The following is a 144,179-nucleotide window of genomic DNA, read 5'->3' as shown; positions in this document are numbered from 1 at the left end:
CTCATAATTATGGTATGATAACACTTATTTACTGAAGATATTTATATTTTTAGGGATCTATAGTCTTGCAACCAGGAAGTAATTGTATAGCTTGGTTCCACTAGAGAGAGTAAAGTCAGAATGTGTAAGTCTAATTACTGCTGAGGTTGGGTAGAGGTTACCTGAGGATCCTGAAGCATATGGAGTTGAGTCTCTCATCTTTGTGGTCTGTGGTGTTGGCCAAGTCATGCCATGTCATGTTTCGCTTCAAAGGACTAAGGGCTCAACCCTAGTGTAGAAGATCTATGTTGTAGCGCAGTTGACCTTTAAAGGTAATTTCCGATTGAGCCGACATATGCAGCGTTTACCACAAATGCTGTCTCTGCGAACGTGGTAACAATGCCTTTAAATGTCAATCGCTCTACCAACTGCAGGTCTTCCGCGCTATGGACTGAATTGAGCAGTAGGAGGTCCATTATGAGTTTAAATTTCACTTGAGTGTTGAGTCAGCCATTTTGACTAAGGATGTTGAAAAATGTTGGACAGTAGACATTTAACCGGCATATCCTTATCCCTAATTATATCCTTAATACTTAACCGACAACACCCCTTAACCCTAACCTTAATGCAGTGGTATTCAAAGTAGGGTTCGCATCCCCTAGTGTGTTTTAATTGAGTAAATGTTTCTTTTCATTTTAATGAGTGATGAAAATGCAATGAATTAAAGGTAATTTAAGGTTGTCATTAGATTTGGGGTAGGATGGGGTTGTGACAAACTTGTGGGGAAAAAAATGGGGCTCCAGAAAATGTTTGAATACCACTGCCTTAAAGGGATATTTAACTTTTTTTCCAAACTTAAAAAAGCAAACTCTCCCTTTAACCTTAAACCTAACCCTAATCTTAACCCTACATGTAACCACTGTCTGTCCCTTACCTTGATTTAACCCCTAACATTAATCTAATTAATCTGCCTGCTGAATATCTACAGTACTTCCAAAACATTGACAAGTCGGAGACTTCTAATATGTCTATACTTCAAGGTCATAATGAACCAGAACAAGATTAGTAAAAAACATTCAGATAATATAATTTTAACTTGACTGTTGGCTGGAAATATACAGTGGCTTCCAAAAGTATTGAGCCCCCTTGGCATTATTCCTATTTGTTGCCTTACAACCTAGAATTAAAATGGATTTTTGGAGGGGGTTGTGTCATTTGATTTACACAACATGCCTACCGGGTTTGTGCCAAACATAGCGTTTTCCGTTATGACCAAAAAGCTCAATTTTAGTCTCATCTGACCAGAGTACCTTCTTCCATATGTTTGGGGAGTCTCCCACATGCCTTTTGGTGAACACCAAACGTGTTTGCTTATTTCTTTCTTTAAGCAATAGATTTTTTTTCGGGCCACTCTTCTATAAAGCCCAGCTCTGTTGAGTGTACGGCTTAAAGTGGTCCTACGGACAGATACACCAATCTCCACTGTGGAGCTTCAAAGCTCCTTCAGGGTTATCTTTGGTCTCTTTGTTGCCTCTGTGATTAATGCCCTCCTTGCCTGGTCTGTGAGTTTTGGTGGGCAGCCCTCTCTTGGCAGGTTTGTTGTGGAGCCATATTCTTTCCATTTTTTTTATAATGGATTTAATGGTGCTCCGTGGGAAGTTCAAAGTTTTGGATATTTTTATAACCCAACCCTGATCTGTACTTCTCCACAACTCTGTCCCTGACCTGTTGGGAGAGCTCCTTGGTCTTCATGGTGCCGCTTGCTTGGTGGTCCCCCTTACTTAGTGGTGTTGCAGACTCTGGGGCTTTTCAGAACAGGTGTATACATGCTGAGATCATGTGACAGGTCATGTGACATTGAGATTGCACACAGGTGGACTATATTTAACTAATTGTTTGACTTCTGAAGGTAATGGTTGGACCAGATCTTCTTTAGGGGCTTCAAAGCAAAGGGGGTGAATACATATGCACACACCACGAAAAGTTATTTTCACTTCACCAATTTGGACTATTTTGTGTATGTCCATTACAGGAAATACAAATAAAAATCAATTTAAATTACAAGTTGTAATGCAACAAAATAGGAAAAACGCCAAGGAGGATGAATACATTTGCAAGGCACTGTATGCGACTTGAACAAGAAAAGCGAGAGAGCAAAATGTGGTCAGAGATTTGATGTGGTTAGGAGAGATTGGATGTGGTCAGGATTGATTGGACGTGGTCAGGAGATAAAGGAAGTGGCCAGGAGAGATTGGATGTGGCCAGGTCTAATCGCAATGTGGGATGACGCGGCTATACTGAACAAAAATAGTAATGCAACATGTGAAGTGTTCCCATGTTTCATGAGCTGAAATAAATGATCCTAGAAATGTTCCATATGCACAAAAACCTTATTTCTCTCAAATGTTGTGCACACATTTGTTTACATCCCTGTTAGTGAGCATTTCTCCTTTGCCAAGCTAATCCACCCACCTGATAGGTGTGGCATATCAAGAAGCTGATTAAACTGCATGATCATTACACAGGTGCAACTTGTGCTGGGGACAATAAAAGACGACTCTAAAATGTGCAGTTCTGTCACACAGCACAATGCCACAGATGTCTCAAATTTTGAGGGAGAGTGCAATTGGCATTCTGACTGCAGGAATGTCCCCCAGAGCTGTTGCCTGAGAACTGAATCTTAATTTCTCTACCATAAGCTGCCTCCAACGTCGTTTTAGAGAATTTGGCAGTGCATCCAATGGGCCCGCACAACTGCAAACCACATGTAACCACGCCAGCCCAGGACCTCCACATCCGGTTTCTTTAACTGCAGGATCATCTGAGACCAGCCACCCAGACAGCTGATGAAACTGTGGGTTTGCACAACTGAAGAATGGCTGCACAAGCTGTCAGAAACGGTTTTAGGGAAGCTCATCTGTGTGCTCATCGTCCTCACCAGGGTCTTAACCTGACTGCAGTTTGGCGTTGTAACCGACTTCAGTGGGCAAATGCTTACCTTCAGTGGCCACTGGATCACTGGAGAATTGTGCTCTTCACGGATAAATCCTGTTTTCAAATGTACCGGGCAGATGGCAGACAGCGTGTATGGCATTGTGTGGGCAGTTATGTGAACTGTAACTTAGTCAAATCTTTGAAATTGTTGCATGTTGCGTTTATATTTTTGTTCAGTGTATTATTAATCATAGCTCCACGACGACAGCACCGGATGACGTGATGGCATAGCCTACATTCCTCTAGACTGTTGCCTATAAACACCCAGGCCATTAGAGACATAGGACAAGAGACGGGAACAGAATGAATTCCTCATCAGTGAAATGTCAGCAGGATACCGCTGAATGACTAATTCAATGTAGAAGGTTAAAGAGTAAGCACTGCCTAAGGGGGAATATCTGTTCCTCCCAGGACTCCTGGTCACTCCACTCTCCGCCCATAAACGAGCGTCTTTACGGAGTCAGCAGCAGCCATTTTTCAATAATAGGCTATAGATGCTAACCTATTAATGTGTCATAATAAATCATAGACCCCCCCTCCCCCTCCGCAGTCCAAGGGCAACATGAGGACATTGTTTTGTTATGCGTGTGGATGAAAAGTGATTGACAGTGCTCTGGGGAAATTTCTCGGCTGACACTAAAGTCCCCCCACTTTTCTCATTGGGATTGATAATGACAATTGATTAGACATGGTGGAAATATGAATGTAGTATAGAACTAATTTATTAATAAAATTGGCAGCGGAGCACTATTTACTTTTCAAAGGCACATGGAAAAACAAAGCTTTCAAAGAGGGATGGAAATACAAACAAACATTTTCTTTACTTATGTCATGAAATGCAAGACTGCTGTAGATTAAACCTGATGTCATTTAAACCTGCTAGATGGAGAAAAAAAGTTTCAGGCAGTTTAAACATTTTCTAAAAATGTATATTTTGAGACTGAAGATACTTGCTGGAATTCTGATTATGTTGAATTATGCACAACCCAATTAATTTAGATCATTTAGCATTGGGAACATTGGGCCCTGTTGTATGTACAACTTAATTTCAGAAATCAAAACATATGTTTTATCATTTAAACTTTAAGATTCCTTGATATAAAACTAAGACATATTTTCTATTTTGATACTGTAGTTATTTATTTAGATTATGATTGCCAGTAATTACATTTGTATTAAATTAGTTAGCACTTGTTATACCGCTGAAACCTCCGGATAGTTTTATTTCTTGTTTGAAAAGTTTTCAAAGGAATGAACCCTGCCAGCTGTATGATATCTGTGAAAATGGACTTTTGAAGACCCTGGGAACCTGCACTTAGCCCAGGGCTAACAGCCTTAGAAAATCTAAGATATGTTTTATCCCGTGGTTAAATGATTGTTGACATTTGCACATTCTCAAGTGGGAGGGCACCAACCTTTACCCAGGTTTAGCTGGCCCTACTCGTGACCAGTCTTAGCACCAACTTTTTTCTGTTGTCATATCATTTGAATATTCTACTCCAGAAGAGAAATGACAGTTTCAGAGAGCCCTGGGTTAACACATGTTTGTGTGGAAGGGAGGGTAAGCTAGCCCTGGGCTAATTTTAACCCTGGAAAAACCACCAAATGAACATCTAGAAAATATTGATATAAATCAATTAGTACAGGTTGAGTGTCTGTTCTGTCAATGCACTATAATATAAGAGACAGATATTTACTTTGTTCAGGACCCAATTAGAAAGAACAATGTGCTTTGTTCTGAGAATCAGACCACGCCATTTATAAGATGACGTTAGACTAGACTCCATAGCTGACAAAACACCATCCACAGCACAAGGGCCAGAATGTGTCACTTTATGAATTAATATTTCTGTTTTAATGTTGTTTGAAAACTACAGGACAATCTTACTAGCACAACCTTGATGGCTTGCCCTAGCTCACATTATTCTGCTCACTATGTACAGTATTACTGATGTCAATCTGTTCTGATCTAAAGGCACAAAGGACAATTCAAAACAATGTGTCTTGAGGGACAGTATAAACTGCGTGGTTCGAGCCCTGAATGTTGATTGGCTGACAGTCGTGGTATATCAGACCGTATACCATGTGAATGACAAAACATTTACAGTTGAAGATGGAATTTACATACACTTAGGTTGAAGTCATTAAAACGTGTCTTTCAACCACTCCACAAATTTCTTGTAAACAAACTATAGTTTTGGCAAGTCAGTTAGGACATCTACTTCGTGCATGACACAAGTCATTTTTCCAACAATTGTTTACAGACAGATTACTTCACTTATAATTCACTGTATCACAATTCCAGTGGGTCAGAAGTTTACATACACTAAGTTGACTGTGCCTTTAAACAGCTTGGAAAATTCCAGAAAATGATTCCAGAAGCTTTAGAAGCTTCTGATAGTCTAATTGACATCATTTGAGTCAACTGGAGGTATACATGTGGATGTATATCAAGGCCTACCTTCAAACTCAGTGCCTCTTTGCGTGACATCATGGGAAAATCAAAAGAAATCAGCCAAAACCTGTAGACCTCCACAAGTCTGGTACATCCTTGGGAGCAATTTCCAATCACCTGAAGGTACCATGTTCATCTGTACATACAAGAGTATGCAAGTATAAAGACCATGGGACCATGCAGCTGCCAAATCAACGTTTTTTTGTCAGGTGTGCTGAATACAACCGGTGTAGACCTTACATTGAAATGCTTACTTATAGGCTCTATCCAACAGTGCAAAACAGGTATTAGGTGAATAGGTAAGAAATAAAAACAGTAAATGTGCGGGGGATCTGGTTGGTCGGGCCAATTGAGGTAGTATGTACATTAATTTATAGTTAAAGTGACAATGCATAAATAGTCATACCGCTCAGGAAGGACCACTCAGGAAGCAGTCCTTCCTGAGTGTCATACCGCTCAGGAAGGAGAAGCGTTCTGTCTCCTAGAGATGACCGTACTTTGGTGCGAAAAGTGCAAATCAATCCCAGAACAACAAAGGACCTTGTGAAGATGCTGGAGGAAACAGGTACAAAAGTATCTATATCCACAGTAAACCAAGTCCTATATTGACATAGCCTGAAAGGCCGTTCAGCAATGAAGAAACCACTGCTCCAAAACCACGACTAAAAAAGCCAGACTACGGTTTGCAACTGCACATGGGGACAAAGCTATAATATGCAAGCCGAAGAATAACCGTGAAGCACGGGGGTGGCTCCATCATCTTGTGGGGGTGCTTTGCTGCATGAGGGTCTGGTGCACTTCACAAAATAGATGGCATCTTGAGGAAGGACAATTATGTGGATATATTGAAGCAAAATCTCAAGACATTAGTCAGGAAATTAAAGCTTGGTCGCAAATGACCCCAAGCATACTTCCAAATTTGTGGCAAAATGGCTTAAGGACAACAAAGTTGTAACGAATTTCCTCCTCTTCGTCTGAAGAGGTGTAGCAAGGATCGGACCAATACACAGCGTGGTAAGTGTCCATGTTTTAATAGAAAAGACTGAACATGACACAAATACAAAATAACAAAGTGTAATGGAAACAAAACAGTCCCATGTGGCACAAACACTGACACAGAAACAATCACCCACAAAATACCCAAAGAATATGGCTGCCTAAATATTGTTCCCAATCAGAGACAACAATAAACACCTGCCTCTAATTGAGAACCAATCTAGGCAACCATAGACCTACATAAACACCTAGATGGAAACAACCCCATAAATCTACAAAAACCCCTAGACAGTACAAACACCCTAGATGAGACAAAAAACACATATCACCCATGTCACACCCTGACCTAACTAAAATAATAAAGAAAACAAAGAATACTAAGGTCAGGGCGTACCCCCCCCCCCACAAAGGCGCGGACTCCAGCCGCAAAAACCTAATCTAAAGGGGAGGGTCCGGGTGGGCCTCTTTCACGTCGGCGGCTCGGGTGCTGGACGTGGACCCCACTCCACCATAGTCTAAGTCCGCTTATGTGGCCTCCTAGGAACGGCGACCCTCGGCGCCAACCTAGGACTGGCAACCCGACTAAAGGACCCCACTGGGCTGAGGGGCAGCTCCGGACTGAGGGGCAGCTCCGGACTGAAGGACAGCTCCGGACTGACTGACTGCTCTGGCAGCTCCTGGCTGGCTGACGGCTCAGGACAGACTGGCAGCTCTAGCGTCTCAGGACAGACGGGAGACTCTAGCGGCTCAGGACAGACGGGAGACTCTAGCGGCTCAGGACAGACGGGAGACTCTAGCGGCTCAGGACAGACGGGAGACTCTAGCGGCTCAGGACAGATGGGAGACTCTAGCGGCTCAGGACAGACGGAAAAGTCTAGCGGCTCAGGACAGACGGGAGACTCTAGCGGCTCAGGACAGACGGGAGACTCTAGCGGCTCAGGTCAGACGGGAGACTCTAGCGGCTCAGGACAGACGGGAGACTCTAGCGGTTCAGGACAGACGGGAGACTCTAGCGGCCCAGGACAGACAGGAGACTCTAGCGGCTCAGGACAGACGGGAGACTCTAGCGGCTCAGGACAGACGGGAGACTCTAGCGGCTCAGGACAGACGGGAGACTCTAGCGGCTCAGGACAGACGGGAGACTCTAGTGGCTCAGGACAGACGGGAGACTCTAGCGGCTCAGGGCAGATGGGAGACTAGCGGCTCAGGACAGACGGGAGACTCTAGCGGCTCAGGACAGACGGGAGACTCTAGCAGCTCAGGACAGACGGGAGACTCTAGCCGCTCAGGACAGACGGGAGACTCTAGCGGCTCAGGACAGACGGGAGACCCTAGCGGCTCAGGACAGATGGGAGACTCTGGCAGAGCTGGGAATGAGGAAGGCTCTGGCAGCGCTGGACAGGCGGGAGCACCTGTAGGGATGAGATGGAGAGACAGCCTGGTGCGGAGGGCTGCCACCGAAGGGCTGGTACGTGGAGTTGGCACTGGATAGACCAGACCGTGCAGGCGCACTGGAGCTCTTGAGCACCGAGCCTGCCCAACCTTACCTGGTTCAATGCTCCCCGTAGCCCGACCAGTGCGGCGAGGTGGAATAGGCCGCACTGGGCTGTGCTGGCAAACCGGGACACCATGCGTAAGGCTGGTGCCATGTACGCTGGCCCAAGGAGACGCACTGGAGACCAGATGCGTAGAGCCGGCTTCATGGCACCTGGCTCGATGCCCACTCTAGCCCGGCCGATACGAGGAGCTGGAATGTACCACACCGGGCTATGCACCCGCACCGGGGACACAGTGCGCTCCACAGCATAACACGGTGCCTGCCCGGTCCCTCTCGCTCTCCGGTAAGCACAGGAAGTTGGCGCAGGTCTCCTACCTGGCTTCGCCACACTCCTTGTGTGCCCCCCTCCCAAGACATTTTGGGGCTGACTCTCGGGCTTACAGCCGCGCCGCCGTGCTGCCTCCTCATACCAGCGCCTCTCTGCCTTCGCTAACTCCAGCTCTGCTTCGGGGCGGCGATATTCCCCTGGCTGTGCCCAGGGTCCTCTCCCGTCTAGAATTTCCTCCCAAGTCCACGAGTCTTGTGTTCGATGCTGATGCTGCTGCCCGTTTCCACGCCGCTTGGTCCTCTGTTGGTGGGTGATTCTGTAACAGATTTCCTCCTCTTCGTCTGAAGAGGTGTAGCAAGGATCGGACCAATACACAGCGTGGTAAGTGTCCATGTTTTAATAGAATAGACTGAACATGACACAAATACAAAATAACAAAGTAAAATGGAAACAAAACAGTCCCGTGTGGCACAAACACTGACACAGGAAACAATCACCCACAAAATACCCAAAGAATATGGCTGCCTAAATATGGTTCCCAATCAGAGACAACAATAAACCTGCCTCTAATTGAGAACCAATCTAGGCAACCATAGACCTACATAAACAACTAGACGGAAACAACCCCATAAATCTACAAAAAACCCTAGACAGTACAAACACCCTGGATGAGACAAAAAACAAAATATCACCCATGTCACACCCTGCCCTAACTAAAATAATAAAGAAAACAAAGAATACCAAGGTCAGGGCGTGACAAAAGTCAAGGAATTGGAGTGGCCATCACAAAGCCCTGACCTCAATCCTATATAATATTTGTTGGCAGAACTGAAAAAGCATGTGCAAGCAAGGAGTCCTACAAACCTGACTCAGTTACACCAGCTCTGTCAGGAGGAATGGGCCAACATTCACCCAACTTATTGTGGGAAGCTTGTGGAAGGCTACTCAATATTTGACCCAATTTAAACAATGTAAAGGCAATGCTACCAAATACTAATTCAGTGTATGTAAACTTCTGACCCACTGGGAATGTGATGAAAGTAATAAATGCTGAAATAAATCATTCTCTCTACTATTATTCTGACATTTTACATTCTTAAAATTAAGTGGTGATCCTAACTGACCTAAGACAGGGAATTTTTACTGGGATTAAATGTTAGGAATTGTGAAAAACTGAGTTTAAATGTAGTTGGCTAAGGTGAATGTAAGCTTCCGACTTCAACTGTATTTGTACAGCTCTAATTACATTGGTAACCAGTTTATAATAGCAATAAGGCACATCTGGGGGTTGTGGTATATGGCCAATATACCACGGCTAAGGGCTGTATCCAGGCATTCTGCATTGCCTTATTGCTTAAGTATATACTATTTGATATTTTATGAGAATGTTCAATAAATAAAAAAACAATAAAGTTCTGATGTGACCAAACCCTATATTTAGAGGTCACAGGGAAGTCCTCTAAAACCCCTAGACACCGACTGTAACTAAAGAACTGATTTGACACGGACTCCATATTAGTGCTGAGACTATACCTCAACGGCAGCTCTGTCACTTTAAATAAAAAAGGATGTCAGTGCTATGGATGCTGTAATCTCCAATGGAGAAATGGTATTGTCTCTCTTCTCCCGTGGCTTGTGTGTAAAGTGTATTCCCACCATGCAGTGTTTATTCCACAGTTCATCATGTTGTATAATGTCAGCCATCTTGACAGTCAGATAAATATTAAAGGGTGGTTATCTGTGCTTTCGGGATGCCTCCTAGAACCCACAGGGCAAAAATACCTGCATAGAGAGCCAGTGAGGATGAGCATATGCACATTTGGGAAATGCAATACTTTTTTGCGCTGAATCTTGTATATGTTGGGTAAATATGCATTTACTAAGGTAAATAAATGCTCAAATACTTTTCATTATTTATGAGAACAAATATCTTAACAAATGCATTTAACATAATATATCAACACAAAATTAAATAATGTAGTTAGCAATGTCTTATAAGGTTAACCTCTTTAACAGGTTAAGTTAATATAATAATTACAAACCTCTGTATTACAGTGATGCTGTACTCTGTTTACTTTATTTTGGATAGCTCAATTGGATTAAGATTTTTACAGAAGTCTTTATTTTTCCACATATCTGCTGCTTTTTTAGCTGTAAACTGTCTGGCTTGTCATCTTCTCTCTCTCTCTCTCTCTCTCTCTCTCTCTCTCTCTCTCTCTTTCTCACTCTCACTCTTTCTCTCTCTCTCTCTCTCTCTCTCTCTCTCTGTCTCTCTCTCTCTCTCTCTCTCTCTCTGTCTCTCTCTCTCTCTCTCTCTCTCTCCCTCTCCTTCTCTCTCTCTCTCTCTCTCTCTCTCTCTGTGTCTCTCTCTCTCTCTCTCTCTCTCTTTCTCCTTCTCTCTCTCTCTCTCTCTCTCTCTCTCTCTCTCTCTCTCTCTCTCGCTCTCTCTCTCTCTCTCTCTCTCTCTCTCTCTCTCTCTCTCTCTCTCTCTCTCTCTCTCTCTCTCTCTCTCTCTCTCTCTCTCCCTCCCTCCCTCTCTCTCTCTCTCTCTCTCTCTCCCTCTCTCTCTCTCTCTCTCTCTGTCTCCTCCCTCCGTCCCTCCCTCTCTCTCTCTCTCCTCTCTCTCTCTCTCTCTCTCTCTCTCTCTCTCTCTCTCTCTCCCTCCCTCCCTCCCTTACTCTCTCTCTCTCTCTCTCCCTCCCTCCCTCCCTTACTCTCTCTCTCTCTCTCTCCCTCTCTCTCTCTCTCTCTCTCTCTCTCCTCCCTCCCCCTCCGTCCCTCCCTTACTCTCTCTCTCTCTCTCTCTCTCTCTCTCTCCCTCCCTCCCTCCCTCCCTCCCTTACTCTCTCTCCCTCTCTCTCTCTCTCTCCCTCTCTCTCTCTCCTCTCTCTCTCTCTCTCCCTCTCTCTCTCGCTCTCTCTCTCTCTCTCTCTCAATACTTTTCTCCGTAATTTCCGAACTGGAAAAATCCCTCTTCTGCTCCAGAGAAAAGCTGACAATCTAACTAGCTAGTTTACACAGTTGAAAGATAGATTGATCCTCTCGCACGTATCTTTGTAGATGCCCCTTGAGACCCTATTTCTCTAGGCTTGCTCTATCTTGGGCCTCTCCAATGCTGTTAGATGTTGCTTCCCTCCAGGCCAATGGTTCACCTAGGTTGACATCAACTGTCATACATTCTATTTCAAAATGTTTTTTTGTGGTAATTCAGCTGTCACAATGCAGGAACTCCCTCAGGGCTGTGTTCAAAAGCAGCGTTCAGAAAGCCAAAAGATGATCCTTTTTTGATGTCATCATATGCACACACAACAGAGACCAGCATGTTTTCAATATGCCCTCGAAGTGGCATTTCAGGGGGTGGTGCCAATTCGAATTTGAGTAAACTTGTGTGTCCAGACTGAGAGAACTTATTATTTCTTTATTTGTTTTCGGCAAATTCAATACATTAAACAATAGAGCAATTATTATTGATTTTAAAGCCATCACCCACTCAACCCCTTTGGAGGGCAAAAGCAACCTTGTTTTGCACTCTTGTTTTTACAGATATTTTACTACATACATTTCACACAAATTACACTTTTCCACACAGTATTACATGACAGAAATACAGTTCAATAGACATGTGGCGACCCATCATTCAGGGCAGCGCCCCACCTGTTTTGAGACCCACCTGTTTAGCTAAAAAAAGGCAAAGGGTGCCTACTTTAAAGTATCTCAAATATAAAATATATTTTGATTTGTTTAACACATGATTCCATATGTGTTATTTCATAGTTTTGATGTCTTCACTATTATTCTACAATGTAGAAAATTGTTTTAAAAAATGAAGAAAAACCCTGAAATGAGTAGATTGTCAAAATTTGTGTCAAAAAACCAAAGTGGCTGTTTTGCATTTTATTTTGGCATTAATTCATGTTACATATCTGTTTGCAAGCAATGTACAAATAACAATGCTTGAGTTAATAAAGCCACATACGAATATGGCTTCTTTCTTGAGTAAGGCAGCTCCAAAATGAAGGCGTTTCAACCTCGGGTTCTTTTGTGATGGAGGGGCAACCAGCGAAAGCACAGGGCTTAGGCGTTAGTAATCCTCTCCAGTTGCTCCATGATTGGCTCAGTGTTCTGTCACTCATGTGGATATTACGTCACCGCATAATCTACAGGGAGAGCTAGGCAGTACAAGGCCCCTTGGGTGCTGCCATAGATTAACAATCAAAGTGCCCGTCCAAGAAGGCTCAAGGTCATTAGCTACAGATAAAATTACTTCAAATCACGCTATATCTACCGTAGCTTTGATTGGACTGATCATGTCAACATCATACTTTCAAAATCTTACCTAATGTAGCTAGCTAGCTAGCTAGACAAGCAGTCATCATCATGAATCGTGTCAATCTACTGGCAAATACATTTTAATCCTTGTCATTTGAAGATAAGTTATAAATAAAATGTATCAGTGCTCATCGGCCATTAGACATAAACATTACACCAATCGGATATCGCAAATTCAACAATTAGTGGTCTGGAAGGAATCAGTAGCTAACTGCGAGAGTTACAAAGCAATCACTATTTTGCTTCCCCTGCCTGCTATTCAGTGGAGAGGGTGTGTGGTCCAAGTCTGGGATTAAAGATTTAAAACATCTGTCTGAAAGGGTTTCATTTCCAAGCTTAAAAGGATAAACATTCATACACGACACCATGGCCCAGAAAATGTTGAATACATTGGCCATACTCTCAATCAAGCATGACTTCTGCCGCTTTCAAAACAACTGGAAACTCGGAACTGGGAAATATCTGACTTCCAACTTCAGTGCGTTCAAGACAACCGGGAACTCTTGAAAGCAACATAAATGCCAGACTTTGATGACAAACGTTGATGACAAATTTTGCCCACAAGAAGAACCGCCACGCCACCTTCCTGTTCAAGTGAGCACAGCACAACAACGGTGAGTCCAAAAATATGTCTTGTTTGCTCCTGCATAAATGATGTAATATGCCAGGGAGATAGGTATGCTGTAGCTAAGAAAGTAATACGAAGTGTATGTTGTGTAGTAAGCAGTTAGTAGCCCATGTGTCTAACCCTAAGAATTTGGTCCATCTCCCCTTCAGAACTTAGCCTACTGTTCTGACTTGGTAGTGCTATAGCCTGTTTTATAGAAATGTCATCATCGATTATTTTAAGAGCTTTAATTGTCTGTGTGCTCCCGTTATTTATCTTATGGTTCATACTTGGTGTACAGGGAGAATAATTGTACTGTAGGCTAACAGCTTCTTTCCCGCCTCTTTCTTGCTCTGTGTGGCGACAAGAAGAGTTAAGGCCTCAACACCTTGCTAAATTTATCTGAACTAACAACTTTCTGAATTTCTGTCAATCTCCATTTTGAAAGTGCTGAACGAAAGCCTACCTCGTTGCAGCTTCTTTGCTGGCACTTGCTTATACTTAGAGCTAATTGTTAATGATATAAGAACAAACATTATGAATTGACTTAACATAAAAGTAATAATGTCTGTCTATGTTTCAAAAGACAAAACTCATATTATTGAAAGCGAATGCGGTTCTTTTCAAGTTACACAAATCCACAAGGAGTCAATAGAAACCATATTTATTTAAGCAAGTCAGCCATATCAGCTATGGTTTTTAGAAAGGCAGTAAATGAGGCTCAATTAACTGCCAGATAAGTCTCCACTGATAGGTGTAGTGGTTGTAAGGATTTACCCCATGATGCTAAAAGCGCCGCTGTCAGAACAGCACAGGCCCTAACATTTTGTGGCACCGTTTGTCACTGTTATAGCACAATTACTGTATTGTTGAGTGTTGTGTTGTGGCTTTGCTGGCATGCATAAAGAAAATTGTTGAGTTTGCCCCACCAAGATTTACATGCTAAAATCACCACTGTACACACCACACACAAAAAGGCACTCAAACATCTGCTGCACACATGATCAGTGGTGTAAAGTATTTAAGTAAAAATACTTTAAAGAATTACTTAAGACGTTTTTTGGGTGTCTGTACTTACTATTTATATTTGACAACTTTTAATTTTACTACACTACATTCCTAATGAAAATTATGATTTTTTTTACTCCATGAATTTCCCCTGACACTCAAAAGTACTTGTTACATTTTGAATGCTTAGCAGGACAGGAAAATGGTCTAATTCACACACATCAAAAGAACATCCCTGGTTGTCCCTACCGCCTCTGATCTGGCAGACTCAGTAAGCACATGCCTCAGTTGTAAACGGTGTCTGAGTGTTGGTGTGTGTCCCTAGTTATCTGTAAATAAATAAAAAACTAGAAAGTGTAGCTGTCTGCTTTACTTAATATAAAGAATTTGAAATGATTTATAGTTGTACTTAAGTATATTTTGCAATTACATTTACTTCTGATACTTACAGTGAGGAAAAAATGTATTTTATCCCCTTCTGGTTTTGTACGTTTGTCCACTGACAAAGAAATGATCAGTCTATAATTTTAATGGTAGGTTTATATGAACAGTGAGAGACAAAATAACAACAACAAAATACAGAAAAACACATGTCAACAATGTTATAAATTGATTTGCATTTTAATGAGGGAAATAAGTATTTGACCCCCTCTCAATCAGAAAGATTTCTGGCTTCCAGGTGTATTTTATACAGGTAACGAGCTGAGATTAGGAGCACACTCTTAAAGGGAGTGCTCCTAATCTCAGTTTGTTACCTGTATAAAAGACACCTGTTCACACAAGCAATCAATCAGATTCCAAACTCTCCACCATGACCAAGATCAAAGAGCTCTCCAAGGATGTCAGGGACAAGATTGTAGACCTACACAAGGCTGGAATGAGCTTCAAGACCATCGCCAAGCAGCTTGGGAAGAAGGTGACAACAGTTGGTGCGATTATTCGCAAATGGAAGAAACACAAAAGAACTGTCAATCTCCCTCGGCCTGGGGCTCCATGCAAGATCTCACCTTGTGGAGTTGCAATGATCATGAGAACGGTGAGGAATCAGCCCAGAACTACACGGGAGGATCTTGTCAATGATCTCAAGGCAGCTGGGACCATAGTCACCAAGAAAACAATTGGTAACACACTACGCCGTGAAGGACTGAAATCCTGCAGCGCCTGCAAGGTCCCCCTGCTCAAGAAAGCACATACACATGCCCGTCTGAAGTTTGCCAATGAACATCTGAATGATTCAGAGGAAAACGGGGTGAAAGTGTTGTGGTCAGATAAGACCAAAATGGAGCTCTTTGGCATCAACTCAACTCGCCGTGTTTGGAGGAGGAGGAATGCTACCTATGACCCCAAGAACACCATCCCCACCGTCCCCACCACGGGGTCAGGACAACTTCACCGCATCAAAGGGACGATGGACGGGGCCATGTACCGTCAAATCTTGGGTGAGAACCTCCTTCCCTCAGCCAGGGCATTGAAAATGGGTCGTGGATGGGTATTCCAGCATGACAATGACCCAAAACACACGGCCAAGGCAATAAAGGAGTGGCTCAAGAAGAAGCACATTAAGGTCCTGGAGTGGCCTAGCCAGAAAATCTGTAGAAGGAGCTGAAGGTTCGACTTGCCAAACGTCAGCCTCGAAATCTTAATGACTTGGAGAAGATCTGCAAAGAGGAGTGGGACAAAATCTCTCGTGATATGTGTGCAAACCTGGTGGCCAACTACAAGAAACGTCTTGGTTTTGCAACCAAGTCATGTTTTGCAGAGGGGTCAAATACTTATTTCCCTCATTAATATTAAAATACATCTATAACATTTTTGACATGAATTTTTCATGATTTTTTTGTTGTTATTCTGTGTCTCACCGTTCAAATAAACCTACCATTAAAATTATAGACGGATAATTTCTTTGTCAGTGGGCAAACGTATAAAATCAGCAGGGGATCAAATACTTTTTTCCCTCACTGTAAGTATATTTTTAAAACCAAATACTTTTAGACTTTTACTCAAGTAGAATTTTACTGGGTGACTCACTTTTACTTGAGTCATTTTCTGTTATGGTAGCTTTACTTTTACTCAAGTATGACAATTGGGTACTTTTTACACAACTGCACATGATACTCCAGAGTGGCGCAGCGGTCTAAGGCACTGCATCTCAGTGCTAGGGGTGCACTACAGACCTTGGTTCGATTCCAAGCTGTATCACAACCGGTGGTGATTGAGAGTCCCATAGGGCGGCACACAATTGGCCCAGTTGGCCGGGGTATGCTGTCATTGTAAATAAGAATTTGTTCTTAACTGACTTGCCTAGTTAACTAAAGGTTAAGTAAAAAATGAAATACATGCTGCTCTCGGCCCTAGCCACTGCAGATCATGAGCTTTTAATGGCTGAGCAAATTTACAAGGCTACCAAGACAGTAGTAGTAGTAGTATGGCCCAAATCCGGCCCACATGTTACCACTTATCAGATGGCCTAGTTAGCATTTGGTAATATGGTGAAGGTCTGGTTTTCATACCTAAACCAGATTAAATGGCCAGTGTAAGGTGACGCTGTTGGCAGTGACCTAGTCCGGCAAACATTCAGACCAAAAGTCACCCAGCAACTACGGAAACTTCTTCTGGTCACATACTGTACCTCAAGCAGGAGCTCAACCATAACAAAAAAAGTGTCAACCATGGTCGTATCTCCCAAAATTTGAACCAGATCTAGCCCATATGACGTTTCAGTGCCAGCACTCAAACATAATGTGCTGCTAAACAACCAGATCTAACCAGTAATCGTCTGCTGACAGGGTAGTCTGCTCTATCCAGCATAATCCCAAGACATGACTTGTGAGCAGTGTTCCTGTATGGGAAGAAAAGTTGTCTAGCCAGCACTGTGGAAATGTAGCCACTTCATCAGTGATGTCCACTCTAAAGATTAATGGTCATATTAATGGGCGCCCCAGCACCTGATCTCTCCTATGGGATGTGCTCTAATGCTGTGTAGCTTCTCTCACAGTGGGAGGTAAAGAAGCTATTCCAGCCTGCAGCCATTAACTTATGTGCCTTAGGCACAAGACATATATTACCAGCCAAAAGTTTGGACACACCTACTCATTCCAGGGTTTTTCTTTATTTGTAATATTTTCTACATTGTAAAATATTAGTGAAGACATCAACACTATGAAATAACACATACGGAATCATGTAGTAACCAAAAAAGTGTTAAACATATTTTATATTTGAGATTCTTCAAAGTAGCCACCCTTTACCATGATGACAGCTTTGCACACTCTTGGCATTATCTCAACCAGCTTCACCTGGAATGCTTTTTCAACAGTCTTGAAGGAGTTCCCACTTATGCTGTGCACTTGTTAGCTGCTTTTCCTTCAGTCTGCGATCCAACTCATTCCAAACCATCTCAATTGTGTTGAGGTCCAGTGATTGTGGAGGCGAGGTAATCTGATGCAGCACCATCACTCTCCTTCTTGGTCAAATAGTCCTTACGCAGCCTGGAGGTGTGTTGGGTCATTGTCCTGTTGAAAAACAAATGATAGTTCCACTAAGCGCAAACCAGATAGGATGGCATATCGGTGCAGAATACTGTGGTAGCCATGCTGGTTAGGTGTCCCTTGAATTCTAAATGAATCACCAACAGTGTTACCAACAAAGCTCCCCCATACCATCACACCTCCTCCTCCATGCTTCAAGGGGGGAACTACACATGTGGGGATCATCAATTCACCTACTCTGTGTCTCACAAGGACACAGCAGTTGGAACCAAAAATCTCAAATTTGGATTCATCAGACACTAGGACAGATTTCAACCGGTCTAATGTCCATTGCTCGTGTTTCTTGGCCCATGAAAGTATCTTCTTCTTCTTAGTGTCCTTTAGTAGTGGTTTCTTTGCAGCAATTCCACCATGAAGTCCTGATTCACGTAGTCTCCTCTGAACAGTTGATGTTGAGATTTGTCTGTTACATTTATTTGGACTGCAATTTCTGAGGCTGGTAACTCTAATTAACTTATCCTCTGCAGCAGAGGTAACTATGGGTCTTCCTTTTCTGTGGCGGACCTCATGAGAGCCAGTTTCATCATAGCGCTTGATGGTTTTTGAGACTCCGCTTGAAGAAACCTTCAAAGTTCTTGACATTTTCCCCATTGACTGATCTTCATTTCTTATTAAAGTAATGATGGACTGTCGTTTCTCTTTGCTTATTTGAGCTATTCTTGCCATAACTTAATGCATGCTCTTCAACTGATGGCTGCCCATACCATCCCACCCATCCAGTTTCACTACTCTGGACTATTCTGACTTATATGTGGACAACTGCAAATACCTAGGTGTCTGGTTAGACTGTGAACTCTCCTTCCAGACTCACATTAAGCATCTCCAATCCAAAATTAAATCTACAATCTTCCTATTTCGCAACAAAGAATCCTTCACTCATACTGCCAAACATACCCTTGTAAAACTGACCATCCTACCGATCCTCAACTTCGGCGATGTCATTTACAAAATAGCCTCCAACACTCTAGTCAACCAATTGGATGCAGTCTATCACAGTGCCATCCGTTTTGTCACCAAAGCCCCATATACTACCCACTACTGTGACCTGTACACTCTCGTTGACAGGCCCTCGCGTCATACTCGTCGCCAAACCCACTGGCTCCAGGTCATCTACAAGTCTCTGCTAGGTAAAGCCCCGCCTCATCTCAGCTCACTGGTCACCATAACAGCACCCACCCGTAGCACCTGCTCCAGCAGGTATATCTCACTGGTCACCCCCAAAGCCAATTCTTCCTTTGTCCACCTTTCCTTTCAGTTCTCTGCTGCCAATGACTGGAATGAGCTGCAAAAATCACTGAAGCTTTACACTCATATCTCCCTCACTAGCTTTAAGCACCAGCTGTCAGAGCAGCTCACAGATCACTGCACCTGTAAATAGCCCATCCAACTACCTCATACCCATACTGTTTTTATTTATTTATCTTGCTCCTTTGCACCCCAGTATCTCTACTTGCACATTCATCTTCTGTACATCTACCATTCCAGTGTTTAATTGCTATATTCTAATTACTTCGCCACCATGGCCTATTTATTGCCTTACCTCCCTTATCCTACCTCATTTGCACACACTGTATATAGACCTTTTCTACTGTATTATTGAATGTATGTTTGTTTATTCCATGTGTAACTCTGTGTTGTTGTATGTGTCGAACTGCTTTGCTTTTTCTTGGCCAGGTCGCAGTTGTAAATGAGAACTTGTTCTCAACTAGCCTACCTGGTTAAATAACTGTGAAATAAATAAAAAAAATAAAAAAATATGGACTTGGTCTTCTGTATACCAACCCTACCTCGTCACAACACAACTGATTGGCTCAAATGCATTAATGCCAAGAGTGTGCAAAGCTGTCATCAAGGCAAAGGGTGGCTACTTTGAAGAATCTCAAATAATAAATATATTTTGATTTGATTAACACTTTTTTGGTTACTACATGATTCCATATGTGTTATTTCATAGTTTTGATGTCTTCACTATTATTCTACAATGTAGAGAATAGTAAAAATGTTAAAAAACTATGAAATGAGTAGGTGTGTCCAAACTTTTGACTGGTAATGTTGGTACAACCTGTATCACAGGTACAAGTGATGACAATTGATCCAATTGTATACTTCTATGTGCATGCTGCAAGCCTTGCTAAGATGATTTGTCCTCAAAACAGATAGCGTATTTCAGGTATTTTCAGTCCTACAATCTAAACTAGATGCCCTCAATCTCACACAAATCATCAAGGAACCCACCAGGTACAACCCTAAATCTGTAAACAAGGGCACCCTGATAGACGTCATCCTGACCAACTGGCCCTCCAAATACACCTCCGCTGTCTTCAACCAGGATCTCAGCGATCACTGCCTCAATGCCTGTATCCGCTACGGAGCCGCAGTCAAACGACCACCCCACATCACTGTCAAACGCTCCCTAAAACACTTCTGTGAGCAGGCCTTTCTAATCGACCTGGCCCGGGTATCCTGGAAGGACATTGACCTCATCCCGTCAGTTGAGGATGCCTGGTCATTCTTTAAAAGTAACTTCCTCACCCTTTTAGATAAGCATGCTCTGTTCAAAAAATGCAGAACTAAGAACAGATATAGCCCTTGGTTCACTCCAGACCTGACTGCCCTCGACCAGCACAAAAAATATCCTGTGGCGGACTGCAATAGCATCGAATAGTCCCCGCGATATGCAACTGTTCAGGGAAGTCAGGAACCAATACACGCAGTCAGTCAGGAAAGCTAAGGCCAGCTTCTTCAGGCAGAAGTTTGCATCCTGTAGCTCCAACTCCAAAAAGTTCTGGGACACTGTGAAGTCCATGGAGAACAAGAGCACCTCCTCCCAGCTGCCCACTGCACTGAGGCTAGGTAACACGGACACCACCGATAAATCCATGATTATCGAAAACTTCAACAAGCATTTCTCAACAGCTGGCCATGCCTTCCGCCTGGCTACTCCAACCTCGGCCAACAGCTCCGCCCCCCCCCGCAGCTACTCGCCCAAACCTCTCCAGGTTCTCCTTTACCCAAATCCAGATAGCAGATGTTCTGAAAGAGCTGCAAAACCTGGACCCGTACAAATCAGCTGGGCTTGACAATCTGGACCCTCTATTTCTGAAACTATCCGCCGCCATTGTCGCAACCCCTATTACCAGCCTGTTCAACCTCTCTTTCATATCGTCTGAGATCCCCAAGGATTGGAAAGCTGCTGCAGTCATCCCCCTCTTCAAAGGGGGAGACACCCTGGACCCAAACTGTTACAGACCTATATCCATCCTGCCCTGCCTATCTAAGGTCTTCGAAAGCCAAGTCAACAAACAGGTCACTGACCATCTCGAATCCCACCGTACCTTCTCCGCTGTGCAATCTGGTTTCCGAGCCGGTCACGGGTGCACCTCAGCCACGCTCAAGGTACTAAACGATATCATAACCGCCATCGATAAAAGAAAGTACTGTGCAGCCGTCTTCATCGACCTTGCCAAGGCTTTCGACTCTGTCAATCACCATATTCTTATCGGCAGACTCAGTAGCCTCGGTTTTTCGGATGACTGCCTTGCCTGGTTCACCAATTACTTTGCAGACAGAGTTCAGTGTGTCAAATCGGAGGGCATGCTGTCCGGTCCTCTGGCAGTCTCTATGGGGGTGCCACAGGGTTCGATCCTCGGGCCGACCCTTTTCTCTGTATATATCAATGATGTTGCTCTTGCTGCGGGCGATTCCCTGATCCACCTCTACGCAGACGACACCATTCTATATACTTCCGGCCCGTCCTTGGACACTGTGCTATCTAACCTCCAAACGAGCTTCAATGCCATACAACACTCCTTCCGTGGCCTCCAACTGCCCTTAAACGCTAGTAAAACCAAATGCATGCTTTTCAACCGTTCGCTGCCTGCACCCGCACGCCTGACCAGCATCACCACCCTGGATGGTTCCGACCTTGAATATGTGGACATCTATAAGTACCTAGGTGTCTGGCTAGACTGTAAACTCTCCATCCAGACTCATATCAAACATCTCCAATCGAAAATCAAATCAAGAGTCGGCTTTCTATTCCGCAACAAAGCCTCCTTCACTCACGCCGCAAAACTTACCCTAGTAAAACTGACGATCCTACTGATCCTCGACTTCGGCGATGTCATCTACAAAATTGCTTCCAACACTCTACTCAGCAAACTGGATGCAGTTTATTACAGTGCCATCCGTTTTGTCACTAACGCACCTTATACCACCCACCACTGCGACTTGTATGCTCTAGTCGGCTGGCCCTCGCTACATATTCCTCGCCAGACCCACTGGCTCCAGGTCATCTACAAGTCCATGCTAGGTAAAGCTCCGCCTTATCTCAGTTCACTGGTCATGATGGCAACACCCATCCGTAGCACGCGCTCCAGCAGGTGTATCTCACTGATCATCCCTAAAGCCAACACCTCATTTGGCCGCCTTTCGTTCCAGTTCTCTGCTGCCTGTGACTGGAACGAATTGCAAAAATCGCTGAAGTTGGAGACTTTTATCTCCCTCACCAACTTCAAACATCTGCTATCTGAGCAGCTAACCGATCGCTGCAGCTGTACATAGTCTATCGGTAAATAGCCCACCCATTTTTACCTACCTCATCCCCATACTCTTTTTATTTACTTACTTTTCTGCTCTTTTGCACACCAGTATCTCTACCTGTACATGACCATCTGATCATTTATCACTCCAGTGTTAATCTGCTGAATTGTAATTATTCGCCTACCTCCTCATGCCTTTTGCACACAATGTATATAGACTCTTTTTTTTCTTTTTTTTCTACTGTGTTATTGACTTGTTAATTGTTTACTCCATGTGTAACTCTGTGTTGTCTGTTCACACTGCTATGCTTTATCTTGGCCAGGTCGCAGTTGCAAATGAGAACTTGTTCTCAACTAGCCTACCTGGTTAAATAAAGGTGAAATAAAATAAATAAAATAAAGCCTCCTCCTCGATGAATCCACGGATGTAGGTGTTTTTTACTCACTTTTTGTCTCTCCCACAACTTTATTCCTCTCTCCTACAATTTCCATCACAATTACATGCACATGGCAAATTATGTCAAATTAGGTGATGACTTCTAGCAACTTTTAGGACAGCCAATAGCTACTTTCCTCACTGAGGAGTTGGCAACACTGGTTCCATTGCCATACTGGCTGGCAACGTTCTTATCCCTTGCTTGCTAGCTCACCAACTACGACTAACTTACAGTCACGTCAAAAAGTGCAGCAAGAATAACAGAAAAGTCGCTTCATTTGCATTTGTTTAAGCTGTTTCCTAGTGACACTTATTTGGATACATCCATAATAATTAGCTAATGAGGCGCGAATTTCACCTGGCATAGAAAATGTATTCTCTCGTCAGAACACTGCCAACAACACAGCTAACACAATCACTTCAAATTGAAGCTGGAAAGACTGTAAACTAGCTGCACTTCGTTTCTTTTCACCTTTTTTCAACTGACATTTCTTTGTATATATCCATAAAAATTATGCCAGCTGATTCATGATTTCGACTGGCTGAGAAACGCTGCCTGTCTGTCTGTCTGTCTCGTCCCGACTTGTTCATTACTATGGGACAGTTGGAGATCGAATTTGAACATTGAAACAATGTTACAAATGTCGGAGAGACAGATATCAAAGTTTATACAAATCTCCGCTGTTGAAAAGTAAATGTTAGTCTTAATGAAATGTGAGATTATGTCTGGCTGCTTTTTATAGTGGAGATGAAGTTTATAACTTGCTTGGCTGATGAGACAGTGGATTGCGCAGTCAATAAATAGGCATTTTAACATCATAGATTTAGCCGGTGGTAACTTGTGGAATAGACACCGGCTGGAATGAGCTTTTAACCAGCATTCAGCGTTCAGGATTAGACCCACCCGTTGTATAATCATGATGACTGATGACTGATAACTATTCACAGATAAACAGGTTGCAAAGGCCTGGACATGAACATGCCAACTTCCTCTTATGCACGCTCATGCCTTGGTCTGAATGGCCCCAAAATTGCAATTGGAAAAATGTCAGTTACAAAGTGTAAGACACATAATATTACTTTAATTAAGCCACAAAATGCTTTTTTCCTCCATTCACGGTCACACCATATACCATGCTTCACCTAAGAACCTATCCCTACGCTCACTTGAGAGGCTCCTTGAACGTCGGCGACTCTGAGACGTGGTTTAACATACCACTCTCAATAGATAAGAATTTGCATGTGCTAACAATAATGTGAAGCTTCTTAATCCGGTCTTCTGCGCTCAAAGCAAAACCATGGACAAGTCCAATAATTGGAAAAGTAGAATACCGCGCTCTGGTTTTAATGAAAATAAACAGTATATAATAGACTTTCTGCAATTTTGAGGCATGGAATGACATGGTTTCATGCACCATTATAATGGGCACACAAATGGGGAGAGAGAATGGAGGCAGATGGAATTATGGCGAGAGCAGAGGAGCCGTGACTATAGGGTACATGGAGTTCCTCCATATGCCTATTCATTTACCTGGGAGACAGTAAGAGGTTATTTTCCCTGTCCGCTTGAAGTGGCGCGATATATAAGGAAGTTGTGATATATAAGGAAGTTATCTGTTCACACTTCCACACCGTTCACCTCTGACATTTGTCGAGAGCAGAGACAGGTAGCACCGACATGGTCCTCATGCATTATTGAAAACATGGCAGTGGAGAAGAGACCATTCCGTGATGGGAGAGAGTCGTTGGTGAGTTACTCATTGTGCTATCGCAGGGAAACATCTCAGCCTTGAGTTGTGGATGAAGGGGTTTCATATGGATGGCAGTTTGATATACTGTACACTCCGTTGCGGTCGGTGACGTTTAAGATGAGGGAGGACGATACAAAATGTTATGAGCGTGGCCTTATTTCTATTACAGTATATTGGATGACTGTCATTCATATTCCATTCACCCAGTTCAATGTAACATTGATAGGTTTAGACTACTACATGATGCTCAAATTTCCCCTGTACCCATCATGAGGTTGCTACAACCTAGCCTATGAATTGAAGTTTGCAACGTGTAGGTGTGCAATTCGAGAGACAAATTTGATTAATCAAGGTAGTGACACATTCAGTACTGCCTTGCACACTCTTCTTGCCTGCATCTAGCTGATCTAGGGTGAAATCATTAGTCCAACAGTTGCAAACCAGAGTCTCTATTAGGACAAATTCAGGAACGTTTATCCATGTTTCAGTCAGTTTACTTCAGTTTAAGGAACTTTTGTCTACAGAATCAGCGGAATGAATACAACCCTGATCACACGGAAACACAGTCCACTCTCATAGCAGCCATATTCAAACAGCATGATCAGTTTGCTCGTTGTATAATTCCTTCTTGGATATATCTACGCACTCTCCTCCTCTCACATTTTCCCTTCACTTGTGGACTTCAGTTCACAACACATCAGCTGTCTTTGACCAGGCAAAAAAAACTTTCCAAGTCAAACCTTTACATCATAACCGCTAAGCACTACACAGTCTACATCATTGTCACGATATTGGTTAGTTTTAGTAGCTATGTTGACTATGACTAATACATTAGTGAACCCACTGCAATCATGCAGTACAGTGTACAGTCAGCAAGCAGTTTAGCAGTTACATCGGCAGGCCCTGGTGGCAATAAATTAATAAAACCAAAAGCTTACCTTGACTTGGAAGAGTTCCAGTGTTGGATAGCCATAGCGAGATGGTTAACATAGCATTCATCTCTGTTTGAGCCAGGTGTTTGAGTAGGCTAAACTATCTAGCTGCGTTCGCTAGCTAAGTGAAATTGAAAAAAATAATATGAAATATAGCTAGTTCTCTCTTTTGCTTCTACTTCATTTTTAAATAAATACATTTGTTAAAAACTGTTCAACTATTGTCTTTCTCATTGAGTCAACTCAAAGTGGGGCAGCAGGTAGCATAGTGGTTATAGCGTTGGGCCAGTAACAGAAAGGTTGCTGGATTGAATCCCTGAGCTGACAAGGTAAAAATCTGTCGTTCTGCCCCCGAACAAGGCAGTTAACCCACTGTTCCCCGGGTAGGCTGTCATTGTAAATAAGAATTGTACATAACTGACTTGCCTAATTAAAAAAATAAAACTTCTCACTGCATTTTATGGACTGCAGTTCTAGCTAGGTGTAGCTTATGATTTCAGTACTAGGTTCATTGTCTGATAATTTGTTAGGGTGGACAACGTCAGTTCATGCTGCAAGAGCTCTGATAGAATGGTGGATGTCCTCCGGAAGTTGTCATAATTAGTGTGTAAGTCTACAGAAGGGTTGAAGTCAATGTACCCAGAGGAGGATGGAAACAACCGGCTACACCATTGTGCTACCCTACAGATTGCTGTTGAGGCTAATGTAGAACTTCATTGCAAAGCCGTGTGTTTTAATCTATTTTTTGGTGATGTAAAAATATTTAGTGTAGTTTTATCTAAAAGGGATAACTTTTTTAATGTTTCACTATTTTTTTAATTTTTATTCACTGAGGATGGTCTTCCCCTTATTCCTCTGAGGAGCCTCCACAGTGTACACTATTAAACAGCATATGAGCACATGTAAACGCTAATACTGACAACTCCCATTGTAATTACTGTATGTACCACCCACTTCCAAATCTTCTCAGCTGGTACAACTTCTATCAAAAGTCTAATTTCAGTAAAACTCCAGAAAGAAAGGTTCAAGGGAATTATTAACCTCGGAGAGGATGTAGGAAAGTCATCTACCTCAACTGTTTTAGCAAAAACCCTCCCTCTACTATCCCTTTTCCAAAAAGTAATTTTGCCCAGATGCACTTTAGCTGTGCTCCCCTCCCACTCCAACATGATTCCCCTAACAGAGATATAACAAATAACAGAATAATTAGAAGAGATTCTATGTTGAGACTGGGCATTAGCATGATAACAGAAAAGTAATTAGTAAAACCTCCAAAAGAAAAGGGGCTGTCGACAGGGATGCCTACATTGTCTTTTCACTTTTGGAGCACGGCTGATTAGAGGAATTGTCATGTTGTAAGACTCATTGCGGCTTTGAATGAGCCTTTGTTGGCTTTGCCGAATGAAATAATGTGAGCCTCCTATCTTGGTATTGGTACATGGAGAAGTTCTAGGTTTATTGGTGCTGTATAATTGCATTTTATTGTTTCTTTCTTTCACCTCTCCCTTCGTCTCCCTGCTCTTTGTGGTTTATACCCTATTCTGCCTGAGAGAGAATTCATTATTATGTCTCAGTTCTGTACAGTAAATTTGATCTCTTTTCATTATGCAAATCAATTTCATTTCAGCTAAAGGCTGGAGAGCAAGGGAATCAAAAGGATGAAAAGGACACATAACGAAATTCATTGGAAATGAAGCATGAGAGTCTCCCTGGCCCTCGTTCAATAGATCAAACCCCACCATTTTGTGTGCTCAGTGTTACATTCATAAAACATTTGGAGTTGATTTAGGTTGACACCTGTTTTGCCCTAAAACAGTTATGCTCCTTGAACAATGTCAGGGGTGAGAGACAGGGCTTTGGGATATAGTATCAGAGTGATGATCCCTTCAACATCCTCTCTACATGTCAACATTGTAAAACTCAGCTAGGAAGTACAATTTGCCTAAGCAAATTTTTAAAAACGTTGTCTCATGTAAGATTGATGAAAGGAGCCAAGATCTTCACAGTGCTGGCATGAGTACTTATAACGGGATAAAAATTAACATAACATGCCAATTCACCCAAAGCGCTTAACACTGGAATAACCTAATGATGTAATGCCTAAAATGCTAAAAATAATAATAATAGTTGCTTCTTTTCTATTACGTCATGGCTAGGGCCTGGAGTTTTCCTAACCACGTGGCCTGACAGGAAAGACCTCTGGGCTCTAGCCATTGCAGTGCTTCATCATTCATTACAGCTGAGGGATGAATGTCGTGAACTGTCCCTTCATTTAATCTTCAATCACCCTCAAGAGTTACAAAATCACTTGGACATCCCCCTTTGATTAAAATGTGCCTTTCATTTGGGAGTCATTTGTACTACACGCACTACACATGCCCCCTCCACTGGCGGGGCTCGCTTCCCCCTCCGCCCCTGATCAAATTAATTAACAACACCAGAGTCTACAGCCAAATGGCTCCATGACCAATATGAATGTATCGGACTCGGCCCCCGTGGTGGTGGGTTGCAGCCTGTCTCCACATGGGGCCCCGATAGACACTGGGCTGTGTACAAGCTGTCTCAGCAGGCCCAGCCACGACAACGCCCGCCACACAAGACGAATGCCACCGGCAAGGTCATCACACAGCCTCTCATGTCCTCTCGTTTCGCTTTTTGTTATGAAATAAAATGATGAGGGACGTCGCTTCATGCTTTTTTAGCTCCGACTGGGTGGTACAGCTGGGCGATTCGATTGATAAATTTAGCGACATTACAGATTGCAGTGGGTAGGAAGTAATTAAAGTCTATTAAGGCTTGTTTGAATGAGAGCTCTTTCAAGCTAAACGTGTCTGTCTGGGGATGACAATGGCTATCCTTCCATACAAATTAATAGCTTTGAAGGTTGTTGGATTGGGGGAACAGTACAAGAGGCCTTGTCTTAGCTCTACTGTAACTATCTACATGGGGCATTTCAAACTTGACCTCTATACATGGGGCATTTTAAACATTATCTCTATACATGGTGCATTTTAAACATTACCTCTATACATGGGGCATTTTAAACATTATCTCTATACATGGGGCATTTCAAACATTATCTCTATACATGGGGCATTTCAAACATTATCTCTATACATGGGGCCATGCGATCGAGGGCGATGCAGTTGCCATACCAAGCAGTGATGCAGCCAATCAAGATGCTCTCAATGGTGCAGCTGTAGAACTTTACGCCTCCTGTAATCCACGATCAGCTCCTTAGTCTTTCTGACGTTGGGGGAGAAGTTGTTGTCCTGGCAACACACTGCCAGGCCACTAACCTCCTCCCTGACCACACTGCTAGGTCACTGACCTCCTCCCAGACCACACTGCCAGGTCCCTGACCTTCTGTAGGCTCATTGTGTTTTCTTGTCAAGTTGTTGGCACTTTAATGTGTGCTTTTTCAAATAAATACAAACCCTAAGAACAACTGTGCTCCCATTTGCCCATGTTTCTTGGAGATCCTTTGAATGGCAAATGTTTGTGATACTTTCAACTCATCCTGTGGTATAAGCACACATATAACAAATGAATGTCACATGACTTAAGGTGTCTGTGAACACTCTATGAAGGCATACGACATGGTTATGACGGCAATCATTCCATTCAATGTTATAATGTGACACAGAGGTTGGCAAATGACATGACTCCATGTTATAACATCTGGTATGTAGACTCTTATGTAGCATGTAATAACATTTGACAGAACATTTGACAGACATTTGACAGACTGTGTAATGAAAGAGTAGAGCATATGACAACCGGATGAACAGTAACTTTTAACACCCATTATAACCGGTTTTATAACATCTCATGCCGTGACTCGTAACTATTTCAAAATACTTATGACAGCTTATGAGAGCTTATGAGAAATGTTATAATATGTTATATAGCTGTAAATGAAGGCTTTATGAATGCATGCATAAGGACACCTACAGTAAGGTTTTACCTAAATTACATTCTCTATCACTGAAGACATTTGATATGCATATGTATTGATTGAGTGGTATGCCAATTTGTTGTTTATGACTTGTGACGTATTCATGATGCACTGGCCATATAACTAGGCTGATCATATCTTTATATTTGTGTTTTATATTGGATGACATCACATTTGATGTATATTTCTGCATATGTACAAAGATGTTCATATAAACCTAAACTTAAACCTAAGCAGTACATCTACAAAATCTTCATAAAACACATATTCCATAGGTGAATCACTAAGCAGCAGAAATAATTGATATACACTCAGTGGCCAGTTCATTAAGTACACCTATCTCGTACTGCATCAGCCCCCCTATGCATGGGGAAGACCATGATCAATGGTATACATGTACTGTACATACACTGTCAACTGAAATTATTTTCATTGATAGCAACACCGGTGTTGCTATCACTGGTGCTTCTACATCTGTATTACTTGTTTTTCTTGCTGTTTCGGGGTTTTAGGCTTGGTTTCTGTACAGCACTTTGTGACATCTGCTGATGTAAAAAAGACCTTAATAAATACATTTGATTGATTGATTGGTGTGACTGAAAGTTACTTTTCAGTGTAATCAGCATTTAGTAGAAGTAGCTGCATTTGGTCCAGTGATATAAACGGGCCTGACATGTCCATGATAAATCTCCTACACTGATTGGCCAAAAATAAATCAGACTAGCGTAGGGCATGACCAAGGTGCTCTGATGGTACTAAATGTCAAAGCGTTTTTCAATGAAACTTTTTCAACAGGCTGTTTGGTATACTTATGGAATTACCAGCATAACCTTCTTTGCATCAATTCTCAATATAAATCTATTTTCCCGCATTTGCACATAAACACATAAACCTTGATGTTCATATTTTAGTTGGTCCCCTAAATCTAAGGTGTATTAAATAGACACGCTCATTATACACACTCCTATATATGTTTTTGGTCTGAGTCTAACGGAGGAGAAAGAAGAGATGAATCAGAAGAGAACCATGGTGCTCTCCCAGAAGCTTGGCTGGTGTGTAAAACCCGCCAATTCAGACAGACAAAGAGGTGTAAATGGGTTCACACTCCAAAAGATGTTGCATAAAGCTTACTTCATTATTCAACATGTTTCAATTATTTCCACTGCATTAGGGATAGCGTTCACTGACATTTTGTTTTTTCTCACTCAAGAAGATGTGTGAAAATAATTAAAAACATTGAATAATGAAGTTAGCTTTATGTGACATCTTTTCCAGTGCTAACCATTTACAATTCTTTGTTTGAGAACAAAGAGACGGAAAGATGTGCAACCCAATGAATGATCAGTGTTTGTACGTCATTAATCATTAATAATTCAAATATAAATAAGATTGAGATGATTCGGTTCTGCTCTACCAGAGAGGGTAAAAAGATCATTACACTTCCAATGTCCAGAGAAGAAAAAAAAACATTTTGAAGAATACACCCAACTACCCAAACCCCCATCACAGTGCTTAGGTAGGTACGGAAATGGTAGTAGGACATCATTAAGACATCACTTATATCATCTATATTGATCTGGAACATTTTTGAATGAAGTCTTTTGATAGAGTTGTCAGAATGCAGTCTTAGACTTTTGACAGAGTGGACATCATAGCATGAGGAATCGATAACATGCCTGTCAGGCGTGGAGTTCTCGGTAATTATGGACCATAACGATCCAACGTATGCCCCATTAGGTAGTATTTCTTCAGAGTTCATATTTCCGTATTACTACATTAATTCAATATCGTCATGGGGAATTAACGTACAACCTGTAATGTGGATCGGATGGCTTTGTGAGCCAAATTTACCAAGCTACAGTATGTTTCTATGACATTGACACATGTACAGTACGTCTCTGTGAGATTCATGGGTATAACAGTTTCTGTGTATAGGCTGTCTGGGAACCAGATCTTGGTTCTAATACTATTTGAAATCTTTAAAATACTTTTAAGCATTTGCTGTAGTCTGCCTGGAGTTATTGATGGACGGGGTTTGCGTTTTGGTGAATATTCTATTGGTCCATTAAGCCAGGAAAACTCAATAAATCTAAGATGAAGTACTTGACATTATTTCAATTTGTATTTAAACCCAGGTCTGCCGGTAACTATGTACTATTGTGTAGATTGTATAGGTCCAGCTGAAATTCTTCATATTCTCTTTGGTTTGCAAATCTTGTGGCATCTTTTTTGATGGATGAGGTGTGTCCCAACCTGCCATAATATATAGGCCAGATTCAATCCAATGAATAATTGCGTTACATTCTTCTGAGTTATAAAACATCCACTAATATCTTATCCTCTTCGACACCACACACCAAGTATTATGTCTACCATCTATTAATATGATTGTTGATCTTACTTGCATTCACCATGACTTGCATTCACCATGCATTCACCATGACTCTTAATATGTGCAATTAACAAGACTGGCTAATGACCACTCTCCCTCCTAATGTCGTTCTCATTGCTACTTAGACAGATCAGCCCGATATTAGTATCTGAGACCGAGAAGACAGCTGAAATAAATAACGATCATTACGCGGGCCGCGGTGTTCTAACCAACGTGGCAATAGAAGTAACTTGCTTGTTTCAGTCGTTAGTGTTGCTTCATGGGTTCCTCTGGTGCTTTTTTCTCCTCAAATAAGATTTATTGATGAGTAAAAATAGGTTGTGAATCTGATTTATAACAACAAAGCCGGTGATCTCACAACCGGGCCATGTCTATGGACTGCAAGAGCTGTTTTTCCCTGAAGATGTATATCTGGCATACAGCCATCACATCCCCTCCCTTTGTTTATATGGTTCTGAAGGACAGTGCTAATTTGTGTTAATTTCTGCATGCACTCCTCTGATAAACTGGGATATGAGCCCCTTGGAGGCCTTGAAGAGGCCAGTATAATTCAGTGTTTATTTTACCTCAGAATGGTCAGGTAGACTAGAGTCCACCACAGACAGAGCATAGTATGTTCCCAGTGAGATGTGTCATTAAAGTCATTAAAATCCCATGGTGAATTTTTTGATATCGGCATATCTATTTTTCATAATTTCAAGACTTGCAATGTATAAACACCCACTAATTAGAAGCATCATTTAAATAATAGATGTGGTTTCGGGTCGTACTCGACCATGGTGTGAACTGCAAATGTACAGTAACAGTGATCTTCTGTTATCCACTGGGAGCGAGAGGCCATCTTCCTTCTTATAAATTAAAGAGAGAGAGTTTTGTTACCAGTTTTGTTAATCTGATGAGGTTTCATATGGAATATGAGGTATTATTTTAAAATAGTCTGAAGGGAGCTTGTGACATGTTAAAGATGCACTATGCAGAAATCAGTCCCCCCTTTCCTGGTTGCTAAAATTCTAATAGTTTGCCTAATTTCAGTTTGTGTCAAAACAATCAAGTATAGTGTGGAAAATCAATGAACCACCTAAACCGCTGTGAAATATATTTTCCATAACTAAAAGTATTGTAGACTAGAGTACACCAGCTGTGTATGTAAAAGATGCAACAACAAAAAACTTAAGCATAGAAATAGCGCACATATAACAGATCTATCGCTTCTTAGACTTGCTTTCAATGAGAATGACTGATCTACAACTCACATTTCTATGTGGGTTTGATTGGGTCGCCCAAAAAAGTTACACATTGCAGCTTTAAATCTACTGTCTATAGATGGATCAAGGCATAAACGACTTTATCAATATTTATCTACGTGGTTGTTTAATGAGCCACATAAATTTGGGGGATATTAATTGGTGTTGCAGTAAATTTGATTACCAACGATTGTAAACAAGTTTGTATATGTTCTGGCAGGTACGCTAGTTCATTATCACCGATTATGCGTGCACGTCATGGTTCACCAGCATACCCAAACATCTAAAGAATAAGCAACAGACCAACCAAAACAAGCTGGTGCGAATTGTACATTGTACTCCCACCTCATACTCATCTGGAGGTTGAGCATTTTAATCAACTAGGGTGGCTCTGTATAGAAAAGGGTAATATTAATTCAACTTGGTCTGGTCCACAAAATTAGTAGATTCAGCCCCCAGGTATCTATCCAATTATTTTAATTTTACGAGAGATGTCCACCAATACAACACTGTAGCACTGGCATTCCACACACCCCCGCAGCCCCCGCGGGCTTTGGTGTCACCCAATTTTTCCCCCTTAAAATAATAATAATAATTTGCCCCAAAGCATCCATGCTCTGCTGGCTGCTTGGCTCTATTTTACCTCGTTTCAGAGGGCGGAGGACGCGGGTAGTTCTAGTTCTATTTCACCTTATAAGCGCCTGCTCGGTCCGCACAACTGTATTACCTCACAATCGTGACTACCTGCTGACTACCTACAGTACTGCTTCAGAAAAGACTGAAAAGAGAAGACTTTCCTTACCATATATTTGTCTTATTATATGATAATATTGTTAAATAATTTAAGCAGTTTTCAGATTGACATTGCTAGCTGCTCATTTACCTCAGCCTGCCTAGTCAGCTTGTTAGCTAGCTAGCCAGACGGTTTTATTTAGCTAACTAAAGCCAGCTAGGTAACTGTTATTGTAGCTTTCTGTTTGTATGTAGCTTGCACTTTAATGGCATCCCTCGAGGAGATTTTTCTTTTTTTCTTTCCAACCAGGTGAAGTACTATGAAGGCACCACTGATCTCGACAACATTTGAAGGGGGGACTGAGAAAATCAAATCAAATCAAAGTTTATTTGTCACATGCACCAAATACAACCGTGAATAGTGAAATGCTTACTTACAGGCTCTAACCAATAGTGCAAAAAAGGTATTAGGTGAACAATAGGTAGGTAAAGAAATAAAACAACAGTAAAAAGACAGGCTATATACAGTAGCGAGGCTATAAAAGTAGCGAGGCTACATACAGACACTGGTTAGTCAGGCTGATTGATGTAGTATGTACACGTAGATATGGTTAAAGGGACTATGCATATACGATAAACAGAGAGTAGCAGTAGCGTAAAAGAGGGGTTGGTGGGTGGGACACAATGCAGATAGCCCGGTTAGCCAATGTGCTGGAGCACTGGTTGGTTGGCCCAATTGAGGTAGTATGTTCATGAATGTATAGTTAAAGTGACTATGCATATATGATAAACAGAGAGTAGCAGCACCGTAAAAAGAGGGGTTGGGAGGGGGCACACAATGCAAATAGTCCGGGTAACCATTTGCCATTTGGTTACCTGTTTAGGAGTCTTATGGCTTGGGGGTAAAAACTGTTGAGAAGCCTTTTTGTCCTAGACTTGGCACTCCGGTACCGCTTGCCATGCGGTAGCAGAGAGAACAGTCCATGACTGGGCTGACTGGGGTCTTTGACAATTATTAGGGCCTTCCTCTCACACCTCCTGGTGTAGAGGTCCTGGATGGCAACTTAGCCCCAGTGATGTACTGGGCCGTACGCACTACCCTCTGTAGTGCCTTGCGGTCAGAGGCCAAGCAATTGCCGTATTAGGCAGTGATGCAACCAGGATGTTTTCGATGTTGCAGCTGTAGAACCTTTTGAGGATCTCAGGACCCATGCCAAATCTATTTAGTTTCCTCAGGAGGAATAGGCTTTGTCGTGCCCTCTTCACGACTGTATTGGTGTGTTTGGACGGTGATCTCTTGTTGTTGATGTGGACACCAAGGAACTTGAAGCCCTCAACCTGCTCCACTACAGCCCCATTGATGAGAATGGAGGCGTGCTCGGTCCTCCTTTTACTGTAGTCCACAATCATCTCCTTAGTCTTGGTTACGTTGAGGGATAGGTTGTTATTCTGGCACCACCCTGTCAGGTCTCTGACCTCCTCCCTGTAGGCTGTCTCGTCATTGTCGGTGATCAGGCCTACCACATTCACATATCTCCAGACTTAAACTCTAGTATTTCAATATCTCTTGCCTTCCAACTTGTTAGGCAATCACATGCACCTACAGGGGAAGGATGACCAGCCACGCAGGAGGGTGATTATCACAAAGGAGGAGAAGGAGGCCGTGCTGACCGAGATGCAGGCTGGCCATTTCGGAGTGCAGTGCATGATTGACAAAATCAACCTACGCTTCTTTCTTCTGGTGTGGAATTGTCAAGTATGTGGACAGTTGGACAAGTGAAATAACCTTTTGTTTATCGATCACATTCTATTATATGTGAAATGATTATTTCTATGAATGCCACATCAGTGAGCGCACAATGTTTCAATTTGTCACTTTGAGCTTAAAGGTCAGTACCTGTCTAGCCTACCAGAAGTTTGAAAGGGTGAAGACTGTGGTGATGGAGTTGAAGCCCATCAAAGTTATTTCACCATGGCACTGATAAGTTGTTTGATGATGGTTGCTTTATTTGACCACAGCAGAGTTCAACATTTTTGAATGTGTGTGTGTGTATGTGTGTGTATGTGTGTGTGTGTGTGTCAATGTGTGTCAGTGTGTGTTTGTGTCCTTACAAATATGGACCTCCCTTGGAGGTTGTCCCCATAGAATTAGGAATTAAAATAAGATTTAGGACATGAACCTTCTTATGATGGGCTAAAGGTCAGCCATTTTGGTCAGGGAGGTGGTCAACTGTGGTTTGTCATTGCTGTGATAGGAAATTATGTAAAATAATGTATATGCACTGTATGTTTGTTAGCTAGCTAGCCAAACAGTTTTAGAGAAATGTAGTTTTGCAACTACTCTATTGGTTCCACTGCATCAGACAAGCTCAATCAAGCCCAGATAAAGCATTTTAAATTATTTCAAATAGTATTTGAATCCAGGTCTGCTGTCCTGTACAATATAACTGTTATAATATTCACAAGGTGTTGCTATATTTGGTCCCCGTCCCTCTTTTTTCATTGTTGTTGTCCTGAACACCGTTTAGCCTTGAGTAATTATCTGGCTAATTTGGGAGACGACAAGGACAAATTCCAACATGTGTAACTCCCGAACAGCTAGTTGGCAGTACACCAGTCACATGCCTGACCCAGGAGAGATGAATAGGGATGAATGACTCTCTTAATAAGAAATAGTCTCATAACAGCATGGAGGCAGTTCCTTTTGAGTTGTTTTAAAACCAGGGGATGAAAATACATTAAGTAAATTAATTGAAAACCAAAACAGGAGAGGAAATATGTGTACAGGCTCCTGTGGGAAGACTTTGACTCACGCAAACAAGGAAGCGAAAACTAATTTTTCTATTATGTATCAAACAATTGTTTCATGGATGGTTTCATATTACTAGGAAGCTTGGGACTCGCTTTGAAATTGATGTCCGTTTTGTTGCCTGGAATTGTTACCTACAACCACAAGAAATAGAGCCTGCAGCATTGACAATATACTAATGCCATGTGCGTGAAAGAATAGACATGTTTCTTCAAGTGTTTTGATTCAATATATCCAATGTTCCCAAACAACAGCACAAAAAGTTAAATTAAGGATTATTCTCCATTGTACATTGTTTTAAATCTATCAGAGAGAGAGAGAGAGAACAAGCATCTATACAGACCACAGCTTGTATTTTAATCTACAGAGGCAATATACACAATTTTACCATGCCATCTCTCAAAAACCAAGACTGCTGGGAGAGTTCAAACGTTGAGAGCTCCCATTCATTTTCAAAATATTAACTTCCCATTCATTTTCTCAATGGTAACTTCCCATTCATTTTCTCAATGGTAACTTCCCATTTATTTTCTCTCTTGTAACTTCCCATTTATTTTCACAATGGTAACTTCCCATTCATTTTCTCTATGGTAACTTCACATTTATTTTCTCTCTTGTAACTTCCCATTTATTTTCTCTCTTGTAACTTCCCATTCATTTTCACAATGGTAACTTCCCATTCATTTTCTCAATTGTGACTGCATCATGCAGCTCACTACACATCGGCGACAGTGTAAGGATGATGCATTTTTCCACTCTGGAGGGAGGACTAGCTGTGTTACTGGCACTGAAGCGATTAAATCTAAAAGTTTGAAAGAGTGTCTCTGAGATTGGACTGGAATCAATGCATTTTGCAATCTCCTTTTCGGACCAAAAAAGCAATTAGGATATACTGTGCATCAGCAAGCTGGCAATATTAAACAGTTGAGTAGAACAATAGGCCAAGCGGAGGTTGTGTATTGTGTTGCATTGACATTTTGGAAAGCTATTGGGAGTATACAGAACACAACACATCATTCCAACAACATGCTATGCATTGTAATAAGCCGTCGCCACGTTGCACAAATGCACTCAATCTCCCTCTCTAATCACAGCCAAGGAGTCTCTTCCTATATCTTTCAAACCCTCCTCAGGAGAGGATGGACAGGGAGATGTGCATGTTTCCTCTATATCCTCTGATGACATAATAATCTCTCTGGGGGATCAGTGTGCTTCTTATGAGCTCTGATTGACATGTCTCACATTATGATGGAATGTAGATGGAACGTTGGTTGGAACGCTGCTTGGCAAAAAAAGGAAATGGGACTGCGGAGACGACAGAAGACGCTGCTTTGCCACTAGATATTTTCCAGCAGTCTGATTTCACCATGGTGTAACAGCAGCTCATCTACATGTTGAGCGGCTTAGCGACAAACCGAGTGAATAATGTGCAGTGAGTTATTGTGATGCATTGATGCAGATGGCGTGTGAACTGTAAACTATTACACAGCGCTTATTCTGCTGTGGAGCTGCTGGTGCCAAACAAGTGGCCTTATTGCTTACCCAGCAGGCAAAAGTAGTTGCAATTTTGTGATGTCAGGTTGTATACTGATTGCAAAAGGAATATTTTATCCAAGAAGCAATCGTTGTAGTTGTAATCTGGTGTATTTTGTCCGCTGGGTATATTGTTATTCATTACCTGTGTTTGTGATAAAGTAGCATGGCTAGTGGTGTACTGTATATATGACAATATCCTGCCTTGTGGCATTGCCTGCTGTAATAACAGGTGATACGGTAGCATGGCTAGTGGTGTACTGTATATATGACAATATCCTGCCTTGTGGCATTGCCTGCTATAATAGCAGGTGATACAGTAGCATGGCTAGTGGTGTACTGTATATATGACAATATTCTGCCTTGTGGCATTGCCTGCTGTAATAACAGGTGATACAGTAGCATGGCTAGTGGTGTACTGTATATATGACAATATCCTGCCGTGTGGCATTGCCTGCTGTAATAACAGGTGATACGGTAGCATGGCTAGTGGTGTACTGTATATATGACAATATCCTGCCTTGTGGCATTGCCTGCTGTAATAACAGGTGATACGGTAGCATGGCTAGTGGTGTACTGTATATATGACAATATCCTGCCTTGTGGCATTGCCTGCTGTAATAACAGGTGATACGGTAGCATGGCTAGTGGTGTACTGTATATATGACAATATCCTGCCTTGTGGCATTGCCTGCTGTAATAACAGGTGATACGGTAGCATGGCTAGTGGTGTACTGTATATATGACAATATCCTGCCTTGTGGCATTGCCTGCTGTAATAACAGGTGATACAGTAGCATGGCTAGTGGTGTACTGTATATATGACAATATCCTGCCTTGTGGCATTGCCTGCTGTAATAACAGGTGATACGGTAGCATGGCTAGTGGTGTACTGTATATATGACAATATCCTGCCTTGTGGCATTGCCTGCTGTAATAACAGGTGATACAGTAGCATGGCTAGTGGTGTACTGTATATATGACAATATTCTGCCTTGTGGCATTGCCTGCTGGAATAACAGGTGATACAGTAGCATGGCTAGTGGTGTACTGTATATATGACAATATCCTGCCTTGTGGCATTGCCTGCTGGAATAACAGGTGATACAGTAGCATGGCTAGTGGTGTACTGTATATATGACAATATTCTACCTTGTGGCATTGCCTGCTGGAATAACAGGTGATACAGTAGCATGGCTAGTGGTGTACTGCAAATATGATAATATCCTGCCTTGTGGCATTGCCTGCTGGAATAGCAGGTGATACAGTAGCATGGCTAGTGGTGTACTGTATATATGACAATATTCTGCCTTGTGGCATTGCCTGCTGGAATAACAGGTGATACAGTAGCATGGCTAGTGGTGTACTGTATATATGACAATATTCTACCTTGTGGCATTGCCTGCTGGAATAGCAGGTGATACAGTAGCATGGCTAGTGGTGTACTGTATATATGACAATATTCTGCCTTGTGGCATTGGCTGCTGGAATAGCAGGTGATACAGTAGCATGGCTAGTGGTGTACTGTATATATGATAATATCCTGCCTTGTGGCATTGCCTGCTGGAATAACAGGTGATACAGTAGCATGGCTAGTGGTGTACTGTATATATGACAATATTCTGCCTTGTGGCATTGGCTGCTGGAATAGCAGGTGATGCAGTAGCATGGCTAGTGGTGTACTGTATATATGATAATATCCTGCCTTGTGGCATTGCCTGCTGGAATAACAGGTGATACAGTAGCATGGCTAGTGGTGTACTGTATATATGACAATATTCTGCCTTGTGGCATTGCCTGCTGGAATAACAGGTGATACAGTAGCATGGCTAGTGGTGTACTGCAAATATGATAATATCCTGCCTTGTGGCATTGCCTGCTGTAATAACAGGTGATACGGTAGCATGGCTAGTGGTGTACTGTATATATGACAATATTCTGCCTTGTGGCATTGCCTGCTGGAATAACAGTTGATACAGTAGCATGGCTAGTGGTGTACTGCAAATATGATAATATCCTGCCTTTTGTGGCATTGCCTGCTGGAATAACAGTTGATACAGTAGCATGGCTAGTGGTGTACTGCAAATATGATAATATCCTGCCTTTTGTGGCATTGCCTGCTGGAATAACAGGTGCAATAGTTGGAGAAACTGATGGTGATTGTCTTGTTTTGCACGCTTTGCACAAAATAATAGTATGACAGGATCTTTATAAAACTCTAGCTCTTTATTAGCTAGCTTTAGCTGCCATGTTCATGTGTCTCCGGCCATGATCAACTGAAATTACCTTACGACCTGGATGGTCTCAACCAATCATAGTATGTAATGACGGTAGAATGCAACCAATTACAATTCAGTGTGTTGACAAAAAAATTATATTACAGCTATTAGCTGTCATGTCATAGTACTCGTAGTACAAAAGGTGCTATCTAGAACCTAAAAGGGTTCTTCGGCTGTCCCCATAGGAGAACCCTTTGAAGAACCCTTTTTGGTTCCAGGTAAGGGTTCTAGAATTGGTTCTAGGTAGAACTCTTTTGGATTCCATGTAGAACCCTTTCCACAGAGGGTTTTACATGGAATCCTAAAGAGTTCTACCTGGAACCAAAAAGTGTTCCCCTACCTATGTGCACAGCCAAAGTACCCTTTAGGAGAAAGATATTGCTCTGAAACTCCTCAAAGTCTACTCTCTGGGGAATTCTGTTGTCCAGATCTTTGACAGTGACTTAATCGTAAACAAACTGTTCTGCTTGACTTGATTGTACTCAAAGGGTCTGTCCAGTGATTGTACTCAAAGGGCCTAGGCCAGTGATTGTACTCAAAGGTACACTTTTGACTTTGAGGCTTTGTGAATACCTGCGAAGGGCATTTATTGTGACTGAAGACCTGTTGCTCTGTTCAGGAAACGTCTACTATGACTGATTGCTGAATATGAAATGTATGGCAATGAGGAAAAAGCATCTTCGTGCTCACTCGTGCTCCGTCAGCCCCCGGATACTCAATCCAACTGGCACGGCTGGATCTGCCCTGCTTGTGAAGTCATATTTCATTGTACTGATACATCTCTGGTGATGTAAGGTGATGTCCCCATAACTCCTGGCTCACTGGGATAATGTTTGGTGGCATAATTCAGGGCACCATAAATACAGGAGAGGGGGAAAGAAATACAGCAGTCTTATTAAAACAGTAAATCCAAACCCCTTGCCCATAAAGAGTGGGTAAGAAAAAAGACGAGTTCTTGCCCCACTGGTCTGCCTCCCTTCACTTGAAGCCACCATTAGGCTTGTTCATTATGGTTGATGACGATGGAGTTATAAGGGGGGGAAAAACATAGAATCTTTCTTTAAAACGGGTTGACATTGGGAGGGGGAAGTGGGCAGGGCTGATAGGTTGGCTTTCTTATATTCAACACAGTGAGTGCGGTGATGGATTGCCGCCAACTGTGCAGAGGCAGTCCTGAATCAATGAAGGTAAATTCATGAAATGAAACACATGTTAACTGCGACCGTGGTGGTTTTTTATGGAGATTTCATCAAACTCTTGTTGACCCAAAACCCTGAAAACGTGCTGTTGGACAATGCTATATAATTGTGTTACTCCGCACTGACACAATTTTCCAGAAGTGCCCTACTCTCAGTATTCAGCCTGTTTCTGTAAAAACCTAAGGATTCCTACAGATACTCCTATCACTTATGAAATTAATAATCATACATACAGATGTAGGAATCCTAATTTGATCAACGTCTTGCAGGATAACTTTCAGTCGTGATTTTCCTTTACTCAAAATGTATCAACCCCTACACAAATGTCCATTAATTATATTCCACATAATAATTCACATTGTTGCTGAATAATTATTTTCCTGCTGTAGCAAACTGGCTCAAATGAAGATCCTACATATGTAGAGAATAACAGCAGTCTAGAACGGGCACGGAGAGTATATTTAGCCAGATTTATCAATGTTCCTTTCCATGGCTAAATCCACCCCTTGTTTTTGAAGATAACCTGTTGATTGACATTTAGCAAGGTCGGCAGTTAATTATCAGTAACTTCACCCTTAATTAAGCATCTGTATTATAATGCACACTTTTATTATTATTAAGCTAAGACCCGAATCGGTTCGGTGACAACGATTCTCATGCAAATTAAGCAGTGGTTATCTTTCCCCATCAACAACAGGAGCAACAGGTCCTGTTTGTGCCTAATGACATTGTTTGCGTTATCGAGCGTGCCGTTAAGTCCTCTGCCGACAAGGTTAGCCGTGCTTAGAACATCCTCCGCAGCCTCACCTTCTGCCCTGAAGAGTCCTTGTGTGAACAAAGCTATTGTCACCAGCTTACCAGGTCCATTAATCAATTACTTATTGTACATGTGGCACAGTAAAAAGGAAATAACCTATTATATGTGACAATAATACTTTACTAGTGGAGTTATATAATATTATGAGAACATTATGAGCGTTAGCGTTCTCCCTTTGTCGGTATGGAGTGTGTAACTGTTGTTGATGTATAGTCCCCTGTGGCTCAGTGGGAGGAGTATGGCTCTTGCAATGCCAAGGTTGTGAGTTTGATTCCAACGGGGGACCAGTATGGAGGAGAAAGGGGGAAAAAAGCTCTGAAATGTATGCACTAAGTCACTCTGGATAAGCGCGTCTGCTACATGATTCAACTGAAGGTGCGTTGTTGATAAGCACGCGGCACAGTCAACTTTGCGGCTTTTTGTTTATTGTAAAAATACAATTGTAAAAAATACAATTTCTCTGATGTTTGCGGCGATCACATTCATGGTAAACGCTGCATATGTCGATTCAAGCATATGTTGAGCTTTAAAAGTAAGTGCATTGTTGACGATGAGGCTTTGATTCAATCATGGCTGAGGATATCTGACAGCATGTACGAACTTGGGGACTGTGTGAAATGAAATATGAAAAGTTAAATATTGCATAAGGATTAAGTGTATTTAAGGATCAATGCTTTTGATTGATATTCACTCACCATACTTCACCCTCTACTCTGATGCATTGCTGATGTTTCAGCTACTTATTTTCTTAGACCCATGACTCCTCAGGGAAGATCAAACACTGCATCAAACACTGCACTCTGTTTTGAATAGTCTTCTTCAGCTTTTTCCATCATACTAAAAGTTTAGGTTGTCCTGTTATCTCCATTCGGTGGTCTTCCTCATAACCCAGTTAATAGCCAACAAGAAGGGAAAAGTGATAGGACACATCCCTGACTCACCTTGTCAACACTTTGTCTTTTAGTGAATATACTGTCTATACCGTCTGTCTCCATGTCTTTTAGTTAATATACTGTCTACTGTATACTGTCTGTGTCCATGTCTTTTAGTTAATATACTGTCTATACCCTCTGTGTCCATGTCTTTTAGTTAATATACTGTCTATACCATCTGTCTCCATGTCTTTTAGTTAATATACTGTCTATACCGTCTGTGTCCATGTCTTTTAGTTAATATACTGTCTACTGTATACTGTCTGTGTCCATGTCTTTTAGTTAATATACTGTCTATACCATCTGTCTCCATGTCTTTTAGTTAATATACTGTCTATACCCTCTGTGTCCATGTCTTTTAGTTAATATATTGTCTACTGTATACTGTCTGTGTCCATGTCTTTTAGTTAATATATTGTCTACTGTATACTGTCTGTCTCCATGTCTTTTAGTTAATATACTGTCTATACCATCTGTTTCCATGTCTTTTAGTTAATATACTGTCTATACCGTCTGTGTCCATGTCTTTTAGTTAATATACTGTCTACTGTATACTGTCTGTTTCCATGTCTTTTAGTTAATATACTGTCTACTGTATACTGTCTGTGTCAATGTATTTTAGTTAATATACTGTCTACTGTATACTGTCTGTGTCCATGTCTTTTAGTTAATATACTGTCTACTGTATACTGTCTGTGTCCATGTCTTTTAGTTAATATACTGTCTATACCGTCTGTTTCCATGTCTTTTAGTTAATATACTGTCTACTGTATACTGTCTGTGTCCATGTCTTTTAGTTAATATACTGTCTACTGTATACCGTCTGTGTCCATGTCTTTTAGTTAATATACTGTCTACTGTATACTGTCTGTGTCCATGTCTTTTAGTTAATATACTGTCTATACCGTCTGTTTCCATGTCTTTTAGTTAATATACTGTCTACTGTATACTGTCTGTGTCCATGTCTTTTAGTTAATATACTGTCTACTGTATACTGTCTGTGTTCATGTCTTTTAGTTAATATACTGTCTACTGTATACTGTCTCTGTCCATGTCTTTTAGTTAATATACTGTCTACTGTATACTGTCTGTGTCCATGTCTTTTAGTTAATATACTGTATACTGTCTGTTTCCATGTCTTTTAGTTAATATACTGTCTACTGTATACTGTCTGTGTCCATGTCTGTTAGTTAATATACTGTCTACTGTATACTGTCTGTGTTCATGTCTTTTAGTTAATATACTGTCTACTGTATACTGTCTGTGTTCATGTCTTTTAGTGAATATACTGTCTACTGTATACTGTCTGTGTCCATGTCTTTTAGTTAATATACTGTCTACTGTATACTGTCTGTGTTCATGTCTTTTAGTTAATATACTGTCTACTGTATACTGTCTGTGTTCATGTCTTTTAGTTAATATACTGTCTACTGTATACTGTCTGTGTCCATGTCTTTTAGTGAATATACTGTCTACTGTATACTGTCTGTTTCCATGTCTTTTAGTTAATATACGGTCTACTGTATACTGTCTGTGTCCATGTCTTTTATTAATATACAGCCCATACTGTCTGTTTTTATCTCAAGATTTCTTAATTAAAAAAGCTAACTGTTGTCAGTAAAATTACAGATGACTTGGTCCCTGTTTTTGTGGTTGTATTTATATACAGTATATACAATACCAGTCAAAAGATTGGACAAACCTACTCATTCCAGGGTTTTTCTTTATTTTCACTATTTTCTACATTGTAGAATAATAGAAGACATCAAACCAATGAAATAACACATACTGTATGGAATCGTGTAGTAACCAAAAAGTGTTAAACAAATCAAAATATATTTTATATTTGAGATTCTTCAAAGTAGCCACCCTTTGCCTTGATGACAGCTTTCTACACTCTTGGCATTCTCTCAACCAGCTTCACCTGGAATGCTTTTCCAACAGTCTTGAAGGAGTTCCCACATATGCTGAACAATTGTTGGCTGCTTTTACTTCACTCTGCCGTCCAACTCATCCCAAACCATCTCAATTGTGTTAAGGTCGGGTGATTGTGGAGGCCAGGTCATCTGATGCAGCACTCCATCACTCTCCTTCTTGGTCAGATAGCCCTTACACAGCCTGGAGGTGTGTTGGGTCATTATCCTGTTGAAAAACAAATGATTGTCCCACTAAGTGCAAACCAGATGATGGGATGGCGTATCGCTGCAGAATTCTGTGGTAGCCATGCTGGTTAAGTGGGCCTTGAATTCTAAAGGAATCACCAACAGTGTCACCAGCAAAGCACCCCCACACCATCACACCTCCTCCTCCATGCTTCACGGTGGGAACCACACATGCGGAGATCATCCGTTCACCTACTCGGCGTCTCACAGACACAGAATTTGGAACCAAAAATCTCAAATTTGGACCAAAGGACAGATTTCCACCGGTTTAATGTACATTGCTCATGTTTCTTGGCCCAAGCAAGTCTCTTCTTCTTATTGGTGTCCTTTAGCAGTGGTTTCTTTGCAGCAATTCGACAATGAAGGTCAGATTCTCCACTGAACAGTTGATTTTGAGATGTGTCTGTTACTTGAATTCTGTGAAGCATTTATTTGGGTTGCAATTTCTGACGCTGGTAACTCAAATGAATTTTCCTTTGGCGGTCCTCATGGAAGCCAGTTTCATCATAGCGCTTGATGGTGTTTGCAACTGCATTTGAATAAACTTTGAAATGTTCCGTATTGACTGACCTTCATGTCTTAAAGTAATGATGGACTGTCATTTCTCTTTTCTTATTTTAGCTGTTTTTTTGCTTAATATGGACTTGGTCTTTTACCAAAAAGGGTGACTGAGGTGCCCAAAGTAAACTGCCTGTTACTCAGGCCCAGAAGCCAGGATATGCATATAATTGGTAGCATTGGATAGAAAACACTCTGAAGTTTTTAAAACTGTTAAAATCATGTCTGTGAGTATAACAGAACTGACAGGCAGGTGAAAACCTGAATTATTTTGTTGTTGAGGTGACCACGCATTGAAATGGCTGTCTATGGGAAAATCAAAGGAAATCCTCCCAGATTGCAGTTCCTATGTCAGCAGTCTTCAGAAAGGGTTTCCGGCTTGTTTTTTACAAATTTAAATTAGCTAGAATTTGTAGTTCTTCTAGGTTTCTCTCATTTTGACTGTAGTCTTGTGGCTCGCGTGGATGAGGGTGCACACTTAGTTATTTATCTCCGGTATTGAACACACTATTCTCTGTCTTAAATTGTATTGTTTATTTACATATTAGGATACCTGAGGATTAATTAGAAATGTTGTTTGACTTGTTTGGACAAAGTTTGTTGGTAACATTTGGGATTCCTTTGAATGCATTTCTGACTTTTATGATGCCTCTGCTGGTTTGGAAAATATTTGTTATGCTTTTGTACACGGGCGCTGTCCTCAGATAATCGCATGGTATGCTTTCGCCGTTAAGCTTTTTTCAAATTCTGACAAAGCGGCTGGATTAACAAGAAGTTAAGCTTTTAAACAATGTCAGACACTTGTATTTTCATGAATGTTTACTATTACGATTTTTGTATTTTGAATTTCGCGCTTTGTTTTTTCACCGGATGTTGTCGAGGTGGGGCGCTAGTGGCACGTCTAGCCTTGAAATGCATTCCAGGTGACTACCTCGTGAAGCTGGTTGAGAAAATGCCAAGAGTGTGCAAAGCTGTCATCAAGGCAAAGGGTGGCTACTTTTAAGAATCTCAAATATAAAATATATTTTGATTTGTTTAACACTTTTTTGGTTACTACATGATTTCATGTGTTATTTCATAGTTTTCATGTCTTCACTATTATTCTACAATGTGGAAAATATTACAAATAAAGAAAAACCCTGGATGAGTAGGTGTGTCCAAACTTTTGATTGGTACTGTATATATATTTATTTACAATAAGTTATCACTGCATTTCTGGTGATGTATTCTATTGTTTGTATAATTATAATATATACAGTATTGTCTCACAGGGCTTATGGGAAAATGCATGTCTTTGATTATAAAATCCTGGGTAGCGGCCCACTGTGCTTGCCAAGTTTATGAGTTCATTTTGCCCGTAGCGGAGCCAGAACAACTCTCATTCTGCTCTGAATAAAATGTGAATTTGTGCTGCAGACGATTCAAGACTTGGCGAGAGTCTTATGAGAGTTATTTTTTAACAACTCTGCCTCCTTCTCATAATGTACAACTTGTTTTCACTTCCTCCATTTAAGTCCGTCCTGGCTTCTTGTGACCCCTTCCATTCCCTCTTCTGACTGTGAGCAAAGCCTCTGAACCATTTCCCCTAGGGCCACTGTCTAGATCTGAAAAATCCATATAATTTACTAAATATATAGTCTGTATATCCGCATAGAACACTGAGTATCTTCTCCTTCAATGCTAGAGGCAATGAGTGTCAGGAAACATTATTTTTTGTCTGGAAAACATATCCTAATTAGAAGGAAACTTGAAGATTTCATTTGGACTTTGTGAAGCTTATTATTACGGCGGCGGAGTGCGGAATTACTGCCCTGAGCTTTGCTGCAGGCGAGTGAGACATTTTCTCATTAGTGGTGTAAATGGTACAGTATGTTGCCAATTGTCAAGTCAAATAGCGCAGAGGCATCCACTAAGGGTCAAATTTGCATTCTTTTTCAGCTACACAACAAACATGCTGAGCAGTTATATAACACTGGTGTGGAACTGTGTCCATGTTGATCCACTGTGAAATGCTCAACAAGTACTCACTGATGACTTATACTCAGCATTGTTGTCATGGAAACAGAAGGGGATTTTGCGTGATTGAGCTAATAATAGTGTAATAATCATGTCAGGGTAGAGTCCATACCTGAATTCTGGGCCTTTACTTCCCGTAGGAAGATGAGGGTGACACTGTGTGTATGTTTCTGTGTGTGTGTACACGTGTGTGTGTGTTTTGTATGTGCATGCATTTGCATGAGAATGTGGTGGGGGAATTCACCCCAATCCCTCTGGCAAATTGCATCCCTTTTAACGTCTCTGCAACTGAATTTCACGGTTAACTGTCTGCCAATCACACCCCTTCCTCCATGCCCCTGGAAATATGATTGATGGGATTCACATGATCCATCATAAGATAATCTGTTCCTTCTCACTAGTTACACATCATTACTGCAATTATGCTCTGTAGTTCAAGGTCATATACACTATATATATATATATATATATATATATATATATATATATATATATATATATATATAAAAGTATGTGGACACCCCTTCAAATTAATGTATTTGGCTATTTCAGCCACACCAGTTGCTGACAGGTGTATAAAATCGAGCACACGGCCATACAATCACCTTAGACAAACATTGGCAGTAGAATGGCCTCACTGAAGAGCTCAGTGACTTTCAACTTGGCACCGTCATAGGATGCCACCTTTCCAACAAGTCAGTTTGTTAAATTTCTGCCCTGCTAGAGCTGCACAGGTCAACTATAAGTGCTGTTATTGTGAAGTGGAAATATCTAGGAGCCAAAACGGCTCAGCCGCATAGTGGTAAGCCACAAAGCTCACAGAACTGGACCGCTTAGTGCAGTAGAATGTAGTGTGTAAAAGCGTCTGTCCTCAGTTGCAACACTTACTACCGAGTTCCAACTGCCTCTGGAAGCAATGTCAGCGCAAGAACTGTCGGGAGCTTAATGAAATGGGTTTCCATGGCCGAGCAGCCGAGCAATGCCAAGATCACCATACACATTGCCAAGCTTCGGATGGAGTGGTGTAAAGCTCGCCGCCATTGGACTGTGGAGCAGTGGAAACACGTTCTCTGGAGTGATGAATCACGCTTCACCATTTAGCAGTCTGACAGACATATCTGAGTTTGATGGATTTCAAGAGAACGCTACCTGCCCGAATGCATAGTTCCAACTGTAAAGTTTGGTAGAGGAGGGATAACGGTCTGGGGCTGTTTTTCATGTTTCGGGCTAGGCCCCTTAGTTCCAGTGAAGGGACATTCTAGACATTCTGTGTTTCCAACTTTGTGGCAACAGTTTGGGGAAGGCCCTTTCCCTTTTAAGCGTGGCAATGCCAAAGTACACAAAGTGAGGTCCATACAGTAATGTTGTGGAAGAACTTGACTGGCTTACACAGAGCCCTGATCCTTAACCCCATCGAACACCTTTGGTTTGAATTGGAACGCCGATTGCCCAACACCAGTGCCCGATCTCACGAATGTCCTTGTGGCTGAATGGAAGCAAGTCCCCACAGCAATGTACCAACATCTAGTGGAAAGCCTTCCCAGAAAAGTGAAGGCTGTTATAGCAGCAAAGGGGGCACCAACTCCATATTGATGACTAGGATTTTGGAATGAGATATTCGACAAGCATTAACTTACCATTACTTTTGGTAATTAAGTGTATGTGTCAATGAGAAGTACTTTGGTCATCTAAAACAAGAGGAAAATAGCATTTTGAACTAGAACACACACTGTCAAAGTAAAACATTTTATTAAATGTATTCAGGATGTGTCTGAAAGCTCAAGAGACTTGCATAGGTCCCAAATAAAGATTTGCTGTCAGATCTTAATTTTGGCCTTGCTTCTCACAGCAAAAAAATAATCTTGCTGCAAAAGACAATATAACTTGTGTGGATTATAATTTTAAAAAATTTGCAGGGGTTTATATTTTTTTTGTAAGGGCAAACAAATCAAGTCAAAAAAAGTAAAGTGGAAATTGCAAACTTTAGATGCCTTTTTAAACCTTGAATACCCTTATGGAATAACCACATGAATTTCACGTAATTACGTGAAGTGTTCCAAAAACATGAAATTATGTGGGTTTTTCCTTGTAAGGGTATGTTTTAAACCAGCCAAAGCGTTTGTATACAATGTGACTTTTTTATATTGTACTGCAGTGGCTTGCGTAAGTATTCACCCCCGTTGGCATTTTTCCTATGTTGTTGACTTACAACCTGGAATTGAAATAGATTTTTGGGATCTTTGTATCATTTGATTTACACAACATGCCTACCACTTTGAATATGCAGAATATTTTTTATTGTGAATAACATATAGCATAACTATTCACGCCCCCAAATTCAATACTTTGTAGAGCCACCTTTTGCAGCAATTATCGCTGCAAGTCTCTTGGGGTATGTCTGTATAAGCTTGGCACATCTAGCCACAGGAATGTTTGTCCATTCTTCAAGACAAAACAGCTCCAGCTCCTTCAAGTTGGATAGGTTCCTTTGATGTACAGCAATTTTAAGTCATACCACAGATTCTCAATTGGATTGAGGTCTGGGATTTTGACTAGGCCATTCCAAGACATTTAAATGTTTCCCCTTAATCTAATCGAGTGTTGCTTTAACAGTATGCTTAGGGTCATTGTCCTGCTGGAAGGTGAACCTCCGTCCCAGTCTTAACTCTCTATTAGACTGAAACAGGAATCCCTTCAAGAATTTCCCTGTATTTAGCGCCATCCATCATTCCTTCAATTCTGACTAGTTTCCCAGTCCCTACCGATAAAAAAACATCCCCACAGCATGATGCTGATGGTGTTCTCGGGGTGATGGGAGGTGTTGGGTTTGCACCAACATAGCGTCTTCCTTGATGGCCAAAAAGCTCAATTTTAGTCTCATCTGACCAGAGTACCTTCTTCCATATGTTTGGGGAGTCTCCCACATGCATTTTGGCGAACACCAAACATGTTTGCTTATATTTTTCATTAAGCAATGGCTTTTTTCTGGCCACTCTTCCTTAAAGCCCCGCTCAGTGGAGTGTACGGCTTAAAGTGGTCCTAAGGACAGATACTCCAATCTCCGCTGTGGTGCTTTGCAGCTTCTTCAGGGTTATCTTTGGTCTCTTTGTTGCCTCTCTGATTAATGCCCTCCTTGCCTGGTCCGTGAGTTTTGGTGGGCAGCCCTCTCTTGGCAGGTTTGTTGTGGAGCCATATTCTTTCCATTTTTTAATAATGGATTTAATGGTGCTCCGTGGATGTAAAAAATGTTTGATATTTTTTTATGACCCAACCCTGATCTGTACTTCTCCACAACTTTCTCCCTGACCTGTTTTGAGAGCTCGTTGGTCTTCATGGTGCCGCTTGCTTGGTGGTGACCCTTTGCTTAGTTGTTTTGCAGTCTCGGGCCTTTCAGAATAGTTGTATATATTCTGAGATCATGTGACAGGTCATGTTATACTTAGATTGCACACAGGTGGACTTTATTTAACTAATTATGTGACTACTGAAGGTAATTTGTTGCCCCAGATCTTATGTAGGGGCTTCATGGAAAAGGGGGTGAATACAGTGCATACTGTATATGCACACACTCTTTTCCGTTTTCCATTTTTTTTTAAACATTTTTTTAAATAAGTAATTTTTTTCATTTCATTTGACCAATTTGGACTATTTTGTGTATGTCCGTTAAATTAAATCCCCCCCAAAATAAATTTAAATTACCAGTTGTAATGCAACAAAATAGGAAAGACGCCAAGGGGGATGAATACTTTCGCAAGGCACTGTGTATTCATTCTTTGGTCACATGGGGTTACAGTATTATTTGTTTGTTTTTTAAAAATTCGATGAATCAAGTCGTGAAATGTTCAAATCTTAAAAATGGTTGGTATATATTTTGACTGAATCAATATACTGTATCTATAAAAGAATATCTAAAGAAATCCACACACTCCCTCTCTCTCTTTCTCTCACACACACACACACCCCGAGTGTATATGAATTTGTAAGAAGATCCAAAAAAGACTGGAGAGTCATTTTACAGTGTTTTCTCTTTTTATCAGACCTTAAACATGTTAAAATCTTAGTTATTGTCTGGACATATATATATATATATATATATATATATATATATATATATATATATATATATATATATATATATATATATATACAGTTGAAGTCGGAAAGTTACATACACTTATGTTGGAGTCATTACAACTTGTTTTTCAACCACTCCACAAATGTATTTTTAACGAACTGTAATTTTGACAAGTCGGCTAGGACAACTACTTTGTGCATGACACAAGTCATTTTTCCAACAATTGTTTACAGACAGAATATTTCACTATATCACAATTCCAGCGGGTCAGGAGTTTACATACACTAATTTGACTGTGCCTTTAAACAGCTTGGAAAATTCCAGAAAATGATGTCATGGCTTTAGAAGCTTCTGATAGGCTAATTGACATCATTTGAGTCAATTGGAGGTGTACCTGTGGATGTATTTCGAGGCCTACCTTCAAACTCAGTGCTTCTTTCCTTGACATCATGGGGAAATCAAAAGAAATCAGCCAAGACCTCTAAATTGTAGACCTCTACAAGTCTGGTTCATCCTTGGGAGCAATTTCCAAACGCCTGAAGGTACCACGTTCATCTGTACAAACAATAGGACGCAAGTATTAACACCATGGGACCACGCAGCCGCCATACCGCTCAGGAAGGAGACGGGTTCTGTCTCCTAGAGATGAACGTACTTTGGTGCGAAAAGTGCAAATCAATCCCAGAACAACAGCAAAGGATCTTGTGAAGATGCTGGAGGAAACAGGTACAAAAGTATCTATTTCCACAGTAAAATGAGTCCAATATCGACATAACCTGAAAGGCCGCTCAGTAAGGAAGAAGCCACTACTCCAAAACCGCCATAAAAAAGCCAGACTACGGTTTGCAAGTGCACATGGGGGAAAACATTTTTTGGAGACAGCATCTCGTCAGTCAGGAAGTTAAAGATTGGTCGCAAATGGGCCTTCCAAATGGACAATGACCCCAAGCATTCCTCCAAAGTTATGGCAAAATGGCTTAAGGACAACAAAGTCAATATGTGCGTAGCCTAGTGGTTAGAGCATTGGACTAGTAACCGGACGGTTGCAAGTTCAAATCCTCGAGCTGACAAGGTACAAATCTGTCATTCTGCCCCTTAACAGGCAGCTAACCCACTGTTCCTAGGCCATCATTGAAAATAAGAATTTGTTCTTAAGACTCTCCTAGTTAAATAAAGGTAAAAAAATAAAAAAACAATGTACATTTCCATCTTCAACTGTGTGTGTGTGTGTGTGTGTGTGTGTGTGTGTGTGTGTGTGTGTGTGTGTGTGTGTGTGTGTGTGTGTGTGTGTGTGTGTGTGTGTGTGTGTGTGTGTGTGTGTGTGTGTGTGTGTGTGTGTGTGTGTGTACACTGCTCAAAAAATAAAGGGAACACTTAAACAACACAATGTAACTTCAAGTCAATCACACTTCTGTGAAATCAAACTGTCCACTTAAATAATACATTTCACATGCTGTTATGCAAATGGAATAGACAACAGGTGGAACTTATAGGCAATTAGCAAGACACCCCCAATAATGGAGTGGTTCTGCAGATGGTGACAACAGACCACTTCTCAGTGCCTATGCTTCCTGGCTGATGTTTTGGTCACTTTTGAATGCTGGCGGGGCTTTCACTCTAGTAGTAGCATGAGACGGAGTCTACAACCCACACAAGTGGCTCAGGTAGTGCAGCTCATCCAGGATGGAACATCAATGCGAGCTGTGGCAAGAAGGTTTGCTGTGTCTGTCAGCGTAGTGTCCAGAGCATGGAGGCGCTACCAGGAGACAGGCCAGTACATCAGGAGAGGTAGCAGCAGGACCGCTACCTCCGCCTTTGTGCAAGGAGGAGCAGGAGGAGCACTGCCAGAGCCCTGCAAAATGTCCTCCAGCAGGCCACAAATGTGCATGTGTCTGCTCAAACGGTCAGAAACAGAATCCATGAGGGTGATATGAGGGCCCGACGTCCACAGGTGGGGGTTGTGCTTACAGCCCAACACCGTGCAGGATGTCTGGCATTTGCCAGAGAACACCAAGTTTGGAAAATTCGACACTGGCGCCCTGTGCCCTTCACAGATGAAAGCAGGTTCACACTGAGCACATGTGACAGACGTGACAGAGTCTGGAGACGCCATGGAGAACGTTCTGCTGCCTGCAACATCTTCCAGCATGACCGGTTTGGCAGGGGGTCAGTCATGGTGTGGGGTGGCATTTCTTTGGGGGGGCCGCACAGCCCTCCATGTGCTCGCCAGAGGTAGCCTGACTGCCATTAGGTAGACCCGCAGATGAGACCCGCAGACCACTTGTGAGACCATATGCTGGTGCGGTTGGCCCTGAGTTCCTCCTAATGCAAGACAATGCTAGACCTCATGTGGCTGGAATGTATCAGCAGTTCCTGCAAGAGGAAGGCATTGATGCTATGGACTGGCCCGCCCGTTCCCCAGACCTGAATCCAATTGAGCACATCTGGGACATCATGTCTCGCTCCATCCACCAACGCCACGTTGCACCACAGACTGTCCAGGAGTTGGCAGATGCTTTAGTCCAGGTCTGAGAGGAGATCCATCAGGAGACCATCTGCCACATCATCAGGAGCATGCCCAGGCATTGTAGGGAGGTTATACAGGCATGTGGAGGCCACACACACTACTGAGCCTAATGTTGACTTGTTTTAAGGACATTACATCAAAGTTGGATCAGCCTGTAGTGTGGTTTTACACTTTAATTTTGAGTGTGACTCCAAATCCAGACCTCCATTGGTTGATAAATTTGATTTCCATTGATAATTTTTGTGTGATTTTGTTGTCAGAACATTCAACTATGTAAAGAAAAAAGTATTTAATAAGAATATTTAATTCATTCAGATCTAGGATGTGTTATTTTAGTGTTCCCTATTTTTTTGAGCAGTGTATATATATATATATATATATATATATATATATATATATAAAACAATATCTAAAGAAATCCACACATACACTCACACACACTCCTAGAGTATATTATTATGTTCCCTCTTTCTCTCTCTCACACATGGGTGTGCATGGACGTCTCATGGTAGGGTGGGGTATGGCTCATCTATGAGCACTTTGTTCTAGTATACCTCACTATCCATCAATTTGATTATACTGTACAATATACTCTAGGAGTGTGTGTGTTGATTTCTTTAGATTTTGTTTTATATGCAGTACCAGTCAAAAGTTTGGACAAACCTACTATTGTAAAATAATAGTGAAGAGATCAAAACTATGAAATATAATAACACATGGATTAATTTAGTAACCAAAAAAGTGTTAAACAAATCAAAATATATTTTATATTCTTCAAAGTAGCCACCCTTTGCCTTCAGTGTGTGCATATGGTGTGTGCGTGTGTATGTATAGTCTAGTGAGCCAATGCTTTGGTACTCTCTGCTGGATGGCAGCAGAGTGAACAGTGGGCCAGTGGGCTTGTGGGCCTTCCTCTGACACAGCCTGATATATAGGTCCTGGATGGCAGGGAACTCAGCCCCAGTGATGTACTTGGCTGCCCGCACCAAACTCTGTAGTGCTTCGCGGTCGAGGGCATCTGCCATACCAAGCGGTGATGCAGCCAGTCAAGATGCTCTCGATGTTGCAGCTGTAGAACTTTTTGAGGATCCGAGGGCCCATGCCAAATCCTTTCATCCTCCTGAAAGCTCTTCACAATTGTACAGGTGTGTGTGAACTATGTGAATCTCTCGATCCGCTCCACAACAGCCCTGTCGATGTGGATCGGGGAGTGATCTCCCCTCTTTCTCATATAGTCCACGATCAGCTCTTTGATCTAACTGTATGTTGAGGGAGAGGTTATTGTCCTGGCTCCATACTGCCAGGTCTCTGACCTCCTTCGTGTGTGCTGACTCATCACCGTCGGTGATCAGGCCTACCACCGTTGTGGGAGACGTGCGTGGCCACGCAGTTATGGGTGAACTGGGAGTACAGGAGGGCACTAAGCACACACCCCTGTCGGGCTAACGTGTTGAGGGTTAGTGTGGTAATTGTTAAGGGAATTTTTATCAATGATGACTAATTATGTATACATTTCAATCAGGACTGACTAGTCCAAATGCTATTATGTACTGTACATGTATGAATTTTCTCTCTTGATCCCATTCCCAATTGTATATAATATAGCCAGGAGTTTAGTAACAATGACGTTCCTTTGTACAAATGAATGAACTATCTCCAGACTGTCTAGAATGCTGATTTACAATGACTGACCTTGGCTTCAGGCGAGGAGGGAAGACTCGAGAACTATAGGGCCTCTCTACTAGTGTCATGAAGAGATAGAACATTTAGAAAACGCTGACGTCATTTTCAGTTTATAACCTGTGGAAAAATGTGTATGTACGAGTCTTGAATTAAACGCTGTTACCTGACTTTTAAGACCGGGGCTCTGTCTATACTTATAAAAATATAGGGTCTTACAAGCCCTTCGAATGCATTGACAGAGTAATGAATTCTGATTGGGAAATAATACAGAGGAATTTAGCACTCCTTTAACAATTGGTCCTTCGAGCCGGATCTAAAAATCCGTCCCTTCCATCTGGAGGTCGTACGCCGGAAAAAAACATGCACGTTAATCAATTTAAAAAATAAAAAAAAGACCTGGCTTCTGGATTGGCATGGGCCCTCGGATCCTCAAATATCTGCCATCTGTTTAACCCAGATGGCAGATACGATGACAGATCCAAACGAACAGTGCTTTTCCCAGTCGGCAGCAGGTCAGTAGCCTTTATTCTCGAATTTGGGAGGGATTATTTAGGATATTTATTGATTAAAATGTTATAAAGGACTTGGATTTAATCAATAATAGGTGCTTGAATATTCTGAACAAATAAAATGGGTTTCTACCTTGGGTTTTAACCAAAATCGATAGGAAGGAAACAGGTCTGAAATTGAGCTGTGGTAAGGTGCACTACCATAAATAAACTAGAGCTTAATAAATCCTGGTTTTGCAAGCCAGAAGGTTATTAAGGAAGGGATATAGTACGCATTGGAGAATTAGGACGCTTGTTCTGTACAAATAGGATAACCATTCATTCAAAAGACATACCTCAATAAAGTTTGAACCTGAGTAGTCTATCTGTATATGGGAGGTAGTCTGACTATCAAGAAGTAGCAGATAAGATATATATATATATATATATATATATATAACAGGTGAGGATAAATTAGGCGTGGTGAGAAGGCAGGGAAATTCTAGGCGAACAGAATAATTGAACCTGTACGATGCTGAAAGAAATTAATATCCAAAAAAGGAGAGGTTAACTTAGTCTAGAGTAGTGAGATATGAGACATTAACGTTGAAAGTCCCAAAAAGAATATCCTATGGGTGAAATGTAAATGTCCGATCAAAAGTCTTCTATGGACGCGGTTCACAGGAAGGAAAATACATACTGATTATTTTTAAAGAGGCACACACATAGTCAGACAGAAAAGCACTAAAAGTAATTAAGTAACGGTAAATTGCTAATTCGTAGAAAGACACGCACATAGAATTTAAAATAAAAATATAGTAAGGCATAGATAAGTGATTAAATACCATAGCTACTAGTAACAGTAAGGATTAAGAATGGGTGGAAATGCCTCAAAAGAAGCCCCAGAACTAACGGGAGACGAGCGTTATATGGAACAGAGAGACAAGAGAAACATTGATTTCGATCTAAGATGGAGAAAGAAATACGATTTTGATGGCCGCCTAAATGTAGGAAAGCTGGAATCCCTTATAAAACAGATACATAAGGAATGTGGAAATAATGTGAAAAAGCAGAATAAACAGGGGTTATACACAGCCGGAGTTTGGCTTTCGGAAGCAAAAAGAGAATTGGACGCATAGGAAAAAAGGTTAAATCTGACAAGACTCGAGAGGCGCTGCCCTCCGCTCCCGCAGATGAAAAAGTTAACCAATTGGGTGGAGGTGAGGGTAGCAAACTATATCTTCCTCGATTATACCAACAATACAGAGATAATCCAGTCGACGAAATAGTGTTTATAAGAATACGGCTGCAGGAGCTACCTGTGAAATTACCACCCATGTATGTGGATCCCGCTGAAGCCGAGGGAGGTATAATGGAGTTAGGGAAGGGAATAAAGTCGAGAAAAGTGGATAATGTAAGTCAAAAGAAAAATATAAGATGTTTTAATTGTAACAAAATTGGACATTTCGCCCGGGAGTGACACTCCCTGCAAATGTCGTCAACAAGGTTGTAATTTAACTGTGGGGAAAGTCAGAGGCGACAATCGGGTAAAAAAAGGAAGAGTCAGATACAAAGGGAGCGAGATTAATGAGAATCCTAACTGAGGGAAAACTTTGGGCGTTTAAATTGGGGCTATTTTCTGTTGTCCAGATGCCGGAGTAACAAATACAGATAACTGTAAAATGGGTCTATTTGCGGAGAATCTCAGTCAGTTCCATAGCGTTGGTAGTATAGTGGTGAGCGCAGCAGTCTTACCAACGGCAATCCACGTTTCGGTTCCCAGCCGAGGCGGTTAACTAAAACTGATATTAGAGTGTAATTCACCTATTTTCATGTTTTGCCGGAAAAATACGGTCGCCAGTGTTTGTCTAAATATAACTGAACGTTTATTATGTGTTTTAGATTGAAAAAAAAAAAAAGAAGGCATAAAAATAATGGCGAGACAATTGAGGTAATACGCTATTTTGCCCAAAATGATCTGGTGGAATAATGTATTGAGAGGGGAGTCGTATTTAAATAAATGTATCATAGAAGAGAAAGGCACCTAAAGTTAAATGTAGGGAATAATGGATAGATACGATACAATTTCGTGCTATCCGGACGTTATAGCTACAGTGCCTTGCGAAAGTATTCGGCCCCCTTGAACTTTGCGACCTTTTGACACATTTCAGGCTTCAAACATAAAGATATAAAACTGTATTTTTTTGTGAAGAATGTGCAAAACTGATAGAGACATACCCCAAGCGACTTACAGCTGTAATCGCAGCAAAAGGTGGCGCTACAAAGTATTAACTTAAGGGGGCTGAATAATATTGCACGCCCAATTTTTCAGTTTTTGATTTGTTAAAAAAGTTTGAAATATCCAATAAATGTCGTTCCACTTCATGATTGTGTCCCACTTGTTGTTGATTCTTCACAAAAAAATACAGTTTTATATCTTTATGTTTGAAGCCTGAAATGTGGCAAAAGGTCGCAAAGTTCAAGGGGGCCGAATACTTTCGCAAGGCACTGTATTTATGAATCGACTGACATATGATAAATTTAGCACAATACATGGTACGTTTAAATGTTAGGGTATGGTAAGTTGAGAAGTTGGGTTGATTTTGCTTTGATGATTAGAATTTAAATCTGAACGCAATCTGAATAGGGAATATATATTTTACAGAGGCAGGCAGATGTGTGGTGTCGTTTCACGTTGAACAACATCGTTCCTCAAATTTAAACAGAGAAAAGGGTTTGTGGCATTTAGAGGGAAAATGCGTGCATTATAGCTTAGAGTTACTTTTCAAAAGCGGCTAAAAGTTCCAAATACATTTCTTTTAAAAAGGAGAAGTATCGTAAAGATAGTCTGAAAAGATGCTACAGCTTGCAACGGAAGTGCTAGGCACTCAATGAGCTATATGGTGCAACGCTTTGGACTATAAAATAGGTAAGAATAGTTTAATCGTGAAAAGTTGTGATTGTTTTCCTAAGTATTGATTTTTGGTTAGGGAACGCCAGTGAATTCGAACAAAAAGTAAGGTATTCTAAACATGATCTGTTTTCCGTTTTCATTGCGGGGAAAAAATAAAATGTTTTATCTTAAAGGGACAGTGCACGGTTATCACAGTGGTTTGAGTGTATGGCAGTGTATAAAATATTTTGAGACGACAATTTGAAGATAGACTGAATGAGTTACAGGAAACATCGAGAGATTTAAAACAAACAATGTGAAGGGATTATCAGAATTATTGGGTGTCGTTGTAGTAGTAAACGTTTTGGTTAAGGGGATTTCCCTGTTCCCAGTGACAAGGTATTTTAAAGGAGTACACTCACATATGCTAGTATGAGTTTTAATTAGACAAGTGAATAACGTATTGGGAATAGAGTCGTAATTAAAATACTAAGTCAAAGACGAGACAGTTACTAGATCAAAATGAATTCAAAATAATAACGAAGAGACAATTACGATTTATACCCATCGAAATGTTTTATAAAATTAGCGAATTTAGAGATTGGTTGGGGTGATAAATTATAATTCAAGATTTGAACAGGTGATAAATTAGGTTTGGTTTATCGAACAACAATTATTTACAATTCATTGAAAGTCGCTACGAATTGGGCTGAGGTTGAGTGCTTGATGATGACGTCACTAGCGAAGCACTATTGGTCACCACGGAAATTACGTTGTGAATGGGGGTAACCGAGAAAATTGTTTGTCTGTTAGAAGGAAAATGCGTGCATTAGTGTTTCGAGTCACTTTTCAGAAGTTGATAAAAATGACAAAATACATTTTTAACAGTAATTTGAGAGTCGCCAGGATAGTCAGCTGATACGTTAGGTAGGCATCATAAGATTTGTGGCGTTTGTTTGGATTGAATTAGGCTATGGGAGACAGAGACTGGATGTCTGAATCGTAAAACATTGTGGTAATGGATTCCGATGGTTGTGATTCCAGGTTTGATTGTTTATGTAACACCAGTGAATTTGAGCACTGTTTCCATTGTGTGGAACCATGTTAGGGTATTTAAAGTTTGAAAAGCAACCTCTATAGAAAAACATAACTACATATGTTTCGGGAAGTTAGCTAGGTTGAATTTGGTTATTCAAGCTTTTCCCCTGATACGTAGACATCCGTAACAGGGGCAAGTTGGGGTTTGTTTGTTTTTTTCTTGAGGAACTAACAGATGTGAACGTGAGTCTCTGAGTAATTTTGCCATCTGAAGCATTATAGTAGTGAGTTTTCGTATAGTTTGTTTTTAGCTGATAAAAGTGGTTTGTTTATTTGTTTACTGGTTATGGTCAATTTTAGGGTTTGATTTAACTTAGTTAAACATTGTGTTCTGGCGTGTTTAGTTAGAATTCTTTGTTCCGGGACGGATGGGAGTTACCTAAAATAAGTCAATTAAAGGAGCCATGGGAGAATGCGAATGCATATTTATTAAATATCGGGGATTAAATTACGGATTTCTTACACTGAGAAATGTACGAAATTTGCGGCAGAGGGAAAAAGTAATACATTGCAAATAATGTTATCAGGTTTAATTGTATCTAAGGGTAGCATGTTCATTTAAGTAAACATATACATAGACGATGTTTAAAACTTATGATTTATGATTTGAATCAAAGGGGAATTATCATTAGGTTTTAGTTATAGTTCACTTATCGAGTTTCTGAATCGAAGTAGCATAGTGAAGGCTGTTTAGGCGTGTTGTGTCTCACTTTTAGAAGCCTCCTGGGATTATAATTTTGGGGAGAGTAGGGGAGAGAGCGGCCATAAACGACCAAATTAAAAAAGGTCTGCAAGTATATACACATAAAACAATTGTTAGAACTATTTGTTTTAGTGCAAAGGTATATTAAAGAGGATGCTCACATATGGAACCTTATGAGTTTTTATTTTTATGGGTTTTAATTACACAGGTGATTATTTTTATTTTAAGGATAAAGGGTTCTTTATGTCTAATATGGTATGACCTTATCGTGGCTATCTTTTGGGGTCTGATCAGCCCCGGGGGAGAGCCATTTGTATAATGAATTGTGGTCAGTTGGGTTAGTAATTTTAAGGTAAATTAGTTATAATGGAATGTAGTTTGGGGTTTTATTGTTTGAATCACTGAAGCTGATTTACAATATTAGCGGGGAAGTTTTTGAATTGGCTATTATGGATTTGATATGACAATAGAAAATAGTTATATTTATCATTTTGAGAAATAGAGGATTATTGTAAGGATTAAGATAGATTGATTAAGGAAATGTAAGGACTTTAGAGATGGCCACTTATAGACATGTTTTTTCTAAAATCAAGGATTTTAGATAGTCAAACAGTGAGACACTTAGTGGCATTTTGAGAAATAGCAGAGAAAGGAATTACTGTTGAAATCGGTAACTATATATATTTAAGAACATATATAAATAGCACAGATACTTCTTAAACTAGATAAGCCACTGGACAGAGAATTGATAAGGAATTGGGATGAATGGATGCCCAAGAGGGAATTGGACATACATGATAATGTCAGAAAATAAGGATAATTTACTAATCCTACCTAAGTCATTATTTAGGGTATATAAGGTTGATACCTGGGCAGAGCCAGGTATCAAAAGGGGGGTGGGTAAGTTAGTGGCCTATTGGATAAGAAACTAATAATAACAAATAAATAAAACAAATTTTTAGCTATCAGATAAAACATATGAGAAACTGTTTGTTAACCAAGCCTGTATGTCCAGGATTTTATGCATTACAGGTGAACTACAGGTGAAGTCACTCAATCCAGTCCCAGAGGCTTGTTGGGGGGACCATACCAAGGACTCCTGGTGACAGCTAGCTGAAAGAGCTACCCGGATTCATATCGCACGGCGGGAGGGTAAGACACACTGACACTGTCGAACAATAAACAGTGTTCGAGAGGAGAACTGGAATTAACAGAATTCCGGGGGCCATCTCTCGAATGAAAAACCCCTCCCTGTCTTTTCATCCCTGTTGTTGTTCATAGAAGTGAAGATGTGTCTGGCTCTTGCTAAGTGATGTGTTCTCGGGGAGAGGGTGGGGCTTCACATGGAAGCTGTTCATCTGAGCAGTTTTATCGTGGGTGACATATTCCTGATACAGCACGTCCTACTTAAGTATGCGGAGAGTGGTAATTTGACCCATGGTTTAGACGATGAGGATTTTGTTCCAAAATAAGCACAAGAGATCCCTAGATCTGGGTAGACAGGAAGTTAGAGTAGAGGTTGGGAAGGATCTCTCAATGGAGTTTTATGTAGACCAAAATGGAGTCTCTAACTACATGGCAGTCTAGGACTCTGAGCCATTATGACATGTATCGGTGCAGGTTCCCATATGGATCGTGGACACAGGTCATAGCTCATTTGGAGAGAGAGGGCTATATGAATCCACTCACCCAGTATGGAAGAAGGTAGAGTAGAGTGAAGATGAGAGTTTTTGATTGTAATCAGGAGAGAGGGATGTATTGCATAAAGATACGCTTAACCCTTTAAACAGAAATTAAGGAGGATCTAGGGTTGTGGTATGGATATGACCAGGTCTTGGTCGACACCCTAGTACGGTTTCGGGTAGAGGAGGTTAGGCCAGTATGGTAAAGCTGTTCACGAAAGCAGGAATGCCAGATAATGACAGTTGTATTGATTTGCACTATTTAAATCCCCAGGTTCCTCCCTTTACAGTGACCGGAGGAGATTATTACCATTTGGCCCGGTACAGTACTCTTGGGAAATGATGTCAGGGCGAGGTTTTACCAACAGATTGGACAGGATTATGCTCCATTGTAATGCCTTTCACACTCATTCAACAGCAAGACATGAAGTGTAGCCAAATGGGAGAAAAGGGCTATTCCATCCGGGTCTCTTATAGACTAAGTATACATTGATAACATTGGGGTTCCAAGGGGGGTGCCAGATGAGTCAAAGCAAGAAATCAGATCCTAGCAGGATTAGAGTTAAGCATTTCCGGGGGGTCTACTCTCAATAAGAACGTGGACTGGATTAATTATATTTATGATAATCAACAGCGCTTTAACAATTATACCAGAGATGCTATTAAAGGTTTTGCAGAACAGACTGAAGCAACCAGCTGGATGGCTTGGCAGAATAGAATTGCATTAGATATGTTAATGGCTGAAAAGGGAGAAGTATGCGTGATTAACAGGACCATGTTTGTGCTTACATCCCAAATAACACAGCTCCGGACAAATCAGTGCCCGAAGCCTCAGCTGGTTTGACCACCCTGGCTCACGGTTTGGCAGAAAACTCTGGGGTGGATACTTCTCTGACTAATTGGGTTTGATAGTACGTTTGGAAAAATGTTATGATCACTGTGTTATGGGCTACATTCACCTGTGTGACTGTTTTAGTTTTAGGGGGCTGTTGTCTAATTCCCTGTGTATGAGGCCTTATTTCCAGGACTCTGGAGAAACCTATGACAATAGATGGTGCGGTATGGGCCGATTCCAGGTTCTGACCCGTGGAGGACTGAATGCATGTCTACAGAACAAGTGGATGAATCTGGATCTTTTATTTGTGGGGAATTTATATTTGATGAGACCATTTGATGTTTAGGGAGGCTAGGTTGTATCCCATCTCAATATTAGACTGTTTTTTAATGAAGATTGTAACGAAAATCCTGATAAGAAGAGTTATGATTCTGATGTAGGCCTGAGAAACAGTTATGGCGAATGCAAGTGTTGGGTTATGTTTAGGTGATGTTTTGATGACAAGAAATATCTCTAATAAAATAGAAATGGGCCTTTCAATATTACAATATATCTACAATGTGTGTTTGAAGGTATAATATTTAATCAAAGGGTGGATATGTTAAGGGAATTTATATCAATGATGACTAATTATGTATACATTTCAATCAGGACTGACTAGTCCAAATGCTATTATGTACTGTACATGTATGAATTTTCTCTCTTGATCCCATTCCCAATTGTATATAATATAGTCAGGAGTTTAGTAACAATGACGGTCTGTTCCTTTGTACAAATGAATGAACTATCTCCAGACTGTCTAGAATGCTGATTTACAATGACTGACCTTGGCTTCAGGCGAGGAGGGAAGGCTTGAGAACTATAGGGCCTCTCTACTAGTGTCATGAAGAGATAGAACATTTAGAAAATGCTGACGTCATTTTCAGTTTGTAACCTGTGGAAAAATGTGTATGTACGAGTACTCTCTTGAATTAAATGCTGTTACCTGACTTTTAAGACTGGGGCTCTGTCTATTCTTATAAAAATATAGGGTCTTACAAGCCCTTCGAATGCATTGACAGAGTAATGAATTCTGATTGGGAAATAATACAGAGGAATTTAGAATTGCTTTAACAGTAGTAGAGGTGTTGTTGTCTACCCTTACCACATGGGGCCATCACATCAGCAGGTCCAGATGCAGAGGTAGGGGTTCTGTCCCAGGGTCCCTAGCTTGGTGATGAGCTTGGAGGGGACTGGTGTTGAACGCTGAGCTGTATTCTATGAACAGCCTTCTCATGTAGTTATTTCCAATCTTGTCCAGGTAGGAGAGAGCAGTGTGAAGTGCAATTGAGTGTGATCTGTGGATCTGTTGGGGCGATATTCGAATTGGAGTGGTTATAGTGTGTCTGGGATGATGGTGAGGATGTGTGTCATGACCAGCCTTTCAAAGCACTTCATCATTGCAGATATGAGTGCTACAGGGTGATATTAATTTAGGCAAGTTACCTTGGAGCTCTTAGGAACAGAGACAATGGTGGTCAGTTTGAAACATGTTGTGATTACAGACTGGGACAAGGAGATATTAAAAATATATACTCCAGTTGTGTGTGTGTGAGTCTGTGGATTTCTTTAGATACTGTTTATATATAAGGAAAATCCAGTAGAATGACTCACTGTTCAGTCTCCATTGATTTGCATTGGATTTGCTTATACTGCACATACTCTAGGGGTGTGTGTGTGTGTGTGTGAAAGATAATGTGTTTGTGTGTGTGAAAGAGAGAGTGTGTGTCAGTTTCTTTAGATATTGTTTTTATATACAGTACCAGTCAAAAGTTTGGACACACCTACTCATTCTGGAGTTTCTTTATTTTTACTATTTTCTACATTGTAGAATAATAGGGAAGGCATCAAAACTGTCTCGAACGTCGTCAGGGAAATGACCGGACCAAGGTGAAGGGCAACTCTGGAAGCGCCGGAGTGAAGGGCGGCTCTCCTGACTGACGGGCGGCTCTGGCAGCTCCTGACTGACGGGCGGCTCTGGCAGCTCCTGACTGACGGGCGGCTCTGGCAGCTCCTGACTGACGGGCGGCTCGGGCAGCGTCGGAGTGAAGGGCGACTCTGGCAGCTCCTGACTGACGGGCGGCTCTCGCAGATCCTGACTGACAGGCGGCTCTGGCAGCTCCTGACTGACGGGTGGCTCTGGCGGCTCCTGACTGACGGGCGGCTCCAGACAGGAGGGAGGCTCTGGAAGCGCTGGACAGGAGGGAGAGCCTGGAGGGAGTAGACGGAGACACAGCCTGGTGCGTGGATGAGGCACAGGATGGACCGGACTGTGGAGGCGCACTGGAGGTCTCGAGCATCGAGCCTGCACAACCTGTCCTGGCTGGATACCCGCTGTAGCCCGGCAAGTGCGGCGGGGTGGAACAGACCGCACTGGGCTGTGCTGGTGAACCGGGGACACCATGCGTAGGGCTGGTGCCATATAACCCAGGCCGAGGAGATGCGCTGGAGACCAGATGCGCTGAGCCGGCTTCATTCCTCCTGGCTCGATGCCCACTCTAGCCCGGCCGATACGAGGAGCTGCGATGTAGTGCACCGGGCTATGCGTGCGCACTGGGGACACCCTGCGCCTCACCGCATAACACGGTGCCTGCCCGGTCAATCTCTCCCCACGGTAAGCATGGGGAGTTGGCTCAGGTCTCCCACCTGACTTAGCCACACTCCCCGTGTGCTTCCCCCTAAGAAATTTTGTGGGCTGCCTCTCGTCCCTGTTGCACTGCCGTGCTAACTCCTCATATCGCCGCCGCTCGGCTTTAGCTGCCTCCAGCTCTTCTCTGGGGCAGCAATATTCCGCAGCCTGTGCCCAGGGTCCCTTACCATCAAAAATCTCCTCCCATGTCCAGGAGTCCAGAACCCTCTGCTCCAGGTTACCACGGTGCTTGGTCCTTTTTTGGTGGGTAGTTCTGTAACGGTTGTCGTTGGTGGAAGGAGGAGAGGACCAAGGTGCAGCGTGGTACGGGTTCATAATTATTTTAATAGAACATTGAAAAATGCAATAACAACAACGTGAACGAACGAAACCGAAACAGTTCTGTCGGGTACAGATACGAAACAGAAAACAACTACCCACACCTCAAGGGCGAAACCAGGCTGCCTAAGTATGGTTCTCAATCAGAGACAACGATTGACAGCTGCCTCTGATTGGGAACCATACCAGGCCAAACACATAGAAATACAAACATAGAACAAAACATAGAATGCCCACCCCAACTCACCAACTTAAAAGAGAGACATAAAAAAAGAACTAAGGTCAGGACGTGACAATATACCACTAAACCCCAAGGTGCCTTGTTGCTTTTATAATCGGTTTCCCAACACAGAAAGGCTAGGAATGACACACCTAAATTGAAAATGTTGCTTTAATAAATAAATTCACAACAAATACATTCCGCCAGAAAAAGTAGTCCGGACAAAAGTCATGTTGCTAGACTGGTTGCTATGCAACATAACCACAGGCTAGCTAGCAAACTTAGATTAAATGTATGCAAAAAGCGAGCATTATTACCACTTCAACAGTGACTGACACACGGCAATTATTTATTCATGTTGATCTGAATGTTGCCATTTATTGTGCACGAATGAAAAAGTTTTCCCATGTTATCGTTGGTTGTTTGCTTGCCCATGTTATCGTTGGTTGTTTGCTTGCCCATGTTATCGTTGGTTGTTTGCTTGCCCATGTTATCATTGGTTGTTTGCTTGCCCATGTTGTCATTTGTTGGCTCCATGCAGCTGGAAATGGAAACTGGTAGCTGCTGTGTTGTCAGATAGAACAGTGCTCCACCGCTTCCAGATTTGGCCTCCAGTAACTTTAAAGAGAGGTTTTCGGATCTATGTCCACTGACAGACATTATTTCTCATGCCTCTAGTCCGGCATCTGACAGTTTCTGGATCATGATGGTTCAGACGCAGTGGTTTGTGTAAATATGCAATGTACCAGGTATTTTGCAGATCTCTGGGAACATTGTTCCACCTTTGCCACAAAATGAAGTTGAAAATCAAACCACACTTTGTTCACCAAACCCTCAGGTGTTTCAGAGTCCAGAGCCTTGGATTGTTTGATGGTGTTCGCTGCATGGTGGGCAGGACCCTTATTTCCTCAACTTTTTAATCACGCAGACAAACACATTGTTGCTCGTTGTGAATTGATATCAAGGCGAAAAGGCAAAAAGTCATAGTCATGGTATACAGTCTGACATACACACGGCTAAATGCTGTTTTAGCCAATCAGCATCCAGTATTCAAACGACCCGGTTTATAACAGACCATATATCACAGGTATGACAAAACATTCCTTTTTACTACTCTAATTACATTGGTAACCAGTTTAAAATAGCAATATGGCACCTCGGGGGATAGTGGTATATGGCCAATATACCACGGCTAAGGGCTGTATCCAGGCACTCCGTGTCGTGGTTAAGAACAGCCCTTAGCCGTGGTATATGGGCCCCTCATGCATTATTTCTTAAATATACTGTAGTATGATACCGAAACGGTTGTAGGTTTACAAACGTCAATGAGTTTAATCATATATTTGGCTTAGAACAGGTCAAATAACAATACTATAAGGTTTTAAACAATTTCATTCTGAATTGTATTTCAAAATACATATGCTGAAGTCATTTTAAGGACTTTTTCACATTTTCTCAAAATCCCAACTTTGATTGACACTGCAAGTATGATAGATAATGACAATGTTAAAATAGCCATGTGTCCTGTCTACACATTAGTACTAGCTATGTTGATACCACACTTCATGCATTTACACCAAACAGAATTTGTTCTGTGGCGCATGTTAATAGTGTACTAAATATAGTACAAGGACGTGAATGGGTCAATACGGGCCCAGGCAGGTAGGTACAGTGCTGTACTCTACTGTATGTGCCCAGGTGTAACCCAGGCACAGCTGCAGAGCTATAGTACAGTAATGGAAGAGGTAAGAAAGTGTTGAGGCTGCTTTCCTATGACAGGGATAATCAGCTCACTCCACCTCTGCAGGCATATCCCTGAGAGCAGGCACACCAGGCATACACATAGTGAGTGTATGTGAGTGTGTGTGTGTGTGTGTGTGTGTGTGTGTGTGTGTGTGTTTGATTGTGTCTGTCCATGTGTTTGTGTACATGTTGACATACTGTTATGTGACGAGGCACATGGTAATTGTTTTAGAGAGTACATTATAATGTTGTTACAGCAGGTTATATAATGAACAAAAACTGTATGTTTACAACCCCCTGAATATGTTATGTCCCAAGTCAACCGCATTGTAATAACCAGAATAGAAAACAGTTTGCCAAACACATCAATACATTCCACACCTCGGCTCAATAACAAATGCCTCTTCAGTTACTAGCAAATATCCAAGTTAAGGAGGGAAATATGTTCTATTTGGTGCTCAGCAATGTTCTGGGGAATATTCTGTCTGCACGTTACACCATCTGAAATCAAATAAGAGCTTTCTTGCTATTGGATTTCAGACGGACATACACATAGGCCTACTTCAATCTAGACATACCCTTGAGTAATATAAAATGATGCTCAATACATTACGTTTATATAGATTTTTTTTGAGAGGCTACAAATTATTAGAGCAGTGCAATTTAGGGGCTTGGTCAAATATTCAGGTTTAAATTTAATGAGCTGAACCTGCCTCTCATTTACCCCTCTTCTAATACCTAATCCTGTGGGGAACAACCAGTCTCTGGAGTACATACAGTACGTGCCATGGATAGCAGTTCAATTTAGCCATTATCTCTCTTGCATAGTGGACTACGGAGACCAAAAAAGGAGAATAGTTCTCAGTCAGTTTCATTCACAGGGTAACATCCCTTTGGCCCTCCCACCCTCTCTCTCTCCTGCCCCGCTCTCTGTCCTCTATTGTCAACTGTCCCCGGGGTAACCTTGTCACTTATCCTTAGTCTCGCCAGCCACAGAGGCTGTGCAGCTGTAATAGCTTTTGATTCCAGACAAACCCTTGGCGAAGTGCGCTCAGGGAGGGAGGGAGGTCCCAGTCATGCACGTTGGTCATTAATGACTTTGAGGACAAACCTCTGTCTTTTGTCTTTGACCCTGGGAGGTTTTTTTCTTCTAAATCTGGTCTTGAGGGGAAGTAAAGTGCTTTGTGGCTTTGAAATATATATATTATCAAGAAAATGAATCTGATTACAATGACTGTTGACATCTGCACATGTTTTATTCGGACTGATACTTTCTATGCTACAGAGTTCACAATACTCTCCTTAAATGGGCATTGTATGCTAGACATGTAGCCAAGCCTGAGTCATTGGCTTGAGAACAAACCCTGGTTGTCTTCTAAAGGTTGTGGTTGAGTGATGAAAGCAGAAAACATCAGAGCTCCATCTGCAGTATGTCTTACTAGGTACAGTACTCAGATACAGACCCAGATGGACAGAAAAAAGAGAAAAGCTCAAACTAGATGTATTCATCTAACTAAATAGCATAGTGACATAGTCAGTCTTATCTACAGGAAAATAAATGTCTCAGTAGGTTGACCCAGCCTGGGCCAGATGGCTGTCTGGCTCTGATCTCCCTTCTTGAGATGCGATTCCTCTATCTGCATCCTGTTGTTCTGATTCCACTCTCCAACTACCACGTTGAAAGCCATCATTTTGCTTCCCACAGAAACTGAACAGTTGGACAGTACCTCAACCCCTAAACCAGGCAGGTGGTTTCTATGCAACCTTTATGGAATTGTTCTTGCCCTCAGAGACAGGTATCTTCTGTACTTTCCCTATGCCTAAATACAATGCACATAGATTCATCCTGAACCATAACATGCACGTAGATTCAACCTAACCCACAACAGAATAATTAATAGGCTAATTATACAAGAAAGGGTGCTCAGGTCATAGCGTTCTCCAGCAGTGTATTGACATTTGTGAGTCTGACCAGCTCTTTTCACCATTAATATCAATCAGCAATATTTTATGAGCTTCTGATACAGGTCAACCAACACCAAGAGACCTCAAGTTGTACAACTGATTTACGACTCATTTAGCACAATCATTCTGATACAACTGATGTTTTTGTAATAGAACTGAGTTTTTCTGAACAAAAATGTTTACACCACCATTGTCCAATGTCTCTACAACACATGCGTATTTAATTACGTGCAGAAAAATTTTCTGTTGTATCACAACCATTGTGCCAAACTTGTTATACAGGGGCCCTAAAGTGGTTACTTGGCCTGCACAGCACATTCACATATTGTAGACTGTCTGAAACTGTGGTGTAGAGGACTTATGGCTAACACACCTCCAATGCTGCTTCATATCGTGTCCCTGAGTACTCAAAGATTAACATGTCGTGGACATTTTCATTGGATACACTAAACCACATCTATCCACACAACCATTTTTTGAATTACAACCACCATAGATACAAATACACAGTAGATTCCGGCTCTGGAGTTTTCTCTCTTCCGACAAGTGATAACCATGACGGGCAGACCTAGCAGAATGTTCTGTAACAAAGCACAGACAAAGTTCATCAAGTTAGTGTCACTGTCACTGTCACTCATTGTGTCCTAAACGGTCAGCTTATAACCTCTCCTGGTATTAATTATTTGTTTTCAGGAAGAGACATTTTCAATTCAAATGGAGCAGCAACAAAACATGGTTGTGTCCAGTATTACATTTCACTGTTACTCAGCATCAATGTACAATTATAGATATTGATATTTGAAATATATCATACTGTATGTACAATTATGTATATATACAGTGCCAGTCAAAAGTTTGGACACACCTACTCATTCAAAGGTTTTTATTTATTTGTACTATGTTCTACATTGTAGAAAATAGTGAAGACATCAACACTATGAAATAATACATATGGAATCATGTAGTAACCAAAAAAGTGTTCAACAAATCAAAGTACTGTATATTTTAGATTTTAGAATCTTCAAAATAGCCACCCTTTGCCTTAAAGACACCTTTGCACACTCTTGGCATTCTCTCAACCAGCTTCATGAGGTAGTGACCTGGAGCCCCCTGGATCGATGATGAATTGAATAATTGTATGGTTCAAATTAATAATTCAAAAAAGGTGGCAAACAATTCAGTCTGCTCAGCTAATTGGTTGACATAATGTCAACTGAGACATTTTTTACTGAACTTTAACAAATAAAATAAGAAATTAAATTACCAAATCAAGATAAATGACATAAAAACCAATTGAAAAAGACTTTCGAGTACCTTTTTGAGCAGAAAATCGAATTAATCTCCATCGTTCGTTGAAGTTGATGTGTCGTTTACAACAAAACCTTTTGATATAGCCAATCATTTCAATTACTATTTCACTAGTAAAGTGGACAATCTGAGAAGTGAAATGACAATATTGAACAGTAAAGCATCATATTTGTGTATTGATAATGAAAGTGATGGATTGATGTTTTGAATTTAGTCAGGTTTATGTGGAAGAGGTGGAAAAACAATTGTTATCCATCAATAATGATAAGCTGCGGTAGAAGACTGTATTTCCACACTTATTTGCCATGTCTTTAACCAAAGCCATAAGTAGTGTGTGTGTTCAGTGGCGTGGCAGGAAGCTAAAGTAATTCCACTATCTAACAATAGTAAAACACCCATTTCCTGGCTCTAACAGCTGACCAATGAGTTTGCTGCCTGTTCATAGTAAACTGTAGGAGAAAATTGTGTTTGAACAAAGAACAAGTTAACTACTGACTTTCGGCATGCATATAGGGAAGGGCACTCAACTAGCACTGCACTTACTCAGATGACTGATGATTGGCTAAATTAAATGGATAATAAGATGATAGTTGGAGATGTATTGTTCGATTTCATTGCAGCCTTTGATATTATTGATCATAATCTGATATTGAAGATTCTCACTTGCTATGGCTTTACATCACCTGCCATCACATGGTTGGAGAGTTATTTATCCAATATAACCCAGAGAGTATTCTTCAATGGAAGCTTCTCTAACATCAGATATGTACAGTGCGCTGTCCCTCAGGGTATTTGCCTTGGGCTGTTACACTTCTATATTTTAACAAATGATTTGCCACTTGTCTAGAAGAAGCTAAATTGACTGTGCATGTTGATGATTGCATACTCTACTCATCAGCACCTACAGCCAGTGAGCTCACTGACACTCTTAGCAAGTTACAGTGTCAGAATGGGTAATTAAGAATAAACTGGTCTTAAGAACATTTAAAACAAAAGCATTGTATTTGGTTCAAAGCATTCTCTTAGATCTAAACCTCAACTGGAGTAGTACATAAAGGGTGTGACCATTGAATGAGTTGAAGAAGCGGAACTCCCAGGAGTAACATTGGATGGTCAGTGATCATGGTCAAGTCATATTGACAAAGCTGTTCTGCGTATTTTGACACAAAGATCAACTGTACTAGTTGTTCAGGCTCTGATCTTGTCCCATCTTGATTTACTGTGCGGTAATATGGTCAGGCGCAGCAAAGACCGAACAAAGCTGCAGCTGGCTCAAAACAAAGCACCATGCCTTGCAAGGTCTAACTGCCCACACAGATACACCTTCATGGTTGAAGGTTGAGGAGAAAATGTACTACTTCCATTCTAGTCTGAAATTGCCAAACCACTTGTATAATCTATTTGCATACAGTTCAAACAGACATACATACCCCACCAGACTCGCCACTATGGGTTTCTTCACTGTACCCAAAACAAAACCAGATTTAACGCATAGCTCAGTTATGTATAGAGCCATGTCTTTGTGGAATGCTCTGCCACCAGAGGATACTCAGGCAAAAAGCAAGTTTAGCTTGAAAAAAACAGATTTAATGCATAGCTCAGTTATGTATAGAGCCATGTCTTTGTGGAATGCTCTGCCACCAGAGGATACTCAGGCAAAAAGCAAGTTTAGCTTGAAAAAAACAGATTTAATGCATAGCTCAGTTATGTATAGAGCCATGTCTTTGTGGAATGCTCTGCCACCAGAGGATACTCAGGCAAAAAGCAAGTTTAGCTTGAAAAAAACAGATTTGAAAAAGTATTGTATCAAAGCTTTTCCTCTTTGTAAGGATCTAGTTTAACTGTACTGTATATACAAATATTAACATATGAATTGTGTGTAAATAGTATTTTTGTTGTCTCTTGGTGTCTTTCCAATAAATAACTCTTATTTTTTTATTTTGAATTTAATGTAATATCTTGTGTTGTTCTTGTGTTATAACTATTCTGTACTTTGTCATGTATTTGTATGCTTTGTATGGACCCCAGGAAGAGTAGCTGCTGCATGTGCAGTATCTAATAGGGATCCTACTTAACTAAACTAAATACAGTAAATTACATTTTTACACACAGTAGTTAGATAACAAAGATATTGTATTTTTGATAATACATGTTACGTGTTCCGTAGATAGTACTCAGACATCTATGTAGTGTTTTCAGAAATAACTACTACCGATCATGATCATCCCACGCCTCAGCTACTCTTTGCCTATCCCTCCTATCTCTGTAGACCATCCTCTTTTGATTTACACTGTGACATATATTTTTCACCTGTGCTGTGATGTCTTATATGAATTTTTAACTAAATTGCATAGTATCCACATATTGTAAGTTAAAGATGAATATTTTTCCAATTCTAGATATTGCTATTCTAAGAACCTTTTCATGTCGGTGATATTTGGTTCTGTTTACTAACACAAGAATGTAAAAATGGGACGTAAACATGGTGATTTTTTCTCTCCATTTCAGACAAGACTGATTACTTGCATCATAATCTCTCTGCTTTGGGAAAGGTTTGGAAACTAGCTAAGCCTATAATCTCTCCCTCCCACTACTTCACTAAAGTCAATAGGAAATTCCAATTACCAGCATAAATACAGTTAATTTCCTATCCTGGATAGGCCCTCAGCACTTTCTTAAAGTAAAATGTTTTTTTTTGCCTTAACTTAATTGGTGAGTTGTATTCAGACCCATTCAGAAAATTGTTCAGTAACTTTTCTTAAAATGTTCTGAGTTAATGAAACGGAAGGGGGAAAAATTACAATAGATGTCCATACGCTATACATAAACAAGTTTTGCATGAAAAAAACGCAAGTCAATTCACAATAGAGCATGAACTATTCAACTCTGTATTCGTTCAAAGGAGTATTGCGTTTCCTGTTCTTGCCCCTCGCCGTTTGTCATCTTTATTGGCTCTTATTGTCGGGTCTCAATGGAATCTCTGACCCTGGTTGTTTCATTAAGCGATGTTAGCTTGAAAACCCCAAAGGGGAGCCTTCATTAAGTTTCCTTATTAAACCATTTTTACATCACTTAATACGAGAGCTCCATCAGTGCTGTTTGAGAAGTGGGAGAACCCAGAGGATAATGAAATCAATACCTTCAGGCAAGGGAAGCTAACAAGGTTTGTGTACTGTCATGTTCTTTCTCTTTAGTAATCCCTGGGATTGCTGCACAGGTTTATAATGTCCTACCAGATGTCTTCCACTCGATCGTAGAATAGGGTTTTCAGTTTTTGTCTTCACACGCTTAAAGCAGGCTTTGAAGGTGATGTGTCTAAAGATATCACCTAGGCAGCATTGTAATGACGTTCACCTCTCATATAGAGACGTAGACTAAAAATCAATCCAGTGTTTATCTTTATCGAATGCATTAAGCAACATGAGGTTTATACAGTATCACATATTACTATCGTTTATACAACGGGGGGTCTAATCGTGGACGCTGACTGATTAAAACTGCATTCCAGCCAGTATCTATTCCACAAGTTACCACGGCTAAAGCTATGATGTTGAAATGCCTATTTACTCTGTTCCATCTCACTGCGCAATCCACTGTCTCATCAGCCCAGCCAGACAATTTGTAAATTTGATCTCCACTGTAAAAAGCATCTAGACATTATCTCCCATTTATTTTAGACTAGCAATTGGTTTTCAATAGCAGAGATTTGTATAAACCTTGCAGTCTGTCTCTCTGACATTTGCAACATGGCTTCAATATTAAAATTTGATCTCCAGCTGTCCTATAGTAATGAACGTGTGGGGGTCAGGAGTCCGGTTGAGACAGACAGGCAGGGAACTTTTCTCAGCCTGTCGAAATCATTAACGAGCATAATTGTTATGGATAAATACAAAGAAATGTCAATAGAAAACAGGTCAAACAAAATTAAATGCAGCTAGTTTGCAGTCTTTCCAGCTTCAGTTTGAAGCAATTGTGTTGTTGTTCAGCTCCTCTGAACAACAGTGTCCTAACAAGAGAGCACACTTTCTGTGCCAGGTTTAATAGTGCATCATTAGCTCATTGTTAGGAATGTATCCAAATAAATGTCACTAGAAAACGGCTTAAACAAATGCAAATGCAGCTACTTATTCTGGCTGCACTGCTTGACTGTAAGTTAGCCGTAGTTGGTTAGCTAGCAAGCTAGGAATAGGAATGTTGCCAGCTAAAATGGCAACAGAACATTTGAAACGAATGACTGGGTCACGTCCATAGATACAAAACAAAAAGACTTAACAACTGGATCTCGTCTCTGGCAACCAAGCCGTAAGAGAGTGTAACAAAATCTGTAGTAATGCACAATCAAAATGTTGTCTGTATATCATAAAAGTTGGCTCAAACAATGTATGCCTGAAGAAATCACTCCATCATGGTAGCCTACTGTATCTATTACACCGTCTAACATCATTACACCGTCTACCATCATTACACTGTCTAACATCATTACACTGTCTAACATCATTACACCGTCTACCATCATTATACTGTCTAACATCATTACACCGTCTAACATCATTACACCGTCTAACATCATTACACCGTCTACCATCATTACACCATCTAACATCATTACACTGTCTAACATCATTACACCATCTAACATCATTACACCGTCTAACATCATTACACTGTCTAACATCATTACACCGTCTAACATCATTACACCGTCTGACATCATTACACCGTCTAACATCATTACACCGTCTAACATCAATACACTGTCTAACATCATTACACCATCTAACATCATTACACCGTCTAACATCATTACACCGTCTACCATCAATACACTGTCTAACATCATTACACCGTCTAACATCATTACACCGTCTAACATCAATACACTGTCTAACATCATTACACCGTCTAACATCATTACACCGTCTACCATCATTACACTGTCTAACATCATTACACCGTCTGACATCATTACACCGTCTAACATCATTACACCGTCTAACATCAATACACTGTCTAACATCATTACACAGTCTGACATCATTACACCGTCTGAAATAATTACACCGTCTACCATCATTACACCGTCTACCATCATTACACAGTCTGACATCATTACACCGTCTAACATCATTACACCATCTAACATCATTACACCGTCTAACATCATTACACCGTCTAACATCATTACACCGTCTGACATCAATACACAGTCTGACATCATTACACCATCTAACATCATTACACCGTCTAACATCATTACACCGTCTAACATCATTACACCGTCTAACATCATTACACCGTCTAACATCAATACACTGTCTAACATCATTACACAGTCTGACATCATTACACCTTCTGAAATAATTACACCGTCTACCATCATTACACCGTCTACCATCATTACACCGTCTGACATCAATACACAGTCTAGCATCATTACACTGTCTAACATCATTACACAGTCTGACATCATTACACCGTCTAACATCATTACACCGTCTACCATCATTACACCATCTAACATCATTACACCATCTAACATCATTACACCGTCTAACATCATTACACCGTCTAACATCATTACACCGTCTAATTACACCGTCTAACATCATTACACCGTCTAACTTCATTACACAGTGTAACATCATTACACCGTCTAATTACACCGTCTAACATCATTACACCGTCTAACTTCATTACACAGTGTAACATCATTACACCGTCTAATTACACCGTCTAACATCATTACACCCTCTAACATCATTACACCGTCTACCATCATTACACCATCTAACATCATTACACCATCTAACATCATTACACCGTCTAACATCATTACACCGTCTAACATCATTACACCGTCTAACATCATTACACTGTCTAACATCATTACACTGTCTAACATCATTACACCATCTAACATCATTACACCGTCTAACATCATTACACCGTCTACCATCATTACACAGTCTGACATCATTACACCGTCTAACATCATTACACCATCTAACATCATTACACCGTCTAACATCATTACACCGTCTAACATCATTACACCGTCTAACATCATTACACCGTCTGACATCAATACACATTCTGATATCAATACACAGTCTGACATCATTACACCGTCTAGCATCATTACACTGTCTAACATCATTACACCGTCTACCATCATTACACCATCTAACATCATTACACCATCTAACATCATTACACCGTCTAACATCATTACACCGTCTAACATCATTACACCGTCTAATTACACCGTCTAACATCATTACACCGTCTAACTTCATTACACAGTGTAACATCATTACACCGTCTAATTACACCGTCTGACATCATTACACCGTCTAACTTCATTACACAGTGTAACATCAATACACCGTCTAACATCATTACACCGTCTAACATCAATACACCGTCTAACATCATTACACCGTCTAACTTCATTACACAGTGTAACATTCTTCTCATTGTAGCTGAACTTCTTCATAGTATTGTGCAGGTAATTTATGAGGTGGAAACAATTTGACAATTTGAAAACCAGGCTTGTCAGCTTAACTCTATTGCCTCGATTGCAAAGCCATGACCGGTGCATTGGTTCATGTATGTCGTCGAGTTGATGTACAGTACTGTATATGTGACTCGTTTCAGGGAACGTCTCACGTCTCTACTTCACTGGAGTGGCATTGGAATGAATTCTTTATCAAAATGTGTTTTTTTGGCAGAAATGCCTTCTGGAACATGTGAACTTTCAATGTGACTTAATAACAAACGTGTATGCTATCTGTAAATGACAATACAATTATTAAATTACGAGCCTAGTTGGTTTAGCCACGGACAGGAACCTTCCCGCTAGCCATCATTGGCTGAGACAATTGATATTATCCACTCTGGTTAAGTCAAAAGATAGTGGGGTGGCGGGCATGTCTTTTGTACTTTGCATACAGACATACTACGTTATTTGTTGAGTAAAATGGCATGTTGTAAGGTGTAGGCTTGATCAATGTGGTCCTGTCACAGGAGTTGATTCTGAGGCAAACAAGACCTTATTAGGTTGGTTGTCTTCTCCTGATTAAGGGGACTTCCAACTGTCTGTATACTCTAGTTACGTGCCCTGTGTGGAGGTTGTCGTTAATAAAAGTAGAAAGGCGGAATTGATACAATTCGAAAGCTGCTGTTCACTACTCGATTCTTTAATTCGCCTGGTCAATTATTTAGCTGCACTTTGATCCCATGAAGTGGTTTGTAGGAGAGGAAGGGACAAGAGAGGTCGGTCCAAGAAAATATCTGTCCAGTTTGGTTAAGAGATGTTTGATCTTCCGACGAATGTACGAGCTTCGACAACTGATCATCTGGTGAGAAGGAATTTGGCCATGACCTTGCAGCAGTCAGTCAACACCTTAAAGTTCTATTTAGACTCCACAGCCGTTGAGACCCAGTAGAGCCAGCGACTCATTAATACAGTGCCTTCAAAAAGTATTCATACCCCTGATAGAAGATAGAAAAAATATTTAGAACCTCTCCGGATTACAACCAAATCATTAAATATTATGTCAAATAATTTTACATTACTATGTAGTTTACCAATAAAATGGTCTGATGGTGATGTGGATATACATGTCCCAAAAGAAATGATACCACGCTCTGTCTGGTGGAAAGCAGACTGAACCAGATTTTCCTCTAGGAGTTTGCCTGTGCTTAGCTCCATTCCATTTATTTTTAAACCTGAATAACTCCCCAGTCCTTAACGATTACAAGCATACTCATGACATGATACAGCCTCCACCATGTTTGAAAATACGGAGTGTGGTACTCAGACATGTGTTGTATTGGATTTGCCCCAAACATAACATAACACTGTATTGAGGACAAACAGTGAATTGCTTTGCCATGTTATTTGCAGTATTAATTTAGTGCAGTGTTGCAAACAGGATGCATGTTTTGGAATATTTTTACTTTGTACAGGCTTCCTTCTTTTCACTCTGTCAATTAGGTTAGTAATTGTGGAGTAACTACAATGTTGCTCATCCATCCTCAGTTTTCTCTTATAACTGTAACTGTTTTAGGTCACCATTGTCCTCATGATGAAATTACTGAGCGACTTCCTTCCTCTCCGGCAACTGAGTTAGGAAGGATCCCTGTATCTTTGTAGTGACTGGGTTTATTGATTTATAGTGCCTTCGGAAAGTATTCAGACCCCTTGACCTTTACCAAATTTTGCTAGCTTACAGCCTTATTCCAAAAGTGATTACATCTACACACAATACCCCATAATGACAAAGCAAAAACAGGTTTTTAGAAATGTTTGCTAATTTATTTAAGAAAAACTGAAATATCACATTTACATAAGTATTCAGACCCTTTACTCTGTACTTTGTTGAAGCACCTTCGGCAGCGATTACTGCCTCGAGTCTTATTGGGTAGGATGCTACAAGCCTGGCACACCGGTATTTGGGGAGTTTTCCCACCTTTCCTCTCTGCAGATCCTCTCAAGCTCTGTCAGGTTGGATAGGGAGCTTTGCTGCACAGCTATTTTCAGGTCTCTCCAGAGATGTTCGATTGGGTTCAAGTCCAGGCTCTGGCTGGGCCTGTTTTCGCATTGTCATTATGGGGAATTGTGTGTAGATTGCTAAGGATTTTTTTACTTAATCCATTTTAGAATAAGGATGTGACGCAACAAAATGTGGAAAAAGTCAATGGGTCTGATTACTTTCCGAAGTCACTGTACCATCCAAAGTGTAATTCATAACTTCACCATGCTCAAAGGGATATTCAATGTATGCTTTTTATTTTATTTTACCAATCTACCAATAGATTTTTGTGAGGCATTGAAAAACCTCCCTGGTTTATATGGTTGAAATTCCCTACTCGAAAGAGGGACCTTACAGATAATTGTATATGTGAGGTACGGAGATGAAAAAATTATGTTAAACACTATTATTGCACACAGATTGAGTCCATGCAACTTATTATGTGACTTGTTAAACACATTTTAACTCCTGAACTTATTTAGGCTTGCCATAACATAGGAGTGGAATTCTTATTGACTTAAAACATCTCATCTTTCCATTTTTTATTAATTTGTTAAAAAGGGGAAAAAAATCTACATTGACATGATGGGCTATTATGTGGAGGCCAGTGACAAAAAAAGCTTAATTTAATTGATTTTAATTTCAGGATGTAACACAACAAAATGTGGAAAAAGTCAAGATTGTGAATACTTTCAGAAGGCACTGTACATATTTATGAACCTAATTGAATGAATTAGCTGTTATTGAGTCATGAATGTCTTTCACAATAGACCGCTTTGCTTTGTGGCTTCAAACACTGTATCACGGCAACAGGTCCGATGACCTGGCCAATGGCTTTCATTTGCAGCACGATTTCTGTATCTTCGATTATAAAGATACTGTTCATCCAAAAAGACTGCCTTCATCCCTCTGTAGATTTTGATCATTGCATACTCCTCTCATTTGAATATTACTATAGTGTGAAAGCACTCATGCTTCTCATCCTTAAATCATCCATTTTAATTAGTAATGTATTTCAGGTCTTTCTCCATTGGTTAGTGTAATTTAAAGGGTGACTGCACTTCCTGATTTGGCCTCGTCTTAGATTTGGTTCATTAAGAAATGCTAGCGGCCATGACTGAATTACATCGTGAGTTGGTTTCGGGGTGTGGATTGATGTGGATGTCTCTTGTGTGTGTTCGCAGGTGGGAAGAGTTAGAAAAATAATTTAGCCAATTAGCTTCAGCTGGCTGGTGTGCGACTGTGGCAAAATTAGTTTGACTTTGGATAGCCTATCTTTGGGGCTAGTTAGGGACCTTCAATAAATTACACAATTTAAATAGGACAATATTTTAATGTTGCACATGTTTTAGTTTTCTCATTAAATGCTTTCAATATTTATATATGAATTTCTACAATTTAGAAATTAAAATTTAAAGCTATAACATTTTAAAATAATATCCCATATTTTGATGGTCCATAACTAGCCTCATATGGATATCGTACAGTATGTTAAACCAAATTGACTATGGGCATTATGATCAGGTGGTATGCAGCTGTGCTCCGAATTGATCATCTTTACTTGGGTGCTGCCAGCTGTGGGCATGTTATGGCCCACAGCCATAATTTTTTTCCTATCGTCTCGCAAATTTCTGTTTTGGACAAGACTGACTTTATGACAGGAATTATCCTGTTTATTGCTTGCAGTCAATTTTGACACTAGAAGAAATGCTTCTGACTCAAATTGATGCCACACAGGCCATTTTCAAAACCAGAAGTAGATTTTTATGGGCAATCGCTCTTTAAGACACCACAGATTCCCTCATCACAACAACAACTACTCTCTGGCTGCATCCCAAATGGCACCATATCCCTTATTTAGTGCACTACTTTTGACTTATACCCTGGTCAAAAGTAGTGCACTACATAGGGTATAGGGTACCATTGGAGATGTAGCCTCTGAGATGTAGCTTCTGACTTAATTGCTTTGTTTAACAAAAGTAGCAATCAATCACACTGTCATGCTTCTCAGCCATGTAACAAATGAGAAGGATAGTATTCAGGGGTTTTCCCACCAAAGCACCCCCCCCAACCATTTTTTACAGTCACCGATGATGGAAAACTGTTGAGCAATTTACATTCTGTCAATCTTCATCTTGTGCCGTTTCATCGTTCAGTTTCAAAAAGTAATTGTTGACTCACGCTGGTAGTGGCAAAAGGAAAAATAACTGATGAAAACTCAATGAGGTTTACAATATTCATCTGAAGAAATCTATTCAAAGAGTTCCATCCAAAACACACAAACATAGTTAATATTACTGTATTGAGTACATTTTCTCCCAAAAAAGTCTTATACTTTTATTTGGACTTATTCATGCAGAGCTGTTTCTGTCTGCATCTACACTACTGGTCAAAGGTTTGGACACACCTACTCATTTCATGTTTTTCTTTATTTTCACTATTTTCTACATTGTAGAATAATAGTGAAGACATCAAAACAATGAAGAAACACATATGGAATCATGTAGTAACCAGAAAAGTGTTAAACAAATCCAAATATATTTTATATTAGAGATTCTTCAAATAGCAACCCTTTGCCTTGATGACAGCTTTGCACATTCTTGGCATTCTCTCAACCAGCTTCATGGGGTAGTCACCTGGAATGCATTTCAATTAACAGGTGTGGCCTCCTAAAAGTTAATTTGTGGAATTTCTTTTTGTCACATTCTGACCTTTATTTCCTTTGTTTTGTCATTATTTAGTATGGTCAGGGCGTGAGTGGGGTGATTGTCTATGTTAGTGGCTTGTGTCAGCACAGGTGTCATTTGTAGCTTCACGGTCGTATTTGGTTCATTGTTTTTTTGTTACTCTTTTGTATAGTGTTCAGTGTTCTCTTTATTAAAATTCACTATGAACACATACCACGCCGCATATTGGTACTCTGATCCTTCTCGCCTCTCCTCTTCAGATGAAGAGGAGGAAGACCGTGACAGAATCACCCACCAACCAAGGACCAAGCGCCGTGGTAAAAGACAGCGAAGACAGCAGCAGCAGCAACAACAGCGGCCAGCATCACAGGACTCCTGGACATGGGAGGAGATACTGAACGGAGAGGGACCCTGGGCACAGGCTGGGGAATATCACCGGCCGAAAGCAGAGCTGGAGGCAGCGAAAGCTGAACTGCGGCGATATGAGGAGGCAGCACGGCAGTGCGACAGGTACGAGAGGGGCAGACGAGGTGTGGTACTAAGCCAGGTAGCAGACCTGAGCTCACTCCTCGTGCTTATTATAAGCAGCGCATTACTGGTCAGGCACCGTGTTATGCGGTCAAGCGCACGGTGTCGCCAGTACGTGCCCATAGCCCGGTGCGCTATAGGGCAGCCCCCCGAAAGTGCCATGCGAGTGTGGGCATCGAGCCAGGGTGTATGGTGCCTGCTCAGCGGGTCTGGTCGCCGGTACGCAGTTTTGGTCCAGGGTATCCTGCGCCGGCTCTGCGTGCTGTGTCTCCGGGGCGCTGGGAGGGTGCAGTGCGTCCTCTGCCTGCGCTCCGCTCGTGCCGGGCAAATGTGAGAATGGAGCCTAAGGGAGAGGTGCGTGTAGTAAGCACTAGATCTCCCGTACTTACCCACAGCCCGGTTCAACCTGTGCCTGCACTCTGGAGGGTCCGGGCTAGAGTAGTTGTCCAGCCTGGGGAAGTGGTGCCAAGGTTGCGCACCAGAGCTCCAGTGCTCCCCCACAGCCCGGTCCTTCAGGTGCCTCCTCCTAACACCAAGCCTCCTGAAGGTCTCCCCAGCCTGGTGGTTCCTGTGGCAACCCCACACTCTCTGTCTCCTCCCTGCAGGTGGTCCTGTCTGTCCGGCGCTGCTGCCGGAGTCTCCCGCCTGTCCGGCGCTGCTGCCGGAGTCTCCCGCCTGTCCGGCGCTGCTGCCGGAGTCTCCCGCCTGTCCGGCGCTGCTGCCGGAGTCTACCGCCTGTCCGGCGCTGCTGCCGGAGTCTCCCGCCTGTCCGGCGCTGCTGCCGGAGTCTCCCGCCTGTCCGGCGCTGCTGCCGGAGTCTGAGGCGCCAGAGCCCCTCAGCCCAGAGGCGCCAGAGCCCCTGCCCCTCTGTCCCGAGCTGCCCCTCTGTCCCGAGCTTCTGCCCCTCTGTCCAGAGCTTCTGCCCCTCTGTCCAGAGCTTCTGCCCCTCTGTCCAGAGCTTCCGGCCCTCTGTCCCGAGCTGCCCCTCTGTCCCGAGCTGCCCCTCTGTCCAGTGGGGTCATTGAGAAGGGTGGCCATGGTTAGAAAGCCACGGAGGCGGACAATAAAGCGGACTAAGACAATGGTGAAGTGGGGTCCGCGTCCTGCGCCTTTGGGGGGGGGTACTGTCACGTTCTGACCTTTATTTCCTTTGTTTTGTATTTATTTAGTATGGTCAGGGCGTGAGTTGGGTGGGCAGTCTATGTTTGTTTTTCTATGTTTTGGGGTATTTCTATGTTTCGGCCTAGTATGGTTCTCAATCAGAGGCAGGTGTCATTAGTTGTCTCTGATTGAGAATCATACTTAGCTAGCCTGGGTTTCACTGTGTGTTTGTGGGTGATTGTTCCTGTCTCTGTCTCTGCACCAGATAGGACTGTTTAGGTTTTCCATGTTTATTGTTTTGTAGTGTTCATGTGTACATTTACGTATTAAAAGAACCATGGACACTTACCATGCCGCATATTGGTCCTCTGATCCTTTTCGCCTCTCCTCTTCGGAAGAAGAGGAGGAAATCCCTGACACTTTCCTTAATGTGTTTGAGCCAGTCAGTTGTGTTGTGACAAGGTAGGGGGGTATACAGAAGATATCCCTATTTGGTAAAATAACAAGTCCATATTATGGCAAGAACAGCTCAAATAAGCAAAGAGAAAGGACAGTCCATCATTACTTTAAGACGTGAAGGTAAGTCAATACGGAAAATGTCAAAGTTTCTTCAAGTGCCGTCCCAAAAACCATCAAGCGCTATGATGAAACTGGCTCTCATGTGGATCGCCACAGGAATGGAAGACCCAGAGTTTCCTCTGCTGCAGGGGATAAGTTCATTAGAGTTACCAGCCTCAGAAATTGCAGCCCAAATAAATACTTCAGAGTTCAAGTAACAGACACATCTCAAAATCAACTGTTCAGAGGAGACTGTGTGAATCAGGCCTTCGTGTTCAAATTGATTCAAAGAAACCACTACTAAAGGACACCAATTAGAAGAGACTTGCTTGCGACAAGAAACATGAGCAATGGACATTAGACCAGTGGAAGTTTGTCCTTTGGTCTGGAGTCCAAATTGGAGATTTTTTTGTTCCAACCACAAATGCGGAGATCATCCGTTCACCCAGACCGTGTCTCACAAAGACACGGTCTGGGTGAACGGATGATCTCCGCATTTGTATTTCTCTCCTTAAAGCATGGAGGAGGAGGTGTTATGGTGAGGTGGTGCTTTGCTGGTGACACTTTCTGTGATTTATTTAGAATTCAAGGCACACTTAACCAACATGGCTACCACAGCATTATGCAACAGTACAGTATCCCATCTAGTTTGCACCTAGTTTTCAACAGGACAATGACCCATCACACCTCCAGGCTGTGTAAGGGCTATTTTACCAAGAAGGAGAGTGCCTTATCTCAGCTCACTGGTCACGATAACAACACGCACACGTAGCACGCGCTCCAGCAGTTATATCTCACTGGTCATCCCCAAAGCCTAATTTGGCCGCCTTTCCTTCCAGTTTTCTGCTGCCAGTGACTGGAACGAATTGCAAAAATCGCTGAAGCTGGAGACTTATATTTCCCTCACTAACTTTAAACATCAGCTATCTGAGCAGCTAACCGATCGCTGCAGCTGAACATAGTCCATCTGTAAATAGCCCACCCAATCTACCTATCTCATCCCCATATTGTTTTTATTAAATGTTCTGCTCTTTTGCACACCAGTGTCACTACTTGCACATCATCATCTGCTCATCTATCACTCCAGTGTTAATCTGCTAAATTGTAATTACTTCGCTACTATGGCCTATTTATTGCCTCACCTCCTCATGCCATTTGCACACACTGCATATAGACTTTATTTTCTTCTCTATTGTGTTATTGACTGTACGCTTGTTTATTCCATGGGTAATTCTGTGTTGTTGTTTGTGTCACACTGCTTTGCTTTATCTTGGCCAGGTCGCAGTTGTAAATGAGAACTTGTTCTCAACTAGCTTACCTGGTTAAATAAAGGTGAAATAAAATGTAAAATATTGGAGTGCTACATTGAAAGACCTGGCCTCCACAATCCCCTTTCCTCAACCAAATTGAGATAGTTCGAGATGAATCGGACTGCAGAGTGAAGGAAAAGCAGCCGACAAGTGCTCAGCATAATGAGTAGGTGTTCTAAAACTTTTGACCGGTAATCAATCAATAAATCTATCTATCTATCTATCTATCTATCTATCTATCTATCTATCTATCTATCTATCTATCTATCTATCTATCTATCTATCTATCTATCTATCTATCTATCTATCTATCTATCTATCTATCTATCTATCTATCTATCTATCTATCTATCTATCTATCAAGCTAATCCCTCCAATGGGAATCTATCTATCTAGTCCCTCCAATGGGAATCTATCTATCTAGTCCCTCCAATGGGAATCTGTCTATATAGTCCCTCCAATGGGAATCTATCTATCTAGTCCCTCCAATGGGAATCTATCTATTTAGTCCCTCCAATGGGAATCTATCTATCAGGTCACTCAACTGGGAAGTAGAACCTCTTAAGATAGTGCCATTAAAATGAACTGGGTAGGTGTAGGGGGTTTTGGGGTCGGTGTGGAATTTGATTAATGGAGCATTGATATGCATGGCTAATAAAATGAGAGCCTGGAAATTGCTATCCTATCTTGATGGGCCTGATAATTTGAGAGTGGAGAGACTTTCTTATCTCAGTCAACACTACCTGTCATTTGACTGGTTTAGGAGTAATCCGTGATAGTAATTAAGACTGGTTTCCCACTGTATTTAAATGGTAAATTATACCTTTTATACATTCTGCTTCAGCTGTGAAACTCCACTGTCTTCATTCTAATGTTCTAGAGAGAGTTTTGTGATGAGATAAGGATATATGGCTCTGGTTCATTAGCTTTAATAGCGTCTATGGGTCACAATCTGACTCACACAAACATATTGTGCTAAAAATAAAGGGTTAGCATTTGATTTATCGTATGGTGGCCCTGTGGGAAAAATCTGTGCCTAGTTTGCCTGTGCTTATGCTGCACCCATGTGGTGCTCTTTACATTGACCTTAGGTAGTTTACCCTTTGAACAGTAGCATTTAAAAAGGCTAAATATGTGGGCTCCACTGCTTGGACAGTTATAGATCTGGAATCAAGCAACAGTCACTCTGGTGGTCTATACAAGAGTCAATGTTGGATTGTTCGGATAATGAAATATCCAATATGCATTGATTTAGGTGATACCTAATGGTGTAAAATGGATTGAAACCAATGATAATAACAGCGGGTAAGGAATGGCTTGCTGTTAACTTTGTTGTTATTCTTCAGGGAAGCAAGGTGGCAGAGGTCTAGCATGATTGTCCCACTCAGAATCCTAATTATCTAGCCTCTTAACAAAAATGGATGTTTGGCGTTTGGAAATATATCTGGCTGGTATTGCGGTCGGAACGAAGGAGAGCAGTCAATTCTCCGTTGTTGATTGTGTGGCGGCTGAACTGTAATAATAACATTAATCCTCGTGGAAGGTATCTGCAAGCCCGTAGATTGCTTTGTGCAAAGTACATTATTTCTCAGTCACTTCATCCAATTACATTTTATTGAGATGTCAAGGATAACCAAAAAGAGAATTTAGGCGAAGTAATCAGGAAGTGCCTTTAGTTGTTCCGCTCTATTACAGTATAGTGTTCAAGACACAACAGGGGTGCCCAGATATCTTATCTTTTTACCGTGCCTTATACTGATCCAAACTTTCCCTCTCTCTGGGCCCCAGATTTTGTGTGAGAAATCCCCTAATGCTTTAGAAAAGCCGTCTTTCCAAAATGTTTAAAGCAGCAATCTGTGATTAGTACATCCATTGTTGAATGTTTAAATTAATAATATACAGTATACCCATTGACTGTTTTGCTGTTGTACTGTTGTCACTGCAGATTTCCCCTTTAATGAGCTACATGTCAAGGGAGGTTGGTCACACCTTAATTGGGGAGGACGGGCTCGTGGTAATGGCTGGAGTGGAATGAGTGGAATGGTATCAAATACATCAAACACATGGTTTGATGTCATTCCATTCGCTCCGTTCCAGACATTTTTATGAGCCGTCCTCCCCTCAGCAACCTCTACTGCTACACGTATACATAGTTCTATGCTGTACTGGGTAAGAGGCCTTTGGGAAGTAATACATGACTTTTTTCTTCAATGGTATAGACCATAATTCTAGTTGAGTGTACAAAACATTAGGAACTGCTTGGACACCTGCTCTTTTCATGTCATCGACTGACCAGGTGAATCTAGGTGAAAGCTATGATCCCTTATTGATGTAACCTATTAAATCCAATTCAATCAGTGTCGATGAAAGGGAGAAGACAGGGTAAAGAAGGATTTTTAAGCCTTGAGACAGTTGAGACATGGATTGTGTATGTGCCATTCAGAGGGTGAAGGGGAAGACAAGATATTGAAGTGTATTTGAACAGGATATGGTAGTAGGTGCCAAGCACACCGGTTTGAGTGTGTCAAAAACTGAAAGCTGTTGGGTAGTTTGTTTTAGCTGTTTTACCTGGACTTTAAAAAATATATGTAAATAACATTGATGCTGATGCATTATTTTGCCTGTTTCTGGTCAGAAATGTTGTTTTCTAGTCGAGACAACATTCAATAAAGGCTACAGGGAAGATCTCATTTCTACATTTAATTGTTTTTGCAGAGGTCATTGTTGTCAAGAGGCAGACAGCAATATTTATATAAACCTACATTCATTCTTGCAAACCAAATGCTAGGCTAGAAGCAAGGGGGATGCTGTTTTAACCAATCATCATGCATGATCCAAACTACCCGGTTGATAAACATATATAACTGTATATGCAAGGTGCTCCGTATTGTTTCCCAGTGCACACCAATTTGACACTTTCACACCAACATTCTCACAGTCACTTTAGTAGTTTTTTTTTACATAAAGCCACATTCTTCCCAGTATAACAGACGGACATTCAGACTTCACTAATAGCCTCATGACCACATTATGTGGTAGAATTAGATCATGTGTTTGTGACATTGAGCTTGACATTACTTGCACATTATGTATTGAGTTTGTAATTATATGGCTATTTAAATATGTATTTACTGGCTTTATGGCTGTTGTTTATGATTATGATGACACACACGTTGTGTAATCTTGGACCATGAGGATTAAGAACAAATCAGATGTTTTCTTGTGTTCTTTTCCGACATCTGTTTGTTCTGTTTGTTCTGCAAACAAATTAATCATGGGCCTGAATCACTGAACAACTACAATGTGTTGTATGCATGTGTTAATAGTAATGATGAATTATGCCAATCAAAATCTAATTGTCCAAAGCACAAATCTAATGTTCTTATCAGAACGTGCAGAAGTATTATTACATTACGTTACCACCTTGTACTAGGTAGCTACAGTAGCTAGCTACGCATGGTATGAAATTAAAGCATCCACTTACATCAAATTGTGAGTTTGGACAACCTGTACAGAAGCCTCAATGCTATCAACCAACACTTTGGCTGTGATTGCAAAAGAGGTTCTCTACAAAGTGTTTCACAGAAGCACGGTCATATGCACATTGTATTTATACAATTAAAACTATCCATCCTTTACAAGGCTGTACACGGATTCAACTCCTGTATAACTTTGATGTCAGTGGCAATGTCAAGGTTGTATGTGTGAAATTATATCTTTAACATCTTATGTATAAACAACACATTAGACAAACTGACATAGGGCCAGGCTAAGACCACCGAAGCAGAAAAGTAATTGTTCTCTATTGCCTGCAGATTAAGCTGCTACTATCCTATTAGACTCTGCTTAAAAATCTATTCAAACAGCATGAGAGGATTCTTATAAAACAGCTTAACCACATCTCCTATACCCTGAAGCGGCCACACAGCCAAGCTTGAAGATATCAGGAAATTAAAACCTTTTTTCTCAGCTACTTTATTTGGATGAGTAAACAGACACAATTGCCTTTTTCTATTTCAATACTCTCTTCAAAACAAAAGCTTTAATACAAGACATGTTTCTTTGGCAATGTTACAGTTTCCTTATGCAATGCAACATGTTTACTGGATCTTGATTTGGTAGTATTGCTTATTTAAAGGTCTTGTAAATTCAACTAGATTCAGCCACGGGCTGATTTTTGTTGGAGCAGATGGTCGGGGGACGAAACATAACTATAATAATTTGTACACTGCAAATTGACCACAACTAAGCACAAAAACAGATTGTATTTGAGAATAACAACAATTCCATACCTTGATTACATTGAGGCATGATCACGTGTCTCTTTTTATGTTTGTGGGAATACTTGGGAACAGATTTACTAAATTATATATTTTTTAGCTAAATTCCTGGTGATTTTACAATCACGTTTTGTTTTAACACAAAAATCACTCACTAGATGGTTTTGGGCGAGACGCCTGTTGTCGACCCTGCCCTAGAGGAACAAAGACCTGCGTTACCCTGAAAGCATATGATTGCTTCAGCTCCCATTTGAATGGAGAAATTAGGAAGGGAGAAAGTTATTTGACTCTCTCAACCTTGCCTGTCTCGCTGCCATCAAACCATTTATCTTCCTCTTTTACTGTTCATTGCTCATTAGTCTTGATTTAATTTTCATTTCCAGTACCCACTCGCAAAGGAAGTCCAATTAAGTGGCAGAGAGTTTCCTCTCGCTGTCTGGCTACGGTGGAGTCTTCACTGACTGGTAAAACGGGTGGAGTGGAAAAATATGGGTTGAATGAAGGGCTTGCAGGGGAATTAGGCCATGAAATTCTCTTATAGACTGAATCTTAAAAAAAAAAACGATTATGGTTTGTTCAGTCCTGCTGAGATTGAGGCTGTCCTAACATGGAAACCGTAAAGGTAAAATGTTGCTTCTAAAAGCTGAATTGTAATGTATAGAGTATAGACTACATAGTCTATATATGGAAAAGACTACAGGAATAAACAACATAAATGCTACAATAGGCTTCAAATTATGAAGTATAACCTTTTATATGTATTATCAATTTGATTTATTTAGAGAGAATGGTTTGTTTATTATACACCAATAACAACAATGCATTCAACATTGACCTTTAACCTCACATGTTCAGTAACAATTGCTCTTTTCAAGCCGCGTCTCACAAGCCAATTCATGAAACATGTTGTCACAACATTGACAGAGAGAATGAGATTTTTCTTTATCCGCCACACAATAGGTACAATTTCTAAAGAGATCAACCCAAGGAGCCCATTTTATTTATCCTGTTTTCTTTTTTTCAGCCTTGCCACACCCCACAGCTACACTGAATTATCAAAAGTATGTGGACAATTTGTGGACCCACAAATTATGTGGACCCATTTCATTAAGCTCCCGACAGTTATTGCGCTGACATTGCTTCCAGAGGCAGTTGGAACTCGGTAATAATGGTTGCAACTGAGGAGAGACAATTTTACACACTACATTCTACTGCACTCAGCGGTCCTGTTCTGTGAGCTTTGTGGCCTACCACTATGCGGCTGAGCCGTTTTGGCTCCTAGATATTTCCACTTCACAATAACAGCACTTATAGTTGACCTGTGCAGCTCTAGCAGGGCAGAAATTTAACAAACTGACTTGTTGGAAAGGTGGCATCCTCCTACCAGCCTCCACTGCCTTCTCAGCATTTGAGTCATCAGGGCCTGTATTCTTTATTATCGAAAAGCTACATTCTTCCTAGTTCAGAACACCTGAAATGCTTCATGAATATTGGCCCTGACAGGTATACGAAGCAGGATCAATGAATAAGCCAGCTAACTGATAAACAACCAGAAATAACTATTGATTTTCTGGTCATTAATATGAAAGCTAAACTTAGATATGTGTTTTTGGTTATTGAGTGAATTAGACCGTGCTCATTTCAAGCTTATCTTTATAAAAAATAAACTAATTGATCCGGCTTTGTATTATACCCCTCTGGTCTCTCCGAAGAATGTAGCCTAACGTTGGGAACTTTGTGGATTATGGAGAGCAAATGCCTGTAGCCATCTTTCCCAAGCACTGGCAAAGACGCAGGTCCTGGCAATCCATTAACCACTGTCTTTTTCCCAAAGTTAACTCCCGTCTGCGGTTGCTCTCACACATAGTGGAGATACTCCAATGCAAGGACATATGACCAACCACCCTAAGAAGGCTTGTTGATCCTCCGGGGCCATTTTGGACATGATTTGAATTTGACAGTCTTGTTGTTGTCACGTGGTTCAGGCTGAACTGGAAATATACTGCAATGTAGACAAACATACACAAATCCAAGCAAAAGACATTCTGACCAGGGCCATACATTCAGCTCCATGAGACTCCCAGTCTCTGAGATAGGGAGTTATATAAGCATAAACACCACTGTATACAGGAATGTATAAACAAGCTATTGGCAGTGATGACATAATTGTGACTTACAAAATATGTATGTCGAAACCCAAGGATCTTTAGAATCTCATAACGACAGGCACAGCCTACGTTCTGCGTACTCCCTAACAACCTGTAAACCAATGTAACTTTTGGCTATGAGTCACCTATTTCTGAAGTGTCCTGACCAACTCATCTATATGTGCAAGCTATGGAAAAGATGGTATCTTTCCCTGGAAATGAAAGTCGTTCTCAGCTCTTACTAGCATTTTGAATAACGACAGTGGGACCTCATCACTCATAATGACACTGATCATCTATTATAAAAAAAGCCCTTCCTATATGAAAATGCCCTTGTTTCCAATTCCGTTTCCCATGGATATCTCCCTTCAACCTTGCATAGATAATACGTTTGTCATTGGAAAGCTCCCTCCTCCTCACATAAAGGCCTTTAAAATAGATATATTGCTTGCCCCTCAGTGATGAAGTATTTGCTGTTTAGGATTATATCTCCATTCATTCTAATTTCTTTGGCCGGGGCCATAATTTGAATGACTCGTCGAGATCATTAAAGTGAAGGTTATCAACGCCACCAATAAAGATGTTTCCTTATGTGTTGAGAGTTGGTCACTTTCTGCTCCTAAGTCACCTGATCCTATCAGGCCTCAGGATAAGACCCGGATGCAGACACTTTGAAATAACAAATGTTTATTTACAAAACTGGGGGCAGGCAAATGACAGTTCAAGGGCAGGCAGAGGTCAGTAATCCAGGGCAGAGTCTGTAAGGTACAGAATGGCAGGCAGGCTCAGGGTCAGGGCAGGCAGGGGTCAGGAATCCACAGCAGTGTCAAGTGTCAAGAGGTACAGAACGGCAGGCAGGGTCAGGGCAGGCAGAATGGTCAAAACCGGGAGAACTAGAAAACAGGAACTAACAAGAAACAGGAGTACGGGAAAACTGGTAGGCTTGACGAGACAAGATGAACTGGCAACAGACAAACAGAGAACACAGTTATAAATGCACCGGGGATAATGGGAAAGATGGACGACACCTGGAGGGGGGTGGAGACAAGCACAAAGACAGGTGAAACAGATTAGGGTGTGACAGATCCTATCAGTGTGGAATGCCAAAAAGATCATCAAGGACACCAACCCCCAAGCCTGTTCAACCCCCTATTATCCAGAAGGTGAGGTCAGTACAGGTGCATCAAAGCTGGGGCCGAGAGTCTGAAAAACAGCTTCTCAAGGCCATCGGACTATTAAATAGCCATCAGTAGCACCTTAGATGTACATAGACTTGAAATCACTGGCCACTTTAATAATGGAACATTGGTCACTTTAATAATGTTTACATATTTTGCATTACTCATCTCATAAGTATGTACTGTACTCTATTCTATTCTACTGTATCTTAGTCTATGCCGCTCCGACATTGCTTATCCAAATATTTATATATTCTTCATTCCATTGTTTTACTTTTTTTGTGTATTGTTGTGAAATTGTTAGATATTACTGCACTGTTGGAGCTAGAAACACAAGCATTTCCCTACACCTGCAATAACATCTGCTGAACACGTGTATGTGACCCATACAATTTGATTTGATTTGTCTGGGCCCAATAAGTTCCCAAAATTCCCAGTTTTTCCATAAATCCTGGTTGGAGGATTTTGGATTTCCTGTTTAATTTTAATTTTTACTGTTATTTTACCAGGTAAGTTGACTGAGAATACGTTCTCATTTTCAGCAAGGACCTGGGGAATAGTTACAGGGGAGAGGAGGGGGATGAATGAGACAATTGTATTCACGTCGTTATGTACTGCTATTAATTCACAACAAGCTAATTTGATGTAAACATTCCACTCCTTGTAATGCACAGATATCTCTGTGTGAATATTCAAATATTTGCTTGAAAATCTTTCAACGAACTGATGGAAACATGGTTACTAGCTCAAATGCTGCCCCTGATTTGCTGCATTAGTGTTAGGAGTGGTCTATGTTAGGACATTGGAGATGTTCCCATTGGATATGTTCCCATTGGAGATGTTCCTTTTGGAGATGTTCCCATTGGAGATGTTCCCTTTGGAGATGTTCCCATTGGAGATGTTCCCATTGGAGATGTTCCCATTGGAGATGTTCCTTTTGGAGATGGTCCCATTGGAGATGTTCCTTTTGAAGATGGTCCCATTGGAGATGTTCCCATTGGAGATGTTCCCATTGGAGATGTTCCCATTGGAGATGTTCCTTTTGAAGATGGTCCCATTGGAGATGTTCCTTTTGAAGATGTTCCCATTGGAGATGTTCCCATTGGAGATGTTCCTTTTGAAGATGTTCCCATTGGAGATGTTCCTTTTGAAGATGTTCCCATTAGAGATGTTCCCATTGGAGATGTTCCTTTTGGAGATGTTTCCATTGGAGATGTTCCCATTGGAGATGTTCCTTTTGGAGATGTTCCCATTGGAGATGTTCCCATTGGAGATGTTCCCATTGGAGATGTTCCTTTTGGAGAGTTCCCATTGGAGATGTTGGCATTAGAGATGTTCCCATTGGAGATGTTCCTTTTGAAGATGTTCCCATTGGAGATGTTCCCATTGGAGATGTTCTTTTTGAAGATGTTCCCATTGGAGATGTTCCTTTTGGAGATGTTCCCATTGGAGATGTTCCCTTTGGAGATGTTCCCTTTGGAGATGTTCCCATTGGAGATGTTCCCATTGGAGATGTTCCTTTTGAAGATGTTCCCATTGGAGATGTTCCCATTAGAGATGTTCCCATTGGAGATGTTCCTTTTGGAGATGGTCCCATTGGAGATGTTCCCATTGGAGATGTTCCCATTGGAGATGTTCCTTTTGAAGATGTTCCTATTGGAGATGTTCCCATTGGAGATGTTCCTTTTGGAGATGTTCCTTTTGAATATGTTCCCTTATTTAAGAAACAATATTGAGGAGAGAAAATTAAGAACACAGTCTGTGTTGAATCCCAGTATTTCCAGGCCCATCTCTACACACTAGGTAAAGGAACTCTAGACAGTCTGTGTTGAATCAAGATATTTCCAGGCCCATCTCTACACACTAGGGAAAGGAACTCGAGACATTTTGGAGGAATCGGTTTTAAGATAATCTAATCTGTGAGCATCCCTAATGGCACTATAGCCCCTACAACTCTTCCCTACACGGATCACTATGGGCCCTGGTCAAAATGAGTCCACCATACAAGATGCCATTTGGGACTCAGCCCTTCCTTGTCTGTGCCTCACAAGAAATGAAAGGTGCCAATCATCCCTATTGGTAGTGATTAAAAATGTGTTAGTTATCGTCAAAGGTAGTTCTTTGTAACACAGCTTGTCAAATCATCGATGTTTATTCATCACGTACACAGTTTACAACAGGTACAAATGGTGCAGTGAAATGCTTACTTGCAAGCTCCCTCAACAGTGCAGTACAATATTAATATCTATAATAATCAAAAATAAAATAACAACAAGTAGTATACATAGTAATAAAACTGATATTCACACAATAGGATATACAGTATAAATGATGAACGTGTTTTGTCTTGCGTTCAAATTTTCACCCACTCTTCCCTCTTCATCATGCATACACACACACACACACACACACACACACACACACACACACACTGTGATGGGGAAGAGAGAACTTCATAGCCCCTGACAAATGGAGCACTGCCCTACTAAGGCTTTTCATGTGTTTTTAATTACTTCATTTGGTTGCGTAAAAAAACAAGGAATATGTACAGTTGCTAAGTGATTGTTTCTATGGTTCATTTGTAAGGAGGGAGAGAGGAACTGGGCATTCATCCGATGAGGCATAACGTCACCTTTTGTTTGGGAAGATATTGAAGTGTGGCAGAGTGGGCTGTGTGCGTGACTTGTGCCGTCTCTGAAAGTGTTTGTTTTGGCAATTACATGTGTATCTATGAAATCCATTAGCATAGAAAACAATTACATGTGTATCTATGACAACCATTAGCATAGAAAACAATGACATGTGCATCTATGAAAATCATTAGCATAGAAAACAATTACATGTGTATCTATGAAAACCATTATCATAGAAAACAATGGCATGTGTATCCATGAAAACCATTAGCATAGAAAACAATTACATGTGTATCTATGACAACCATTAGCATAGAAAACAATTACATGTATCTATGAAATCCATTAGCATAGAAAACAATTACATGTGTATCTATGAAAACCATTATCATAGAAAACTATTTCATGTGTATCTATGAAAATCATCATGATGGAAAACAATTACATGTGTATCTATGACAACCATGTGTATCTACTGTATGGGTGCGCCACGCAGTGGGCTAAGACACTGTATCTCAGTGCTAGAGGTGTCATTACAGACCCTGGTTCGAGTCCAAGCTGTATCACAACAGGCCGTGATTGGGAGTACCATATTGGCTCAGCTTCGTCCGGGTTAGGGTTTGGCTGGGGTAGGCCGTCATTGTGAATGATATTTTTTTCAAATGAACTGACTTGCCTAGTTAAATAAAGGTTAAATAAATAAAAATGTGCATAGAAATCAAAGGGGTGGAACATTAGAAAGGAAGACAGGGGTGACAATCACACAAAGAAAGACAAAGCACCACGGAATCACCATTACAATGTAAAACATTTACCTTGTTTTTACCTTATTTAAGCACGGCATACATTTGTACAGTACAGATATAGGATCTTACTATGACCAGTATTGTCTCAGCAACAGGATGTCAATGTTTAGTCCATAATGTTGCTTGATCGGTGGCTAGGCTCTTAGCTGGCCAAAATTGGGTTACATGAAAATTGCAATTCTGTTATTACAACTGTGTGTCAGTGTGGGTTTTCAGTGAATTTATGTCAATCATGAAGCTCATCTCATCATTCACGATCTTTCTCCAACTCTATTCTGATTGGGTACATTAGGGAAAGCCATATGCGTGCTTGGCAAATATTTTAGCCTAGAATGAAAAGGCAATACATCTGTTGTCCAGGTGTTGTGCTTTTTCTAATGGAATTCACATTATAAATGTAGTTCTAGTGTTACTAATAATTATACTTTTTTGTTTATATTTAATTAGGTGCAGGTGTTGAACTTTACCAGTATGATGATGATGACATTAGCATTTCTGCAAGGTGGTATTGTTCACAATAGCATGCTTTACTTTCCTACATTTTTAAAGTTTATTTTCTAATCTTTATGTGCCTATGCATCTTTCCCTGAATTCTAACTGAACATTCATTATAAATCTGTGACTATGAGTAGTCGGGATCCTGTATTCTAACTGAACGCTCATTATAAATCTGTGACTATGAGTAGTCAGTCGGGTTCCTGCATTCTAACTGAACGCTCATTATAAATCTGTGACTATGAGTAGTCGGCGATTAAATACAGATGGTATAAGGCCAGGCAACAACAGAGCCAATTTCTGTATGCATTTTTCTCTTTTTTACCCTAGTTTAAGCTTGTGGGGTGCAGTGTCATCACTTAAGCAAACATTTTGTCTTGTCAGCACACGTATGCAACTTTTTTAACAGCCTCAACTCAAATAGCAAATGCAAATGCATTAATTCAATTCCAGAAGATAATTGCCCATCTTTACCCTCTTTCTGCCCTGTTGATTGACAGGCACATTTCGTGCCTCCTCATTCATTTTTCTCGATCAAATTGGAATGTTCAGTGTGGAATTTCCCCCCTGATAACCACATGACAGCCACTTGAATTAAAACCTACGATGGCTCTCAGTTTTCTTTTGAACCGAGGAGATCTTAACGGCAGACTCCGGGTCAATTTCAATCAGCACAAGTCACAGAGCAGTTGAGCCCCCCCACATACACTTTCTCTTCTTGGAATGTGAGTTTATGCCACTCGAGGAAGACATCCCTCACCAAATCTCATTATACCCATCATAAATCAAGCACACACACACAGACAGAAAGAGAGAGAGAGAGAGAGGGAGAGAGAGAGAGAGACATTCTTTTTTTTAACACTTGTGATTAAAGAGAGAGGTATCTTGATTGATTTGATTTAAATTACTCAATCCTCCCATTTTGAACAGTTGTCTCGGCTCAGGACTTTATATCCATACCGAATCAGCATTGACTAATCTTTGAGCCACAGATAAAAATGGAACTGTCGAAACCTCGGTGCCATCAATGCCAATATTTGTCATTGAGATATGTAATATTTCATAGATATAGTATTGTTATACATTTTGATGAATCAACTATATTTGATAGATGAGAGGAGAGATGATAACTAGCAAGTGTTTTTTTTTTACTCTCACCCAGAGACATTTTGAATGACCCTCAGCCTTACTTTTGTTCAGGAAACCTGGCTATCCAGGGGATTCAGTTTAACAACACATGATATCTTGTTTCAATACTTCTATACCAGTTTGACAGTTTTATAATGTCTTTGATCTCAACACAAAATCCCTGCAAAAAAAGTCAACAATTCACAAAACACTACATGACCTGCTCGTCAAACATCTAATTCCAAAATCATGGGCATTAATATGGAGTTGGTGCCCCCTTTGCTGCTATAACAGCTTCCACTCTTCTTAGAAGGCTTTCCACTAGAACATTGCTGCGGGGATTTGCTTCCATTCAGTCAAAAGAGCATTAGTGAGGTCGGGCACGGATGTTGGGCAATTAGGCCTGGCTCACAGTCGGCGTTCCAATTCATCCCAAAGGTGTTTGATGGGGTTGAGGTCAGGGCTCTGTGCAGATCAGTCAAGTTCTTCCACACCGATCTCCACAAACCATTTCTGTATGGACCTTGCTTTGTGCACGGGGGCATTGTCATGATGAAACAGTAAAGGGCCTTCCCCAAACTGTTGCCACAAAGTTGGAGGCGCAGACTCGTCTAGAATATCTGTGTATGCTGTAGCGTTAAGATTTCCCTCCACTGGAACTAAGGGGCCTAGACCGAACCATGAGAAATAGCCCTTCCACCAAACTTTACAGTTAGCCCTATGCATTCGGGCAGGTAACGTTCTCCTGGCATCCACCAATCCCAGATTTGTCAGTTGGACTGACAGATAGTGAAGCATGATTCATCACTCCAGAGAATGCTTGGCATTGCACATGGTGAGCTTAAGCTTATGTGCGACTGCTCAGCCATGGAAACTCATTTCATGATGCTCCCGATGAACAGTTCTTATGCTGACGTTGCTTCCAGAAGCAGGTTGGAACTCGGTAGTGAGTGTTGCAACCAAGGACAGACAATTTTTACATGCTTCAGCACGCTGCGGTCCTGTTCTGTGAGCTTGTGTGGCCTACCACTTCCCCATTGTTGCGCTTAGACGTTTCCACTTCACAATAACAGCACTTACAGTTGACCAGGGCAGCTCTAACAGGTCAGAAATTTGTCGAACAGACTTGTTGGAAAGGTGGCATCCTACGACAGTGCCAGGTTGAAAGTCACTGAGCTCTTCAGTAAGGCCATTCTACTGACAATATTTGTCGATGGAGATTGCATGGTGGTGTGCTCGATTGATAGAGCTGTCAGCAATAGGTGTTGCTGAAAAAGCCAAATCCACTAATTTGAAGGGGTGTCCACATACTTTTGTATAAATTGTGTAAATCACAAATTCCACAATGAATGCATTGCTATGTGGAGTTAAAAAATAATCACAATAACTCAGCACACAACAGCAGCACCTGAGTTGGGTATTACTGGGTAGGTTGATTTGCCCTCAGTCACAGCATATGGCTTTACTCTGGAATTAGTCAGCATGAGGCTCCAGATGCTTCCATGTGTCCGACCCAGGCAGGGCGTATCTGTAAAAGACTCGGGGAGAGAGGTGGAGGTGGTGGTGGTAGTGGTAGTGGTGGTGGTGGTGGTGGTTGTAGTAGGGTTAGTGGTAGTGGTGTTGGTGGAGGTGGAGGTGGTGGTGGTAGTAGTGGTAGTGGTGGAGGTGGTGGTAGTGGTAGTGGTAGTGGTGGAAGTAGTGGTAGTGGTGGAGGTAGTGGTGGTGGTAGTGGTGGTAGCAGTGGTGGTGGTGGTGGTAGTAGTGGTAGTGGTGGTGGTGGTGGCAGTGGTATGGGTGATGGTTGGGGTAGTAGTGGTGGTGGTGGTGGTGGAGGTGGTGGAGATGTAGTGGTAGTGATGGTAGTGGTAGTGGTGGTAGTAGTGATATTGGTGGTTGTGGAAGTGGTGGTGAAGTGGTGGTGGTGGTAGTAGTGATATTGGTGGTTGTGGAGGTGGTGGTGGAAGTGGTGGTGGTGGTAGTAGTGGAGGTGGAGGTGGTGAAGATGTAGTGGTGGTGATGGTAGTGGTGGTGATGGTGGTGGCAGTGGTGGTGGTGTTGATAGTGTTGGTGTTGGTAGTAGTAGTGGTGGTAGTGATGATGATAATGAAGGTGGTGTTGACTAAAGCCCAGTGCAGCTCACTCTCATCCTGGGTTTGCCATGTGAGTTGGAGAGCCTCTCCCCAGGAAACCTGGATCCCCCATTGTGCTAGGGGACTGAGTGGCACTGATAAGAGTCCAAAGTCCATCAAACCTGCTGGAGCATACTGGCCAGTCAGGCCATGCAGCCACATGGACTCACCTGGATTCTCCATTGAGCTGATCCCTAGCACTCTCCAGCTTCAATGGGATTTAAAGGGGAGGGAGTCATTCACTCCCCTTAATAAAAGTGGGGTTCAAATACTGTTAGAATACTATTAAATCTTTCAAAGACGTTTAGTGTTTGCGTTTCTCTGCGTGGCGTGCCAGGTGGGTGGGTTTTTTGGGTTTGCTTTTTTGTGACTATTCTATTCATTGAGGCAGGCAAGCTCAATCAAGCCCAGCACAGGTATTTGAAATGATTGCGAACAGTATTGGAACCCATGCTTCAATAGATTACCTGCATGGGGAGGTTTTTTAATCCACCACCACTATCTCAATGCACTCGGCTGAGCTGAGAGTCCTATTGGTAACACACTATGGGCTAAAAGAGGCTACATCTAGGGATGGAATGCATTTGTTGCACTTACAACTGTACTTTTTTAAATTTGTCGGCATTATCAAAACATGAAAAAATACATCATCTGTCCGCCGGTCGACTTGTTACATTTTCTTTGTCTTCAACCTACTGTACGGTATATCCATAGGGATTCACTAACATGCTGTCAAAAACAATTAGATCCAATTGTCTCCAGAATCGAAACAATTTCAGATCAGAGGTTAGTCATTTAATACATTTGTGTAGACATGTCTTCAAAAATGTTTAATTGAATCCAAAAAAAGGTATTTTAATTATGTAGGGTTGGCAGGTAGCCTCAAGGTTAGAGCGTTGGGCCAGTAGGTGAAAGATCGCTGATTCGAATGCCAGAGCCGAAAAGGTAAAGAAATCTGTTGCTGTGCCCTAGAGAAAGGCACTTAACCATAATTGCTCCAGGGGCGCTGTACAATGGTGACCCTGGCTGTGACCCCACTCCCTGCGTGTGGCTCAGGGGAAGTTGAGACATGCAAGAAACACATTTCCCTTACACCCCTAAATTAATATTATTATGTATTTAAAATGTAAATAGACACTGAGTCTACAAAGGATTAGGAACACCTACACCTCTGTGCTCTTTCCATGACACAGACTGACCAGGTGAATCCAGATGAAAGCCATGATCCCTTATTGATGTCACTTGTTAAATCCACTTTAATCAGTGTAGATGAAGGGAAGGAGACAGGTTAAATACGGATTTTTAAGCCTTGAGACAACTGGATTGTGTATGTGTACCATTCAGAGGCCGGTCTCACGGTAATTCACCGGTAATTAACATAAACACATTTACCATCTCCTGGCTTTCACTCATAGCCCACAAGTCACCAATGCAGACCTTTGGAGCATCTACATTTTAAAAAGTCAAATCCATGTAATATAGCCTACACCATCACAATAAATCCATGTAATATAGACTACACCATCACAATAAATCCATGTAATATAGCCTACACCATCACAATAAATCCATGTAATATAGACTACACCATCACAATAAATCCATGTAATATAGAATACACCATCACAATAAATCCATATAATATAGACTACACCATCACAATAAATCCATGTAATATAGACTACACCATCACAATAAATCCATGTAATATAGCCTACACCATCACAATAAATCCATGTAATATAGACTACACCATCACAATAAATCCATGTAATATAGCCTACACCATCACAATAAATCCATGTAATATAGCCTACACCATCACAATAAATCCATGTAATATAGCCTACACCATCACAATAAATCCATGTAATATAGACTACACCATCACAATAAATCCATGTAATATAGCCTACACCATCACAATAAATCCATGTAATATAGACTACACCATCACAATAAATCCATGTAATATAGAATACACCATCACAATAAATCCATATAATATAGACTACACCATCACAATAAATCCATGTAATATAGACTACACCATCACAATAAATCCATGTAATATAGACTACACCATCACAATAAATCCATGTAATATAGACTACACCATCACAATAAATCCATGTAATATAGACTACACCATCACAATAAATCCATGTAATATAGACTACACCATCACAATAAATCCATATAATATAGCCTACACAATCACAATAAATCCATGTAATATAGCCTACATCATCACAATAAATCCATGTAATATAGACTACACCATCACAATAAATCCATGTAATATAGCCTACACCATCACAATAAATCCATGTAGTATAGACTACACCATCACAATAAATCCATGTAATATAGCCTACCCCATCACAATAAATCCATGTAATATAGACTACACCATCACAATAAATCCATGTAATATAGCCTACACCATCACAATAAATCCATGTAATATAGACTACACCATCACAATAAATCCATGTAATATAGCCTACACCATCACAATAAATCCATGTAATATAGACTACACCATCACAATAAATCCATGTAATATAGACTACACCATCACAATAAATCCATGTAATATAGACTACACCATCACAATAAAATCCATGTAATATAGACTACACCATCACAATAAATCCATATAATATAGACTACACCATCACAATAAATCCATGTAATATAGCCTACACCATCACAATAAATCCATGTAATATAGCCTACACCATCACAATAAATCCATGTAATATAGACTACACCATCACAATAAATCCATGTAATATAGCCTACACCATCACAATAAATCCATGTAATATAGCCTACACCATCACAATAAATCCATGTAATATAGCCTACACCATCACAATAAATCCATGTAATATAGACTACACCATCACAATAAATCCATATAATATTGACTACACCATCACAATAAATCCATATAATATAGCCTACCCCATCACAATAAATCCATGTAATATAGACTACACCATCACAATAAATCCATTCAATATAGACTACACCATCACAATAAATCCATGTAATATAGACTACACCATCACAATAAATCCATGTAATATAGACTACACCATCACAATAAATCCATGTAATATAGACTACACCATCACAATAAATCCATGTAATATAGACTACACCATCACAATAAATCCATGTAATATAGACTACACCATCACAATAAATCCATGTAATATAGCCTACACCATCACAATAAATCCATGTAATATAGACTACACCATCACAATAAATCCATGTAATATAGACAACACTATCACAATAAATCCATTTAATATAGACTACACCATCACAATAAATCCATGTAATATAGACTAAACCATCACAATAAATCCATGTAATATAGCCTACCTCATCACAATAAATCCATGTAATATAGCCTACACCATCACAATAAATCCATGTAATATAGACTACACCATCACAATAAATCCATGTAATATAGACAACACCATCACAATAAATCCATGTAATATAGACAACACCATCACAATAAATCCATGTAATATAGCCTACCCCATCACAATAAATCCATGTAATATAGACTACCCCATCACAATAAATCCATGTAATATAGACTACACCATCACAATAAATCCATGTAATATAGACTACACCATCACAATAAATCCATGTAATATAGACTACCCCATCACAATAAATCCATGTAATATAGCCTACCCCATCACAATAAATCCATGTAATATAGACTACACCATCACAATAAATCCATTCAATATAGACTACACCATCACAATAAATCCATGTAATATAGACTACACCATCACAATAAATCCATGTAATATAGACTACATATGTGACGTAGAAGTCCGTCACTGGCCGCTGGCAGCATTTGGTTCTTTAACGCACACACATATTCATCACTCCTCCCTGCGCCATTATACCATAAGTTAACAATGTGGGTCGACACACAATTTAACTTCTGTCTTGGTGCATGCATTTCACACTTGTCAATGTTCATATTTGAGAGATACAATAATTATTATACTTATCAATGTTGTGGATGAGCGCATTGTTTGTTTGTTCTGTTCCTCTCTCTCCTTCTCTGTAGCTTCTGGGTATGCTGGAAAAGGACCCGAGCTAAGGGAATTGGGTTGGCTTTATAGTGCCTGTCCCAAATGGCTCATTAATGCATATGGGCATATTGAAAGATATTGTCAGTAATGATGTAATGTTGTAAATGTTATGTTGTGATATTGTTTAAAACCGTGTTGCAATGTATATCCTTTAGTATGTTTAGTTTATGGAAAATGTAGGTTTGTATTGTTAATTGATTAATTAATTAGGGTTAATTGTTCTGAGGGGAGGGGCTAGCCCTACAAAAGGAGCCTCTCTCCAGTCTCTAAGGGGGATTTTTTTTTGGATTGAGCTGTGGATGGGGCAGCATTGTTGTTAAGCTGTCCCATAAGGTAGACGTTGATGGCAGTACTGTTATTTTCTGTTCCGGAATCACTTGTAAATAAACACCTTTGCACAGAAGAACTTTTGCGGTTCCGCCATCTTTTTATTTTTATAGAGGTTAGGTTATCCAGTTTAGCCATCTGGCCTACTCTACGTGACAATAGACTACACCATCACAATAAATCCATGTAATATAGACTACCCCATCACAATAAATCCATGTAATATAGCCTACCCCATCACAATAAATCCATGTAATATAGACTACACCATCACAATAAATCCATGTAATATAGACTACACCATCACAATAAATCCATGTAATATAGACTACACCATCACAATAAATCCATGTAATATAGACTACACCATCACAATAAATCCATGTAATATAGACTACACCATCACAATAAATCCATGTAATATAGACTACACCATCACAATAAATCCATGTAATATAGCCTACACCATCACAATAAATCCATGTAATATAGACTACACCATCACAATAAATCCATGTAATATAGCCTACCCCATCACAATAAATCCATGTAATATAGACTACCCCATCACAATAAATCCATGTAATATAGACTACACCATCACAATAAATCCATGTAATATAGCCTACCCCATCACAATAAATCCATGTAATATAGACTACACCATCACAATAAATCCATGTAATATAGCCTACCCCATCACAATAAATCCATGTAATATAGACTACCCATCACAATAAATCCATGTAATATAGACTACACCATCACAATTAATCCATGTAATATAGACTACACCATCACAATAAATCCATGTAATATAGACTACCCCATCACAATAAATCCATGTAATATAGCCTACCCCATCACAATAAATCCATGTAATATAGCCTACCCCATCACAATAAATCCATGTAATATAGCCTACCCCATCACAATAAATCCATGTAATATAGACTACACCATCACAATAAATCCATGTAATATAGACTACACCATCACAATAAATCCATGTAATATAGCCTACACCATCACAATAAATCCATGTAATATAGCCTACACCATCACAATAAATCCATGTAATATAGCCTACACCATCACAATAAATCCATGTAATATAGACTACACCATCACAATAAATCCATGTAATATAGACTACACCATCACAATAAATCCATGTAATATAGACTACACCATCACAATAAATCCATTTAATATAGACTACACCATCACAATAAATCCATGTAATATAGCCTACACCATCACAATAAATCCATGTAATATAGACTACCCCATCACAATAAATCCATGTAATATAGCCTACCCCATCACAATAAATCCATGTAATATAGCCTACCCCATCACAATAAATCCATGTAATATAGACTACACCATCACAATAAATCCATGTAATATAGACTACACCATCACAATAAATCCATATAATATAGACTACACCATCACAATAAATCCATGTAATATAGCCTACACCATCACAATAAATCCATGTAATATAGACTACACCATCACAATAAATCCATGTAATATAGCCTACACCATCACAATAAATCAATGTAATATAGCCTACACCATCACAATAAATCCATGTAATATAGCCTACACCATCACAATAAATCCATGTAATATAGACTACACCATCACAATAAATCCATGTAATATAGACTACACCATCACAATAAATCCATGTAATATAGACTACACCATCACAATAAATCCATATAATATAGACTACACCATCACAATAAATCCATGTAATATAGACTACACCATCACAATAAATCCATGTAATATAGACTACACCATCACAATAAATCCATGTAATATAGACTACACCATCACAATAAATCCATATAATATAGCCTACACAATCACAATAAATCCATGTAATATAGCCTACATCATCACAATAAATCCATGTAATATAGACTACACCATCACAATAAATCCATGTAATATAGCCTACACCATCACAATAAATCCATGTAGTATAGACTACACCATCACAATAAATCCATGTAATATAGCCTACCCCATCACAATAAATCCATGTAATATAGACTACACCATCACAATAAATCCATGTAATATAGCCTACACCATCACAATAAATCCATGTAATATAGACTACACCATCACAATAAATCCATGTAATATAGCCTACACCATCACAATAAATCCATGTAATATAGACTACACCATCACAATAAATCCATGTAATATAGACTACACCATCACAATAAATCCATGTAATATAGACTACACCATCACAATAAAATCCATGTAATATAGACTACACCATCACAATAAATCCATATAATATAGACTACACCATCACAATAAATCCATGTAATATAGCCTACACCATCACAATAAATCCATGTAATATAGCCTACACCATCACAATAAATCCATGTAATATAGCCTACACCATCACAATAAATCCATGTAATATAGACTACACCATCACAATAAATCCATGTAATATAGCCTACACCATCACAATAAATCCATGTAATATAGCCTACACCATCACAATAAATCCATGTAATATAGACTACACCATCACAATAAATCCATATAATATTGACTACACCATCACAATAAATCCATACAATATAGCCTACCCCATCACAATAAATCCATGTAATATAGACTACACCATCACAATAAATCCATTCAATATAGACTACACCATCACAATAAATCCATGTAATATAGACTACACCATCACAATAAATCCATGTAATATAGACTACACCATCACAATAAATCCATGTAATATAGACTACACCATCACAATAAATCCATGTAATATAGACTGCACCATCACAATAAATCCATGTAATATAGACTACACCATCACAATAAATCCATGTAATATAGCCTACACCATCACAATAAATCCATGTAATATAGACTACACCATCACAATAAATCCATGTAATATAGACAACACTATCACAATAAATCCATTTAATATAGACTACACCATCACAATAAATCCATGTAATATAGACTACACCATCACAATAAATCCATGTAATATAGCCTACCCCATCACAATAAATCCATGTAATATAGACTACCCCATCACAATAAATCCATGTAATATAGACTACACCATCACAATAAATCCATGTAATATAGCCTACCCCATCACAATAAATCCATGTAATATAGACTACACCATCACAATAAATCCATGTAATATAGCCTACCCCATCACAATAAATCCATGTAATATAGACTACCCCATCACAATAAATCCATGTAATATAGACTACACCATCACAATAAATCCATGTAATATAGACTACACCATCACAATAAATCCATGTAATATAGACTACCCCATCACAATAAATCCATGTAATATAGCCTACCCCATCACAATAAATCCATGTAATATATCCTACCCCATCACAATAAATCCATGTAATATAGACTACCCCATCACAATAAATCCATGTAATATAGACTACACCATCACAATAAATCCATGTAATATAGCCTACACCATCACAATAAATCCATGTAATATAGACTACACCATCACAATAAATCCATGTAATATAGACAACACTATCACAATAAATCCATTTAATATAGACTACACCATCACAATAAATCCATGTAATATAGACTACACCATCACAATAAATCCATGTAATATAGCCTACCCCATCACAATAAATCCATGTAATATAGACTACCCCATCACAATAAATCCATGTAATATAGACTACACCATCACAATAAATCCATGTAATATAGCCTACACCATCACAATAAATCCATGTAATATAGCCTACACCATCACAATAAATCCATGTAATATAGCCTACACCATCACAATAAATCCATGTAATATAGACTACACCATCACAATAAATCCATGTAATATAGACTACACCATCACAATAAATCCATGTAATATAGACTACACCATCACAATAAATCCATGTAATATAGACTACCCCATCACAATAAATCCATGTAATATAGCCTACCCCATCACAATAAATCCATGTAATATAGACTACACCATCACAATAAATCCATGTAATATAGCCTACCCCATCACAATAAATCCATGTAATATAGACTACCCCATCACAATAAATCCATGTAATATAGACTACACCATCACAATAAATCCATGTAATATAGACTACACCATCACAATAAATCCATGTAATATAGACTACCCCATCACAATAAATCCATGTAATATAGCCTACACCATCACAATAAATCCATGTAATATAGACTACACCATCACAATAAATCCATATAATATAGACTACACCATCACAATAAATCCATGTAATATAGACTACACCATCACAATAAATCCATGTAATATAGACTACACCATCACAATAAATCCATGTAATATAGACTACACCATCACAATAAATCCATGTAATATAGACTACACCATCACAATAAATCCATGTAATATAGACTACACCATCACAATAAATCCATATAATATAGCCTACACAATCACAATAAATCCATGTAATATAGCCTACATCATCACAATAAATCCATGTAATATAGACTACACCATCACAATAAATCCATGTAATATAGCCTACACCATCACAATAAATCCATGTAGTATAGACTACACCATCACAATAAATCCATGTAATATAGCCTACCCCATCACAATAAATCCATGTAATATAGACTACACCATCACAATAAATCCATGTAATATAGCCTACACCATCACAATAAATCCATGTAATATAGACTACACCATCACAATAAATCCATGTAATATAGCCTACACCATCACAATAAATCCATGTAATATAGACTACACCATCACAATAAATCCATGTAATATAGACTACACCATCACAATAAATCCATGTAATATAGACTACACCATCACAATAAAATCCATGTAATATAGACTACACCATCACAATAAATCCATATAATATAGACTACACCATCACAATAAATCCATGTAATATAGCCTACACCATCACAATAAATCCATGTAATATAGCCTACACCATCACAATAAATCCATGTAATATAGACTACACCATCACAATAAATCCTGTAATATAGCCTACACCATCACAATAAATCCATGTAATATAGCCTACACCATCACAATAAATCCATGTAATATAGCCTACACCATCACAATAAATCCATGTAATATAGACTACACCATCACAATAAATCCATATAATATTGACTACACCATCACAATAAATCCATGTAATATAGCCTACACCATCACAATAAATCCATGTAATATAGACTACACCATCACAATAAATCCATATAATATTGACTACACCATCACAATAAATCCATGTAATATAGACTACACCATCACAATAAATCCATGTAATATAGACTACACCATCACAATAAATCCATGTAATATAGACTACACCATCACAATAAATCCATGTAATATAGACTGCACCATCACAATAAATCCATGTAATATAGACTACACCATCACAATAAATCCATGTAATATAGCCTACACCATCACAATAAATCCATGTAATATAGACTACACCATCACAATAAATCCATGTAATATAGACAACACTATCACAATAAATCCATTTAATATAGACTACACCATCACAATAAATCCATGTAATATAGACTAAACCATCACAATAAATCCATGTAATATAGCCTACCCCATCACAATAAATCCATGTAATATAGACTACCCCATCACAATAAATCCATGTAATATAGACTACACCATCACAATAAATCCATGTAATATAGCCTACCCCATCACAATAAATCCATGTAATATAGACTACACCATCACAATAAATCCATGTAATATAGCCTACCCCATCACAATAAATCCATGTAATATAGACTACCCCATCACAATAAATCCATGTAATATAGACTACACCATCACAATAAATCCATGTAATATAGACTACACCATCACAATAAATCCATGTAATATAGACTACCCCATCACAATAAATCCATGTAATATAGCCTACCCCATCACAATAAATCCATGTAATATATCCTACCCCATCACAATAAATCCATGTAATATAGACTACCCCATCACAATAAATCCATGTAATATAGACTACACCATCACAATAAATCCATGTAATATAGCCTACACCATCACAATAAATCCATGTAATATAGACTACACCATCACAATAAATCCATGTAATATAGACAACACTATCACAATAAATCCATTTAATATAGACTACACCATCACAATAAATCCATGTAATATAGACTACACCATCACAATAAATCCATGTAATATAGCCTACCCCATCACAATAAATCCATGTAATATAGACTACCCCATCACAATAAATCCATGTAATATAGACTACACCATCACAATAAATCCATGTAATATAGCCTACCCCATCACAATATATCCATGTAATATAGACTACACCATCACAATAAATCCATGTAATATAGCCTACCCCATCACAATAAATCCATGTAATATAGACTACCCCATCACAATAAATCCATGTAATATAGACTACACCATCACAATAAATCCATGTAATATAGACTACACCATCACAATAAATCCATGTAATATAGACTACCCCATCACAATAAATCCATGTAATATAGCCTACCCCATCACAATAAATCCATGTAATATATCCTACCCCATCACAATAAATCCATGTAATATAGCCTACACCATCACAATAAATCCATGTAATATAGACTACACCATCACAATAAATCCATGTAATATAGACTACATATGTGACGTAGAAGTCCGTCACTGGCCGCTGGCAGCATTTGGTTCTTTAACGCACACACATATTCATCACTCCTCCCTGCGCCATTATACCATAAGTTAACAATGTGGGTCGACACACAATTTAACTTCTGTCTTGGTGCATGCATTTCACACTTGTCAATGTTCATATTTGAGAGATACAATAATTATTATACTTATCAATGTTGTGGATGAGCGCATTGTTTGTTTGTTCTGTTCCTCTCTCTCCTTCTCTGTAGCTTCTGGGTATGCTGGAAAAGGACCCGAGCTAAGGGAATTGGGTTGGCTTTATAGTGCCTGTCCCAAATGGCTCATTAATGCATATGGGCATATTGAAAGATATTGTCAGTAATGATGTAATGTTGTAAATGTTATGTTGTGATATTGTTTAAAACCGTGTTGCAATGTATATCCTTTAGTATGTTTAGTTTATGGAAAATGTAGGTTTGTATTGTTAATTGATTAATTAATTAGGGTTAATTGTTCTGAGGGGAGGGGCTAGCCCTACAAAAGGAGCCTCTCTCCAGTCTCTAAGGGGATTTTTTGGATTGAGCTGTGGATGGGGCAGCATTGTTGTTAAGCTGTCCCATAAGGTAGACGTTGTTGGCAGTACTGTTATTTTCTGTTCCGGAATCACTTGTAAATAAACACCTTTGCACAGAAGAACTTTTGCGGTTCCGCCATCTTTTTATTTTTATAGAGGTTAGGTTATCCAGTTTAGCCATCTGGCCTACTCTACGTGACAATAGACTACACCATCACAATAAATCCATGTAATATAGACTACCCCATCACAATAAATCCATGTAATATAGCCTACCCCATCACAATAAATCCATGTAATATAGACTACACCATCACAATTAATCCATGTAATATAGACTACACCATCACAATAAATCCATGTAATATAGACTACCCCATCACAATAAATCCATGTAATATAGACTACACCATCACAATAAATCCATGTAATATAGACTACACCATCACAATAAATCCATGTAATATAGACTACACCATCACAATAAATCCATGTAATATAGCCTACACCATCACAATAAATCCATGTAATATAGACTACACCATCACAATAAATCCATGTAATATAGCCTACCCCATCACAATAAATCCATGTAATATAGCCTACCCCATCACAATAAATCCATGGAATATAGCCTACCCCATCACAATAAATCCATGTAATATAGACTACCCCATCACAATAAATCCATGTAATGTAGACTACACCATCACAATAAATCCATGTAATATAGACTACACCATCACAATAAATCCATGTAATATAGACTACCCCATCACAATAAATCCATGTAATATAGCCTACACCATCACAATAAATCCATGTAATATAGCCTACACCATCACAATAAATCCATGTAATATAGCCTACACCATCACAATAAATCCATGTAATATAGACTACACCATCACAATAAATCCATGTAATATAGACTACACCATCACAATAAATCCATGTAATATAGACTACACCATCACAATAAATCCATATAATATAGACTACACCATCACAATAAATCCATGTAATATAGACTACACCATCACAATAAATCCATGTAATATAGCCTACCCCATCACAATAAATCCATGTAATATAGACTACACCATCACAATAAATCCATGTAATATAGCCTACACCATCACAATAAATCCATGTAATATAGCCTACACCATCACAATAAATCCATATAATATAGACTACACCATCACAATAAATCCATATAATATAGACTACAACATCACAATAAATCCATGTAATATAGTCTACACCATCACAATAAATCCATGTAATATAGCCTACACCATCACAATAAATCCATGTAATATAGACTACACCATCACAATAAATCCATGTAATATAGACTACACCATCACAATAAATCCATGTAATATAGCCTACACCATCACAATAAATCCATGTAATATAGACTACACCATCACAATAAATCCATGTAATATAGCCTACACCATCACAATAAATCCATGTAATATAGCCTACACCATCACAATAAATCTATGTAATATAGACTACACCATCACAATAAATCCATGTAATATAGCCTACCCCATCACAATAAATCCATGTAATATAGACTACACCATCACAATAAATCCATGTAATATAGCCTACACCATCACAATAAATCCATGTAATATAGCCTACACCATCACAATAAATCCATGTAATATAGCCTACACCATCACAATAAATCCATGTAATATAGACTACACCATCACAATAAATCCATGTAATATAGACTACACATTCACAATAAATCCATATAATATAGACTACACCATCACAATAAATCCATGTAATATAGACTACACCATCACAATAAATCCATGTAATATAGCCTACCCCATCACAATAAATCCATGTAATATAGCCTACACCATCACAATAAATCCATGTAATATAGCCTACACCATCACAATAAATCCATGTAATATAGCCTACACCATCACAATAAATCCATGTAATATAGACTACACCATCACAATAAATCCATGTAATATAGACTACCCCATCACAATAAATCCATGTAATATAGCCTACCCCATCACAATAAATCCATATAATATAGCCTACCCCATCACAATAAATCCATGTAATATAGCCTACCCCATCACAATAAATCCATGGAATATAGACTACCCCATCACAATAAATCTATGTAATATAGACTACACCATCACAATAAATCCATGTAATATAGCCTACCCCATCACAATAAATCCATGTAATATAGACTACCCCATCACAATAAATCCATGTAATATAGACTACACCATCACAATAAATCCATGTAATATAGACTACCCCATCACAATAAATCCATGTAATATAGCCTACCCCATCACAATAAATCCATGTAATATAGACTACACCATCACAATAAATCCATGTAATATAGCCTACCCCATCACAATAAATCCATGTAATATAGCCTACCCCATCACAATAAATCCATGTAATATAGCCTACCCCATCACACTAAATCCATGTAATATAGACTACCCCATCACAATAAATCCATGTAATATAGACTACACCATCACAATAAATCCATGTAATATAGACTACACCATCACAATAAATCCATGTAATATAGACTACACCATCACAATAAATCCATGTAATATAGCCTACACCATCACAATAAATCCATGTAATATAGCCTACACCATCACAATAAATCCATATAATACAGACTACACCATCACAATAAATCCATATAATATAGACTACAACATCACAATAAATCCATGTAATATAGTCTACACCATCACAATAAATCCATGTAATATAGCCTACACCATCACAATAAATCCATGTAATATAGACTACACCATCACAATAAATCCATGTAATATAGACTACACCATCACAATAAATCCATGTAATATAGCCTACACCATCACAATAAATCCATGTAATATAGACTACACCATCACAATAAATCCATGTAATATAGACTACACCATCACAATAAATCCATATAATATAGACTACACCATCACAATAAATCCATGTAATATAGCCTACACCATCACAATAAATCCATGTAATATAGACTACACCATCACAATAAATCCATGTAATATAGCCTACACCATCACAATAAATCCATGTAATATAGCCTACACCATCACAATAAATCCATGTAATATAGCCTACACCATCACAATAAATCCATGTAATATAGACTACACCATCACAATAAATCCATGTAATATAGACTACACCATCACAATAAATCCATGTAATATAGACTACACCATCACAATAAATCCATATAATATAGACTACACCATCACAATAAATCCATGTAATATAGACTACACCATCACAATAAATCCATGTAATATAGCCTACCCCATCACAATAAATCCATGTAATATAGCCTACCCCATCACACTAAATCCATGTAATATAGACTACCCCATCACAATAAATCCATGTAATATAGACTACACCATCACAATAAATCCATGTAATATAGCCTACCCCATCACAATAAATCCATGTAATATAGCCTACACCATCACAATAAATCCATGTAATATAGCCTACCCCATCACAATAAATCCATGTAATATAGCCTACCCCATCACAATAAATCCATGTAATATAGACTACACCATCACAATAAATCCATGTAATATAGACTACACCATCACAATAAATCCATGTAATATAGCCTACCCCATCACAATATATCCATGTAATATAGACTACACCATCACAATAAATCCTTGTAATATAGCCTACCCCATCACAATAAATCCATGTAATATAGACTACACCATCACAATAAATCCATTCAATATAGACTACACCATCACAATAAATCCATGTAATATAGACTACACCATCACAATATATCCATGTAATATAGACTACACCATCACAATAAATCCATGTAATATAGACTACACCATCACAATAAATCCATGTAATATAGACTGCACCATCACAATAAATCCATGTAATATAGCCTACCCCATCACAATAAATCCATGTAATATAGACTACACCATCACAATAAATCCATGTAATATAGACTACCCCATCACAATAAATCCATGTAATATAGCCTACCCCATCACAATAAATCCATGTAATATAGACTACCCCATCACAATAAATCCATGTAATATAGCCTACACCATCACAATAAATCCATGTAATATAGACTACACCATCACAATAAATCCATGTAATATAGCCTACCCCATCACAATAAATCCATGTAATATAGCCTACACCATCACAATAAATCCATGTAATATAGACTACACCATCACAATAAATCCATGTAATATAGCCTACACCATCACAATAAATCCATGTAATATAGCCTACACCATCACAATAAATCCATGTAATATAGACTACACCATCACAATAAATCCATGTAATATAGACTACCCCATCACAATAAATCCATGTAATATAGCCTACCCCATCACAATAAATCCATGTAATATAGCCTACCCCATCACAATAAATCCATGTAATATAGCCTACCCCATCACAATAAATCCATGTAATATAGACTACCCCATCACAATAAATCCATGTAATATAGCCTACCCCATCACAATAAATCCATGTAATATAGCCTACCCCATCACAATAAATCCATGGAATATAGCCTACCCCATCACAATAAATCCATGTAATATAGACTACACCATCACAATAAATCCATGTAATATAGACTACCCCATCACAATAAATCCATGTAATATAGACTACCCCATCACATTAAATCCATGTAATATAGCCTACCCCATCACAATAAATCCATGTAATATAGACTACCCCATCACAATAAATCCATGTAATATAGCCTACACCATCACAATAAATCCATGTAATATAGCCTACCCCATCACAATAAATCCATGTAATATAGACTACACCATCACAATAAATCCATGTAATATAGACTACCCCATCACAATAAATCCATGTAATATAGCCTACCCCATCACAATAAATCCATGTAATATAGCCTACCCCATCACAATAAATCCATGTAATATAGCCTACCCCATCACAATAAATCCATGTAATATAGACTACCCCATCACAATAAATCCATGTAATATAGACTACACCATCACAATAAATCCATGTAATATAGCCTACCCCATCACAATAAATCCATGTAATATAGCCTACCCCATCACAATAAATCCATGTAATATAGACTACACCATCACAATAAATCCATGTAATATAGACTACCCCATCACAATAAATCCATGTAATATAGACTACACCATCACAATAAATCCATGTAATATAGCCTACCCCATCACAATAAATCCATGTAATATAGACTACCCCATCACAATAAATCCATGTAATATAGACTACACCATCACAATAAATCCATGTAATATAGCCTACCCCATCACAATAAATCCATGTAATATAGACTACCCCATCACAATAAATCCATGTAATATAGACTACACCATCACAATAAATCCATGTAATATAGACTACCCCATCACAATAAATCCATGTAATATAGCCTACCCCATCACAATAAATCCATGTAATATAGACTACACCATCACAATAAATCCATGTAATATAGCCTACCCCATCACAATAAATCCATGTAATATAGCCTACACCATCACAATAAATCCATGTAATATAGCCTACCCCATCACAATAAATCCATGTAATATAGCCTTCCCCATCACAATAAATCCATGTAATATAGACTACCGCATCACAATAAATCCATGTAATATAGACTACACCATCACAATAAATCCATGTAATATAGACTACCCCATCACAATAAATCCATGTAATATAGACTACACCATCACAATAATTCCATGTAATATAGCCTACCCCATCACAATAAATCCATGTAATATAGACTACCCCATCACAATAAATCCATGTAATATAGACTACACCATCACAATAAATCCATGTAATACAGCCTACCCCATCACAATAAATCCATGTAATATAGACTACCCCATCAAAATAAATCCATGTAATATAGACTACACCATCACAATAAATCCATGTAATATAGACTACCCCATCACAATAAATCCATGTAATATAGCCTACCCCATCACAATAAATCCATGTAATATAGACTACACCATCACAATAAATCCATGTAATATAGCCTACCCCATCACAATAAATCCATGTAATATAGCCTACCCCATCACAATAAATCCATGTAATATAGCCTACCCCATCACAATAAATCCATGTAATATAGCCTTCCCCATCACAATAAATCCATGTAATATAGACTACCGCATCACAATAAATCCATGTAATATAGACTACCCCATCACAATAAATCCATGTAATATAGCCTACCCCATCACAATAAATCCATGTAATATAGCCTACCCCATAACAATAAATCCATGGAATATAGCCTACCCCATCACAATAAATCCATGTAATATAGACTACCCCATCACAATAAATCCATGTAATATAGCCTACCCCATCACAATAAATCCATGTAATATAGACTACACCATCACAATAAATCCATGTAATATAGCCTACCCCATCACAATAAATCCATGTAATATAGACTACCCCATCACAATAAATCTATGTAATATAGACTACACCATCACAATAAATCCATGTAATATAGCCTACCCCATCACAATAAATCCATGTAATATAGACTACCCCATCAAAATAAATCCATGTAATATAGACTACACCATCACAATAAATCCATGTAATATAGACTACCCCATCACAATAAATCCATGTAATATAGCCTACCCCATCACAATAAATCCATGTAATATAGACTACACCATCACAATAAATCCATGTAATATAGCCTACCCCATCACAATAAATCCATGTAATATAGCCTACCCCATCACAATAAATCCATGTAATATAGCCTACCCCATCACAATAAATCCATGTAATATAGCCTACCCCATCACAATAAATCCATGTAATATAGACTACCGCATCACAATAAATCCATGTAATATAGACTACACCATCACAATAAATCCATGTAATATAGACTACCCCATCACAATAAATCCATGTAATATAGACTACACCATCACAATAATTCCATGTAATATAGCCTACCCCATCACAATAAATCCATGTAATATAGACTACCCCATCACAATAAATCCATGTAATATAGACTACACCATCACAATAAATCCATGTAATACAGCCTACCCCATCACAATAAATCCATGTAATATAGACTACCCCATCAAAATAAATCCATGTAATATAGACTACACCATCACAATAAATCCATGTAATATAGACTACACCATCACAATAAATCCATGTAATATAGCCTACCCCATCACAATAAATCCATGTAATATAGACTACACCATCACAATAAATCCATGTAATATAGCCTACCCCATCACAATAAATCCATGTAATATAGCCTACCCCATCACAATAAATCCATGTAATATAGCCTACCCCATCACAATAAATCCATGTAATATAGCCTTCCCCATCACAATAAATCCATGTAATATAGACTACCCCATCACAATAAATCCATGTAATATAGACTACACCATCACAATAAATCCATGTAATATAGACTACACCATCACAACAAATCCATGTAATATAGCCTACCCCATCACAATAAATCCATGTAATATAGACTACACCATCACAATAAATCCTTGTAATATAGCCTACCCCATCACAATAAATCCATGTAATATAGACTACACCATCACAATAAATCCATTCAATATAGACTACACCATCACAATAAATCCATGTAATATAGACTACACCATCACAATAAATCCATGTAATATAGACTACACCATCACAATAAATCCATGTAATATAGCCTACCCCATCACAATAAATCCATGTAATATAGCCTACCCCATCACAATAAATCCATGTAATATAGCCTACACCATCACAATAAATCCATGTAATATAGACTACACCATCACAATAAATCCATGTAATATAGACTACACCATCACAATAAATCCATGTAATATAGACTACACCATCACAATAAATCCATGTAATATAGACTACCCCATCACAATAAATCCATGTAATATAGCCTACCCCATCACAATAAATCCATGTAATACAGCCTACCCCATCACAATAAATCCATGTAATATAGACTACCCCATCACTATAAATCCATGTAATATAGCCTACCCCATCACAATAAATCCATGTAATATAGCCTACCCCATCACAATAAATCCATGGAATATAGCCTACCCCATCACAATAAATCCATGTAATATAGCCTACCCCATCACAATAAATCCATGTAATATAGCCTACCCCATCACAATAAATCCATGTAATATAGACTACCCCATCACAATAAATCCATGTAATATAGACTACACCATCACAATAAATCCATGTAATATAGACTACCCCATCACAATAAATCCATGTAATATAGACTACCCCATCACAATAAATCCATGTAATATAGACTACACCATCACAATAAATCCATGTAATATAGCCTACCCCATCACAATAAATCCATGTAATATAGCCTACCCCATCACAATAAATCCATGTAATATAGCCTACCCCATCACAATAAATCCATGTAATATAGCCTACCCCATCACACTAAATCCATGTAATATAGACTACCCCATCACAATAAATCCATGTAATATAGACTACACCATCACAATAAATCCATGTAATATAGACTACACCATCACAATAAATCCATGTAATATAGAGTACCCCATCACAATAAATCCATGTAATATAGCCTACCCCATCACAATAAATCCATGTAATATAGACTACCCCATCACAATAAATCCATGTAATATAGCCCACACCATCACAATAAATCCATGTAATATAGCCTACCCCATCACAATAAATCCATGTAATATAGACTACACCATCACAATAAATCCATGTAATATAGACTACACCATCACAATAAATCCAGAACAGAATAGCATATTGTGATTTGTCCTTATGTGAGGCCCTGATCTGGCTATGCCATATGGCTGTGCGTGAGATTTGCTTAGAATTCCGTGGCATTATTTTATATTATTTTATTGTATGAAGAATACAATATAACATAGCTAAATAAATTAAAACAATTTGAGGGAGTACATTTGGCTATTCTTTGTTGAGCAGTTAACAAAGAAACAGGTCCTCCTATATGCTTAATTTAGAGTTACTTATCGAACTTTAGTTGTGATACAAACATTGGGCTATATGTTTTGACTTTTAATTCCTGCTAAGGCTGCATAATGCAACTCTATTGATGGTTTGAAAAGAAGTCACATGAGCAACATGAACTCTGCTTTGTTTTTTTGCACAGGCTGCATACACTCTCATTCACAATTTGACAAGCACTTGATAATGCCTTGAATTCCCCTGTGGCATCTCCTTTGTGTGGCCGTAATGCCCCCTAAAAAAATACATGCCTTTTGCGGCCAGTGGCCGTTGGGCCCTTGGTCTGAATATAATAATCATAATTTCCTTCTCCCGGCTGCGTGCTCCGGAGGACTTCTCACTCACATGGCTCTCTCAGATATCTCAATTCTTATCAGCCAATGCCTGTCACGTGATTGGGTCCTTCTCACAGGCAACAAGTGAAGACAGACGCATTGAGGATGCAACTGCTTGCATCCTTATCAAATTCCTCGGCACGTATTGAAGATGGTGGAAGGACTGTCCTCATTTACTTTTTGACAGCCAAAAAGATGAGTAGATCTAATGGAGAGCAAAAGCACTAGCCTGTATGTCAATCTACTATCCCCCATAGTTCAAAATGTGACCTATTCTATGGGTAAACTTGTCCTTTAGCTTAACATGTTGATAAACTATTGGGCTATTTCTTCACATTATAATCACACATACAGCAGTAGGCTATAAGCAGGAATGTTCCAAAGTGCAATCAATTAGCAGAAAAACACCATTCTCAAAAAGTATACATGTAATGCTTAATTATAGAGGTGCATTTTTATGGTGAAAATGATCTTCCCCAAACTTGAAACTCACACGCCGCCTATGTATGCCAGCTAGGCTCTACACTGGTTGTATAGTGGATTAATGTGCTTCATTTTAAGAAGTTATTTGGCAGCTTCAGTTGATACAAACCTTATCAACACATGTAGGCCTATGGGCTGGGCTACATGCAATGTAAACTCAGCAAAAGCAGAGCTCATGTTGTTCATGTCAACTGCGTTTATTTAAAAAAAACTTAACATGTGTAAATATTTGTATGAACATAACAAGATTCAACAACTGAGACATAAACTGAACAAGTTCCACAGACATGTGACTAACAGAAATGGAATAATGTGTCCCTGAACAAAGGGGGGGTCAAAATCAAAAGTAACAGTCAGTATCTGGTGTGACCACCAGCTGCATTAATTACTGCAGTGCATCTCCTCATGGACTGCACCAGATTTGCCAGTTCTTGCTGTGAGATGTTACCCCACTCTTCCACCAAGGCACCTGCAAGTTCCCGGACATTTCTGGGGGGAATGGCCCTAGCACTCACCCTCCGATCCAACAGGTCCCAGACATGCTCATTGGGATTGAGATCCGGACTTTTCGCTGGCCATTCCAGAACACTGACATTCCTGTCTCGCAGGAAATCATGCACAGAAAGAGCAGTATGGCTGGTGGCATTGTCATGCTGGAGGGTCATGTCAGGATGAGCCTGCAGGAAGGGTACTACATGAGGGAAGAGGATGTCTTCCCTGTAATGCACAGCGTTGAGATTGCCTGCAATGACAACAAGCTCAGTCCGATGATGCTGTGACACACTGCCCCAGACCATGATGGAGCCTCCACCTCCACCTCCAAATCTATCCCACTCCAGAGTACAGGTCTCGGTGTAACTCTCATTCCTTAGACGATAAACACGAATCCGACCATCACCCTTGGTAAGACAAAACCATGACTTGTCAGTGAAGAGCACTTTTTGACAGTCCTGTCTGGTCCAGCAACGGTGGGTTTGTGCCCATAGGCGACATTGTTGCCGGTGATGTCTGGTGAGGACCTGGCTTCAACAGGCCTACAAGCCCTAAGTCCAGCCTCTCTCAGCATATTGCGGACAGTCTGAGCACTATGGAGGGATTGTGCGTTCCTGCTGTATCTCGGGAGTTGATGTTGCCATCCTGTACCTGTGTGATGTTCGGATGCACCGATCCTGTGCAGGTGTTGTTACACGTGGTCTGCCACTGCGAGGATGATCAGTGTCCGTCCTATCTCCCTGTAGCGCTGTCTTAGGCATCTCATTGCAATGTATTGCCCTGGCCACCTCTGCAGTCCTCATAACCCCTTGCAGCATGCCTAAGACACATTCATGCAGATGAGCAGGGACCATGGGCATCTTTCTTTTGGTGTTTTTCAGAGTCAGTAGAAAGGCCTTTTTAGTGCCCTACGTTTTTATAACTGTGACCTTAATTGCCTACCGTCTGTAAGCTGTTAGTGTCTTAACGACCGTTTCACAGATTCATTAATTGTTTATGGTTCATTGAAGAAGCATGGGAAACAGTGTTTAAACCCTTTACAATTAAGATCAGTGAAGTTATTTGGATTTTAACAACTTATCTTTCAATGACAGGGTCCTGAAAAAGAGACGTTTCTTTTTTTTGCTGAGTTTGTAACTATGATTTGAAAAAGTCACAAAAAAAGGCATGCACTGTTTCTTGCCTTACTGCACACAAAGCTAGGTATCATTTACAAGTTATAATATATCACAAATATATCACAAATACTAAATAATATATGAGTGAAATTGTTTTGATATAGAATGGACCAATATCATGTACCTGTCTCGAAACGGGCAGGGGGAAAAAATACATGTCATCTACGTACTTCAATAGCAAATGGAGGATGCTTTTCCCGTGGTTCATTTTCATGCCAGCCAGGTAGGATATACAGTTGAAGTTGGAAGTTTATATACACTTATGTTGGAGTCATCAAAACTCGTTTTTAAACCACTCCACAATTTTCTTGATGGCAGGGGCAGTATTTGTAACGGCCGTCGTCGGTGGAAGAAGGTGAGGACCAAGGTGCAGCATGGTAAGTGTTCATGATTTTTAACATAATCAAAACTGAACACTAAACAAAATATCAACTAGGAAGAACGAACAAACAAAACAGTCATGTCTAGTGATACACAAAACAGAAAATAAACACCCACGAAACACAGGTAGAAAAAGGCCACCTAAGTATGATTCTCAATCAGAGACAACTAACGACACCTGCCTCTGATTGACAACCATACCAGTTCAAACTCAAAAACCAACATAGAAAAACAAACATAGACTGCCCACCCCAACTCACACCCTAACCATACTAAAACAAAGACAAAACAAAGGAACTAAGGTCAAAACGTGACAGTACCCCCCCCCCCCAAAGGTGCGGACTCCTGCCGTAAAACCTGAACCTATAGGGGAGGGTCTGGGTGGGCGTCTGTCCGCGGTGGCGGCTCTGGCGCGGGACATGGACCCCACTTCACCATAGTTTTTCTCCGCCTCTTTATCCGTCTCCGTGGCCTCTTAAACACGGCGACCCTCGCCGCCAACCTCGGCCTGGGGACCCTAGCCCCGGGTCCTGAATGGACGGGAGATTCCGGCAGCACCGGACAGACGGGCGACTCTGGCAGCTCAGGACAGACGGGCGACTCTGGCAGCTCAGGACAAACGGGGGCGACTCTGGCAGCTCAGGACAGACAGGCGACTCTGACAGCTCAGGACAGACGGAAGACACTGGCAGCTCAGGACAGACGGGAGGCTCTGGCAGCTCAGGACAGACGGGAGACTCAGGCAGCGCTGGGCAGGAGGAAGGGTCTGGCAGCGCTGGACAGGCGGGAGCACCTGTAGGAAGGAGACGGAGATACAGCCTGGTGCGTGGGACTGCCACCAGAGGGCTGGTGCCTGGAGGTGGCACCGGATAGACCGGACCGTGAAGGCGCACTGGAGCTCTCGAGCACCGAGCCTGCCCAACCCTACCTGGCTGAATGCTCCCCGTAGCCAGGCCAGTGTGGCGAGGTGGAATAGCCTGCACTGGGCTGTGCTGGTGAACCAGCGACACCATGCTTAGGGCTGGTGCCATGTACCCCGGCCCGAGGAGATGCACTGGAGACCAGATTCGCTGACCCGGCTTCATGGCACCTGGCTCGATGCCCACTCTAGCCCGGCCGATACGAGGTGCTGTAATGTACCGCACCGGGCTATGCATGCGCACCGGGGACACCGTGCACCTCACGGCATAACACGGTGCCTGCCCGGTCCCTCTCTCCACAGTAAGCACAGGGAGTTGGCTCAGGTCTTCTACCTGACTTAGCAACACTCCCCGTGTGCCTCCCCCAAATACATTTTTGGGGCTGACTCTCGGGCTTCCAGCCGCGCCGCCGCGCTGCATCCTCATACCACCGCCTCTCGGCTTTCGCTGCCTCCAGCTCAGCCTTGGGGCGGCGATATTATCCTGCCTGTGTCCAGGGTCCTTTGCCGTCCAGGATCTCCTCCCATGTCCAGGAGTCCTGAGATCGCTGCTGCTGCTGCTGCCTGTTACCACACAGCTTGGTCCTTTGGGGGTGGGTGTTTCTGTAACGGCCGTCGTCGGTGGAAGAATTTGAGGACAAAGGTGCAGTGTGGTAAGTGTTCATGATTTTTTATATAATCAAAACTGAACACTAAACAAAATAACAACTAGGAAGAACGAACAAACAAAACAGTCCTGTCTAGCGATGACACACAAAACAGAAAATAATCACCCATGAAACACAGGTGGAAAAAGGCTACCTAAGTATGATTCTCAATCAGAGACAACTAACAACACCTGCCTCTGATTGAGAACCATACCAGGCCAAACTCAAAAACCAACATAGAAAAACAAACATAGACTGCCCACCCCAACTCACGCCCTGACCATACTAAAACAAAGACAAAACAAAGGAACTAAGGTCAGAACATGACAGTATTGAGTAGCTTGGATGAAAGGTGCCCAGGGGTGCCCAGAGTAAACGGCCTGCTCCTCATTCTCAGTTGCTAATATATGCATATTATTATTAGTATTGGATAGAAAACAATCGGAAGTTTCTAAAACTGTTTGAATGATGTCTGTGAGTATAACAGAACTCATATGGCAGGCAAAAACCTGAGAAGAAATCCAAACAGGAAGTGAGAAATCTGAGGTTTGTCAATTTTCAACCCAGGCCCTATTGAATTCACAGTGGAATATGAATGAAGTTGCACTTTGTAGGGATTCCACTAGATGTCAACCGTCTTTAGAAACATAAATGAGGCTTCTACTGTGTTGTGGGACTGAATAAGAGCTGAATGAGTCAGGTTACTGGCAGAGAGCCAGATCCTGGTCATGCGCATTCCACATGATATCGACTTGCATTCCGTTGCTCCTCTAGACACAAAGGAATTCTCCGGTTGGAACTTTATTTATGATAAACACATCCTAATGCTTGATTCTATACTTAGTTTGAAATGTTTCTTCGACCTGTAATATAACTTTTTGAAGTTTTTGTCCGAAGTAATGCTCAACCTGCACGAGCATTGGGATTTGTATACCTAACGCGCTAACAAAAGTAGTTATTTGGACATAAATAACGGACATTATCGTACAAATCAAGCATTTATTGTGGAGTGGGGATTCCTGGGAGTGCATTCTGATGAAGATCATCAAAGGTAAGGGAATATTTATCATGTAATTTCTGATTTCTGTTGACTCCAACATGGCTGCTAATTTGATTATTTTTCTGAGCGCCGTCTCAGATTATTGCACGCTTTGCTTTTTCCGAAAAAGTTTTTTAAAAATCTGACACAGCGGTTGCATTAACCTGTTGCGACTCTAGGGGCAGTATTTTCACTTTTGGAGAAAAAAAACGTTCCCGTTTTAAAATTTTGTCAGGACAAGATACTAGAATATGCATATAATTGACAGCTTTGGATAGAAAACACTCTAACATTTCCAAAACTGTAAAGATATTGTCTGTGAGTATAACAGAACTGATGTTGCAGGCGAAAGCCTGAGAAAAATCCAATCTGGAAGTGCCCCATATTTTGAAAGTGCTGTGTTCCAATGAGTCCCTATTGAGCTGTGAATATGCTATCAACCAGCTTGCACTTTCTACGTATTCCCCAAGGTGTCTACAGCATTGTGACGTAGTTTTACGCATTTATGTTGAAGAATAGCCGTAGGCGGCTACATTGCGTAAGTGGTCACCTGATGGCTCCCAGGGTGACTCTCGCGTAAAATACAGAGGTAGCCATTACTCCAATCGGTCCTACTGAAAAACGAATTGTCCCGACGGATATATTATCTAATAGATATTTGAAAAACACCTTGAGGATTGATTATAAACAACTTTTGCCATATTTCTGTCGATATTATTGAGCTAATTTGGAATATTTTTTGCCGTTTTCGTGACTGCAATTTCCGGGCGATTTCTCAGCCAAACGTGAAGAACAAACGGAGCTATTTCGCCTACAAAAATAATCTACAAAAAAATGAACTTTGGCTATCTACCTGGGAGTCTCGTGAGTAAAAACATCCAAAGTTCATCAAAGGTAAACAATTTCATTTGATTGCTTTTCTGGTTGCCTTCTGCTAGCAAGGCATAATTCTATGCTAGTCTATCGATAAACTTACACAAATGCTTGTCTAGCTTTGGCTGTAAAGCATATTTTGAAAATCTGAGATGACAGGGTGATTAACAAAAGGCTAAGCTGTGTTCCAATATATTTCACTTGTGATTTTCATGAATAGGAAGATTTTCTAGGAAGATTTATGTCCGTTGCGTTATGCTAATTAGTGTCAGGCGATGATTACGCTCCCGGACCCGGGATGGGGAGTCACAAGAAGTTTTAAGGAGAGGTATATCTATAATTCCATGTGTATAACTTGTATTATCATCTACATTTATGATGAGTTTTTCTGTTGAATCGATGTGGCTATGCAAAATCACTGGATGTTTTTGGAACTAGTGAACGTAACGCGCCAATGTAAACTCAGCTTTTTTAATATAAATTTTAACTTTATCAAACAAAACATACATGTATTGTGTAACATGAAGTCCTATGAGTGTCATCTGATGAAGATCATCAAAGGTTAGTGATTAATTTTATCTCTATTTGTGCTTTTTGTGATTCCTCTATTTGGCTGGAAAAATGGCTGTGTTTTTCTGTGAGTTGGTGGTGACCTAACATAATCGTTTGTGGTGCTTTCGCTGTAAAGCATTTTTCAAATCAGACACTGTGGCTGGATTAACGAGAATTTTATCTTTAGAATGGTGTAAAATACTTGTGTGCTTGAGGAATTTTAATTATGATTTGATGTTTTGAATTTGGCGAGCTGGCTGTTGGCGAGGTGGGACGCTACCATCCCACATATCCCAGAGAGGTTAAAGCTTGGTCGCAAATGGATCTTCCAAATGGACAATGACCCCAAGTATACTTCCAAAGTTGTGGCAAAATGGCTTAAGGACAACAAAGTCAAGGTATTGGAGTGGCGGTCATCACAAAGCCCTGACCTCAATCCTATAGAACATTTGTGGACAGAACTGAAACAGCGTGTGCGAGCAAGGAAGCCTACAAACCTGACTCAGTTACACCAGCTCTGTCAGGAGGAATGGGCCAAAATTCACCCATCTTATTGTCGGAAGATTGTGGAAGGCTACCTGAAACGTTGACCCAAGTTAAACCATTTAAAGGCAATGCTACCAAATACTAATTGAGTGTATGTAAACTTTTGACCCACTGGGAATGTGATGAAAGGAATGAAAGCTGAAATAAATCATTCTCTCTACTGTTATTCTGACATTTCACATTATTATATTACAGTAGTGATCCTAACTGACCAAAGACAGGGAATTTTTACTAGGATTAAATGTCAGGCATCATGAAAAACTGCGTTTAAATGTATTTGGCTAAGGCGTATGTAAACTTCCACCTTCAACCGTACTCCGGTTGTGAAGAGAAGTAATGTGATTACTATTTGTAAATTTGAGACATAAATATAGTAGATCTGTAACGTGTACGCTGGGAGTCGGGAACCAAGTTCAGGGAGTGACCTTTAATAATAAATAACACAAGAAACACAACAAGAAACACGAGTAGTGTACAGACATGAAACAACGGTTCAAGGGAAAGAACCAAAGGGAGTGACGTATGTAGAGATGCTAATCAGGCAGAAAGATCCAAAGGGGGTGACATATGTGGTAATCAGGCAGAAAGAACCAAAGGGAGTGACATATGTAGAGATGGTAATCAGTCAGAAACAACCAAAGGGGGTGACATATATAGAGATGGTAATAGGGCAAGAAAGAACCAAAGGGAGTGACATATATAGAGAAGGTAATCAGGCAGAAAGAACCAAAGGGAGTGACATATGTAGAGATGGTAATCAGGCAGAAAGAACCAAAGGGAGTGACATATGTAGAGATGGTAATCAGTAAGAAACAACCAAAGGGGGTGACATATATAGAGATGGTAATCAGGCAGAAAGAACCAAAGGGAGAGTCATATATAGAGAAGGTAATCAGGCAGGTGATTGAGTCCAGGTGAGTCTGATGAGACGCTGATGCGCGTAATGATGGTGACAGGTTTGCGTAATAACGAGAAGCCTGAAGACCTCGAGCGCTGGAGAGTGAGTATACATGACAAGACCTACCCTTTAGAAAGCTTATGAGATCCTCCTCTTTTTGAGGCCATCAAAACTCTGTTTTCTCATGCAATTGCGTAGCCTACAGAAATGTTGCACAACATGAGCATGGGCTCTCGTAAAGTGTTTGATTCGATTTTCGATTACATTTGCATTGATGTCAGAGTGATTAGAGGGACAATAGAGTGTTGAGTACAAGGCAGTAAGCAAGTTTGGTAGGCTAGTAGGTGTTCCTAATGTTTATACACTCAGTTTTAAAATAGTTCTGAAAACAAAGAGGGTAAGGCCTGCCGTATACCATCCAGTCTAGTCGACAGAACAGGAGCCTCCTGAGTAACACAGCAACTCCAAAGGTTCTTTAAAATGATTATATTTATTTTGCTTTACTCCACAAGCTGAAAGTGCAAACCTCAGTGGACGCTACTTCACAGTGTTGTGTTCGAGACAACCTAAAGCAACACGGATTCAGAAAATCGAGTACTAGTCAAGACCAAGACAGGAGGTGGGTGAGACCGACTCAAGACCAAGACCGGGAGGGAGATGAGTCCAAAACCAGAAAAATGCCAATTCAATACCATGATTGTAATTTTGTCAAATTTCAGGCATAATAAGAGATCAAAATGTCCAGTATTCTGTGTTCACATTTCAGAAGAACACACTGTATGGATTCTTTAGACTTTCAGAGTGGTGAAAACATTTGTGCTGAGGGCAAATAGAGAGCCACTCCAAAAATGATCAACAACCCAAACAGGTCTATAATAGATTAAAAAAAATTGATTTCCGTGGCTGTGAATACAGAGTTTTTTTCATATATATATACGTAGCTTCTGCTCACACTGCCACACCCTTCACATTTCTTTCTTTATTCACCCTTGTTTAAACTATGATGATGTAGCCTATGTCTCTGCCTTATATTTCTTAACAGCTGTATTAAAAACCCTGCTGCGATTTGAACATTATGAAGGCTACAATCTTATCTGTCTGTTGTAATGGATCTTTCTGTTGTACAAGCATGACGCAGTCCCTATACCTTACATTGGAGCAAAAAACGATCTGCGTTTTTTGTGATGATGTCGGCCAGGGGTCGGCCTACATCATGGGGTTAGGACACACAAAAAATCTGAACTCATCATGACGGGGCCGCAGTGGCTCGCGGTTCTGAGTACCCACATCCATACCCACACATGAAGTCAGAGCCGGCCCTAGCCTTTGGCAGAGGTGGGACCAAGCCACTATTATTCGAGTCCCAAGTAGAGCAAGCTGAGGTTACAGGATCGGATATGGAAAGCATGATCTGTCAGCAGCCATTTTCTTACACACAAATATCGTAATTAATTCACCAGAATATGTTACATCTTCATCCCATAAGTATTGATGTTCCAGCTATTTTTAGATATAGCCAGCACCACCACTGAGGTAAATACTGTAATTATAACCCACCCAAACTAAGCCTATCTGAAATATGAACATGATCAATGAAATCACCAGGTAGACTGTTGTGGCAAAGATGCGTCAGTAGCAGATTGCTAAACAGTACTTTATATGGATAATATTAAGTTAGGTAGGCTACTCTGTTTTTGTCAGGCAAAACTAGAGAAAATGTAATAAATGCTTTATGTTCACTAATCATGATATGTGTGCCCACCTTTTCGCACGAGTGCTGATGACCGGTCATTGGTCAACAGTCAAGAAGCACAGATTCGGGCCTGGATGTTTTTGAAACAAAAATTAAGTGCAATGCCGTAGGCCTATGTTAGAGACCAGATCAAATAAGCAAAGGTATACATATACTGTCAAATACAAATGGTAGGCTATGTGTAGCCTATTAAAATATGTATGATTAATTTCTTTTTCCCATTGTTTCACACTCGCAACCCCCACAAACCTTCTCCTTGAGGGGATTATATTAATCCCACCAGGCGCCTGTGTAGGCGTGTTTTGCATTGGCTGAAAGTTGATTGCATTCGATTTGTAACCTGGCAGCCTCCCGGGGTGAGCTAGGTGCTGCTTTCAAAGCCCACAGCGAAGTCGGCTCAAAAAGTGATGTAATTTAGCATGTGTACTAGGATTCCGTTTTTTCCCAATCAAAAGGGATTGATTTAGATAAAACATTTTATTTGCCATCCCAATGAAAACTATTTAGTAAATTCAAACATGTATTTTATCTGGACGAAAATGCTGCCTTGCTGCCTTGTTGAAAAAATGGCAGAGAAGTGCAGATTACTGTGTGATTTGAGAAGGGCACGCCTCCCTCCCACTTTTCACCCGATGAAGTGATGGGCCCATGCCTGGTACCCAGCGGCTCAGTATAATCTAATCCTCCCAATGTGCAAGTGCAGCCGACCTGGTTGATTGACGTTTGTGTGTGTTACTGCCAATCTGACTGCATGGAGAGGAATCCATGGAGACTTTGGCTACAAAATGACAAAACATTAGAAAGCCTGGCCAGATCATTTCAGGTCATCAGTCCAAGTCAAAGTCGAGTCCAGAGTCTTGATGCTCCAAGTCCACGTCCAAGTCTCAAGTCATTTTGTTTTCTATCAAGTCCAGTCTCAAGTCATCAAATTTCTGTCAAATTTGTGTCCAAGTCACGTGACTCGAGTCCACACCTCTACCTTTTGGGAGCCCTAAGCGAAATGCTGTTGTGTCTTGCTTGTGTTTGATATGCTGCCTAGATGGCTGCATGTAACTCCCCTCTTGAGTTTTGCATTGGGTGAGTTTGTACAAACATGTTGATCATGTCTTTTGTGTACAATGTAAATTGCGTAATATCCAGTAGGCTATGTATTGTATAATGGCACAATCATTATTTTTATTTTTTTTCAGACTTGGGCTCATACAGTGTATTCTAATATTTGTAAAAAAAAAAAGAATTTAAAAAAGAAGATATACACTGCTGTTCAAAAATTTGGGGTCACATAGAAATGTCCTTGTTTTTGTTGTCCATTAAAAATACATCAAATTGATCATAAATACAGTGTAGACATCGTTAATGTTGTAAATGACTATTGCAGCTGGAAACGGCTGATTTTTTATGGAATATCTACATAGGCGTACAGAGGCTCATTATCAGCAACCATCACTCCTATGTTCCAATGGCACATTGTGTTAGCTAATCCAAGTTTGTCATTTTAAAAGGCTAATTGATCATTAGAAAAGCCATGTGGAATGATGTTTGCATAGCTGAAAACTGTTCTTTAGACTAGTTGAGTAGAAACAAAGAACTTTATTCTGAAACTCGTCAGTCTATTCTTGTTCTGAGAAATGAAGGCTATTCCATGCGAGAAATTGCCAAGAAACTGAAGATCTCGTACAACGCTGTGTACTACTCCCTTCACAGAACAGCGCAAACTGTCTCTAACCAGAATAGGAGTGGGAGGCCCTGGAGGCCTCAATGACATTCAAATCAGCATTGAAAAAAGGTAAATTTAAATCTGTTCCACCTGAGCAAGTCTGACCACAAGTCAGAGACCACTATGATGACACACCAAATGTGTTTGATGGATCAAGGGAAAAGAGCAGGAATAGGCTTTTGTAGGCTATAGTCCAAGCTATGTCTTCCAATGGTGCGACTGCTGTCGGCATCCAAAGATTATCCAACTTGAATGAATGGTTGGACGTAAGGATAACAGCAGTGGTGTCGTCTACGGCGATACAGATATCACTTATTATTGATATCTACAAAGCACATTGATGTGAATCACACTGCTGCTCTCTCATTTAGCTATTTACTCATTACGGATTGTGTTGTTGTGGATGTCTGTTCACAAATCTAAATATATCTTTGAACCCAATAATGGTTGATTTCAAGAAGTTTAAGCTGCTTATCAATCATTGTTTTTGAAACCAGTGGACAGCCAGTGAAAAATGCTCTCTTGCAACACTTGTATAATGCGGATCCCAGCCTATAGAATTAAAGTAGGGCTTTTATTTCTAAATCTAATTCATGTTGATAAAAAAATACATCCATAGACCTAATGGACACATGCTCAAACTCACACTTTTGATAGACATAAAGGGGCAATCTGTAGTTGCTACATCCATTTTTGAATTTATACATTATATATATGAATGTAAATACATAATTGAATCGTATTATATGTATTAGAAAAGTAAAATTGAATATCCATGTACGGCCAGCTATGTAAACTTTAACATTGATTTATCCTGCAATAGATGTTGTCCAATTGGTAACATACATTTTTGTATTTTTCTAAAGCATCTTAATTAAGGTGAAAGTCATCTAAAGTTTGAGTTTGGGTAATCCAAAGATGATGTTATTGATTACAATTGATTACAATTCTGGACAGGTTACTAATAACTCATAAGGATTACATTTAGAAAGCAACCTACCCAACCCTGCATGCTACGAATCTATAGACCAGATGTTATACAGGGTGTTATGTCATTTACCAACCTCTGTGTCACATTATTGCATTGAATGGAATGATGGACGTCATACCATGTCATATACATTGTGCACAGACACCTTAAGTAAAGAAACATTCATTTGAGATGTTATAAAACAGTTGTGAATGTGCTTACAACGCAGGATGAGTTGAGGATCCAAGACTCAACAGCAAATAGGTGCACAGATGTACTTTGGATTTTTTTTAAGGACAAATGACACATTATAGTACTGCTGTAAAGGCTTTATGAATGCATGCATAAGGACACCTACTGTACAGTAAAGTGTTACCCAACTAAGATAAAAGAAGAGCTATTTGCACACCTTATCAAACGCTATGGGTGGAAAGGAGTGCAGAAGAGCATGGAGAAACAACGAGTTCCTGTCACGCGGAGCGGAACAGGTGAACCCAAGAGCAGACGCAGATGAGGAGACTGGGATGAGGTAACCAAGGTATTTATTGAAACACAGGGGTAAGATTGAGCGCATGCCAAGGGAAGCTTGGGCGGGTTGCCGGACACCAGATGCCGAGGCTGAGGCTGGAGCGAAAGGTGTGGGGGCAGGGTAAGCAGGTCCGGGTAGGAATCCAAGGGAGAGTAGAGTGGGGAATCCAGGACAGAGTAGTTGGACTGACGAGAAGTCGGACTGGAGACAGGGACCAGAGTTAGAGCGAGCAGAACTGTAGCGGAGAGGGAAACAGCATCAGGTAAGGGAAAACAGGCACAACAGGACAACAGGAACCAACAGGTAGGACCATGGACTGACTGGTTCTAGCGGTCAGTCCATGGTCTTGATTATGGACTTGATTATGGAACAGGTTGCACCTGGTGGGGATCCGCTCTGACTCCAGCACACCTGTCTCCACCCACACAATCACACACACACACACACACACACACACACACACACACACACACACGCACACAGAGGGAGAGAGGGAGGGAGAGAGCACTGGGGGAGTGGCTACAGGTCAAGGAGACACCGGATGAGCACTAGAGGGCGTGGTAGGAGCAGATGTGACAGTACCCCCCCGCTCGACCAGGCTTATGTGGGTGTGAGGGATGGAAATCCTGTAAGAGGGAGGGGTCCAGAATGTGACGGTGGGGCAACCAGCAGCGCTCCTCAGGTCCGTATCCTGACCAGTCCACCATGTACTGCCAGCAGCGACCCCGATGACGCACATCCAAAAGCCACCGGACGGTATAGGCAGGATGGTCATCGATGAGTCGAGGGGGTGGAGGAGCTGCTGCAGGAGGAGACATGGGACTGGAGCAGACAGGTTTAATCAGGGACACATGAAAAGTTGGGTGGCTCTTAAATTAAGAGAGTCTGGGAGTTTCAGGTGCACAGCAGGGGGGGTTAAGGGACCAATGAATCGGGGGGAAAGTTTCCTGGAAGCCACTTTCAAGGGCAAGTCCTTCGACGAGAGCCAAACCCTTTGGCCTGGAGTGTAGACTGGAGCTGTGTCACGGGACGGTTTGTTTGAAATTGGGTCCTGGTGAAAACACGGACCCCCTCCAGGTGCAATGACAACGGCACATGGGGTCATGGACCTGGAGGGCATCGCAACCTCTTGGGCAGGGAACAAGCGGGGTTGATAGCCCAGAGCACACTCAAATGGTGACATACCTGACAAGGTGTTGATGAGTGTGCTGTGGGCATATTCCACCCAGGGTAGCTGAGCAATCCAGGAGGAATGGTCAGCCGAAGTCACACAGCGTAGGGCAGTCTCCAGCTCCTTGTTGGCCCGTTCGGTCTGGCCGTTGATCTGAGGGTGATATCCAGAAGAAAGACTAACTGTCAGAAACAGGATTGGGTATGGGAGGATTGGATTGGGTATGGGAAGAGGTCGAAGCAGATTGGAAGTGGGTTTGGTGGAGGTTGTGTTCCAGGCACAGACTGAGCAAGCTGAGACGATCTCCCAGACGTCTCTCTCTATGGTGGGCCACCCGCTGACGCAGGAGGGAGACAGTCCGGTTCATGCCAGGGTGACAGGTGAGGTGAGTAGAATGGGGCCACTTAAGAACTTCAGAGCTTATTATTCTTAGATCCTGGGCGATAAGTGAGTGTGAAGTTGAATCTTCCAAAGAACAATGCCCACCCGGCCTGCTGGGAGTTCAGACGTTTGGTGGTCTGGATGTAGGACAGGTTTTTGTGGTCCGTCCACACAATGAAGAGGAGAACCGAGCCCTCCAACCAGTGATGCCACTCCTCAAGAGCAAGCTTCACAGCCAGAAGTTCCCGGTTACCTATGTCGAAATTTCTTTCTGCAGGTGAGAGCTTGCGGGACAAGAAAGCACATGGGTGCAGCTTCTGATCAGAAGGGGAATGTTGAGACAAAACAGCACCTACCCCGGTGTCAGAGGCGTCCACCTCGACGACGAACTGGAGTTTTGGGTCTGGCTGGGTGAGGATCGGAGCGGAAGTGAAGGGGCGCTTGAGTTCCCGGAACGCTGCCTCTGCCTCAGGGGACCAGTGGAACGGAGTGGAGGGGGAGGTGAGAGTGGTGAGAGGGGCTGCCAAACGGCTGTAGTCACGGATGAAATGTTTGTAAAAATGGTCAAATCCTAGGAAACTCTGTAGCTGCTCCAGATTCGAGGGCACAGGCCACTCTGTGACTGCCCTGACCTTGTCTACATCAGAGTATCCCAACCTCAGAGTCTCTCTACCTCAAAGTCTCACTACCTCAAATTCTCCCTACTGCAAGAGGCTCCCTACCTCAGTCTCCCTTCCTCAGAGCCTCCCTACCTCAGAGTCTCCCTACCTTAGTCTCCCTACCTCAGTCTCCCTACCTCAGAGTCCCCCAACCTCAAAGTCTCCCTACCTCAAAGTCTCCTTACCTCAGTGTCTCCCTACCTCAGGGTCTCCCTACCTCAGGGTCTCCCTACCTCAGAGTCTCCCGACCTCAGAGTCCCCTGACCTCAAAGTCTCCCTACCGCAGAGTCTCCCTACCTCAGATTCTCCCTACCTCAGGGTCTCCCTACCTCAAATTCTCCCTAATGCAAGAGTCTCCCTACCTCAGAGTCTCTCGACCTCAAAGTCTCTCTACCTCAGAATCTCCCTACCTCAGAGTCTCCCTACCTCAGGTTCTCCCTACCTCAGAGTATCCCTACCTCAAGGTATCCCTACCTCAAAGTCTCCCAACCCAACCTCAGAGTCTCCCTACCTCAGAGTGCCCCTCCTGCAAGAGTCTCTCTACTGCAAGAGATTATTTAGAGAATGGTAAAGAAAGAGGATCATCAACCCTAAAAAATAGGATAAAAATATGGGTGAAAAAGAGTGTGGAAAAACACTTGGTTGCTCTAGCTTGCTCTCTTGTCCTGCACCAGAGCATATCAATCCGGGTCATTGGTCTTGTTTCCTCCTGGCTAGCCTGTCAAGTTGAATATGTATTAACTGGCCTTGCCTGGGGCTCCCGTTAAAATATATCAGTTTGCGGAGGGGACTTGCCAGTTGACTCATGTGGACCTTTTCCAGCTGCCTATCTGTACTCCAGCACAGCATCAGCTGCCTATCCGTAGTCCAGCACGGCATCAACTGCCTATCCGTAGTCCAGCACGGCATCAGCTGCCTATCCGTAGTCCAGCACGGCATCAGCTGCCTATCCGTAGTCCAGCACGGCATCAACTGCCTATCCGTAGTCCAGCACGGCATCAGCTGCCTATCCGTAGTCCAGCACGGCATCAGCTGCCTATCTGTAGTCCAGCACGGCATCAACTGCCTATCTGTAGTCCAGCACGGCATCAACTGCCTATCCGTAGTCCAGCACGGCATCAGCTGCCTATCCGTAGTCCAGCACGGCATCAACTGCCTATCCGTAGTCCAGCACGGCATCAACTGCCTATCTGTAGTCCAGCACGGCATCAGCTGCCTATCCGTAGTCCAGCACGGCATCAACTGCCTATCCGTAGTCCAGCACGGCATCAGCTGCCTATCCGTAGTCCAGCACGGCATCAACTGCCTATCCGTAGTCCAGCACGGCATCAACTGCCTATCCGTAGTCCAGTGCAGCATAAGCTGCCTATCTGTAGTCCAGCGCAGCATCAGCTGCCTATCCGTAGTCCAGCACGGCATCAACTGCCTATCCATAGTCCAGCACGGCATCAACTGCCTATCCGTAGTCCAGCACGGCATCAACTGCCTATCCGTAGTCCAGCACGGCATCAGCTGCCTATCCGTAGTCCAGCACGGCATCAGCTGCCTATCCGTAGTCCAGCACGGCATCAGCTGCCTATCCGTAGTCCAGCACGGCATCAACTGCCTATCCGTAGTCCAGCACGGCATCAGCTGCCTATCCGTAGTCCAGCGCAGCATCAGCTGCCTATCTGTAGTCCAGCGCAGCATCAGCTGCCTATCTGTAGTCCAGCGCACCATCAACTGCCTATCTGTAGTCTAGTGCAGCATCAACTGCCTATCCGTAGTCCAGCACGGCATCAGCTGCCTATCCGTAGTCTAGTGCAGCATCAGCTGCCTATCTGTAGTCTAGTGCATCATCAGCTGCCTATCTGTAGTCCAGTGCAGCATCAGCCGCCTATCTGTAGTCTAGTGCATCATCAGCTGCCTATCTGTAGTCCAGCACAGCATCAGCCGCCTATCTGTAGTCTAGTGCATCATCAGCTGCCTATCTGTAGTCCAGCACAGCATCAGCTGCCTATCTGTAGTCCAGCGCAGCATCAGCTGCCTATCTGTAGTCTAGTGCAGCATCAGCTGCCTATCTGTAGTCCAGCGCAGCATCAGCTGCCTATCCGTAGTCCAGCGCAGCATCAGCTGCCTATCTGTAGTCCAGTGCAGCATCAGCTGCCTATCTGTAGTCCAGCACAGCATCAGCTGCCTATCCGTAGTCCAGCACGGCATCAACTGCCTATCCGTAGTCCAGCACGGCATCAACTGCCTATCCGTAGTCCAGCACGGCATCAGCTGCCTATCCGTAGTCCAGCACGGCATCAACTGCCTATCCGTAGTCCAGCACGGCATCAGCTGCCTATCCGTAGTCCAGCACGGCATCAACTGCCTATCCGTAGTCCAGCACGGCATCAACTGCCTATCCGTAGTCCAGTGCAGCATAAGCTGCCTATCTGTAGTCCAGCGCAGCATCAGCTGCCTATCCGTAGTCCAGCACGGCATCAACTGCCTATCCATAGTCAAGCACGGCATCAACTGCCTATCCGTAGTCCAGCACGGCATAAACTGCCTATCCGTAGTCCAGCACGGCATCAGCTGCTATACGTAGTCCAGCACGGCATCAGCTGCCTATCCGTAGTCCAGCACGGCATCAGCTGACTATCCGTAGTCCAGCACGGCATCAACTGCCTATCCGTAGTCCAGCACGGCATCAGCTGCCTATCCGTAGTCCACGGCATCAGCTGCCTATCCGTAGTCCAGCACGGCATCAACTGCCTATCCGTAGTCCAGCACGGCATCAGCTGCCTATCCGTAGTCCAGCGCAGCATCAGCTGCCTATCTGTAGTCCAGTGCAGCATCAGCTGCCTATCTGTAGTCCAGTGCAGCATCAGCTGCCTATCTGTAGTCCAGCGCAGCATCAGCTGCCTATCTGTAGTCCAGCGCACCATCAACTGCCTATCTGTAGTCTAGTGCAGCATCAGCTGCCTATCTGTAGTCCAGTGCAGCATCAGCTGCCTATCTGTAGTCCAGTGCAGCATCAGCCGCCTATCTGTAGTCTAGTGCATCATCAGCTTCCTATCTGTAGTCAAGCACAGCATCAGCTGCCTATCTGTAGTCCAGCGCAGCATCAGCTGCCTATCTGTAGTCCAGTGCAGCATCAGCTGCCTATCTGTAGTCCAGCACAGCATCAGCTGCCTATCCGTAGTCCAGCACAGCATCAGCTGCCTATCTGTAGTCTAGTGCATCATCAGCTGCCTATCTGTAGTCCAGCACAGCATCAGCTGCCTATCCGTAGTCCAGCACGGCATCAACTGCCTATCCGTAGTCCAGCACGGCATCAACTGCCTATCCGTAGTCCAGTGCAGCATCAGCTGCCTATCTGTAGTCCAGCGCAGCATCAGCTGCCTATCCGTAGTCCAGCACGCATCAACTGCCTATCCATAGTCCAGCACGGCATCAACTGCCTATCCGTAGTCCAGCACGGCATCAACTGCCTATCCGTAGTCCAGCACGGCATCAGCTGCCTATACGTAGTCCAGCACGGCATCAGCTGCCTATCCGTAGTCCAGCACGGCATCAGCTGCCTATCCGTAGTCCAGCACGGCATCAACTGCCTATCCGTAGTCCAGCACGGCATCAGCTGCCTATCCGTAGTCCAGCACGGCATCAGCTGCCTATCCGTAGTCCAGCACGGCATCAACTGCCTATCCGTAGTCCAGCACGGCATCAGCTACCTATCCGTAGTCCAGCGCAGCATCAGCTGCCTATCTGTAGTCCAGTGCAGCATCAGCTGCCTATCTGTAGTCCAGTGCAGCATCAGCTGCCTATCTGTAGTCCAGCGCAGCATCAGCTGCCTATCTGTAGTCCAGCGCACCATCAACTGCCTATCTGTAGTCTAGTGCAGCATCAGCTGCCTATCTGTAGTCCAGCGCAGCATCAGCTGCCTATCTGTAGTCTAGTGCAGCATCAGCTGCCTATCTGTAGTCTAGTGCATCATCAGCTGCCTATCTGTAGTCCAGTGCAGCATCAGCCGCCTATCTGTAGTCTAGTGCATCATCAGCTGCCTATCTGTAGTCCAGCACAGCATCAGCCGCCTATCTGTAGTCTAGTGCATCATCAGCTGCCTATCTGTAGTCCAGCACAGCATCAGCTGCCTATCTGTAGTCCAGCGCAGCATCAGCTGCCTATCTGTAGTCTAGTGCAGCATCAGCTGCCTATCTGTAGTCCAGCGCAGCATCAGCTGCCTATCTGTAGTCCAGCGCACCATCAACTGCCTATCTGTAGTCTAGTGCAGCATCAACTGCCTATCCGTAGTCCAGCACGGCATCAGCTGCCTATCCGTAGTCCAGCACGGCATCAACTGCCTATCCGTAGTCCAGCACGGCATCAACTGCCTATCCGTAGTCCAGCACGGCATCAGCTGCCTATCCGTAGTCCAGCACGGCATCAACTGCCTATCCGTAGTCCAGCACGGCATCAGCTGCCTATCCGTAGTCCAGCACGGCATCAACTGCCTATCCGTAGTCCAGCGCGGCATCAACTGCCTATCCGTAGTCCAGTGCAGCATAAGCTGCCTATCTGTAGTCCAGCGCAGCATCAGCTGCCTATCCGTAGTCCAGCACGGCATCAACTGCCTATCCATAGTCCAGCACTGCATCAACTGCCTATCCATAGTCCAGCACGGCATCAACTGCCTATCCGTAGTCCAGCACGGCATCAACTGCCTATCCGTAGTCCAGCACGGCATCAGCTGCCTATCCGTAGTCCAGCACGGCATCAGCTGCCTATCCGTAGTCCAGCACGGCATCAACTGCCTATCCGTAGTCCAGCACGGCATCAGCTGCCTATCCGTAGTCCAGCACGGCATCAGCTGCCTATCCGTAGTCCAGCACGGCATCAACTGCCTATCCGTAGTCCAGCACGGCATCAGCTGCCTATCCGTAGTCCAGCGCAGCATCAGCTGCCTATCTGTAGTCCAGTGCAGCATCAGCTGCCTATCTGTAGTCCAGTGCAGCATCAGCTGCCTATCTGTAGTCCAGTGCAGCATCAGCCGCCTATCTGTAGTCTAGTGCATCATCAGCTTCCTATCTGTAGTCAAGCACAGCATCAGCTGCCTATCTGTAGTCCAGTGCAGCATCAGCTGCCTATCTGTAGTCCAGTGCAGCATCAGCTGCCTATCTGTAGTCCAGTGCATCATCAGCTGCCTATCTGTAGTCCAGCACAGCATCAGCTGCCTATCTGTAGTCCAGCGCAGCATCAGCTGCCTATCTGTAGTCCAGTGCAGCATCAGCTGCCTATCTGTAGTCCAGCACAGCATCAGCTGCCTATCCGTAGTCCAGCACAGCATCAGCTGCCTATCTGTAGTCTAGTGCAGCATCAGCTGCCTATCTGTAGTCCAGCACAGCATCAGCTGCCTATCCGTAGTCCAGCACGGCATCAACTGCCTATCCGTAGTCCAGCACGGCATCAACTGCCTATCCGTAGTCCAGTGCAGCATCAGCTGCCTATCTGTAGTCCAGCGCAGCATCAGCTGCCTATCCGTAGTCCAGCACGGCATCAACTGCCTATCCGTAGTCCAGCACGGCATCAGCTGCCTATCCGTAGTCCAGCACAGCATCAGCTGCCTATCTGTAGTCCAGTGCAGCATCAGCTGCCTATCTGTAGTCCAGTGCAGCATCAGCTGCCTATCTGTAGTCCAGTGCAGCATCAGCCGCCTATCTGTAGTCTAGTGCATCATCAGCTGCCTATCTGTAGTCCAGCACAGCATCAGCTGCCTATCTGTAGTCCAGCGCAGCATCAGCTGCCTATCTGTAGTCTAGTGCATCATCAG

This window comes from Oncorhynchus tshawytscha, linkage group LG07 (assembly GCF_018296145.1).
Source record: "Oncorhynchus tshawytscha isolate Ot180627B linkage group LG07, Otsh_v2.0, whole genome shotgun sequence".
NCBI lineage: Eukaryota > Metazoa > Chordata > Actinopteri > Salmoniformes > Salmonidae > Oncorhynchus > Oncorhynchus tshawytscha.
This window is presented reverse-complemented; position numbering follows the sequence as displayed.